The 142,642-nt window shown below is 47.3% G+C and overlaps 2 protein-coding genes across 12 annotated transcripts; one reads left to right on the top strand and one right to left on the bottom strand.

Annotated features, from left to right (window-relative positions):
- Positions 1-6,399: 6,399 nt before the first annotated feature.
- ZC3H4 (zinc finger CCCH-type containing 4) lies at positions 6,400-49,984 on the bottom strand. 10 transcript variants are annotated; one of them, XM_089902652.1, is made up of 16 exons: positions 49,894-49,984; positions 48,615-48,780; positions 32,910-33,129; positions 32,512-32,622; positions 30,066-30,288; positions 28,556-28,710; positions 27,781-27,877; positions 27,535-27,674; positions 26,877-26,984; positions 25,180-25,291; positions 24,289-24,398; positions 15,283-15,647; positions 14,714-15,057; positions 11,497-11,748; positions 8,833-10,278; positions 6,400-8,167 (listed from the first exon to the last, which is right to left on the bottom strand). In XM_089902652.1, exons 1-16 carry the CDS (start codon positions 49,967-49,969, stop codon positions 8,154-8,156), a joined length of 3,939 nt encoding a protein of 1,312 aa, XP_089758778.1. In that variant the 5' UTR covers positions 49,970-49,984; the 3' UTR covers positions 6,400-8,153. The 10 variants fall into 10 exon arrangements, with proteins under 10 accessions (XP_089758778.1, XP_089758777.1, XP_022440978.1 ...); XM_089902651.1 differs by lacking the exon at positions 6,400-8,167 and having other exon boundaries at positions 8,312-10,278; XM_022585270.3 differs by lacking the exons at positions 6,400-8,167; positions 49,894-49,984 and adding an exon at positions 48,904-49,332 and having other exon boundaries at positions 8,312-10,278.
- A 20,130-nt stretch (positions 49,985-70,114) lies between these two features.
- Positions 70,115-142,281, top strand: SAE1 (SUMO1 activating enzyme subunit 1). Of its 2 annotated transcripts, XM_089902659.1 has the most exons (10): positions 70,115-70,290; positions 83,920-84,031; positions 88,416-88,589; positions 90,772-90,914; positions 92,401-92,500; positions 103,392-103,497; positions 130,277-130,421; positions 136,194-136,336; positions 137,536-137,605; positions 141,261-141,373. In XM_089902659.1, exons 1-9 carry the CDS (start codon positions 70,193-70,195, stop codon positions 137,601-137,603), a joined length of 1,089 nt encoding a protein of 362 aa, XP_089758785.1. In that variant the 5' UTR covers positions 70,115-70,192; the 3' UTR covers positions 137,604-137,605; positions 141,261-141,373. The 2 variants fall into 2 exon arrangements, with proteins under 2 accessions (XP_089758785.1, XP_022440974.1); XM_022585266.3 differs by lacking the exon at positions 136,194-136,336 and having other exon boundaries at positions 70,121-70,290; positions 141,261-142,281.
- Positions 142,282-142,642: the final 361 nt, after the last annotated feature.

Here is a 142,642-nt window from a genome sequence, read left to right as displayed (position 1 = left end):
TCTTCCTGGACCGGGGCACGAACCCGTGTCCCCTGCATCAGCAGGCGGACTCTCAACCACTGTGCCACCAGGGAAGCCCACGTGGGCTTTTTATAGTTGTGGCACGTGGACTCTTAGTCGCGGTAGGCAGACTTAGTTGCAGTATGCATGTGGGATCTAGTTCCCCGACCAGGGATCGAACCCAGGCCCACAGCATTGGGAGAGCAGGAGACTTACCCACTGGACCACCAGGGAAGTCCCATGATTTGTAATTGTAATCATTTTAACAAGGAGCTCCAGCTAAGGTTTAGAGCTGTGCCGTCCAACGTGGCAGGCACTGGGCACATGTGGCTCTTTAAATTTAAACTTAAAAACGAGAAGTCAGTGCCTCAGTTGCACTGGCCACACTTCAAGTGCTAGTGGCTACATGTGCCCAGTGGCTGTCATATTGGACAGCACCGAAGAGAGGACATTTTCATCATTGTGGAACATTCTAGTGGGCACTGCTGGTTGAGAGAATAAGACACAGAGAATGAGGTATCATAGTATTTAGACGAGCAGCCTGAAAGTAAGGGGGAGGGAAGGGAGCAGGAAGTTGGCAGGAAATACCTAAAGTTGACATATTTCAAGAGAAACAGAGTAACCACCAGAAGAAATAAGAAAGAATGTGAAAGCTTTTGCTTTTCAAGTGGGCTACTGGGGATATGGTGGAATGGACAGGGCGGGTGCTAAGGACTGAACTGTGTCTTCCCAAAATTCATACGTTGAAGCTCTAACCCTCAATGTGACTGTATTTGGAGATGGGGCCTTTAAGGAGGTAATTAAGGTTACATGAGGTCATAGGTTGGGGCCCTGATCCAATAGGATTAGGGTCCTTAGAGGAGACACCAGTTTTCTCCCTCTCTCTGGCCCAACAAACCCTCATCCCTGGGTCCCACCCCACCCCACCCCCAGTTCACTCATTGGCTGGAACAGGCTTAGGGGCGTGGCCTCCACACAAACCTGGTGGTGAATCTCTGGGTGCAGCAACCGAGGCTTTAAGATAATGACGCTCCCTGCAGTGAGAGATCCAAGCCACCACACCTCCTCAGCTGGCAATGTAGTCCCTGGCATGGCACCTGCAAACAATGAGGGATGCCTGGGAGAAATGGGGAGGGCTGATGTGGAAAACATTAGTCCTGGTCTCCAAATATTTCCAGCTCTCCGCCTCCTGGCCGCTTGGTAGAATTGCACCTCCCCATCCCCTTGAAGTTAGGCTGGCCCCCTTACTCGCTTTAGCTAATGAAACGCAGCCAAAGCAAAGTCCTTGGCTTTGGGGAGGAAGCATTTAAGAACTGGTGGGCTCTTCTCCACCTCCCTCACTGCTGCCAAGTTGTTCCAGGGGTAGTGCTTCAGCCAACCTGGGTTCCTCAGTGACTGCGATGAGCAGAGCCTCCTTCTGACCTGCGGATGAGCCACTGAGATTTGGGAGTCTGTGTTTCTGCAGCATAAACTTGCCCATCTTTGCCAATACAACTGATAAGCTCCAAATCTTAAAAAAAAAAAAAAAAAAATTGTTGGCCTTCCCTGGTGGCACAGTGGTTAAGAATCCGCCTGCCAAAGCAGGGGACACGGTTTGAGCCCTGGTCCAGGAAGATCCCACATGCCACGGAGCAACTAAGCCCATGCACCACAACTACTGAGCCTGTGCTCTGGAGCCCACATGCCACAACTACTGAGCCCGTGTGCCACAACTACTGAAGCCTGCGCACCTAGAGCCTGTGCTCCGCCACAAGAGAAGCCACTGCAATGAGAAGCCTGCACACCGCAACAAAGAGTAGCCCCCGCTCGCTGCAACTAGAGAAAGCCCGCGCGCAGCAACGAAGGCCCAACGCAGCCAAAAGTAAATAAATAAAATAAATAAATTTATTCAAAAAAACCCAATTGTTTCCTAGTATCGTTAAGAAATGCTCACCAGGCTCACACCTTGGACAACACTGTTGGGAGAAAAAGCAGCTAGCTCATTTTCCCCTAGGTGGGTCTTTTGCAAATACCCGGTAAAGTGTTCCTAGGAATCTTATTGAATGATCATATCTCATCCAAAATGTTTTATTGCTAGGTGAGAAATACTCTAGTAGCAGCAACCATGGCACACACATCCCAGGACAGATGTCAGAGGGAGTTGGTAAGGTCCTCCAGGACCATCAGAGCCTTCCCTGCCTGCATCCCTGGAACCAGCTGAAAGAGTAGTGTAGGGGGTTAAAAGGTGGCCCCCCCCAAATACATGTTCACATCCTAAGCCCCTGAACCTGTGAATATGACCTTTTTTTGGAAAAAGGATCTTTTCGGATGTAATGCTTAATAATGAGTTTCCTTTTGGGGTGATGAAAAAATTTTGGAGCTAAAAAAAGGTGATGGCTGTCCATTGTGAATGTACTAAGTGCTACTGAATTGTTCATTTTAAAATGGTTAATTTTATGTGAATTTCACCTCAATTAAAAATAGTAATATTAAATACATTACAAAATAAAGCGCTGGCAAAGATGTAGAGCAAGTGGAAGTCTCATTCCCTGTGCTGGGAATTGTAACATGGTATGACCAGTTTGGAAGACAGTTTGACAGTCTCATAAAACTCAGTGTTCACCTGCTCTGTGACCCAGCAATCTCAGTCCTAGGTATTTACCCAAGAGAAATGAACAGCTATGGTCACACAGAGACCTGTACACAAATGTTTACGGCAGCTTTATTTATAACATCCCCAAAGTAGAAATGGCCAAATATCCCTCAGCAGGTGAGGGAGTGATTGTGGTCCACCGTCCAAGGGGGCACTACACTGCTATGAAAGCAATGAGCTGCCGATATAGGCACTGACAATCCAAGATTACTTGGATGCAGAAGTTATCTAAGAAGGAAAGAAACCAGAAGAGTGGCTGCCCATGGGAGGGTAAGAGCAGGGAATGGCCAGGAAGGGGAATGAGGGAACTTTGTTCTCTAGATTCATAGGGGTTTGGGGTACCTAGATGGATGCATTTCTGAAAACTCCACGAGTGTACATGTAAGATTTGTGCATTTCACGATATGGAAATTCCACCTTAAAAAAAAAGGGAACGTAAATAAATATTGAACTCTGGTTAATGATACACATGTTGCAGGATTTAGGGTGTTCTGATGTCTGGAACTTATTTTGAAATGCATCCAAAAATATGGGACTTCCCTGGCGGTCCGGTGGTTAAGACCCCGCGCTTCCACTGCAGGGAGCATGGTTTCGATCCCTGCTCAGGGAACTAAGGTCCCACATGCAAAGCAAACAAAACAAAACAAAGAAAACAAAAATATGATGTATGGGTGGATGGAGGGATGGACAGTTGGCTAAATGTATGATGAAGCAAGTACAGTAAATGTTCACACCTGTAGAATCTAGGTGGTGGGGCAGGGCAGGCACCCGAGGAACACCTGGCATTCTTTGCTGTTCCCAATGTCCCATCGGAAGGCTCTCAGCCCCACTCACCAGCCGACGCTTGATGGCCACTCCTGTCCCATTTCAGTTTCCATTTCTTCCTCCAACAGCGATGCTGCTCAGAGCTCCAGGTGCTTCCCGAGTGACGCCATCCGTTCCTGCAGCTTTGATGACCAGCTCTGTGGAGGGGCCTCTCACGGCCTGCAGCACAGAGCTCCAGGTCCAAAGCTGCACTCAGCCCCTTCCAAGACCACCTTCTCCTCACATGTGCCACCTCAGTAAGGGAACTGCCCTCCTCTGGGCTGCCTCAGACATCCTGTTCTGACCCCTCATCTCTGTCACCTGCCACATCTGACCCAGTTCCAACTCCTGTGTGCGCTATTCTCTGAGTCTCAAATCCATCTGATGCCCAGCCCCTTGATCCTCCTGCTTTGTCATCCCACCAGGCTCCCCACTCGCCCTACCCCCACCCCATCTTGCCCTGGCCAACCCATGTCCTACACCTCCGCCAGATGGAAGGTTCTGATTCCAGTCGTTACTTGAATACAAGCTCTCCCCTGCCCATGTCTGTAACACAGCCTTCAAGGCTCTCCAGGACCTGCCAACTTCCCAAGCCCCAATGCCATCTTCCTTCTCCTTGCACACCTCACCCCAGACAGTGTGTCATTTCTGCTGGAGCCCGGTGCCAAGCACAGGCTCTGGTGCAGAGAAGGTCCATGCCCCAAACACTTGAATGATGCCTATACCGCCGCTGCGGCTTCCAACTCCTGCGCCGCCTTCTTCCTGCACGAGCCCCACGGGTGTTTGCAATGTTCACCTTCCAAGCAGCCATGTGCTCAGCCCCAGGACGCTGGATCTTTGATTAGTCTAAGAACCAGACGTCAGACCTCTATTTCCCCTCTTGCCATGGACCAACGTAGGGAGGGTCACACCATCTAATCCAGCCAATGAGACCTGAAAGGAAGACTGAGGGACTTCTGGGAAGCGTTTCCTTGCTCATAGATACATAGAAAGTTTCTTTTCTGCTTCTGCACTTGGCTGGGTGAGGAGGTGAAGTCTGGAAGATGCTCTAACCATCTTGCCATCACGAGGGGTACTGCTGCCCCAGACCGGCAGTGTGGTAAGATGGGCTGAACCTGAGTGAACTTGGAGTTAACTCTTTTACCAACCCTGAAACCACCCTACCTTCTTACCTAAGATGATGAACTCCTGCCTGTTTAAGGCAGCTGAGTTGGAGTTTTTTGGGTTTTTAAAAAAATATTTACTTTTGGCTGTGTCGGGCCTTAGTTGTGGCACACGGGAACTTTCCTTGCGGCACGTGGGCTTCTCTCTAGTTGTGGCACGTGGGCTCCAGAGTGTGCCGGCTCAGTATTCGTGGCGCGTGGGCTTAGTTGCCCCGCAGCATGTGGGATCTTTGTTCCCTAACCAGGGATCGAACCTGCGTCCCCTGCATTGGAGGGCGGATTCTTAACCACTGAACCACCACGGAAGTCCCTGAGCTGGAGTTTTGAGTTACAGGTGAAATCATCCTTACTCGATGTGGATGAATTAGAAGAAATTCAAAGGCTGAACCCTGAATATTTGACAGAGACCTAGAGCTTACCTGCTCAGACCAGCAACCAGCGTAAGGGCTGTGAGAACCCTGCTCTGAGAAATACCCAGGATCCCAATTAAAGGGCAGGACGGCTCCCCAGAGATGTCCATGTTTTTATCCCAGAACCCATGAATATGTAATTTACATGGCAAAAGTGACTCGGCATATGTGATGAAGGATCTTGAGATGGAGAGATGATCCTGGATTACCCAATCTAATCACATGGGTCTTTAAAAGCAGAGAGCCTTTCCCAGCTGTGGTCAGAGAAAGATGTGACAATGGAAGAAGGGCCAGAGACATGTGACGTTGCTGGCTTTGTAGACAGAGGAGGGCCACGAGGCAAGGTGGGTGGGTGGCCTCCAGAAGCTGAAAAAAGCACATAAACAGAATCTCCCTGTTCTTCCAGAAAGGCAGGCAGCCCTGGCAACCATGGAGTGAGACGTGTCACGCTTCTGACTTCCAGGACTGTAATGTAGCAAGTTCCTGTTTTTGTTTTGTTTTGTTTCCCCCCCCCCAAAGTTCCTGTTCTAAACCACTTGGCTTCTATAATTTATATGGCAGTCATGGAAAATTAAGAGGCCCACTGAAACACAGAAACCAAAGGAAGTCCAAAGAAGACATGGCTACTCTCCAGGCCAAGTCCTGCTCCCTTCTCACCCTCGCCGAGTGCGGCTTCCCCGGAGAAGACTCCTGGTTAACAAATAGGTAATGTCTGAGTCCGCTGGGGCTGCTATAACAAAATAGCACAGTTCTGGAGACTGGAAGTCCAAGATCGAGCGCCAGCAGATTCAGTGTCTGTCTGGTGAAGAGCCTCTTCCTGGTTCCCAGATGGCTGTCTTCTTGCCACATCTTCACACGGAGGAAGGGGCAGAGATACTCTGTGGGGGTCTCATTTTTATAAGGGCGCTAACCCCATTCGTAAGGGTTTCATCCTCCTGACCTCATCACTTCCCAAAGGTCCCACCTCCAAACGCCATTGCATTGGGTGACTAGGTTTCAACATATAAATTTTGAGGTGACACAGACTACAGCAGTTAGAGGGCTCCCGTTTCTCATCCTTAGAAGCCAGCCCAGTTGTCCTGAGTTCATCACTGGCCTCTTCTGTGATCTGTGCGGTGGGCAGGACCATGCCTGTGTGGGCCACCTGTGTCCTTAAAGGCCGAGACTGGCCCGGAGCCAGAGCTCAAGAACTGTAGAATGCAGTCGTCGGCTCGTCAGCCACTAAGGGAAGCTGAAGCTGTTGGGAGGCACCATTCTCACAGTGTCATCATGAATGTCACCCTGGGACTGGCCACCCAGAAGAGACCCTGGTTTCAAGGTTTCACCCCCGCCCTGTCATTTCTGGGACAAGGGATGGTGGGGGCAGCACGGAGAAACAAGACCCACAGGCTTTTTAAAATAACTGCATCCTTTAATGGCAGTAATACAATTATTGGATTAAGAGACCACAGGAGAAAGGGCAGGTGACGTTTCTGGAAGACAGATATGGAGTACAAAAAGGGGGTGGAATAGAGTCATGCGACGATCATTGTAAAAATACAGTACATTATATACATATTTGCACCATCAACTTTCAACTCTGAAATAGTATTTACACTTTTGTTACAATCCTGGTTAGAGAACAATTTTTCTTTAAAAGCTCAGCCTGATGGCAAATGAAAATTTCAGGTGAATTCATAGTCCCATGAGGTTCTTAGGCTGAATATTCCAAGAGGTGGGTTCCAGCTTCTATTTCATCCACAGATTTCAGTTTTAAAAAAGTATTTAATTTTGCTTTTATAAAAAAAATTCTCAAAGGAGGGAAAAAAAAACCCAACCACAGCCACACTGTGTATTCTTTCTTATTTTACAAACACTATGGGGCTGCAGCCCTCTGCTTCAAGGCCAACACTGGTGGCTGAAGAAAAATCTCACTGATGATTGTTTAAAACAAAACAAAAAGACACAAAGACAAACCAAACCAACCTGATCATGGCGCACTGCCTCTCCCGCCCTTGCTTCCGGCCCCAAACTCAATGACTACTTCTCTTCTGGGGCAGGGCGTTTGGTATTGAACCCTCTTTAACCTCCTACCCCGAGGAGGTGGGAGGGGGAACCCTTTGGCTGGGACACCATGTTTCCTCATTATTAGTAAGAAAGAGTCAGGGCCCTTAAGCGAGGTGGTTGAGACGGTGGGATGAGGAGGAAAAAGGCGGGAGACGGCCGGCCAGTACCGGCACACAGGCGGGAGGGAGCCCCGGCCGCACAAGCCTCGCCGGTTCCCCTCAGGCCACGTCCACGGGGTAGGCCTTCTCTGGGGCTCTGTGGACAGGATGGGACCTCAGCCAGGGTCTTGGGGGAGGTCGGGCGGAGCCCCGGCAGGCATCTATGCTCCCTTCCCGGCTCAGCCGGATGAGGAGAGCAGGATACAGGCTTTGGGTCCCATGGCCCCTGCCCACAGTGGGGGTCCCAGTCCCTCTCCTGGAGAGGGCCCAGCAGCCCACACCCTGCCCTGGCTAGTCTCCCACCGTGTCCTCAGGCCCCCTCCCGGAAGTATCCACAAATGCAACTCTGTACACGCCTCGAACCCATGCACCTGTCGGCTTGGAAGAAAACCAAACACACCAAAACCACGGGCCCTAAAAATATGGTGCAAGGAGGTGTGAAGAAAGCAGAGAAAGCAAAACACTTTGCCGAGAACCACCCAGGGACCCCTCTGTCAGAAGCCTGATGGCGTGGCCGTGCCATGGATCCTTGAGCTGTCCCCAGAGGGCCGGGGCCGGCTCACTGGGCACTTTGCCTTCTGAGCCCAGGACAGAGCCCAGCACGAGGGGGAAAGGCACGGCCGGGACACGACAGGACGGGACGGGCTAAGCTGACGGAAAGCGCGTGCTCTGCCTCTCGCAGGCAGCTCCTGGCCACACCAGACTTGCCGACTCCAGGTCCATTTCTCACCCGGAGTCTCCTGTCGCAGGCTGGAGGACGCCGGTTTGCTCTGGGATGAACTCTGGACGGAGGATGGCAGGGAGGCCGGTGTGTGAATCCAGATGAGACAGCAGTGGAAAAGGACTTTGTTTCTCCCGGCCCAGGCAGCTTCCGAAGGCTCTTTCTCTTTTCCTTCTGTCTTGACACTTTCTCACTTCCGCTGGCCCCTGAAGCGGGTCATCATGGCCTGCACACTGCAGAGGAGACGCAGAAATGCCTAGACCTGCTTCCATGCGGGTCCTGCCCACCATCTCGGCTCCGTCTCTTCTTGCTCATGCACCACAGGGTGAGCAGTGCTCAGTGCCTTCTCGACGCCTGCTGTTCCCTTTGTCCTGGCGGGGGGGGGGGGTAGGATGGGGGGGAGGGGCCAAGCTCTGCCCAGAAAACCCACCAGACCCCCAGCCACCAAACTGGGGCCCCAGCCTTTAAGAAGTCCCTGAAAATCAGGCCTGGCCAGGCCAGGCGGAGTGCCAGCTGGGGCTGAGGCCCAGGGGACTCGCAACTGTACACATGCACATGTAGGTTTTCTTGGCAGGAGCCTAGGAGCCCCGCAGCACTGACCAGAAGTTAAAGATAGTTATATACAATTTATATGTTTCAAAGAAAGTACTACTTTAAAAAAAAAAGGAGAGGGGGGGAAGAAAAGAAAAAAGAATAGGAAAAAAGAAAAGAAAGAACACCCAGACCCCCTCCCCCCTCCCCCCAAGTCCCCAACTCTGGTTGCTGCCCTTAAATATTGCCCTGGGAAGGGTGGGGTGCAGGGAGCGCTCGACTCCGGCTTAACACTACTGGCAAAAGGGGGAGGCAGTGGGGTCAAAGCCTTTAAAAACATCTTTCAGGGACCCAGCGTCCTGCTCACCCTCTTGGGCCGGGCTGTTGCCAGCAAATGGGCTTCCGGAGCCCGTCTTGGGTGCCTGTTTCACGGTCCCGAAGAGGGTGGGCACCGGGAGGTTGTGCACGCCGGGCTGGGGCGGGACGCCCTCTGCTGGCGAGGCGCCCGTGGCGGCGGCGGGGGCCGCAGCGGCCTTGGGCCGGGGCCGGTTGTAACTGTTGTACCTGTCTGTGGCCGTGACTGCGGCCCCATCTGCCCCAGACTTCCCCGATTCAGGCTGTTCCAGGGCGGACTTGCGGACAAATGGGGGCTCCTTGGCCTTGGTGGCGGAGCTCTTGCCGTTGCCCTCAGGGCCCTTGGGCTGGGTGCCTGCGTCAGCGGCCGGCTCTGCAGCTTTGCCACCCGTGTTGGGAGTCCTGGGGTCGTAGAGGCTGATGCCGCTCAGCACGCTGCTCTGCCCACTCCCGCTGCCCTGGCCCAGGCCGCCGGCTGCCAGCACGCGGGGGTCATAGGGGGCGGTGGCTGGCGGGGAGGACTCCCCGCTGGGGCTGGCAGCTGGAGAGGGTGCTTCTGTGGGGCCAGGCTTGGCTGCCCGGGAGGAGGCAGCAGAGTCTGCTGGTTTCTGCAGCCGGGGGTCGGTGGGTGTCTTCCGCACTCGAGGGTCACTGGGCTTGTCACCGGGGCCAGGGGCCGCCGAGGGGCCAGTGGCATTGACAGTCTTGAGGATGCGAGAGAGGAGCTCAAAGTCAGGCAGGCTAGAGCCAGATGTGCTGGGATCTGTAGAGGTGCCTGGGCGCTGCCGGGGGTTGGGGGGGCCCGAGGTGGTGGTGCGGTGCAGCCTGGGATCCAGGGCAGGCATGGACTGCAGGGCCACAGGGACGGGGGGCACTGCATCCTGCTTGGGGATGGGCAGGGGGATCAGGTCCTCAGGGTTCCAGAGCACAGTGCGGGCAAAGCTCGGCTTGCTCAGGGTCACATCCTTCTTGATGTGGCTGAACTGCTGCAGCTGCGAGCGCGGGTCCCGCAGTGGGTGCCCAGGGAGGGGTTCCAGGGGAATGTTCACAGCCTTCTCCCGAAGGGCCCGTTCCCCTTCCTCCTCTTCTGCAGGGGGTGGCCCAGACCCCTTGGAGCCACTTGGGCCTGCAGGGCTGGAATGAAGGCCGCCTTCGGGCTTGGGGGTGGACAGGGAGCGAGCCAGTCGAGGGTCAGAGGGTCCTGTGTCACCTGGGCCTGAACTGCTGGAAGCCTCGACGTGGCGGCTAAGTCTGGGGTCCCGGCTGAGGCGGGGGTCAGCCAGCCGCCCTCCTGTGGGGTGTCCCTTCTGGAGGCGGGGGTCCCCCAGCCCAGTGCTGCTCAGCTCCCCGACAGAAGCCTGGGGTCGGCTAGACGTCTGCTGCCTCAGGGTCTTCAGGATGGAGGTGACGCTGTTCCCACCCTCATCTTCATCACTTGAGTACCAGTTTCCAGTGTCACCTGAGAAAAAGCAGAAAGGAGCAGGGAGAGGGTGAGTGGCCACCACATCTGCCACCAGCCCTCTTTGGACCCCATGGCAGCCCACTCCCCTGCCTCTTACCTCTCAGAACCTCAGTTTCTCCTCTCTTACAACACCCCATCCCCAGCACAGGATGCCACGAAGAGTCAGTGAGCTCAGGCAGGCCAAGCACCGAGCTTGGCAGGTCTCTGGCTATCGTTTATGGACCTTTCCCCGTACCGGCACCATTCTAAGTGCTTTGTCTTATTTGTCACAAACACTCAGGATATAGCGTTATCATCACGCCCATTTGACAGATAAGAAAAACAGAGGCACAGACAGTGCCATAAGATAGGGGATGGAGCCAGGGTTGAGTCCAGGGCTCTGCCGCCACCTCCTCACCTCCTGGGCAGGTTCAGGCCCCAGCACGGCAGGCCTGGCTCTGAGTGCCTGTGAGCAGCTACTGCTGCCTTGGCTCTCACTGCGCTTGGGGCTCACAGACACGTGCCTCCCAGGCCCCTCAAAACGTTCCCGCGACCCATGGCAGGGCAGTCACCAGCTGATAAGAGGCGGGGCCGGGTGGGCAGACTCAGAAGCTAGCCCATGTCCAACTTTCTAGGCAGGTGCAACCGGAGCCCCTAGGGGAGGGGGCTGTCCCCTGTTCTCACTGTCCCACTTGCTCCTCGGCTCTGGTCAGGGCCACCCATGGCCTCTGGCTTCAGGTTCTACATACCGTTTCTGTCCGCCCCCTTTCACCCTGGGGTGGATACCATCAGGTCACTGCACAGCACCTGAGACTTGGCAGCTGTGCCTGTGATCATTACTGGTTTATGTCGATGACTAGCTCTCATCTGTTGGCTTCCCGAGAACATGATCTGGGAAAGGGGGATTGAGAATCTCCCTACAGCCTCCTCTGTAAGGGTGCAGGGGGTGAACCCTATTGCCTGCTGTCTCCTCCAGGGACCAGCCCACCTCCCTCCTCAATGGGATCAGGGTTTCTCCCGAACCCCACGACACAGAAGGGCAGCCCCGACTTCTAATTTTCTCAGGGACATGCAGCAGCCCCAGCAGCTTCACAGCCCTGGGCAGGGGTCCTCTCCGGCCACAGGTCCCTTTCTGACACAAAACCCGACCTAGGTGCTCCCCACCTCTGCCCTGCACGGCGGCCCGGGGGGGCTGCGCCCGTCAGGGAAGCCCCTGCCCCTGGGGAGGACACATGCCTTCCTCACTCTCCCGGTCCTGCTTGCTGCGCTCAGCCAGCCTCCTCGCTCTCTCCTCCTCCTCCTGCTGCTTCTGCTGGATCCTCAGGTACAGGGCCCTCTGGGCCGAGGGCAGGAAGTCAGGGACACCGGCGCCCGGCTTCGGCCGGCCTGGGGGCCCTCCCTCAGGGAAGCTGTCAGGCTCCAGAGGGTGCTCGGGGAAGAGGTGCTCCCCAGGCTCCCCCGGCAGCTCTTCGTAGTGCCCGTAGTCCTCTGTGGCAGGGAAGAACCGAGGGTTCATGTCGGGAAGGGCCTCACGGCACCAACTCCGACCCACCCGTGCCCTTAACTGGAAAACCACCCCCTGATGGCGATGGGTGAGAATGTGTAGCCCGTCCCTTCCTACCCTCCCCAGGAGGGGCCCCACGGAAAGCCCAGCAGCGGAGGACGGAGCAGCCAATGGGGGGTGGGGAGGGTCCCACCTAGGATGCAGCCACTGAGAATGGGGTTCACGGTGAGGTTTAGTGACATGGGCAAATGCTCATGAGGTGAAAACAGGACGGAACATCGTACGGATGTTTGTAAAACACAAAGAAAAGGCTTTGAAAAGACAGACAGAAAACAGTCCCTCTGGGGATGAGAACAGGAGAGAGGGGCTGCGGGATCTTTCACTTTTTACTCCACACATTTCTGGTCTGTCTTAATTACGCTTGATGAGCATTAATTTTATGATTTCTTTAAATAAATAAATAAATAAATAATCAATAAAGAAAAACACACCCTAATCTCTCAGTAAGCTCAGAATATGAGTTCAACCATGGTAAACAAAGACTAGTAAAGAAGAGAAGAAAATACACCACAATGTTGCTATGGCTACATGTCCACCCAGAGGCTGACGGGTGATTCCTCCTCCCTTTATGGGTTCCTAACTCCACAAACGTTTATGACCGTGCTGCTGCATTTAAAGGTACGAGGTGCGGGGGTGTTTCTCCCATACAGCATCTAGGAAGCACAAGGCGGAAGGGCTTGCCTTCATTCTCGGAGGGCGGGCAGGCGCCTGGCACTAGCCACCTCCCTTCACAAATGCTACCCAAGTCAGAGCCAAAGACGAGGGGAACACAGTGGGCAGATCTTCAACGACACGCCTGGAGACTTGTGTGTGTGCGCGCGCGCATGTGTGGGTCGGAGACAAAGTCCAGTTAACACTGTCCCACAGAACGAACGTTCTGCAAGGTTGAAATATCCCCTATCTGCACCGTGTGATGTGGCTCCCCTACTGAGCAGCCAAAATGTGGCCAGCACTACCAAGAAAGTGAATCTGTAACTTGAAGTAAACTTTCAGGATTAAAGTGATTAAATATGCAAATATGTCATACACAAAGTGTATAAAGCAAAAAGTGAAAGGTCACTTTCTTCTAGCCCCTGAACTTCATAACATGTGAACTTGATGGGCGAGTCTGCTCTGAGCCACACCCTGGCTTGGAGCTGGGGACACTCCTTAAACAACAGTCCCACCCAGTCCCCCCTGCACGGAATTCAAGAGTGAATTACTTGACAGTTCTGCTATTTTCAATATATTAAAAACAACTGAATAGTACTAAAAAGGTAGATTTCATGAGTGAATTACTTGACGGTTCTGCTATTTTCAATATATTAAAAACAACTGAATAATACTAAAAAGGTAGATTTCATGATATGGGATTAGAGTGAATTACTCCAGAGATACCAACTGTTATCAGCTCGACAGACTTTCGGGTTTTCGTCCCCACCCAGACCTTTTCCATGCACGTTTCATACACGTTTAAAGGGGGAGGAAGCCCCCTCAGGTCGCTTTTCTCACTTGAGAACATGCACTCACCTGGCTCCCTGCCCCAAACACCTGCTCTCGTGCCTTTGAACACTACTGAGATGCCAAAGACTCTCACACTGACCTCCAGCCTGGTCAGCTTCCTGACGTCTGCATGGCTGTCAAACGGGCACCTCGTGCTTAATGTGGCCAAAGCAGAAGTGCTGCCCTGCACCAACCTGGCTCGGCATGAACACCCAGAGCGCCTCTGCCCCGCAGCTGGCACCCCCACCCGCCCCTGCCACCCTGTCACGTTGGCCCTATGGCTCCACCTCTAAACCTAGCCCTGCTGCTCCCTGTCCTCTCCCGGCTGCCACCCACCTCACCTCTGCCCAGGGCGACTCAAGGGCAGCCCACATGCTTCCAAGATTCCCCTCCGGCCCCTACTAGCATCCATCGCCCTTGTGTTCCTCCACTATCCCCGTCACTCTTCCACCGAGTCCACCTCGCCATGGCCCGCAGGGTCCTGTGTGCTGGGACTTCTCTCCCCTGTCCTCCCTTTCCAAGCCACATGGACACCTTTGTTTTCCACAAACAAGGTGACTGGCTGAGGCCTCCGTACCTGCTGCAGCTGCCACCTAAGCCAAGCCCACGACTCTCTCCCCGCCTTCACCTCTCAGACAGGCCTCTGCTGGCTGTGACGCACCCAGCTGGCCCGGCCTCCACCCGTCACCCTCACACGGTGCCCCATTTCACCGCCAGCAATGACCAATGCCGAAACGAGCTGACGCCCTTGTTTACACATTTCCTGTCGGTTTCCCTCCACTCAAATGCAGTTAAGGCAAGGACTACGTGCTTTGCTTGCTCTGACCCCATGCCTAGAAGCACGCCTGGCCCCTGGCAGCAATGACACATCTCATCCTTCTGAGGGCTGCACACCGCCTCCTACTGATGCGGCACTGTCACCCAAGCACCCGACTGTCGGACGTTTAGTTTGTTACCAACACATGTTCTCGTTTTGTAAGAAAGGAAGGAAAGGAGGAAGGAAGATGGTCAGTTGTGGGGACAGAACAAGCAGAGTCGCAAGGCAGCTCCAAGCCAAGAACCACCCCAGAAGGAGGCCGCTTTGGTTGAGGGCACCTCAGCCTTGAAGTTCAACACCATTCCACACCCATCCCTCTAACTTCCCAAGCTCCCACTCCACACACACCAAGCAAAACTTACAGAAATTAAGTAAGTTATAGTGATGGTAATCATAACACTCCTCCTAGACTCAACAGGGTAGTGAATCCCACGTCACTGAAAATGTTCAACCACTCACGGGACAGAGATGGAGTTGGATTCATGTTTTCAAAGACTCAGACCAAGGAAGAAAAACCAAATCTTCCTGACTACATTCCACTGTGCAGACCCCAGCAGCCCCGGCTGGCCCCCACCCTGAGCCCTGCATACCTGCGTCCCCAATGAGTCCTGGCTCCATCTCCATGCCCTCTTGCTGCTGATAAAAGTTTTCATAGAAGTTCTGGGCTGGTGGGATGGGGGGCATCATTCCAGAATGTGGGGAGTCTCCAGGACCATAGGGCATCATTGGAGGGCCGCCAGGTCCCATGGGCGGGCCAGGATTCATGCCAGGGCCCATTGGCATGTCGGGGTGCATGTCCGGATGCATGTCAGGGTGCATGTCCGGGTGCATGTCGGGATGCATGTCAGGATGCATCGGGGCCCCCATCGGCCCCGGGGGTCCCATGTTGGGCCCGGGGCCCATCGGTCCTGGGGGTCCTCCGGGTCCAGGGAACCTGGAAGGAGAAAATGGTGCCCGTGAGCAGGGCTGCAGAGGAAGGGTGGCAGCCACATCCCTGAGGAGACACAGAGGCCTGCGCATGGTTGAGCAACAGAGGGCTCCAGACCAGGCCACTGAGGGCTTTGGAGAGAGGCAGGATGCTGGCCTGGTTAGGTTCCAGGCCACAGGGCCCTGGCACAGAGGAGCCTGGCTGAGCCCAGAAGAGCCCCCAGGCACTCACCTCACACCCAGTTTCTCAGCCAGCTGTCCTGTGGGCCGCACCACGATCTCAAACAAGGAGGGGATCTTCTTGTTGTACATGTCCTGCTGCTGCTGCAGCTGCTGTGGGGACAGCGGCTCATGCACAGGCATGGGCAGCTGAGGGGGGCCGGGGGGCGGGGGCGGGGGCGGGGGCGGGGGTGGGGGGCCACCCTGCATGGGCCGGCCATTCGGAGAGGTCGGGGCCGGAGGGCCAGGTGGGCGGGGCGGGGTGGGCAGGAGGCCCACGCCAGGGGGAGGTTTGGGCAGGGGGTTGATGCCCTGCTTCTTCAGCTCCTCAACTTCCTTCTCATCCTCAGCGCCTGCCTCTGCGTCATCAGCCAACATCTGCGGGCCAGAAGGACAAAACAGTGAGAGTAAGGACAGGGGAGGAGGCGGGCTGGAATGCACTCCTCCGGGGCTGAGAGCTGAATTTGCTGAGGGTAACTCTTCAATATCCCAAGGCCCTTACAGCAGTGGTACCCAACCCCCGGGCCACGGACTGGTACTGGTCTGTGGCCTGTTAGGAACCAGGCCACACAGCAGGTGAGAGGCGGGCAAGCGAAGCGAAGCTTCGTCAGTATTTACAGCCACTCCCCGTTGCTCGCGTTCCTGCCTGAGCTCGGCCTCCTGTCAGATCAGCGTGGGCATTAGATTCACACAGGAGCATGAACCCTACTGTGAACCGCGCATGCAAGGGATCTAGCTTGCGTGCTCCTCATGAGACTCTAACGCCTGGTGATCTGAGGTGGAGCGGAGGCGGTGATGCCAGCGCTGGGGAGCGGCTGCAGATACAGGTTATCATCAGCAGAGAGGTCTGACTGCAGAGACCATAATAAATCGGTTGTTTACAGACTCATATCAAAACCCTATCAACGCAAAAACAAACAAACAAAAAAAACAACCCCTATCAGTGAGTGGCAAGTGACAATTAAGCTGCATCTTACGGAGCAGACTGGACATAAGCAACACACTTTGGATGTCACTGTCTCCCATCACCCCCAGATGGGACCATCTAGTTGCAGGAAAACAAGCTCAGGGCTCCAACTGATTCTGCATTACGGTGAGTTGTATAATTATTTCATTATATATTACAATGTAATAAAAACAGAAATAAAGTGCACAATAAATGCAACGCGCTTGAATCACCCTGAAACCATCCCCCATCCCCAACCGGGTCTGTGGAAAAACTGCCTTCCACAACACCGGTCCCTGGTGCCAAAAAGGTTGGGGACCTCTGCCTTACAGCATAAGGCCAATGACCACAAAGCCTCTCTGGCACAGAAGTCATCGCCCCATACCACTGCCACATCCCTTCTCGGTGAACAGCTGACAGGGGAGCCATTCTTATTCGGCAGCAAAACACATGCAATGTACTATTTCACCATTTTCAAGTGGACAATTCAAGGACACTAAGTACATTCGCGATGTTGTATAACCACCATCTCTATCTAGTTCTAACACCGCGGAAGAAGACGCCATACCCATTAAGCAGTCACTCCCCATGCCCTGCTCCCTCCCAGCCCCTGGCAACCACCAATCTACTTTCTGTCTCTATGGATTTGTCTATTCTGGACATTTCACAGAAACGAAATCCTATAATATTGTGGACTTTCGTGACTGGCTTCTTTCACTTAGCATGACATTTTCAAGGTTCACCCATGTTGTAGCTGTTTCATCTATTTTATCTATTTCATGGCTGATTAACAGTTCATTGTTCTGGGCTTCCCTGATGGTGCAGTGGTTAATCCGCCTGCCAATGCAGGGGACATGGGTTCAAGCCCTGGTCCGAGAAGATCCCACATGCCGCGGAGCAGCTAAGCCCGTGAGCCACAACTACTGAGCCTGCACTCTAGAGCCCTCGCACCACAACTGAGCCCTCACGCCTAGAGCCTGTGCTCCACAACAAAAGAAGCCACCGCAATGAGAAGCCCACGCACTACAACAAAGAGTAGCCCCTGCTAACCGCAACTAGAGAAAGCCCACGCGTAGCAACAAAGACCCAACACAGCCAAAAATAAATAAAATAAATTTATATTAAAAAAAAGTTCATTGTTCTGTTTGAATTTTAAGGGCGCCTCACCGCACTTGTAATCAAAACCCAATCACTTACGAGGACCCACAGGGCCTGACAGCAGGGCTGGGTGTCTGGGGAGGACTTCACAGCACCCTGGAAGCTTCATTTCCTTCTATGGTGTGCGGACTCCTCCACCCTAAGCACCCAGCTCTGTTTCAGTTCTGCGGACAGCTAAGCTCTTTTCCCCAGCAGGGTCCTGGCCTGGACCAGGCCTCTCCCCAGGCATTCGTTTTCCCCTCCATTCTTAATGTATGGCTCCGTATCCCCCAATTGCTGGGGTCTCTTTAATTAAAGGTCAACTCAGAGTGACTGGCCAGGTCTCCTGTATTTACTACTGGAACACCATTAGCTCCCTTGAAAGCACTGCCCAAGCTTTGTAAGATTTTACATTTAGTTGTATCTTTGTTTATTCCTGGCCCGATGACTACCAACTCCACAAGGGCAAGACCCACAGGGCCCACCATAAGGCCTGTTACAGGGTAGACGGACAATTCCAAAGTCTGAATTCAAGCAGAACGTCTCACCAATTAGGATCCTGTGCAGAAGTTAACACTGCAGGCCTGCCTGCTTCTCTTGGAAGGCCAGCTTGCAATGTTGGCCTTTGGTTGGTGCCTGGGAACCTGGATTTCGAGAGGGTTCCCAGGATTCCCTGACTGCTAAGAGGGGCTCACTGTGTCTAAACCGTTTGCACAAACACCATGCTTTCTGCGGAACACCCCTTTTCCTTCTGGGAGTCTGGGATTTTGGTACATGCCAGGCAGAGGCTGCCCTCAATAAAAACCTTGGGCACTGACTGAGTCTCTACTGCACGCCCATGGTGGACAGCGTTCTACGCGTTCTGTCACAACCTGAGGAGTTATACACGTCCCGTGTGACTCCAGGGGGCAAGGACTCCTGGAAGCTGGTGCCTGGTTTCAGCCTTTACCGCCTGCCTTTCTTCTGTGCATTCTGCTTTGTGTGCTTTCATTGGAGTTAAATCTCAGCCAGCTCGGCCCTGGGAGTCTCCCCAGCAAATTGTCCAACCTGGGCCCAGGTGGCCTTGGGGACCTCGGCACACATGCCTTAGTGGACCCTAACGGGGGCTCTGAGACACCCCGGCGCCTCAGCCTCAGCGCTGCTCAAGACAATCCCTCCTCTTGCTCCCCCGCCCAGGGACAGTGGTGGCGGCGTGGGTGGCAGAGGCAGGACTTCCCGGCGGGTATCAGGCAGTTCCCAGCTTTTCTCTCTCCTAACCATCAGCAACAGTATGTGGACCCAGGGACGCAGGGTCCAAGAAGAATTTGGCTTCAAAGGGGATGGAAAACTTGGAAGTCTGATCAGTGGAAAACATCTGTTCCCTTAGAGCCCTGCTACTCAAGGTGTGGTTTGTCTGTGGACCAGCAGCACAGGGGGACCCACTGAACTAGGACCACATTTCACACGTGTCCACCGCAGTGTGGGAAACACTGCCCGAGACTAGCTGTGCTGAGAGAGCCCCGCACCTCGTGGTGTCTTTTAGCAGTGCTCTCGGGGGCGGCGGAAGGGCCGCAGCCACAGAGGCAGCCCTGACTGCTCTACTGCCCCACGTTCCGCCCACTTCCCTTCCAGCCAGCTGGCCCCTTCTGGTCCCTCAACCGTGTGTGTAGCTGTTGCTTGCACTGTGACCCCAGCTCAGCACATGCCTCCCTCGCCCCTCCTTCCTGCCTGTTATTCACCTGGGGCCAGTGAGTGTCACCTCCTCACTGAGCCTCCCCCCATGGCAGCCTGTTTGAGGGTCTCTGGGCTCCCTGCACATTCCCTCCACTGCCCCGATCCCAGTGTGTAATCGGCGTCTACCTGATGACTGGATCCTGTCTCCTCACCACTGCGTCCCCGGTGCCCAGGACAGTGCCTGCTACAAAGCAGGCGTGACCACACATTTGTTAAATAAATGAGAAAAGAAAACAGACAAGCGCACCTTCCCCTGCATTCCCCGGGCTCCAGAGGGTGGGGCACAGGGGACTAAAGGAGTTAAGGCTTTGACGGGCCTACCCGGTTGCTTGGTGCTCCTCTGGGTTTGCCTCCCAGCTCCGCTGCCCCTCCACCTCCCCACCTTCGGCTGGGGCTCCCACACCACCTCTCTGGCCAGAGCTACGGGTACCATCTCCATCTCCATCTGGCCGCACCTCATTCCATGCACCTCCTGCTCCTCCGCAGGCCACTAGCTGGGCTGTGAGGGGGGGACCCTGCACCCCTCCCTTCTCTTATCCCCACCCCCAAACTCCGCCCAGGAGCTGCTGCCCAGCTCAGCCCCGCCCTCCGGCCCGGGCCCCACCTTCTCTGAGAGGGACCCTGCCCCAGCCTCTCTGCACTCACTCCCACTCGGGCAGAGCAGCCTCCAGTCACAGAGCCAAAGCCCTGCACTGCTAGCTCCTCTCAATGGCAACGAAATGCCCTCAGGTGTAGGCAAAACCTAAGGAGGACGTTATACCTCATTAAACAGGAACAAACTTGACCACAACTTCCTCCCCACCAAATGCGCCACACTCCCCTCGCCCCCGAGACTAGGGTCACACATCTCTGTACCTCTCAGCACTCGGGAACACCCAGCCAATGGCCCCTGTGCGGGGGACAGAGGCTGAGGTGATCCTTCCACTGCCAACCCTGGCCCGGCACGGTGCTCAGCACACTGGGCCACGCAATGAACTCAATGACCAAACGAACTGAGGCACTGGCCCACAGGACAGCCCCTACGAGCGTATCGCTGGTCCCCAGGCAAGGCGGGCACCCTCTCTCTCACACTCACCTCCCTGGGTCCCGTCACTTCTGCTTCCCCACTGTGCCCCACAACTGGGGCTTCCACACTCATTCCACGCTGGGGAGAAATCTCACCTCACGACGGGCTCCCACTCCAGGACTTCGCCCCCCTCACCCCTCACGCAGACCCCACGACACCCCGACGAGGACTCCCGCGAGGGACACAGCCAGCTCCCTGCACTTCTCTCTTTACCCGCCACCCACACTGGGCCGCAAGTGCTGCCTCAAAAGCAGGGGCTGAATCGCATCAGAGCCCAGAACACTGATGCATAAGATACATAGGAGATGTCAACACCCCACCCCCACCCTGAAAAGCTGAACCCAAACCATCCAGGCAGTCCTCCGGCACATCTATCCCTAGAGACTCCCAAGTGCCCCTTCCTGGGCCTCTCTGAAGCAAGGAGCTCCCTCACACCACACAACCAGGGCCTTGCTGGGTCCCACAACCTCCCCCGCCAGGACTGATTCTGAATGATTCCCGGGTTTCCAAAAGTCAAAGGCATCCTCTCAATGGAAAAGGACGGCCACACCTGCGGATACACACAGACATGTGGGCCAAGGTTCATGGGCCAAGGAAATAAGAAATAAGCTCATGTCCATTTGTTAAACATTCTAAGCTTTGGGAATTCCCTGGTGGTCCTGTGGTTAAGACTCTGGGCTTCCACTGCAGGGGGCGCGGGTTCAATCCCTGGTTGCGGAACTAAGATCCTACAGGCGAACTAAGATCCTGTACGGAGTGGACAAAAAAAAAAAAAAAAAATCTAAGCTTTTGCCCCAAACTGATAACAAATCAAATGTTCTTCAACTGGTGACTAGATAAACAATCTCAGATCATCCACACTGAGTGGAGTACTACTCAAGAACAAACAGTGATGAACTATCAATACTTGCAACAATGTGGATGAACTTCAAACACCTTATGCAGAATGAAAGACAGCAGATTCAGAAGGCTATTATAGGGCTTCCCTGGTGGACCAGCGGTTAAGAATCCGCCTGCCAATGCAGGAGAACTGGTCTAGGAAGATCCCACATGCCGCAGAGCAACTAAGCCCGTGCGCCACAACTACTGAGCCTGCACTCTAGAGCCCACAAGCCACAACTACTGAAGCTCACATGCCACAACTACTGAAGCCCGCGCGCCTAGAGCCTGTGCTCGCAACAAGAGAGGTCACCGCAATGAGAAGCCTGCGCACCGCAACGAAGAGTAGCCCCCACTCACCACAACTAGAGAAAGCCCACGCACAGCAACAAAGACCCAACAAAGTGAACAAATAAATTTAAAAAATAAATTTATAAAAAAACAAAAACCAAAAGGCTATATAAACTGCACACATGTTTAGAAGCTACATACCATATATCTATTTATATAAGTTTCTTGAAAAGGCAAACTACAGGGACAGAAAACAGATCAGTGGTTTCCAGGGTCTGGAGATGGGAGAGGCCCAGGCACTGATTACAAAAGGGGAGGGGTTCTGGGGGTGAGAGAATGAATTTCCTCTACCTAGACTGTGAGGTGGTCACATGACTCTCTGTGTTTGTCAAAATTCACAGAACTAGGGAAAATTCCCTGGCTGTCCAGTGGTTAAGAGCTCTGCGCTTCCACTGCAGGGCGCATGGGTTCGATCCCTGGTTGGGGAACTAAGATCCCGCATGATGCCCAGCGCAGCCAAAAAAAAAAAAAAAAAATTAACAGAACTAAACAAGGACATTTTTTTTTTTTTAGACTGGATACAAACTATACCTTGACAAACCTGACTATAAAACAGTATATGTATAAAACAGTAACTGAAAGATTTAATGGTAAAGAACCATAATGTACGCAACTTATTTTCAAATGGATCAAGGAAAGAAAATAAACGAGAGCAAAGTGATAAAGCAAATGGGGCAAAATAATGCTGACAGAGGAATTTAGGTGGAGGGAATTCTTTGCCTTATTCTTGCCACTCACTCTCACGTTACAGTCACTGACAGCCCCAAAGGCAGGCACGTCTCAAACCTAGAGTGGATGGTTGGAAGCTGATGTATCTGGACAGACAGAAACATCACCAAGAAGCAAGAGAATAAAGCTGAAGAAAAGGGTGGAAGAGAGAGCACAGACATTTCAGGAGAGGATGACGAAGGCCCTGTCCTAAGTGGCACCACAGCTTGGACCCAAGGGCTGCCCAGGAGCCTCAGGCCCCAGCCCTAGTTGATCAAGCTGCAACTCTGTCCAGGAGAGAAGGAAATGGCTGACCCCACATGTTTATCAGGGTTACTCTGGGCCCATTGTAAAGGTTCAAGTTTTACTTTCTGACCACCCAAATTCGATTCTGGAATGGTTTTTCCAGGTTCAACACTCATTTTTAACCTACTGAGACTTGACTTTAGATAGGGGATGCTACTGATACTCTCAAAATGTTTGTGACCAGAAATGGAAACGTGCCACCTTGATTTGCTTTGAGTTTTTATTAGGGTGTCTAGAGCTGTGCTGTCCGATATAGTGGTCACTGGCCATGTGTGGCTACTGGGTGCTATAAGCAGAAAATAAACACTAGATTCCTCAGACTTAGTACCAAAAAAACCCAAAAAACCCCCAAAATATCGTAATTATTTCATCATTTATTACCTGCTGAAGTGGTACTTTGGACATGGATATACTGGGTTAAATAAGATATACTGGTAGCACTAATTTCACCTCTTTTTACTTTTTTAATGTGGCTACTAAAAAATTTAAATTTGTGGCTCTGTGGTGTTCCTACTGGACAGCACTGGTCTAGAGAGCAAACTCTGAACCACCAGCAGGGGGCAGTCCTCAGTCACAGATTGTTTAGTTCTTCAAATGAGAAATGAAGTCGCCATGACTTTTCCCACTCCTTACCCTGTGAATGACTCACAGATTCTAGACAGCTTACCAGTTACAAAACCCTATTCCTAGGATAACAGGCCAAAGGGCCTGGCAAAGATGAGAACTTTCTCCATGAATGCTCTCCCAATGAGGAGTGGACGTTCTCTTGCTTTGCTTGTGCAGGGCTTCCCCTCAACCCCTCAGGCAGCCCCGGCCCGCATGGGTGGATTCCTGAACCTGGCTGAGGCACCGATTCTTTCCATTCTCAAAAAACAGCCAATCTCCTTAAACTTTCTGGGAACCAGAGAGAAGGCAGGAAAGCCTTCATGTGAAAGGACACGTGTTCTCGCACCCATTCACCCAGTGATGGATGTCAGGAAATCAAGGACAGGAACTGGGGGCCCCAAAGTCCTCAGCCTGACTCCTCAGGGAGAACAACAGACATGAGGATGAGTTTCAAATGTCATCTGGCTGCTAAGGAAGCCCTGATACCTCACTGTTGAGGAAGTCTCCCCATCGTGAGAGCCTCCAATTGCCCCATACTTTTTCTACTATATAAAAGAATCCTTAAGACTTGGAAAGAAACGTTTGACCCTTCCATCAAAACGGAACCCATCCAGGGACTTCCCTGGTGGCACAGTGGTTAACAATCTTCCTGCCAATGCAGGGGACACGGGTTCAAGCCCTGGTCCGGGAAGATCCCACATGCCGCGGAGCAACTAAGCCCGTGCGCCACAACTACTGAGTCTGCGCTCTAGAGCCCAGGCACCACAACTACTGAAGCCCACGTGCCTAGAGCCCGTGCTCCGCAAAAGAGAGAAGCCACCACAATGAGAAGCCCACGCACTGCAACTAAGAGTAGCCCCTGCTCACCGCAACTACAGAAAGCCCATGCGCAGCAATGAAGACCCAGCACAGCCAAAAATAAAAAATACAAATAACTTAAAAAATAATTAAAAAACAGAACCCATCTGAAGTCTCACCTCCTCTTTGTATACCACGGGCTCTCTCTAAAGGACAGTTAAGAAATCACAAGGTATGTTTGGAGACACACCATGCAACATTCCTTTTAGGGAGCCGCCCCTCCAGGGAAAACCGTCCCGGCCGGAGAGAAGACACACGTGTGATCACCTCAATTCTCCCTGCAGAGAATACAGTCCCCATTTCCTCCTAAACATGGCCCAGCTCCAATCAACGCAACTGGGGATTCTGGTCCTGCACAGAGGCCAGACAGGCGGGCTGCAGTGCCAGGCCCGTGGCAGGCGTACCTCCTGGTCCCCATTAGCTACGGCTGCTGTCAGCCTGGACATTACCTTATCCAAGAGCTCTCTGGTCTCCTCGGTCAAGGGGTCGTGAGAGAACATGCAGTCATCGCCGTTGATGCAGTTTCCGGTCGTGTGGTACAACTTACACGGAAAATCACGTTCACGGCAAGTTAAGGCAAATGCCTCACCTCATGAAACCCACCCAAGGACAGAATCCAAGCCCCTTTGTTTTAGAGACAAGGAAACTGAGGCCCAGAGAGGCGAAGTGACTGGCTCAGAGCTGCACAGCAGGTTGGTAGCTGACCCAAGATGAGACCCCGGTTCTCGACATCCCCACTCTGTAGTGCTTCCCGCCCCACCACGCTGGCCTTGAGGCTGTGTCCTCAGATCCTCACTCAACAGGAAGAGGGGAAAAGTTCAACGATTTGCCCATGGTTACACAGCCATTTGAAAAATCTCAGAAAGATAACAGGCAATGGTATAAGCCAGTCTCGAGAGTACACTTGACCCTTGAACAACATGGGGGTTAGGGGCGCCAACTCGGTCAAAAATCCGAGTATAATTTGTAATCCGTCCTCCGCCCTCAGTTCTGCATCTGTGGATCCAACCAACCACAGATCGTGTAGTACTGCAGTATTTACTACTGAAAACAAAACAATATCTGAGTGGACCTGCAGAGTCCAAACCCATGTTGTTCAAGGGTCAACTGTATATGTAAAGGGAACATATAACGTGTGTGCCTCCGTTTAGTCATCTGCAGACTAGGAAGAGCAGACCCATCACAGGGCAGATGTGAGGGTTAAGAGATGGATGCACAAAGCTCTTGGCACAGTACTGGCACACAGAGCGAAAGTGTGGTGAAGATCAGCTGTTATTACCAATAAGGAGAAAAGGAGCTCTGCACCCTCAATTAGATCAAATGTGGGCACCAAAGGATATCATGCATATAGGGGCAGTTCTCGGCTCTGGCACAAAATCCGGTGATGTAAAACTTGCACAGTTCTCGCTTCTTTGGTAGCTCGATGTCGTGGCTAAAATTACAGTGGTCTCCCTGGAAGAGAAGCAGTGAAAAGGTAAGCTGTTTGCAAAAGGAAGTACTGCTCTGTCACTGCTGAAACACACAGGGACCAACGACAGAAACAAACCCCCACCCCGACCCCAGAAAGGGCAGGAGGCCCAGGAAAGGCAGACACAGAAATGCAGTTTCCCACCAACCTGAAACTTCTGCCAAAGTGTGTGGCCTTTTCTCTTGCCCCTGCCTCCCTCCCCCATGTCCTCAGTCCTCCCGGCTCCGTTCTGCTGCCTTTCACTGCTTCTTTCTAACTCTTCCTCCTCTTGCCTTCGCCTCTCTTACTCACTTACTGTTAACATGCTGCATAACAGCTAATATCCAGTTTCATGCTTCTTCCTAACAGAACCCCAATTTCTAATAGAACCCCAAACTCCCAAGGGAAGACAATACTGCCCTGATTTTTAAAAAAATCCCTTCACACAGTTTTCTTCCTCCTAGCCCTTGGATGTGATGCCTGGAGGCACAGCAGCCATTAAGCAACCATGAGGACAAAAGCCACACGCTTAAAGATGCCAGAATAAAAAGTAGGAAGGAACCTGGGTCCCCCATGGTGCCACTGACAACTGTACCAGCCCTGTAATGCCCCCGCGCCCCCGCCCCAGACCTTTTTTTTTTTGGCCACACCACACGGCATGCAGGATCTTAGTTCACCAACCAGGGATCAAACCCATGCCAGCCGCAGTGGAAGTGCAGAGTCCTAATCACTGGACCACCAGGGAATTCCCAGACTATTCTGAGAGGCAAACGTCTGTGTGTTTAAGCCAGTGGAGTTGAGTTTTCTGCTATTTGTAGTCAAATTGTACAATCCAAACAAAACAACATCCAGGTAAACTAAAAAGAGAAACTGTTCTTCTATACCCGTTCCCCCATTCTCTTAGGAATAGCTACTGTTTTTTGTTTATATATATTTCAAGTTTCTAAAAATAATATGAATTGCAACTATAATAAGGACTATTTTACACACAAACACACCTTTGTTGAAAACAGTAATATTTTTTCCTAAGACAGGCACACAGGTGCAGTACTCCCTGGGTACTTGCTTGCCAATATCTGCCTGCTGCCTGTATACCTGAGTAACAAGCTGCCTGGTTGAACTAACACTGGATTATACTTGTTTCCTTCAGAACTTTCAGGTCATTGGCCCATCTTCTGGCATTATACTCTGCTGTGAAGGTCAAGGCTGACCTTGACCACCTTTTCTGTCTGTATGCCTTAATGATTCCCTCTCCGACACTGAAGTTCAGTAACTCAACCAGGATATGTTACACCTTTGCATGAGCATCAATTCTAACAAAACGTTTGAGGCCATATGGATTGGGTGAAAATTTTGGCCAAAAAAAATCCTCCCAAACCAAAAAAACCCAGATGTGTCACCAATCTTGTCCTGGCTCTTCAGTCACTCTGAGGAGTGAACTAAGTCTTCCAGGCCTTCCAGGCATCTCTCAGACAATCACTCCAAGCCCACCAGAACACTGCCCCCAGTGAGTGTGGCCTCCAGAACACTCCCAGAGGCCCATGTGTCCCTGCTCTGGGCACCCTGGTACTACTGGAACTGGCCCCTTACCCATGTGCACCGCCCTTCCACGAAGTATTTGCAGATGACTTTGCCTTTCTTATCAGACTGCTGGTGGGGCTTGTCATGGTCACCCCTCCGGTAGCTTCCACCGCCGTCCTGTTAGGAACACAGAGTGTGACTATAAAGGGGAATGAAGAGGAAGGGTAGGGAGGGCCTGTGCAGGCCAGGTGGAGACGGGCTCTGAGGGAGGGAAAGTGAAACAGGCTAGCTGGCAGGGATGAGCACGCCCCCGTGTAACAGGAGTGCTGACCAGCAGGTTCCATCCAGCACCCAACTCTGTGGGGTCTGAGCCCCGGAGCGTGGAGTGTGGGCAGCTGCGGACTCGCGCGCCACACACCTGCGCGGGAATGCATTCATTCCAAGAAGAGGCGGCACAAGCCTTCCTGGAAAACTCTCCAGGGCTAACTCAGGGACTCAGAGAACAGGTGACTGCAGGTGCTACAAAGATATGCCTTTAAAAACAGAGGGTCTCACCAGCAGCGCAACCTCCATGAGAGATAATTAGTGCTGACAGGCCCTACGGGGAACGGCTGATGGGAGCAGGGTGACAGGACCAGCCTCGGAGGATAACTCATTAAAGAAAAAAACAAATTTCAAGAAGCCGCCTTGAGTAAAAACATCAGATCAGAATGAAGAGCCGACTTACGCCCATGTCCTCGTCGTAGAAGTCTTCGTCATCATTCATTCCACCCTTGTTCATCCCTCCTCGGCTGCCACCTCGACCACGGCCCCGGCCCATCCCTTTCCCTCGACCTCGGGAACCCCGGCCACGGCCTCGACTTAGCCCTGCAGAAGAGAGAAACGGCGTTAACCCGAGGCCTCCCTCCAGGACCCGAGGCCAGCAGCTGCCAGGAGGAGCCCCACGGATTGGCCCCTCGCGGCCCCCGCCCACCTCGTCCTCGGCCATCCTTGGACCGGCGGTACTGGTTCAGCTCCTTGGAATAGTCGTCATAGTCCTCATCTCCCATCGGCTCCTCACTTTCTCCGTACTGGAATTCCGGAGGGAAGAGAAGCAGGAAAGTGTCATTTGGTGAACAATGAACAATGTCCTGAACTATATACTCCAGCCCTTTCTGCCTTTTTGTACACTCGGGACAATGTCAAACTCAGAAGAGCAAGTGAGCAACCCAGTGACTCACACCTGTGCCCCCTCTTCACGCGCCACAGCCTAAGCAGCGGCTGGTCGCAGTCTTCACTCTTAGGACTCCCAGCCCACTGGGCAGCTCCCAAGGGACAGCTGTGCAGCTAGAGCAAGGGGCAGCGTGGCAAGGTCTCGGGCAGGGACAAAACAGTGAGCGTGGTAGTTCTCCTCACGCACACACGCGTTTGTGTGTGTGTAGGAGGTAACTAAACAGGCAACTGACTGCGAAGGCATTAAATGCTTTGAGAGTACCCTCGGGAACCCTGTCTTCAGGGATGGGAACTAAGGTGCTCGCTGAGAGAGCAGTGAGATGAAGATGTTTTTGACAGCTCACCCTTTGGTACTTTTTCAATTCTGAATCATAGGAAGGTTTTCTCTATTCCAAATAATAAAATGAACATTTCTAAACACATAAACCTGCCATCTGATGCTTTCTTTCCACCTCAGTCTTACAGACCTAGTCTTGCAGCTCACCAGCCACCCGCCCCCACTCCCACCCCCCACCCCAAGCTGGAGAAAGCCTTACTTCCATGTCCTCTTCATAGAAGTCCTCTTCGTCCTCCGGGTGGTCTCCTCCCACGGAGCCTCTGCCTCTGCCTCTGGTGCCCCTGCCCATGCCTCGGCCTCGAGACCCTCCGCGGCTTCCACGGCCTCGGTAGCCCCTGCCACGGCCTCGGTTGCCTGCATGGTGATTCAGACAGTGAGTGTCTGAGCAAGCAGGACCCACCAGCAGAAGAGAAGTTGACCCACCAGCGGAAGAGAAGTTAACCCACTGACTGCCCAAGGTCAATCATTTCCTCCTCCTCCTCCTGTTCTAAGAAGCCTTCCCAGCTGCTCTAGGCTGATTCATGGTCCCTGGGCCCCTGGACAGGGGTAGCTGAGCACCGTGGACACACACCTGCTGTAGCACTCTCTACACTACCCTGACTGAGGTGCTGTCCAACACAGAGGCACCAGTCACGTGTGGCTACTGAGTACCTGAAATGTGGCTGGCCAAACTAAGAAATACTGTGAGTATAAAGTGCACACTGAATTTCAAAGACTTAATTTAAAAAGGGAGAGAGAGAGAATATAAAATGTCACATCTATTTTGATTACATATCGAAGTGAGATTTGGAATGTACTGATATAATGTGTTGTTAAAATTAATTTCATCTGTTTCCTTTTACTTTTCTAATGTGACCACTAGAAAATTTGTAGTTGCATGGTGGCTTGCATTATATTTCTATTGGACAGGCTAGTCCAGAATCTCCCCAAAGAGCAGGGCCTATCTAGGGAGGAGTCTAAGAAAGACCGCCAAAAGAAAGAATGACCAGTCACTCAAACAACAAGCTGGGCCTCAAGCAGGGCTAAGAACTGCTGGGCTGGAAAATTCTGGAAGCACTCTGGGGTTGGGAAATATCATTGGCAGGAGATGGTTCTAAGAGGCCGGGCTGGGTTGCTGGTGCTCTGCCCTCCCCCATCATCCTCCTAACTGCCGCAGGTTCAAGGTTCAGAGGTGTGGCAGTCCCGTGGCTGCAGTCACACTCCGTCAGGTGATGGGAGATGGGAGGCTGGGGGAGGAGGCGCCAGCTGTCAGTTACCGTCCCCAGGGGTGAGAGCTGTCCCTTCTATATCTCTTCATAGCTGACCAGGAAGTGAATTTAAAAAGCCCTTCAGGGACTTCCCTGGCGGTCCAGTGGTTAGGACTCGGCACAGGGTGTGGCCAAAAAAAAAAAAAAACCCACCACCACCACCACCTTGAGCCACAGCAGTCTTCTCCTTGCCTCACGCCAGTCTGGCTCCATCCCAACCACGGCTTCAGCACTGGACCCTCTTCTCACGTGGCAGAACTCTGGTCCCCTGTGCTTGGGATGGAGCTCCCTGCCTGTCTCCTTCTATGCTTATCTCAGCCCTGCATGACTGCACATCTCTTCTCCCAGACTTGACGCTCCATGAGCACGTGGCCCATGAGGTCTGTCTGGCTCTGCACTGAGCGCCCAACCCCCAGCCCCGGGCCTGCTCCGACAACCTAGAGGAGAAGCTGCACGTCTCACCTCGGCCCCGGCTGCTGCCCTCCTTGGCCCGCCGGTACTGGTTCAGCTCTTTGGTGAAGTCGTCGTAGTCGTCCTTGCCCATGTCCTCCTCCTCATCACCCTCGTACTCCCCGTACTGCTCGTTCTCATAGTCTTCGTACATGCCGTAGCCCTTGCTGTCCATTTTGGAGTAGGCCTTCTTGGGCAGGGGTGTGGTGTGCGACGGGGGATACTGCTGGTGGGACTGATGGGGAGAGGACAGTGAGCTGGCCCTGGGGTCTCGGATTCAGACCAAGATCCCCACTATTCCCTGAACTGGCACAGCTGTCTGGGTGTCTCTGCTGTCCCTGGGGTGAGATGCTAGCCCCCAGCCACCTGAATGAGATCTGGGCTGTCGGCCCAGATGTTTCTGTTCTTCAGAAAGAGCCACAGCTTTAAAGACAATTGAGAAACACAGGCCCCACGACCCCTGAATTACTGGAGAGGGAAAAGAAGGGTGTATTTCCCAGGTAGATAGAACAATCTCATTTGGGGAGGAGGCCTGATAGGCAAGAGGGGTGCTCCTCAGTCAAAATTTTTCTGGGGCCTTAGAATTCAATTAATGACTATTTGGCAACCAAACTAGAAAACCATTTAAAATGATGCTTTCCAAAGTGTGCTAGTTCCAAGAGATACTGGATGAAGTTCAAAAATACACATACATGCACAAATGGAAGACATCAAGGTGTCCTTCAATAGGTAAACGGATAAACAAACTGGTACATTCAGACAATGGAGTATTCAACAATTAAAAGAAATAAGAAAGACATGGAGGGACTGTATAAACGAATATCGTTAAGTCAAAGAAGACAATCCGGAAAAGCTACATATGAGTCCAATTAAATGACATTCTGGAACAGGCAAAACTACAGAGACAGTAAAAAGACTGGTGGCTGCAAGGGGCTTGGGGGAAGGGACTGATGAGTAGGTAAAGAAAAGAGGACTTTTAGGGAATTGAAACTATTTTATATGACAGTGTATGGTGCATATATAACAAGATGCATTTGTCAAAACCCAAAGAACTGTAAAACACAAAGGGGGACCCTAATGTAAACTATGGACTCTAATCAAATACGTGCCAACGCTGGCTAAACAATTACAACAAACGTGCCACACTAATGCAAGACATTAAAAACTGGGGAACTGGGTGGGGTGGGGTGGGTAGGGAACTGGACTACCTGCTCCATTTTCTCCAAACCTAAAACTGCTCTAAAAACAACAGGGTCCTACTGCATAGCACAGGGAACTATATTCAATATCCTGTGACAAACCACAATGGAAAAGAATATGAAAGAATATATGTACATATAACTGAGTCACCTTGCTGTACAGAAGAAATTAACACAACACTGAAAATTAACTATATTCAATAAAATTTAAAAAATAAAACTGCTCTAAAGATAAAGTCTATTCATTTTAAAAATCCACACTCATTATAAAAAAAAAAAGAAAACATAAAACATGGAGATGTATACAACTACTTTAGCAGATCCTTTTTTTTTTTTTGGCTGCGTTGGGTTTTCGTTGCGGTGCGCAGGCTTAGTTGCCCCGTGGCACGTGGGATCTTAGTTCCCCGACCAGGGATCGAACCCGTGTCCCCTGCATTGGAGGGTGGATTCTTAACCAGTGGACCACGAGGGAAGTCCCACTTTAGCAGATCTTAAAATGCCTCAACCCCTAGTTCCCAATTAAAGCCGGTGGTGTTCTCTCCATTCCCTGCTGCCCTCAGGTTTAAAGTCTGAATCTACATTAGTAGATCAATGTCAACTCTTATTCCTTACAATAACTTATCTGTTATGATGGATGATGCTGAGTTACAGGATACCTTTAAGAACTACTAACTTTAAAAATACTTTTTATCAAAATTTGAAAATCTACGTTGATTAACTTCTTACTGGTTTTGCCTGAGGAAAATAAAAAAATATACAAACCGGACAAATAATTTAAATTTATGCTTAAGCTCAGTGGTATATTACTTCTGACCCCACAACATCCGAGATGATTTACTCCCATAACCGTTTCATTCTCTTGCCAACTTTCCACAAAAGGACACTGCTGAACAGTGGAAAAGTCAGCTCTCACAGGGACAAATCATCATCTTTCTTGGGGACAGGGGATATGACGAGCCCTGCCAAGGCCATGGGAAAAGGTGGCATACAGAAGTATGGCAATCAGCCACTGACTGGGCTCAACCCCAGCTCCTGTACTTCAGAGCCGTGCAACCTGGCTGAAGTTCTCGAAGTCTCGAAGTCTCAGTGTCCTCACCTATAAAGTGGGGATAAAAACAATACCTAATCTTGCAGAATTAAAATCCGTGTAAAGTGCCACGTAAGAATGCCCAGCACACAGCCAGTGCTCAGGAAACATGGGCGATTTCATTACCCCCAGCTCCGAGCCCCATGGGGGTCCCTGACCAGCAGTCACTCACCGGCGCATAGGGGGGGCTGTACTCTCTGTACTTGCGGTGCCCCTTCTCGCTGGGGCTGAAATCCGAGTCATCTGAGAAGTCAGAGAAGTCATCGCTGGAAGAAGCGTGGCGCTGCAAGGACAGGGGCAGAGGATTAGAGCTTCTGCGGAGGGCTGGCCACCTGCACAGCCACTGCTGGAATGTGCCGGTAGGGCTCCGTGCAAAACGCCTCACCTAGGGGCATCTAGCAGCAATGGAGCATGAGCTACCAACTCTTTTAGAAAAGGTCTTTATCCAATTTGGGGAAAGGAAAAACAGCCCGATTAAGAGTGCCCTCTGGCCTGACAAGATGAGCTCGGCCCCTGGGGCGCTCGGCTGGGCCCAGCGCCAGGAGGCCCAGCACATCCGCCAGGACCTACTTTGTGCTTGGATTTCCTCCTCTTCTTGGATCTCCTCTTCTCCTTCTCCCGCTCTTTCTTGCGTTTCCGCTTCAGCCTCCGGTGAGACTTCTCCTCATCTGAGTCGCTGTGGTGCTTCTCCCCCTTCTCCTTCCGGCTCCTCTCGGGGCCTCCAGAGGCGTCCTGGGTCTCCTCGGCCCCGTCATCCTCCAGTTCGCCTTCTTCCAACTCACCATCTTCCCTATGAACCAACCCCAAAGCCGACGTGAGCACAGGGTTTGAGGGGACAGCCGCGGGGGCTGTAGGCTGGCCCAGGGCGATGGGAACGCGGGGCCCAGCGCTGAGGGCGAGAGGCCCAGGGAGGCGGGGCGGGGGCCGCTCCCCGTCCCATCCCGTATCTCCCCCAAAGGGCTGCATCAGCTCTGTCTGTCCCGGCTGGGGGCGGGGGGGGGGGGGCGCCGTGGATGCCAGAGGTGCTGCCACGAGCAAACAGGCTCCAGTCCCCGGGTTTCGAGGCCTGACTGCTCTGCCAGCTCCACGGCTCTGGGCCAGAGGCAGGGAGCTAAGCAGGTGGAGAGAGGGGAAGGGTCCCAGGCCCCTCTTGACACGACCACACGAGGGCTCACCCCCACCTACTGTTGGCCCCCTTGCTTCCCACCTGACTTGCCTCACCTCCGGGTATCCCTTCTGGCTCCCTGTCCTACGACTTCCTGACTCTGCCAAATCCCCCACGTCACCCCAATCTCCCTTACTTTACAAAACAAAAGCACTCTCCACATGTGACAGATGCTGCTGACAGGACGTTCTGAACATCAAAATATGTACAGGGTGGGGGGTGGGGTGGGGTGGGGTGGATAAATGGGTTAAGAAAGGAGCAGCTGGAAAAATAATCCAGTTTTTGAGCCAAACCCACAGACACAGTTCTCACAAGTGCAGGAGTTGCTTTAAAAAAATAAAAAAATGTCAAAAGCTCCTCAAGTTCCTCATGCATGACGATGGCAAAGTATGTGTGAGAGCATAAAAAACTCCTTCCTTCTCCATTAACTAAGACCCACAAAGAGAAGTGAAGAAGATAAAGAGTAGCATAATGAACCCAGGACCTAAAAGGCTAACCACAGAGAGAACTAATCTAGGCCAAAAAGGCCTCGGCCGTTCAGATGGGAGCCGGTCAGCATGGGAACAGCTCATCAGGTGAGCCCGGCCCCTGGAGCCCTGAAGGTTCTAACAGGCTTTGTGGAGAAACAACTGCCGACCTCTCTGAGGATCCTCCACGGCCCTTTCCCTCGCACTGCTCCCTCTGTGTGCCTCCACGCTGCTCCCCACCAAGGGGACTCTTCCATTAACTCTCACTCCCAATTCAAAGGGGTCGGGGCAGCTTCACACCCAAATGGTACAGCCCCACGGTTACCCTGGCAGAGGTCAAGGGCAGCTCTCAAACACAGAATGCAGGACCAAAACTCCTCCCGATGTTTCAAAGGAAACAATACAGAGAGGTGACCGATGGGTGCCTCGTGCTGTTCCCCTGGAACGCCAGGCTGTCGTGGGCCAGCCCAGAGGGAAGATGCCGAGTCAACTGTGGTGGAGGCAGGAGGCGGCATTCCTGACAAGTGAGGCACCTTCTGGCTTGGGTGTGGCCCACACCAGGAGCCGCTCTCGTAGGAGCAAAGCTCTCATGGGATGAGGCAACTCTGCCAGAATGGCCTTGTCCGCAGTAAAAGCGCCACCTAACTGGGGAAACTGGTTTTGGCAAGCTCACCAAACAGGGGGAAGCTGTTACTAATGGGCAGGGCAAACCTGCTGCTGCTGACGCCTGGGCCTTTTCATACCGAGCCGAGCACGCTGAATAGACTGTTCCCTGCTGGGAACACTGCTGGGCGGGCCAGGTCACCACACCTCAGGAGAAATACAGGGACAGACAGACTAGACAGACGCTATGGAACTAGGGAAGGCCCAGCGACAGACCGGAGAGGAAGGGGGTGGGGTCTATGAAGAAAAGCTAAACAAAAGCATCACTCTCCACACTTTAGTCCGGAAAGGAAAAAGCTGAAAGTACCCAGAATCCCAGGGCAGGGATGAAGGGAACCCAGGAAGACAGAAAATGCCTGGGGGCCCAGAAGCCCGGATGAGAAGAAAGCCCAAGATCGCAAAGGGCAAAAGACCCTCCTGGAACCAGAAGAGGCGTGTCAGAGTGGAAGGGACGGTGGGGCACCATCAACCACCTCATTTTCAAACAGGAGGAACTTAAAGGGATAGCAGGTGAAAGGATCTGTCGAGGTCAGATAGACGGGGGGGGACACGAAAAAGCCAGAAACTGGCTCTAAGCTCGCCATTCTTCCTCAATTGCTGAGGACGGAAAGGGAAGGGGGAGCCCACTCATCGACCGCCTACTTGATGCCACAAACATTTCTGAGCATCTTCTCTGTGCCGGGTCCTTGAGCACCTCCTGTTCTGCATTGTCCTTGCAGGAAAAGATACAGATTACAAGAAACCCAGGCCACAGGGCAGCGTCTGTGATACAGGGCCGGGGCAGCTGAGCCAGAGAGGCTGGCACCCACAAACACTCCTCCACCTCTACGTTCACGGGCAAGGATGTCATGGCACGGCCAGCAAAGGTCTTGCCCAGGGTCAGCTGAGGCCTCCATCCCTGTCCTGCTGCTACATATCACTGCTAACACTCGCGGGAGGGGGGAACAAAAGACCATACAAGCAACTCCAAGAGCTTCAACCATCCTCAAGAATGGCTCCAGAAGAATGTCTTTTCATTCCAAAGGCAGGGAGGTACAGCATCCAAAACCACCCTTCAAAGACTTTTAGCCAAAGAGGAATTCTCTGCATTATCTATATTAACAGCCCCAGGCAGATGTGGGCTCAGTGAGAATCTACAACTTTTTACAAACTGGGTACTGAATACTTGAAACTTTGTTCCCCTGGAGTTGGGAGCAGCTGCAAAATAAACAGCATCAAAAAATCCCTGGTAGGGGCTTCCCTGGTGGCGCAGTGGTTGAGAGTCCGCCTGCCGATGCAGGGGACACGGGTTCGTGCCCCGGTCCGGGAAGATTCCACATGCCGTGGAGTGGCTGGGCCCGTGAGCCATGGCCGCTGAGCCTGCGCGTCCGGAGCCTGTGCTCCGCAACGGGAGAGGCCACAACAGTGAGAGGCCTGCGTACCGCAAAAAAAAAAAAAAAAAGAAAAAAAAATCCCTGGTGATTTCTGAAGGGGAATGGGATATCAGAGGGGACGCGGGGATGGGATGGTGACACTTGACTGCCCACTGCGCATCCTCACCACCATCTGGCCCACCATGCTCTCCAACTCTTCTGAGCCCTGGGCCCACCTCTGGTCACCTGAGGGGGTTTCCCCTTGATAACGCTGGAGATTCCAAGCTAAACGTCCTGCATGAATACAGGGCCTATTTTCTTCAGACTGTTTACCAGAAGAAAAAAAAGAAAGAAAATCAAGCCAACTGGGATAGAGGCAGGAATCCTGTGGGCCACTGACACAACCTCACAAAGGCTGCCTCCATAAAATAGCAACCGGGGTTAAGTGGTGCCACTTAACAGACTGCCAGCAAAATCCATGTCAGAGTGGGATTAAATACCGGGGGAGCATGCTGAATAGACTGTGGCATGACTCCCCAAGAAAAGTGGGGGAAGCCCCACTGCGCTAATCATTTCAATCTAGACGTGCCAAGCCTTCTTGAGACAAGCATGTAGGAGAAACCCTGAAGCATCGGCCTGGGCAGAGGCCACTTAATTCCCAGAGCCTGGACTGGCATCGTGCTGGGATGGCTGCACCAGGGCTGGCCCGCCAGAGACATCAGGAACTAGAAACCAACCATGCTGGGCGACCAACTTGGAATGGATGCCCGGGAGGAAACAGGAAAAGGCCAATGCCTTGCTGAGGCTCAGTTCTGCCTTGTGCCTCCTGGACTAAGCATCCAGGGCATTTAAGTTTCCACTTGCAGAGCTGGTGATGGCCAACTCCTCCTTCTGGGTCAAAGAAGAGATCAGGGTGCCCATTCTAAGGAATGTCTACGGGCCAACTCCACAGGGCACAGAAGTGTGTCAGGTTCATCACATACCATGGGCTTGGCAAAAACAGTACTGGAAAGAAACATCATGCTTCAAAGGAGGCTGGGCCCACCCACCAGTCTACAGATTTGGGCATCCTGCTTCCTTTTGCAGACCAAGTAACTCAACCAGCTCTGCGTCTTCCCTAGCGCGTGCTCTTGGTACGTAACCTGAGCCTCGGTTTTCTCATCTGCAGAACGGGATAAGTGTAGTACCTACCTCAAGGGGTTGTGAGAGTTAAACGAGATAACACAGATAAAACCCTTGACATGGGGGGCAGGCACAAAGTAAGTACCAGACAAGTAATAGCTATTGGTATTAAGAACCAGCTAGCAAGAGCACACCTCCACATGGATAATCCTAAACCAGCTGCAGTGCTTACTGGGAAGCATTTTCTTCTATGGAGAAGCTACAGCCAACTCCCCTCGGGGACCGCTGCTAACTGCTGGCCAACAAGTTCTCACTTTTCTTGGCCCGTCTGTGCCACCATCCTCTGCAAATAAACCCTGCTGACGAAACTGACAAATCGACATCTCCCCTTCCTCAGCTCTCATCTAGGTGGTATGAGAAAGTAACCAAGTGGCTGACCAGGAGGAAAAGGCACAGCGAGAGCTGAGCCCCGGGAAAAAGGGAGAAAGGTCCCTTACAAAAATGAAGTTTGGCAACACAGAAATCCTCTAGAGGAGAGTTGGATGGAAGCTGAAAGGGGCCTGGGTTTATGGATCTACCTGATTTACAAAAGAAAAAAGAGAGAGAAAGAGGAGAGACAGGCAAGAAACAAAAAAGATGAAAACCCATGGGAACAGTGGCTGTTACCTCAAGATCATGAGAGCCCTTGACAAGAGGCGGCTAGGTTAATGTGAAGGTCAGGGTTATGATCATTAACTGCCCAAACTCTCAACAAATTGCCTGGGTAGGCTCTGAATGACCCATTAATTAGGGACAAGATTACAAAAATTACAAGGAGGCTCCGCCTCTTCAAATGTTAAACAACAGGCCTAAATGCAGAAGTCCAGGATCCCCAAATCCAACCCTGCAGGACAGTCATTTACTAGGAGTGAAGGCACGGAGCCTTTGCTTTACAAAACTGGCTCAGGGCTCATGCCTGAGGAAGGACCCTGAGACCTTCCCTCGATTTAGGCCGTGGTGAAGCAGCCACGGGGGGAACCTCACTGAGGGATTTTTTAGAGGCAGGAAATTCTTGAAATTTCCTGGGTCTTGCACATGTTTTTCGGTGTAATTACTACCCAGGTTCATCAACCACAGATCAAGAGCAAAGAAGCACTGTGTCTCCCTCCCCCTCAACATTCTCAGGTGTGGTCATAACTGGCTCAGTGACATCACAGCATTTCCATGGCAACATGCCCACATCACAGACACCACCCGAGCAGCAAGCACAAACCAACCACAGGAGAAGCCCAAGCCACAGCCCGAACCCCTCACTTCAACGGAAGCAAGACAGCCTGTCCAGTGCCAGGACCCTGACATGAACACAGCTACTGCCAGAAGTCAATGTGGGGGAAATTGGAGAAATCTGAACCCGGACTGGATATTTGAGATACTAAGTAATTATTGTTAATTCTGTTAGGCATGATTATGGTTTTGTGGTTATGTTAAAAAAAATTAAGTTAAAGATTCATACTGAAGAATGTATGGGTGAAATGAGATGAGGTCTGGGATGTGCTTTAAAATACTCAAGGGGGATGGGGGGAGGTAGTGAGATGAACCAAAATTCGCAAAATGTTGAAACTGGTGATGGGTATAAGGCAATTTATGACACTATTTTCACTTCTCTTAAATATGTTAGAAAATTTCCCTAAGAAAAAGTTAAAAACTAAAAAAGATGCCCTGGGTGGGGACAACCTCTCAGTAAAGTGAAGAGAGCTCATCAAGGTCCTCAAAAAGTTAATTTCCCTAGCAAAGAGCTGGAGTTCAAGGTGGGGGCCTCCACCAGCCCTCACATCTCTGCTGTGGTTTCCTCAACTACAAAACCTTCCTGGGCACCCCAGGGTCTTATAAAATCCAAGAGCCATAGGAAATATTCACTACTAACATCCTGTAGCAGCAATTTCCATTCCAGGCACCACACTGCTGTGCTCTCCACTTCTGCACATCTGTCACTGAAATGCATTAACAAACGTATGCAGTAGCAATTCATTAGTATCCCCATTTTATAGACAAATAAACTGAGGCTCAAAGATGAGAAGAAATATGCCCACAGGGTCACAGCAGGAAGAAGCGGAACTGGAACCAGAGTCCAGGACTTTCTGACTCCAGGCCCAGCTCTTAACCTCAACCCTTGAGACAATTAGAAATTATCCCAAAAAGAATAATTTACTAAACAGGCCAACAAACAAAACAACTCTCACCCTGAAATTTATACTTGAGTTGGAAAAAAATAAGACACAGGTACAGAAAACAGATTAAATGAAACAGTACTGCAAAAATGCCAAAGTAAGATACTAAGACACTGGGCAAGCTCCTTAAACACTCTGTGCCCTGTTTCAATTGTGAAGTGAAGGCAGTAAAGGAACCTCCAGGATGGATATATATCCTCCTAGAAAGAATTCCCTGAGACCATGTAAATCAAGTGTTTAGCACCAACCTGGCCCAGAATAACTGCTTAGGAGTAAAAACTATCAACATGCAAAGACACAAAGCCAATCCAGGCCATCCAACATCAAATGAATGGAATTGGGACATTCAAAAATATGACCCAAAGACATCTGGATAGTTTAGGGAATAAGAGGTGCCCAGAAGGGACTTCCCTGGTGGTGCAGTGGTTAAGAATCCGCCTGCCAATGCAGGGGACACAGGTTTGAGCCCTGGTCCGGGAAGATCCCACATGCCGCGGAGCAACTATGCCCGTGCGCCACAACTACTGAGCCTACGCTCTAGAGCCCGGGAGCCACAACTACTGAGCCTGCATGCCACAACTACTGAAGCCTGTGCACCTGCTCTGCAACAAGAGAAGCCACCGCAGTGAGAAGCCTGCGCACCACAACGAAGAGTAACCCCGCTCCCCGCAACTAGAGAAAGCCCGCGCCCTGCAATGAAAACCCAACGCAGCCAAAATAAGTAAATAAATAGTGTCTTAAAAAAAAAAAAAAAGAGGTGCCTACAAAGGCCCAAGGAATCCTATAGCAAAAAAACAAATAGGACTTATCCCAAGAGGGACAGAAAGCAACATGAATCCAAGGGAGGAAAATTCCAAAGTCCTCTAACGCTAGAAGGATCGCTACACTCCCAAGTGTGTGGCATCCACACTGGGGTTCGTCCAAGCACACAAACCTCTTAGGCAGAACATTTCTGTAGAGTTTAAAACAAGCTGACCAAGAAAAACCCAGCTTGCTAGACAAACCTCTGAGTCAAAAGTGTCCTTTTCTTTGCTCAAATAGCTATTCTCCTACTCCCACTCGCCCTGAAAACAGCTCGTGTTCTTGACAGAGGCATCTCTCTGATCCAAGTTTTTCCTGTCAGATGAACCTCTGAAATCTGCTTCGCAGCAACAAAGAATTTCCTAACCTCCTTCTCAGGCCAGCCACGCTTTGGATTGCTTAAAGCTGGAAAGATGCTGGTTCTCATCCAAAGAGAGACGATTTTTATTATTCCAGAAAGGAAAATCGAACCATGAAACTTGTGAACTAAGACTTCTTGTTTATAATTTTTTCAGGGGAATCAATTTGGTTCCATTCAGCCAAGGCAAAGTATTAACATTTTCCTCTTAAAAGAGACCTGGCCTAGGACGCAAAGATTTCTTGTTCATATATGCAATTATCTGTATACAAATATTCCAGTCAACGGTGGGCTCCTGGAGGGTGGAGAAGAAAGAGGCTGGCACTCATCCCTGAGTTTCCAAGGGCCCAGCACAGGGCCAGGTATAGACTGGGCAGGTGCTTCGGATATGGTCTACACAAACAGGCATCAATCTCAGCCATCCACACCCTCTTTGTCAATTTCATCAACAAAGACATTGGACCATTTCCCAGGCAGCAACCTGGATCACTTAAAACTCTAAATAGGTCACTGAGGGGTTGTCTTTGGTCACAAACTCATTCACCAAGGTGTTTATCGAGGGCTTCCTGATAGACCAGAGGATAAATGACAAGAGCCCCTATGTGACTGGTGCACCAACTGAGCAGACGAACGTGGCTGCCAGTCAGCCACCTCAGGGCTGCAGCCAGGGGCTGCCTCTGTCGCTGAAAGGCTGTGCTTCCGGGGACTGCTCTGGTGCCCCGTGCAATGGCAGGGCCTGGAATCCCAAGGAAACCTAAGCCCTGGTGTCTGTTAGGAAAATGAGGAGGGCAATAATCCAAGCCATCTGCAGTGGAGGTTTAGCCAAGTGACACTCATGTCTGGGCCCAGCTCCCTTGGGTCGGGCCATAGAAGGGATGTGTTAGCTGCCATCCATTTCCTCACTGGGCTTCAAGAGGTCTTCAGTTCCTTCTAATGAATGAACATCCCTTCAATTTAAAGGTTCAAAAGACTGGGTGTGGGCCTCTACATCCACTGGAAGGAGTGGAACATAGGGATGATGGAACCTCAACAAGTCATGGAGGGGCAGTAGTAGCACAGCCCCCTTCTCTGGGGACAACTTTAAAGTCCCCTCCCATTGCCCCCAACACCTCCACCACCACAACAAAGATAAACGATGGTGGCTGCTGTGTACACCCTCCAGGCACTAGGCCCACAAGACCAGTGCCAAGGGCAGCAAAAAACACTTCAGGCCATGCGGGCCACACAGTCTCTGTCCCACCTAGTCAACTCTGCTGTTTAGCGCAAAAGTAGCCGCAGACAAGATAAACGAATGTTCCGATAAAACTCAGCTTATAAACTTTCACAAAGCCACACTTAACCTCTGCGGTACTCTGCTTTTTCTACCCTCCTCCATTTGTTTTCCACATACAGGAGGCAAATCAATAAATGGACCCACTAATGCCTGCATGCTGCAGTTTGAGAGATATTGTGCCAGACCCAGGACGGCCTCTGGGTATAGACCTCAGGGCTGGGTACAGGCTGGCTGGGTTCTAACTGCCCCCACACCCAACAGCCCTGTGACCTTCAACAAGTGACTTCACCTCTGTTTCAGTTTCTCAGCAGGACTAAGGTGAACTAATGCATGAAAAGCACTCAGACGGCCCCTGGGGCAGGTAATCTTTGACCTTCACATGACAATGCCCAGGAGGTCACACCTCTGGGAAGGCCAGGAGACTGACCTAAGAGATGAGTAACCCTTGCGGCACATCCAGTCTGCCTGACACCCACGTCCACAGCCAGCCACCACTCCCCACCATCTCTCTAACAGAACTGGGCCTGCCTGGTGTGGAGGGAGCAGGCAGCATCCAGGCTCTATTAAGCTTTATGGCTCTGAAGTGTAGGGTTTTCTGGGATCACTCAACAGGGACAAGGGATCCAGCCTGGAATTCAGCTAAGCTGCTGAGCCAAGGTTTCTCTAACGGCTCTTCCTGGGATCTAGCCACTTAGCCTACCCCTACAATTCATTTTCAAGGCATCTATTCTGCAGCTGGGTATCAGGAGCTGCAGTAGCAGCAACCATGCCTCACTGTGGCCAGAAGCGGCAGAAGGCAGGGCAGATACGGGAAGGTAACATGAGGCCGGGTAAAGGCAGTACCAACTTCTGCCCAACTCTAAATGAAGTCCCGAGGAGAGAAGCGCTCCTTGAACACTCCGAAAACTGTTCGGCTCCAAGAAAAGCACGAGACAAGCCTGGCTGCTGAATGAACAAAACCTTAACTGACGCAGCCAAATCACCAAGGGGTGGGAGAATCTTGGAGCTGGGACAGACCGTGTTCTCTCGGACTCTGGTGAGGGTAAAGGACTTACTTAAGGGGACGTGACTGGTTAGCAGTGGGTGAGGTGCTAGAGCCCTGGTTTCCCTGGTCTCAGGAGGCCTACCAAGGCCGTAGCCCTGACTCAGACTCTGATTGCAAAAGATGAGCAGGGGAAGGTAGCCAACAGCTCAAGAAAGCATGACTGTTGCAGCATCGTATAATAAGGACACTGAGCCAGCAAGAAATGCCTTAAGATGGCTTCCACTTAGTTGAAACCCCAATCAGCTCCTTGCAATTAAACTGCTGACCAGAAACCCAAGAAGTGAAAGATAAATTGACTTCCTTCAAAAACACAGATGTTATTCTTACCTCTGTTTATACACCAGACTGTAAATTCTATTTAGAGTTTTTCTCTAGTAGGGACAGCAGGAAGATAAAGAAACCAAGATTCTCTGAATGCCAGGCATTGTGTGGGTGTTCTGCATATGCCCATTTGACCGCAATGCCCCAGAGGAGGGCCTTATCCTCGGTGGCCACTGCACACTGAACACAATCTCATCTGCCTCCAAACCCACGCTGTTCCTTCATATCCTGCTGCCACCTCCAACGTTCAAAAGATGTCACCACTTGCCTTACAAATAGCGAGCTGAGTCACCAGTTCACACAGATGAAAAATAACAAAAATAAAAAACCAAGAAAGATCCTCTACCCAGAGCAATTTGGCCAACAGAAGCAAACTATGCTCTGAGCAAATAACCTATGTACTACTAAAAAAATTATTCCCAAAGCAGGATGCAACTACATCTACACCAACTAAGAGGCCATGTCTTCATCTTTGTCATCAACTGACTAAGGGTCAGAAATGTATTTTAAGAACTGCCCTCATGGGCTTCCCTGGTTGCTCAGTGGTTAAGAATCTGTCTGCCAACGCAGGGGACACGGGTTCAAGCCCTAGTCCATAAGATCTCACATGCCGCGGAGCAACTAAGCCCGTGGGCCACAACTACTAAGCCTGTGCTCTAGAGCCCGTGAGCCACAACTACTGAAGCCTGCAGGCCTAGAGCCCAGGCTCCGCAACAAGAGAAGCCACCGCAATGAGAAACCCATGTACTGCAACAAAGAGTAGCCCCTGCTCACCGCAACTAAAGAAAGCCCACGTGCAGCAACGAAGACCCAAGGCAGCCAAAAATAAATAACTTAAAAAAAAAAAATTTGAAGAACGCTCTCACAACCTCATATTGTTACTAACTCCAGGCAAAAAACTTTGCACAATGTCTTCAAGACTGCATCTTCATGAACTATCAAAAGCAAAAGAGGCCTGCAGCAAAGACTCAGCCGATAAATTTGGAAAGCCAAATCGATGATACCAAACAATCTCAGTTTACCTTAACCTACTCAAATGAACTTTATATGCCACCCAAACAGGCAGCTTTTCCACTCTTTCCATTAGGTTCCAACTGTGAAACCGATCTCATTTAACAGGATTCCCTCCACCAATGAGCTGACTGCTCCTACGGATCTTGGAATCAGCTTATTAAATACCAACCGCCAGAAATCTCAGAAACAATCCTTTTTTTTCTCGTATTATGTCAGTCGTTATGTTACCAAGGTACAGGTGAGCACCTTGCTCATTTAGAAACTCAGCCACTTCACTTCCTATTTGCTCTGAATTATTTTCTTCTAACCTCCTAAGCTGGGTCAGAACCAGTCACTCTGGTACTAGAAAATATCGTCTGCGGGGACCAAAATTAGGTTCTCTGGAATATGGTTGGACCTGAAGCTACCCACAGAGGCTTGGAAATAGTTTCATTAGTGATTTTCGCCATAGAGGTTATTTATCATAACTGGATCTGGCCTACACAACAAGATGGTTCTAGGAACCTGATAACCACAAAAATGTAACACAAGCGAACAACAAGTAAGGCAACCCTGAGACATCCATTTTTTGCACATCAGGGAAGGGAAAAGATCTAAGAGAAAGGAGCGGAGGTAGAGGCATTATTCAACAACAAATAGCTGAACCAGCCCGATATGAAACTGTCTACATTCAACTGGAGGGGAAATCACAAACTCAGAAGCAACCATTCATCTCTAACTTGCCCGTCAACAGCTGGGAAAGCCTTCATTTCTTCAGGTGCAAAACAACTTTCCCTTGGGATCAGCCTTCCTGGCTGAGGCAAAGCCATACTAGTGGTTTTCTAAAATAGCTAGCTCTACTTTAAGAAAACTCCGGCTTCTTAAGAATCAAAAATGTAAACCTTCGAAACCCTGTCTGGGAGATAGTACCGATGATGAATTTAGAAAGCCCTTTTGCGGAATCACATTTTTTTCTTTTGAAGAGCAAATTTGAGGGGAATAAAAAATATAAAGGGGTTTAGGACCAGAATAACTGTTTTCATGGTCACAGGTAATTTTGTTTCTACTGGGAGATTTTTATTTGCTTTCAGATTAAAGCTCTCCCCAGAGAACATAAAAATTTTAAAGATTACAAGTGTATAAGAGCTGCTGTTAAATCAGGGATTCTGAGTGACACCCTTTTTTTGCAACATCCATTAATATGAAATTTAACTAATACTGGTACATCAGTTTGAGGGGGAAAAGGTAGTACTGTGACATTTCAAAAACAAAGACTACTGAAATACTTTGACATAATTACTGGGGCTTCTTGGATTTGATGGATGAGATTCCTTTGAGAAGGAAAAAACAATAAACCCTTGTGTTGATATGCCTGAGCGTTTTTAAGTGCTTGAGGAAATATTTTAACATTAATGACTGCTAAAATTTTCACTTATAAAAGAAATGCAATTTCCTTAACATTTCACTTTAAAAGTAAAGTTAAAAAAGCATCCTTCTACACTTAGTAGCCCTTGTCACTTGGAAGGTTCATCTGTTAGCATCCAGTTTCTGCACTTGGCTCCTGGAGGAGAAATTTTACAAAGGATGGGAAACTTCAAATAAATGCAATTCATTTTCGGCTGACCCTGCGCACTGGATAGTGTGTTCAGTTTGTGCTTCAGACACTGTTTTGCAGGAATACTGGACTGTGTGGACACTTCTTCCTCCCACAAATGATTTTACATACCTAAGATCTTCACGGCAGTTGTGAACATACCGAGAGGAAGAACAAAACAAGTGGCCCACTGAATTGCAGTTTACATGTTTCCTCATCTAAATGTCGGTGAATTTTTTTTCTCCTAAGAATGGAAAAAAGGAAACAGGATCTTGGGAGGGGAAGAGGGTTGTGTGTTAAAAAGTTTTCTCTAACAAAGTATGTCAGGGACCAAAAGTGGGTAAGAGGGAAAATGGAACTTCAACGTGTTTTGTCTTTTAACGGAAGAACTTATGCTTGTAAAACACATCAGAAGTAGTGGTTGGTTCTGCAAGTCATTTCTGTTGCTGTTTTTTCCTTGTACATGTAGGAGAGGGGGGACTGGGGGCCGGAGGAAGTGTTCTCTCCACCATGGCTGGGCGTGTAACACGTTTGCATCGACTTTTCACGGTCAGGCATGTGCTTTCGAACAAAGGAACAGTGGAGATGGGGAGAGGAAACTGAGGCTTGACACACTTTACAGATTTGGTGCTTAAACAGTACTTTACAAATGACTTGCTTAATTTAAACGTCCATCACCATAAGAGACATCGGAGTCAAATGAGAAAATTGGATCTACTTGAACCACAATCTTTTTGGGGCGGCTGGGGCAGAGGGGGAGGGAGAACATTAACTTGCACGCAAGCATCATAAACCAAATTCAGTAACCTCGTCTCCTACAAATGGACTTGAAGTATCCACTTTCTTCAAAGATGAAGGCTGGAGACAAAGCAATGGACTGAAATGGCAAGAGGGATACCAAGGGCTTGAAAACATATGGGCCTTTTACAGAGGTTTTTGTCATGTTACAGTAATACACTTTCTTTTTTGAGAAAACTGTGTACATCAAATTTTAAAAATTAAACATCGAAAAGGATGTGCAAGTCTAAAAGGGCTCAACAGGGTTAGAATCCTGATTTGAACATATAAATTCACGCTCTCAAGCATCACTTTGGTCTAAAGGCGAGGAGGAAGGCAGGCAGGAAAGGGACAAAAAGAGGGAGATAATTGAATTACTCAATAAAAGAGGCTACTTACCATCCCAACCCATTGTAAGACATACACTTCTGACATAAGAGAACTCCTTAGAGGTCGAATAAAGCGTGTAAGCACCTTTGAGTAATGCACCTGCCCCCAAGAGGGGGCCCGGAAGCCCAACGTGGGCTTAGCGAACAGACCTTTGCTAATCTGTTTATTTCCTTGAACTGGAGTCAGGCTGCGATGGGCTGCGATTCCCAGGACGATACATTTAATTAGAACAAAACAGAACAAAACAAAAAAAAAATTTGTAAAAGCTCACCAAACTGCTGCACTTGTGTCTCTGAATGTGGGTGGCATTTCTTTTAAAAGGCAAAGTATGGTCTGTGAAGGAGAAAGGGAAAAGGGGAGGTGGGAGTGGGGAGAAGGGGCCGTGGTGCCTGGCATGGGAAGCCCTAGCTAAGACCCCTGTCTAAGGGAGGGTCCTCTGCGACTCCCCAGCCCCGGGCTGCGACGGGGCAGCCATCTGTCCAGCGCCTTCTCTTCCCCTCCCCACCCCCACTCCCTCCAAGACTCACTTTCCTGCCGGCTGAAACCCTTCTACGATTTCCAAATCCACTCTCTAGCCACCTCTTCCCCTGCCCCACCAAAAAAGTGGGCGAACCCTGCACCCCAACCTTCTGCTGATGCAGGGTAAATGGGGGCCCCAACCTCTCGCTGAAACGCGCCGGGCTGGCCCCTTTATCACCCTCCAGAGAAGGGCATGGGGCGAGCCCATTTCGCACTTAATAAAGGGGAGGGGGGCGCTGCCTTTCACCCCTTGCCAAAGCACAAGGAAACCTCGTTTTTTTTTTCTCCCGGAAGGGATGGCGCCCCATTCTAGCCCGAAAAAGGAGGGAACCCCACAAGAGGGGACCAACTTCCTCTCCTCTCCAAGGCAGGGAAACCAAACCTCACCAGCTTCCCCCCCGACCCCCGCCAATAAACGCATCACCTACCTACGAAAATCAGGAGGACCCCTCCCTTTAAGGAAAGCATGGGGAAGGGTCTTCTCCCCAAAAAGAGGCAGGGGCTTCCAAAGGGGCGAGAGATCCTCCCAATTTTGCCCCCTAGAGAATAGCTAGGAAACACCTCCCGCCAAAAAAAAAAGTACAAGAGGCCCCCACCGAAAGGACCCCCCGTAAGGATGGAGAAAGCAATTAACGAACCCCCACTTCCTGCCTCCTACAAAAGCTAGGGTACCTCTCCAAGTAGGGCAGGGCACACCTCCCCCAGGAGAAAGGATACTGCCGGGTTCTGGGAGCCACCCCCCGACTCCAAACCCCTAAGAGCGGGGCTGTTGCTCGAGATCCCCCCCAAAAGGGTCCGGGGGCCCCTCCCCCATTCCCTTCCCCGAAGCCAGGCGACGGGCAGGCGGGCCCGTGGCTGCCAGCTCCGGGAGCACGGGCAGCCAGGACCCCCGTGGGCCTCCGAAGCCCCCCCGCCCCCGGCGCCCCCTCCCCAGGGCGGGCGCGGGGGGTCCGGGGGGCGCCTCCTCACCTTCCCCTCAGCATGGCGCCCAAAAAAGACAGAGCGAGAACGAGGGAGAGCGGGCGAGCGCCGCGAGGGGGGGGAAACGCATGAGGCCGGGAGAGAAAGCAAGTGAGAAAGAGCGAGCGAGCGAGAGACACCCACCGACCCCGCCCTTCCTCCTCCTCCTCCTCCTCCGCGGCCCGGCCCAACATGGCGGCCGCCCCCCTTCCTCCTCCTCCTCAACCTCCCCCCGGGGACGCCGCCCCGGCCGGGCCGGGGGCCTGACCTGTCGTCAGGGAGCGGGAGGCGGTGGTGGAGGAGGTGCGGGGTGGCCAGGCAGGCGTCGGGGGAACACGGAGGAGGCGAAGGCGTTGATGGCGGTGGCGGCGATGGCGGCGGCAGCGACTCTGATGGCGGCGGCGGGGGGGTCCCGGGCACGGCCTCCATAGTTCCTTTGGGGGGGAGGGGATGTTAATGCACGAAAAAGGACTGCTTGGGCGTGGCGGGAGGGGCACACTTCAGCTCTGAGGGCTCCTGATAGTAATGGGTATATATTTTTTCAGTTTCGGAATCACCTCTGCGCCGACCTCCGCGTAGGCCGCGCGGCCTAGGCCTCAGCGGGCCGCTCGCCGCCTGCTTTCTCCGCAGCCCGCCCCTGGGGTCACTCGCTCACAGGCGCGGGGCCCTCATCGGGGCGAGAGCACCCACACACACACACCGCTGCGGGCCCGGGAGTGGGAGACCCGGGGGACACGGACACTGGTGGGTGGTTCGGTGTAATTAGCGCGGGCCGCGCGCAATGGAGCAAGCGAGGGGAAAAGGGAAAAGAGGAGAGCGAGCGAGGGCGATTAAAAAAAAAAAAAAGTAATTTAGGAAAAGGAAACGGTCCGCAGAGACAGGCCGACTGTCTGCCGGCCCTTGGTGCCCCGGCTTCCCGGCCCCCGCCGCAGTCAGAAATTCACACAAAATGGCGGCTCGGGCCCGGACGTTCCAAGAGGCTGAGGCGGGAGGAAGGGCGAGGTGGGAGGGGGAACTGGGAGGTGGAGGCGGCGTCACGTGGAGGAGAGAGGCACAGACTGCTCTTCCGAAGGGCCGCGGAAAGAGCCGAAGGGAGAGAGTGAGGCCGAGGCAAGGCGGAAAAAGCCGGAAGGAGCTGAGCTGAAGATCGCGAGAGGCGGAAAGAGCCGAAGTTGTTAACGGGGGTGGGGCTAGAGAAAGAATGGGAGGCCCCGGGGAGCCGGAAATAGCCGAAGCAAATCGGGACTGGGAAAAAACAAGGAACTGAGGTGATCCGAAAAGAAGCGAAGGCGGTGTCTAGGGTGGGTGACAGGAGGCGGAAACAGCCGACTGACGCCCGGCGGCGGTAATAGGATTTAGACGGAAAGAGCTGAAGTGTAGGGCTAGTGAAGCAATTAATTAAGAGAGTAAAAGACTTTGAGGAATTCGCTCGAGAGCAAGCGGGGAGAACCGAAAATTGCTACCTTGAGGGAAGGCGGGAAGAGTCGAAAGTTTTAGGTGGGAGAATGGGAAAGAAGGAATTCGGGCTATGGAGAGAAAAAAATAACCGAAGGCTGGAGACCGGGTGCCTGGAGTTGTAGGTTTCCGGAGGATGAAGCAGAACAGGCCCGGAGATGACATCATTAGAGACCTGGGTTGATGATGTTATCCTTGGGCGGTGCGGGTGGGCGGGGAGGGCGGTCCTTGGTAGTGCTTTGGGGGAGTTAAGAACCTAGAGCTTGCTTAGTAGGTGGAAGATCTTAAATGCCGGACATGGGAGCACTAACCGGGTTCGAGTATAAAAACGTAAAATCTTTTGATCCTCACAACTGTACTAAGGGGAGCTACTATTGGCTGCCCATTTTTAAATTTTAAAGTGAGAATTATTTTATTTTATTTCTTTATTTATTGGCTGCTTTGGGTCTCCGTTGCTGCACGCGGACTTTCTCTAGTTGCGGCGAGCGGGGCTACTCTTCGTTGTGGTGCGCGGGCTTCTCATTGCGGTGGCTTCTCTTGCTGCGGAGCGCGGGCTTTAGGCGTGCCGGCTCCAGTAGTTGCAGCACGCGGGCTCAGTAGTTGTGGCGCACGGGCCTAGTTGCTCCGCGGCGTGTGAGATCTTCCCGCACCAGTGTTCGAACCCGTGTCCCCTGCATCAGCAGGCAGATTGTTAACCACGGTGCCACCAGGGAAGTCCAAGCTGCCCGTTTAATCGGTGCAGACTGAACCTCGCGGTGTCTAGGTACTTGGCTCTTGCCCCCAGCAAAAACTCTGTTCAGTCCTGTTTACAAGAGAGGATCTTCATTCGATGCTTTTGTGAGCTCCTTGTATAGTGCCAAGTCCTGTAAATGGGCGAATGGAACATAGTTTCTTTTTGGAGCTTAAAAACTGATAATGCCCCAGGGGAAAGAAACTCTAAGTTGAAGAGTAAGGGGGGCTCCTATTATACTGGGGAACAGGGTTGTTTAAGCTAAGACATGAAGAAGAGATAATTCCAGGCAAAAGAAATAGCTTATTTCATGCCCTGAAACAAGGCAAGGACGACTTAGTTTCCAGGAACAGAGAAAATCCTGGAGACAGAGGCGCCAGATCACCCGCTATATTAATCTTACTATAAAATTTAAAATGTCCCAAACCTGGTCTGGGACACAAGCTCTTCGTGTGGGTGATTTACAACCTCCTTCAGGGAAGAAATTGGCATTCCTGATAAAGTGAAATGATTAAGCCATTTTCTATTGAATTTTGATGGAATGAAACTTCTGGGAAATCAGTGGCCCACCCAGTTAACAGTCAGCTGACCGCCAGCCAAGAATCTGCTATCTTTAACTGGATCATCTTTTCTTCCTGGATCTAATCTGTAGTCTAATGGGGTTATTTAACAATTCTCTTCTATAAAATGACCTTACCAAGAGAAAATGTTTCAGTTGGCCTACAAGAGACCTTTTTTCCTTGCATGCATCATTGTAATAAAACATTGGCACATGCTCATAACTAAATTGTCCAAAAAAGGATTTTTTTTTTTTTTAACACACAGAGAGCTAGTAGAGCAGGATTGTGAGAATGGAAAGGAAAAGCACAGAAGTGGGTCATTATGTGTCATTGTGAAAGGTGCCATTCCCCTTCTATGCCTTGATTTCTGAACCCCGTGTATTCTAGTTGTAGACAAAACAATACTAGGTGAGACCACAGACCATGTCTAGGAAGATGGTACCCTGTCCTTTCAAGATCTGGTCTCCAGTTGGCACCATTTCTGAAGCTTCAATAAGCCACAATTCTAGAGGGCCTTCTGCTTTTGAGGGCCATTTCCTTTTAGGTAATGAGGAAAATGAAAATGTCAGCGAATCCCAGGGAGCAAGATTTCTCCATGCTTTTTCAGTGTCAAACTACAACGTTGTCCACCAAGAGCTTCTGACATTCTAGATGACACTTGGACTTAATATTTAACTGTTGATTAGGGTCCAGACTCAGTAAAGTTATGGAAGATTCTCATGTTTCAAAGTGATTTTTTTCTGCCAGAAAAGACAGCCCTGAAAGACATTAACCAGTTTTGTATCAAACTTTCCAACTTAATTCCGGCATTTTTTTCCCCACTGTCTGTACATATTCATATCTCATGTCCTCCCTTGAACCAGCTTTATTTTTCTGCTAGTTCCCCCATTGATGAGTTAGGTAACATCTTTGATATGTGCTCACCATGGTTTTGTGTGAGGGTGATGTTTTTAACTTTTAAAAATTTATACTGTGGGGTTTCCCTGGTGGCGCAGTGGTTGAGAGTCCGCCTGCCAATGCGGGGGACACGGGTTCGTGCCCCGGTCCGGGAAGATCCCACATGCCGCGGAGCAGCTGGGCGCGTGAGCCATGGCCGCTGAGCCTGTGCGTCCGGAGCCTGTGCTCCGGAGCGGGAGGGGCCACAACAGTGAGAGGCCCGCATACCGCAAAAAAAAATAAAATAAAATAAAAAATTTATACTGTGAAAACAGATAGTAAAGTTCAGGGATGGTGATGCTGGCAGAAATAGGGCAGAGGCAAAAAAAAAAAAAGTTTCCAACAGTGATGACAATCATTATTGCAATGAAGGGGAATTGATGACCCTTCCAGTTGGAAAGGATCCAAGGTAAACAACCTGCCACCAGTGGCTGGTAGGTGTGAGAACTTTTCACAGAACTACTTGTGCCTTGAGGACCAGCTTGGGTTCAGTCCCCAATATAACACTTCCACTAGATGCTGGGCCTGCCCACTTCATCTCTTGGTGCCTCAGATAATGCACCATCACCTGGGATTCTGTGGCCAGTCAGTGGTCTTCACAGAACCCATGAATATGCCAAGAGCTGATTATTAGTACTAGAAGAATCAATCACCAGACAGATCATGGCTTTTTATAAAACCCCAAGGTTTATTTCTCCTTGAGGCTTACCAGTGGCCCACAGACTACCCTTATTTTTATTTGTTTTTATTACTTTATTGAAGACTAGCATACATACAGAAAAAATATAATCACGAGTATTGTGAAAATTAATAAACAGAAACCTCACTTAAGATGGAGTCAGGGACTTCCCTGGTGGCGCAGTGGTTAAGAATCCGCCTGCAATGCAGGGGACATGGGTTCGAGCCCTGGTCCGGGAAGATCCCACGTGACGCGGAGCAACTAAGCCCATGCACCACAACTACTAAGCTGGCGTACCACAACTACTGAAGCCCACGTGCCTGGAGCCCGTGCTCTGCAGCAAGAGACGTCGCCGCAATGAGAAGTCCGCGCACCGCAACGAAAAGCAGCGCCCCCGCTCGCCACAACTAGAGAAAGCCCAGGGCAGCAACGAAGACCCAACGCAGCCAAAAATAAATAAATAAATAAAATTATAAAACAAAAGAAAAGATGGAGTCAAGAGGCCAGAAGGGGGAGCTCTCATGCCCTGCTCCTTGATGCCAATTGTGTACCCCACGGAAACAAACTACCTTGCACTCCCAAACAGGAGGGGCAACCGCTTTACTATACCAAAGGAAGAATTTCTCCTCGCTTAGCAACAGCCCAGCCAATGAGAAGTCATTGCCACCCCTGAACTCCTACTTTCCTCCAACGAACTTTCACGTAGAATAGCCCCTCCCAACTCCCCCCTTTTCCTTATAAAAGCAGACTCCCTTCCTTTGCTCTCTGGGCTTGCCTGTAGTTCCTCATAGATTGTGAGACCTGAGTTGCAATTCTTCTGTTCCTGGATAAACCCATTTTGGTGATAAAATAACCCGGTGTTTTATTGGTTTTAGTTCAGCATTATACAGCTTGATAGGTTTACATGAAGTGAATATGCCATGTAATCAGCACCTAAATCAAGAAACAGAAAATTATTTTTTAAAAAGGGGGTAGGGTGGAGAAAACAAACAAAAAGAAAACGGAAAATGATAAGCCAATCCAGAGCCGCCTCCTGTCCCCATCTAGTCACTACCTCTTCCCAGGGTAATAACCCTTCTGGCTTCTAACCTATGCTCTTTGGAATCTGGCTTCCTTTACTCAGCATTAGATTTGTGACATATAGTTGAAGTTCATTCATTCTCATTTCTGTGTAGCATTGCACAGTGTGACTAAACCAGGTATTGGTGCTAATGTGGAGCAACCAGAACTCTCCTACACTGCTGATAGGACTATAAATTGGACTAACCATGTGTATTGTGATTTATATTAAGAAATACATATTTGGTCTTTGTCCCTGTACCTTGCACTGAGCTCCTAAAGCCCCAGAACTTTCCTAAGTGATAAGAGCTATAGATAAAGGTGCCTTTTCTTATTCATACAAGCCCCTTTCAACCACACCTGAGTTTATGTTAATGAGGTGACTTTTGGAAAGCCACAAAGCTGGTTGCCAGGGGAACCAATCAGGAGATTAGAGGTTTGCAACTTTTGGTCCTACTCCAACCCCTAGGAGAAAGGAGAAGGGCTGGAGATCAGCTTAATCACCAATGGCCAATGATCTAATCAATCGTGCCTATATAGTGACACCTCCCTAAAAATCCCTGAGCTATGGGGTTTGGAGAACTTCTGGGTTGGTGAATAAGAAAACATCCATGTTCCAAGAAGGTGGTACACTCCACACTCCAAGGGGAAGGAAGCTTCTGTGTTGTGGGGTTTTTTTTTTGTTTGTTGGCCTCTCCACATGGCTTGAGGGATCTCAGTTCCCCAAACAGGGATTAAAGATTGAACCCGCACCCTGGGCAGTGAAAGTGTGGAGTCCTAACCACTGGACCGCCAGGGAATTCCCGAAGCTTCTGTGTTCTGTGCTCTGGATCCTTCCGGACCTTGCCCTATGCATCCCTTCATCTACCTGTTCTGTTAGCATTCTTTCATATCCTTTGTAATAAACTGGTAATCTTCTAAGTAAACTGCTTTCCTGCGTTCTGTGAGCCACTCTAGCAAATTAATTGAACTGGAAGAAGGGATTGTGGGAACCTCCAATCTGTAGGTACTTGCCAACATCACTTGAAGTTGCAGGTGGGCCATCTCCTGGAACTGAGCCTGTTAGGGAATCGTTGACCGAAACCGCCCGCCTTGGCTAGACATGATGATAACTTCTTGAATGAGCTGTTTCGCAGCAAGAGGTCCCAATAAGGCTCAGGGTGCTGCCACCCAAAACGAACTGGGAGAATGCGGGAGGGGCCCAAAGGAGGGAGGACACGCCAGCCCACAGTATGTCTTGTAAAACTAACCCAGAAGAATTCAGGAGGGGCCAAAAGGAGGAGGGAGGAGATGATATGTCCTGCCAACCTCCCAGAAAGCCTCACGCTGGAATCCATCTTGGCTGAGAGATGCGTGCGCCTCCAGGAAGGATCCTGAGTCAGAATAATTGGCCAGAGACAACCGGAAACTAACCCCATCACTGTAAAACTTGAGACTGCGAACCATGTGACAGAGCAGTTCTGCTGGGTTCCCTTACCCTGCTGCTCCCCACCCAGGTGCCCCTTCCCAATAAAGTTTTTTGCTTTTGTCAGCACGTGTGTCTCCTCGGGCAATTCATTTCCAAGTGTTAGACAACAGCCCTCTCTTGGGCCCTGGAAGGGGTCCCCCTTCCTGCAACAAGCCCTTAACTTGCAGGATCTCATGTTAACTCCAGCTAGTGTCAGAACTGAATTGAAGTGTAGGACCCCATGCCAGTTGGAGAATTGCTTGGTGTGGGAAAACCTCCACGCATTTGGTGACCAAAATACAGAAGTATTCTAGTAATGGAGAAACACAGGAGTTCCCTTAGAGCCACTTTGAAAAATAGCCTGGCAGTTATCAACTACAGCTGAACTTACACCTACACCAAGATAGAGCAATTCCAACCTGTGAAATAAAATTCATGTTTTATGGCAAGATAAGAAAAGTTTAAACACAAAAATTTTTTTCTCTGCCCTTTGGCCTCCTCTCTCCCCTCTGCAGCGCACTGTGTATCTGCATTAGGCATCGACCAAACCTCCCCCATTGGCAGAAATACCTGCTCTACCATAAAGGGAAACATTCTCCAGGCATCAACAAGACAACTCCTTAAAAGATAACATTCCTTCTGGATCTTGTAAGGGGACACAGGACCCACCACTTGGTACTCACAGATCTGGATTGTGCAAACTATCTATGTCATTTAATGTACAGTCTTCTGTCTCAAAAACCTATATAACTGTGCTTTGACCTGTAATGGGTGGAACGGTTCTCAGAGCTTTCTGAGAGGCTGTTCCCAGGTTATAATCTTCCATTTGGCTCAAATAAAATTTTCCATTTCTTTCCTAGATCAACTGATTAATTTTTTTCGTTGACAAACCCCAAAGTATATATCCAACAAGTGCATACAGAAGGTACAAACAAGATTAGGGTTAGTAGATGCAAACTATTACATATAGAATGGATGGACAATAAGGTCCTACGGTATAGCACAGGGAACTATATTCAGTGCGATAAACCATAATGAAAAACATGTAAAACTGAGAATATAAAAAGAATATATAGGGCTTCCCTGGTGGCACAGTGGTTAAGAGTTCGCTTGCCAAGGCAGGGCACATGGGTTCGAGGCCTGGTCTGGGAAGATCCCACATGCCGCGGAGCAACTAAGCCCCTGCGCCACAGCTACTGAGCCCGCGTTCCACAACTACTGAAGCCCTTGCGCCTAGAGCTGGTGCTCCGCAATAAGAGAAGCCACCGCATAGAGAGGCCCATGCACTGCAACAAAGAGTAGCCCCCATTCGCGGGAATTAAAGAAAGCGCGTGTGCAGCAATGACCCAACGCAGCCAAAACTAAAATAAATAAATAAAATTTTTAAAAAAAGAACATATATATAAAACAGTCACTTTGCTGTCCAGCAGCAATTAACACAACATTGTAAATCAACTATACTTCAATTAAAAAAAAATTTTTTTTTAAAGGTACAAACAAGAATGCTCACAGCAGCACTATTCGAAAGAACCCCTAACTGGAAACTTCCTAAATGCACATCAATAGTAAACCAGACAAACTGTAGTGTAGTCACCACTTTTGAGAGCCCCTGGATCACTGCATTATAAGACCCAAATGGCAGAGTCCTTTGCACTTGTAGGGACCTAGGGCAGGCCATCCCAGAATATACCTCAACGGCATATTGATAATTTCGAATGAAAGTTACTGAAAAAATGACTGATACAAGAGGGACACTTTGACCTTCCTCTCTGTCTCCCTGAAAACAGGAAATATATCTCCCATGTGAATGGTGTCTTCCCTGTACTGAGAGGTAGAAAGACTCCCTTATCACCAGAGACAGGGAATTCAGGGCCAAGTAGGCTATATAAACAATATAAACAGTTACTTCTTTACTAATTTACTACCCAAGCCCAAACTTTGCTTAAATTCCTTAGTAATGAAGCACCCAAACCTAAGTTTCTTTGTTTTGTCAATTACTCTCCAATTTATTGTTTCTTTGTCTAAAAGAAACAATTTTTGTCTAGAAGTTGCCTGTTTTGGCCACTTCTTAGGTTCCATTTCTATGAGACCTCCATGGGCAAGGATTAAAATGTGTCTCTTTTTCTCCTGTTAATCTGTCTTGTGTCAATTTTATTACTAATCCAGCCACAAGAACTCAAGAGGGGTGAAAAGAGAAATTTCCCCTCTCTGATACACTATATCTTGGACCAGCTAGAGAACCTCCTCTTGCATGGGGCTCAGAAGCTTTAGAGTTTTCTTTGCTGATGAGTGAGAGCAAGTCTCCCAACCATGAAGCAAATTGCCTCCAAAACTCCAAGAGGGCCTCCAAACATTTTGGCTTTTTTGTAGTGCGTGGGCGGGGGAGACACAAGTTTCAGCAACTCGCCTTTTGTTTTGGAAAAAATATCGCATTCCAACATACCTCTTCTTTTGGATCTCCAAAACATCTTTGAGCAGGCAGGTTCCTGTATTTTTCTGAGACAGAACCTTCTGTAATGCCCATAAGTCTAACCAATGCCTCCATGGCACACGTTTCATTGTATTCTTGGAAGATCATAATTCTGGCAAAAGATTTGTTTTTTCTAGTTCCTGGGGTGGCTCTAGGATGGGTTCTTTGCGCCACGGATGAGCAGTCCTTTAGAGAGAAGACACATCACACAGTGTAGAACCAGCACCAGCAGCTGGCTCCAACCTCTGGAAACCCTGGGGAAAAAAGGATACCATTGGCCAAAGAGAGACATTACGGTGTGTTGGATCCTACTGATTGCCAACCCGATAGCTATTTCCACCTCTTTCTTGCTAATCCAACCTTGGATTTATTGGGGAGGTCGGAGGTAAAGAAGTCCAGTTTAGATGATCCGTGGTCTACCTAATTCTTAAGGTGATGATGTCGCCCCCTAGAGGACATTTTGAAAATTATGGAGGGAAATTATTTTTGGTCGTCAACTGATTCTCAGGGGGACAATATTGCTCCCTTGGGGATGTTTTGGAAATTTGCGTGAACTTTTGGGACATCACAATAATGAGGAGGTTGTTACCTACCGGCACCAGAGGATAGGGAGTGGGGATGATAGGATGTCCTGCGACATTACGTTGGTAATGAATGATTACCTAATGAACGCAGTTAACGATAGTTCATAAATAATGGAAAGAACAGTTTACACTAAGGTATATTAAGCTGTCATGCTGAACTTTTCCAGTTCTTTTGGAATTGTGTGCATAGCAAAGTCATGGTAGACTCCTGGAAATTTACAAAATGTATACCACTATGTTTGGGGTAATAAAAATGTTTTGGAACTTGATAGAGATGGTGGTTGCCAATGGTGGCTGTACTAAATGCCACTGAACTGGTCACTTTCAAATGGTTAATTTTAGGGACTTCCCTCGCAGTCCAGTGGTTAAGGCTCTGGGCTTCCACTGCAAGGGGCACGGGTTCGATCCCTGGTTAGGAAAATAAGATCCTGCATGATGTGACGCAGCCAAAAAATAAAATAAAATGGCTAATTTTATGTTATGTGAATTTCACTTCTGTAAAAAAATGTTTAAAAATATATAAATTTGAGAATATATCATTACATTGAAATTTCTCTATAAGCTTTAGAAATGTATAAGGGGAAAGAGGGAAAGGGGACACTTTTAGATGTTGAATGAGTCTAGAAGTGCAGAGAAAATAATTTATAGAGCAGTTAGCTTTACTTTACAGGGCTCTTTTTAACAAAGTGATCATTTGACAAGAGTTACTAAATACTCACAGGTAAAGGCTCAGATCACTCCCTAACCAAATGCAAATGAGTACATGCCATGGATCTTTAAGGTCAATTTCAAGGTCAACATATTAACAAATAAATCATTCAACGCTAAGGATCTGTTTTCGCTCTTCAAAAGAGATTGACTCCTTTATTTTCCTTTCTATGATCCATTTACCTTTCTCTTTAATAATATAAGGCAACTCAGCAAAAGTGTTTATTTCCAAAGTCTTATCCAAAAGATACTTGATATAGCCCTCTGCTGCCCAGTCATTCCATGACTTCTAAAAGTCTTTCCTGCACAGAGATTATTTGATCCTGTCATTGGACCATTTGATCCTGTGATTGGAAATAGTAGCACGGCATAGTTCGATAGCTTTAGATTCAGAACTTTAAAAACAGTTTAAAAAAAAAAAAACTTTTTATTATGGAAAAATTCAAAGATACACAAAAATAAAGGGAAGAGTAAAATGAACCCTCATGTACCCATCATCCAACTTCAACAATTATAAACTCATAGCCAGACAACCAACAAGGACCTACTGTATAGCACAGGAACTATACTCAATATTTTATAATAACTTATAAGGGAAAAGAATCTGAAAAAAATAGATATGTATGTAAAAAATGATACAAATGAACTTATTTACAAAACAGAGACTCACAGACATAGAAAACTTAATGGAAAAGAATCTGAAAGAGAATATATATATATATTCTGAATCACTTTGCTGTACACCAGAAACTAACACAACATTGTAAATCAACTGTATTTCAAATAAGAAAGAAAGGAAGGAAGGAAGAAAGACACCAGTCATGTTGGATTAGGGCCCACCCTAATGATTTCATCTTAATTTGATTACATCTGCAAAGACCCTATTTCCAGGTAAGGTCACATTCATACGAAGCAGGGATTGGGACTTGAACATATCTTCTGAGGGAACACAGTTTGACCCATAACACTTCATACAGATTGAATTCATCAATCTGTATAATGAAATGTATGTACTTTATCATATTATACTTTTATTAAAACATATTATTTTTGGGGACTTCCCTGGTGGCGCAGTGGTTGGGAGTCCGCCTGCCAGTGCGGGGGGGTGCACGGGTTCGCGCCCTGGTCTGGGAAGATCCCACATGCCGCGGAGCAACTAAGCCCTTGCGCCACAATTACTGAGCCTGCGTTCTAGAGCCCGTGTGCCACAACTAGTGAGTCTGCATGCCACAGCTACTGAAGCCCGCATGCGCAGAGGCCTGCTCTGCAACGAGAGAAGCCACCGCAATGAGAAGCCCGTGCACCCCAACGAAGAGTAGCCCCCACTCGCTGCAACTACAGAAAGCCCACGTGCAGCAACGGAGACCCAACGCAGCCGAAAATCTAATAATAAATTTATTTTAAAAAATTAGTTTTTAAATCTCCATGTATTATTTGACTCTCATAGCAGACAGTGTGTACAGAATGGCTTAGAAAGTGTATTGACCTGTACTTTCCTGGTGGTTCAGTGGGTAGGACGCTGCACTCCCAATGCAGGGGGCCCAGGTTCGATCTCTGATCCGGGAACTAGATCCCACATGCATGCCGCAATTAAAAGGTCCCATGTGCTGCAACTAACACCTGGTAGAATCAAAATAAATATAAATTAAAAAAAAAAGCAGAGCCATGAGAGATACCCAGAGCTTAAAAAAAGCAGATCCATGAGAAATACTCAGAGCTTAATCCAATGTCTTTTTTTTTTTTAATTGAAGTATAGTTGGTTTACAATATTGTGTTAGTTTCAGGTGCACAGCAAAGTGATTCAGTTTTACATTTTTTTGGAGAACGTTTTCTCTTATAGATTATTACAAGATATTGAGTATAGGTCCCTGTGCTATACAGTAGGTCCTTGTTGGTTATCTAGTTTTTATTTAGTAGTGTGTATATGTTAATCCCAAACTCCTAATTTATGCCCCCAATCCAATGTCTTTTTTTGTTTGTTTAATTAATTTTTCTTTTTTTATGGCCTTGCCACGCGGCTTGCAGGATCTTAGTTCCCTGACCAGGGATTGAACCTGGGCCCACAGCAGTGAAAGTGCTGAGTTCTAATTACTGGACCGCCAGGGACTTCCCCCCAGTGTCTTTTATTTATTTATTTATATAAATTTATTTACTTATTTTTTTATTTTTGGCTATATTGGGTCTTCATTGCTGCTTGCGGGCTTTCTCTAGTTGGGGCGAGCAGGGGCTACTCTTCCTTGCAGTGTGCAGTCTTCTCATTGCAGTGGCTTCTCTTGATGCAAAGCACAGGCTCTAGGCATGCGGGCTTCGGTAGTTGTGGCACGCAGGCTCTAGAGCGCAGGCTCGGTAGTTGTGGCTCACAGGCTTAGTTGCTCTGCGGCATGTGGGATCTTCCCGGACCAGGGCTCCAACCTGTGCCCCCTGCACTGGCAGGCGGATTCCTAACCTCTGCGCCACCGGGGAAGTCCCCCCAGTGTCTTTTAAATAGCCCTAAGAGTTACATGGTTCTAACAGGAAGAACAGGAAAAGAATTCAGACTAGAATGAAGCAAGACTCACATCTTTCTTCCACTGTTCTCCACAGTGACTGCAATTTAGAATCATCTGGGGAGCATTCTGTAAAATTCCCAATGTCTCAGCTCCACCCCGGACCAATTAAGCAGTCTCTGAAGGTGGGGCCTGGGCACTGCCTTTGCTAAAAAGCTCTCCAGATAATGCTAATGTGCAGGTGGGTGAGAACCGCTGCATTGGTTAATGGTGAGCAGTCACCTGGGTGGAAGTAATTATGTAATCCTTAAACCCAGGAGCCTGATCTACTGAATAACTGGTCTCCAACCCTTTTAAGTTACACAGTCTCAGTTTGGGCAGCTGTTCTGATTAGCTGTTGCTAAAAACCAAACTGCCCATGGGTATATATCCAAGAGAAGTGAAAACTGTCTCAAAGAGATATTTGTATACCCATGTTCACAGCAGCACTGTTCATCCTAGTGGAAAAGGTAGAAACAACCCAAATGTCTATTGATGGATGAATGGATAAACAAAATGTGGTATGTACTTACAGTGCAATATATTCAGCCTTAAGAAGGAAGGAAGTTCTGACACATGCTACACATGGATGAACCTTGTGGACCTTATGCTAAATGAAATAAGTCAGTCACAAAACGATAAATACTGTATGATTTCACTTATATGAGGTATCTAGAGTAGTCAAACTCATAGAAACTAAAAGTAGAATGGTGGTTGCCAGGGGCTGGGTGGAGGGGAAAATGGAGAATTGTTTAATGGGTATAGAGTTCCAGTTTTGCAAGATGAAAAATTTCTGGAGATTGGTAGCACAATGATGTAAATGTACTGAACAATACCAAACTGTACACTTACAAATGGGTGAGCTAGTACATTTTATGGGATGTGCATTTTACCACAATTAAATAAAAAACTTCCCTGAAGTTTGGCGGCTTGAAGCAGCAACAATCATTTGATTATCTTTTTTTTTTAAGGTGGCTGACATTTATTCTTTTTTTTCAAGACAAACAATTTTTATTGAAGTATAGTTGATTTACAATGAGGTATTAGTTTCACTTGTACAGCAAAGTGATTCAGTTATACGTATATATTCTTTCTCAGATTCTTTTCCATTATAGGTTACTACAAAATATTGAATATAGTTCCCTGTGCTACACAGTAGGATCTTGTTTATTTTATATATAGTAGTGTGTATATTTTAATCCCATATTCCTAATTTATCCCTTCCCCCCTTCTCCCTTTGGTAACCATAAGTTTGTTTTCTATGTCTGTGAGTCTGTTTCTGTTTTGCAAATAAGTTCATTTGTATCTCTTTTTAGATTCCACATATAAGTGATATCATATGATATTTGTCTCTCTCTGTCTGACTTACTTCACTTACTATGATAATCTCTAGGTCCATTCGTGTTGCTGCAAATGGCATTGTATCATTCTTCTTTTATGGCTGAGTAACATTCCATTGTATATTTGTACCACATCTTCTTCACCCATTCCTCTGTTGATGAACATTTAGGTTGTATCTATGTCTTGGCTATTGTAAATAGTGCTGCTATGAACACTGGGGTGCATGTATCTTTTCGAATTAGAGTTTTCATCTTTTCCACATATATGCCCAGGAGTGGGATTGCTAGATCGTATGGCAACTCTATTTTTAGTTTTTTAAGGAACCTCCACGATGTTTTCTGTAGTGGCTGCACCAATTTCATTTTATTATCTGTTACAGTGTCTGTGAGTCAGGAATTCAGGATGGCTGATTCTGGCCTGGGACTTCTCATATGACTGCAGATCATATGATTAGAACTGGAACAGTGGATGAATGGAGAGCTAGGGGCTGGGCAGGGACCTCTCCATCTTTGTATAGTTTCAGGGCTTCTCCGCACGGTGTCTCCTCATGGGCTGGTTGGGCTTCCTCTCAACATGGTGGCCTCAGCGCAGTAGGACTGCTTATCTGGCAGTTCAGGGCTCAAACTCAAGTGTTCCCACGAACAGGGTGGAAGTGGCCTGCTCTTTCCTGACTTAGCTCAGAAGTTAAGCAGTGTCCCTTTTGCCACATTCTATTGGTCAAACAGTCACCAAATCCAGTCGAGTTTCAAGGAAGGAAACATAGACCTCCCACCCCTTCAATGGAAGTAGTGTCAAAGGGATGTTGCGAGAAGAGTATGTAGGATGAGAGATATTATTGTACCCATCTTTGCAAAATGCCATCAGCCACAGTGATGATCAAGACAACTTAGTGAGGGACTTCCCTGGTAATCTAGGGGATGCCGGTTCCACCCCTGCTTGGGAAACTAAGATCTCACATGCCACGGAGCAGCTAAGCCCGTGTACCGCAACTACTGAGCCCACGTGCCACAACTAGAGAGCCGGTGTGCCTCAACCACAGGGCCCATGCGCTCTGGAGCCTGTGTGCCACAATTAGAAAGAAGCCTGCATGCCACAACTAAGACCGGATGCAGCCAAAAATAATAAATAAATAAATATTGATTTAAAAAAAAAAGAGAACTTAGTGAATCCCCTTGTCGCCATAATTTTTTCCCTAGTTGACATCATTTAACGCTGGGGAATATTTGGAGTTAAATATAGAAATGTTCAAGTGACCCAGACCTCAGGAATGAATTTTTTTTAATTTATTTATTTATTTATTTTTGGTTGCATTGGGTCTTCATTGCTGTGCACAGGCTTTCTCTAGTTGTGGCTGAGCGGGGGCTACTCTTTGTTGCAGTACACCGGCTTCTCATTGTGGTGGCTTCTCTTTTTGTGGAGCATGGGCTCAAGGCATGCGGGCTCAGTAGTTGCAGCACACAGGCTCAGTAGTTGTGGCACATGGGCCTAGCTGCTCCGTGGCACGTGGGATCTTCCCGGACCAGGGCTCAAAGCTGTGTCTCCTGCATTGGCAGATGGATTCTTAACCACTGCGCCACCAGGGAAGTCCCAGGAATGAATCTTTTGGTTTAAGGAATTTGTGCATATTTGGCTTTTTATGTACCAGAAATGTTTAAGAGAATCTGGCCTTCCAGAGTTTCCTGGTGAGATCTGTAGTTCTCAAAAAAAATTCTCAAAACTTTTCCCTGCATTTATTTAAAGACCTGGGATGACTAACTCTAAAATAGTTTAGCAAAATAAAAAAAAAAATATATATATATAAAATGTGTGTGTGCGTGTGAGAGAGAGAATAAATGTGTCAAAACTTAAAATTAATGAATCTAGATAAAGTTATGTAAATATTCATTGGACTGTTTCTTGTTTTTATAAATTTATTTTATTTTTATTTGTTTTTGGCTGCATTGGGTCTTTGTTGCTGTGCATGGGCTTTCTCTAGTTGTGGCGAGCAGGGGCTCGTCTTCATTGCAGTGCGTGGGCTTCTCATTGCGGTGGCTTCTCTTGTTGCGGAGCATGGGCTCTAGGCATGTGGGCTTCAGTAGTTGTGGCTCGCGGGCTCCAGAGCGCAGGCTCAGTAGTTGTGGCGCGCGGGCTTAGTTGCTCTGCGGCATGTGGGATCTTCCCGGACCAGGTCTCAAACCTGTGTCCCCTGTGTTGGCAGGCGGATTCTTAAGCACCGTGCCACCAGGGAAGCCCTGGACTACTTTGTGTAAGCTTGAAGATCTTTTTTTTTTTAAGCTTGAAGATCCAAGTTTTTTTAATTGGTTAACTTCATCTTTTTTTTTTTTTTTTTTTTTTTTGCGGTACGTGGGCCTCTCACTGTTGTGGCCTCTCCCGTTGAGGAGCACAGGCTCCGGACGCGCAGGCTCAGCGGCCATGGCTCACGGGCCCAGCCGCTCCGCGGCATGTGGGATCTTCCTGGACCGGGGCATGAACCAGTGTCCCCTGCATCGGCAGGCGGACTCTCAACCACTGCGCCACCAGGGAAGCCTGGTTAACTTCATCTTTGATTTATTGGTGTCACTTTTTCCCTTCATTAGAATTAAAAATTAACTATAATGATACAAACATATCAGTTATATAAATCAATATCATAAAGCATAACTTAACTAATTATGAAGATACAGTATACTATAACTCATAGGACAAAAAAGGGCCTATTAAAAGTCCCAAATATAAAAATTTTTGACAGAATAAAGTAAAATTAAAATTATCAAATGGCTCTTCTCATTCTGTCCCTGAACTTCAAACCATCTGCACCTGCATCTCATCCTCTATAGTAAGATAAGGGGTAAGGTCATGATTGGAGGCTGAACTGGGGGTCAGGAAGGCAGTCAGGAAAGGGCCTTTCCTAGGGGGCCCAGCAATATTTGGAAGAAACATGACAAATCTGAAGAGGCATGTGCTTCCCAAACTTGCTCATTTCAAAGACAGCCTCAAATTATTCTAAGCAAAGCAGTGCTCATTCTGAAAGAGTTGACTTGCATCTTTAGTGCTCAGGATCCTGAATTTCATTTTATTTTATTTTTTTGCTGAGCCAGTGGCTTGCAGAATCTTAGTTTCCCGACCAGGGATTGAACCTGTGCCCTCCGCAGTGAAAGCACAGAGTCCTAACCACTGGACCACCAGGGAATTCCCTAGGATCCTGAATTTTTTACATTCTCTGTTTGCTTCGAAGTACAATGATCACATATTGCAATTATCAAATAGATTTCAAGGCTTAAAAAAAATAAAGAGACTTCCCTAGTGGTGCAGTGGTTAAGAATCCTCCTGCCAGTGCAGGGGACATGGGTTCGAGCCCTGGTCTGGGAAGATCTCACATGCCGTGGGGCTACTAAGCCCGTGCGCCACAACTACTGAGCCTGCGCTCTAGAGCCCGCGAGCCACAACTACTGAGCCCCTGTGCCACAACTACTGAAGCCCGCACGCCTAGAGCCTGTGCTCCGCAACAAGAGGAGAAGCCACAGTGAGAAGCCCACACGCCTCAACGAACAGTAGCCCCTGCTCGCTGCAATTAGAGAAAGCCCGTGTGCAGCAAGACACAACGCAGCCAAAAATAAATAAATACATAAATAAATTTATGAAAAAATAAAATAAAAAGACCATACACAAAACTAATACAATGTTATAGGTCAATTATATCTCAGTTTTTAAAAAATTCATGATCGGGTGTCTCAATGATCCCTTTGTCCCCTGGGGTCACCATGGCACAGTCACCTGACTTCTTTTCATTCCTCCAGAGTCTGTTTGGTCATTACTTCCTCTGAGAGATGTTCCCTGAAACCACAGTACAAAATACTCCCCCTAGAGGTTATATATTGCCTAGTACAGGGCTGGGCATTGAGGACATCCTCAGGGAAATGTAAATGAATAAACCTATCAGATAGACTAAATTCAGAAAAATGGAGAGTGAGTTCACATTCTCACAATATTATTTCCTGACTCCTACACTAAGCCAGACACTGTCATAGCTCCTTCTTTTCCTTGACAGCACTTCTCAAAGTTTCTGTTTATTTTTCTGCCACTTTCAGCAGAGAAAGGAACTAAAGTCAGGGAGAGAAAGAGAATTGGGGTTGGGCAAAAACAGAGAGAAAAGGAGAAGAGAGAATTGGGTGGGGAGAATATTCGGGTTATCTAATGCTCTGTAGCAAGTGATCAGCAAACTTGCGCCGCAGGGCTTTCTGGTTCTTAGTTCCCCAACCAGGGGAACTGGGGCCCAAGCAGTGAAAGCGGCCAAGTCCTAACCACTGGACCACCAGGGAATTCTCAGCAAACAATTATTTTTCTTACAGATCAGCACTTTGGGCACGGCTTGGCAAGAATGGCTTCTCTCTCCTTCCTCTGGGGTGACTTGACTGTCTGCCAGAGGATCTCCTTCCAAGACGGCTCACTCACGTGGCCAGCAAGATGGTGCTGGCTGTTGGCTGGGGCTGTTGGCCGGGCTGAGGGTCAGAAGCTTTGGTTCCTCTCCATGTGGACGTCTCCATAAGGTGCTTTGTCTTGTGCTAGTATGGAGGCTGGGGTTAAGAGCAAGTGTCCCAACAGAAAGTGGAAGATGACCACTTCCGTTTTTTAAAAACAGCTTCACTGAGATATTCGCAGACCATGCAATTCAGTCGTTTAAAGTGTACAATTTGGGCTTCCCTGGTGGCGCAGTGGTTGAGAGTCTGCCTGCTGATGCAGGGGACGCCGGTTCGTGCGCCAGTCCAGGAATATCCCACATGCCGCGCAGCGGCTGGGCCCGTGAGCCATGGCCGCTGAGCCTGTGCGTCCGGAGCCTGTGCTCCGCAATGGTAGAGGCCACAACAGTGAGAGGCCCGCGTACCTCAAAAAAAGAAATGCTGTAAAGTGTACAATTCAGTCATTTTGGGTGTATTACATTATTAATTTTTTAAAAATTGTGGTAAAAATGTATAACATACAATCCACCATTTTAACCAGTTTTAAGTGAACAGTTCAGTGGCATTAAGTACATTCACAGTGTCATGCAACCATCACCACTACCTACTTCTTTTTCATCACCTTTTGTATCTGGGTTCGTTCACTTAGCATAATATTTTCAAGGTTCATCCAAATTGTGGCATGTATCAGTGCTTCATCCGTTTTTATGGGTGAATATTATTCCATTGTATTGATTTACCACATTTTATTTATCCATTCATCACCTGATGGATGGATTTGGTTGTTTCACATTTGGCTATTGTGAATAATGTTGCCATGATGATTGGCATACAAATATCTGTTTGAGTCTCTGCTTTCAATTCTTTGGGTATATGCCTAAGAGTGGAATTGCTGGGTCCTATGATAATTCGACGTTTAGCTTTTTGAGGGGAGGCTGCCCATTTCTTAAGGGCTGGACTCAGAAATTGGCCCAGCATTCACTTCTATCATATTCTATTTTTTAAAAAATAAATTTATTTATTTATTTATTTTTGGCTACGTTGGGTCCTTGTTGCTGCGCGCGGGCTTCCTCTAGTTGTAGCGAGCGGGGGATACTCTTCATTGTGGTGCCAGCTTCTCATTGTGGTGGCTTCTCTTGTCATGGAGCACAGGCTCTAGGTGCACGGGCTTCAGTAGTTGTGGCATGTGGGCTCAGCAGTTGTGGCTCATGGGCTCTAGAGCGCAGCCTCAGTAGTTGTGGTTCACGGGCTTAGTTGTTCCACGGCATGTGGGATCTTCCTGGACCAGGGCTCGTGCCCGTGTCCCCTGCATAGGCAGGCGGATTCTTAACCACTGTGCCACCAGGGAAGTCCCTCCATATTTTTTGAATGATATATTTAAAAAAAATATTTGTTTATTTGGCTGTGCCGGGTTTTAGTTGAGGCATGAGGGATGTTTACGTGTGGCATGTGATGTCTTAGTTGCAGCCTGTGGGATCTAGTTCCCTGACCAGCGGTCGAACCCAGGCCCCCTGCATTGGGAGTATGGAGTCTTAACCACTGGACCTCCAGGGAAGTCCCTTGAATGATATTTTGACCTCTGATGAATTGCTACCCTTTTCTGAGTCTCAGAGTCATATTGTAAAAGGGGAGGAAATATCTATCTCTGAGGTTCACAGGGTATGTACCTCACTGGACAAGGTCAGAGCACATAGTAGGAGCTTAATGTACCACCAGCAGTATAACCTCCTGAGGAAGCACGTGGGCCTGGATTTGAATCCTAGCTTCACTACTTCTAAGATATAAGACTTTGTTCAGGCCACTAATATCGATACTTAACTTTGCTGGACCTCAGACTCTTTAGCTGTGAAATGGGAATATTAAAGAATTTATCTACTCTTGCAAGGGTTAGAGAAATAATCCATATAAAACCCATTTAAATTCCATGAGAGGGCAGCTATTTTTAATTCTTATTTAAAAATTAAAAAAAAATTTTTTTTACTGTTCTACCCCTAGCACAGAGACTGATGGTTGACAAGCACGTTCTAGGGATTGAACCAGGGCCCTCGGTAGTGAGAGCGCAGAGTCCTAACCCTGGATTGCCAGGGAATTCCCAAACAAGTTCCTAATAAGTATTGGTTGAATGAATAATAAAAAGGTATTTTGCCTAGGGAAAATACATATTAGCTATTATTAGCTATTACTAACCTACAAGATTCCCCACCTGCTTCATATTATGATTTAATCTCTTACCACCCTCTCACTCTGCTCCAGCCACCCTGCCCTCTCCACAGCTCCTTAATTACGTTAGCATGTGCCAGCCTCAGGGCCTTTGCAGCTGCTGTTCTGTCCAGGAATGCTACATTTCCCAGTTATCTACCCAGCTTGTTTCTACGGTTCCTTCAGATCTCTGCTCAACAATCACCTGTCACCCTGTAGTCCCATATCCTGTTTTAATTTTCTCCAAAACATTTATTGGGGGCCTGATTTATATATTTTTTCCTTTGGGCCCTCCTCAAGGGAACGTAAGTTCCATGAGGGCAGAATTTTATCTATTTTACTCACCACCCTATTTCACAACATCCCCGTTACCGGGATTTCGGCAGACGCTCCATTTTACTTGCTGAATTGAAGGCCTCATAAACAAACACTTGGGTATCCTTGTGGGGCCAGAAGCCGCGCGGATTTTTGGCCAGGATTGACAGGAGACTCCATCACGTGACTGGCTGATGCCCGCCCACCTCGGAGGCTAAGGAGGTCCACGTGGTTCCAGGGTCCGGGGGCAGGCGGGGCTTGGAGAAGGTAGTGCGCAGGCGCGATCCCTGGCGCAGGCGCAGATGCGGCCTGGGTGCGCGGCCCGTGGCGGTTGGCGGCTTGTGGGGCCGGCGGGCGGTTGCCGTGAGCAGGACCAGAGCTCCGGCGCTGAGAGCCGGCGCCATGGTGGAGAAGGAGGAGGCAGGCGGCGGTATCAGCGAGGAGGAGGCGGCTCAGTATGACCGGCAGATCCGTCTCTGGGGATTGGAGGCCCAGAAACGGTAAGGGCCGGTGCGGCTTGTGGGACTGAGGGTTTGGAGGGTGGTCTGGCCTGAGGCGTTGGGGAGCCGGAGGGTTTAATTTGAAGAGAGGAGGCGGGAATCGTGTACCCGGCCGTGGTCGCCTTCCTGAGAGGACTGGAGGGGTTGATTTGGGATGTTTCCTCGGAAGGTATGGGAAGCGGGGACGTCCTAGGTGGTGGGAGGGCTGTTCCGAGGAATTGGCGACCTCTAGAAGGGGAGCTGGGGGAGTTCTGAGCGATCCGGAGGATGCAGACTCAGGAACTCGACGCCCGGAGGGAGCGATGGTGGCGTTTGGATCGGGGTTGGGGACTTAGGGAATAGGAGGGGCCAGGAATGCGTGGAAACGATGAAAGTGGCGGGGGGGCATAGTTCATTCATTCATAGGTAGTGGAAACCTGTTCTCTGCTGGATGCTGGGGAGACTGGCGAGCCCAGTAGATGAGAGCTTGCATTCATTTTTGTGGCCTCTAAGGAGTGGGCCAGTCTGAAAGAGTGAGGTTTTTTTCCGAGGGGTTTTGGAGCAAGTAATTTCAAGTGAGGTTCCTGAGAGGCTCGGAGAGTCTGGGGGTGCTGGAGGTACCCGAAGAGATTGCTTGTGTCTAGATCTGGGGGTGTGTCCCGAGAGGACAGGATTGGGGATACCTTGGGCATGGGGGAGTAATTATCGGAGGGGATGAGGTCTTTGAAAGAGGTGGTCGATATGACCAGATATTTATTGAGTACCTGCCACCGGCGCTGAGCGGGTATTAATGAACTAGGCAGGCTCCTTGCCCACATGGAGCTTACGTTCCGGTGGGGGAGGCAATACACATAAAAAATAATAAAATATTAGGCAATGCAAGTGCTAGGGAGAAAAAATAAAGCAGGGAAAGAGGATCAATAAAGGATGGTGGGCTGGGAGAGCTATTTTGATAGGGTGGCCAGGGGAGGCCTCTGAAGAGGTAACATTGAGCCTCGGACCTGTATGAAAGGAAAGAGCCCTGTGGCCATCTGGGAGGATCTTCCTAGCGTAGGGGACAAGTGTAAAATCCTAGAGGCCAGAGCATGCTTGGCAAATGAGAGCAACAGGGTGGCTGGAACCAAATGAGGGGTACCTTTTTTTTTCTTTTTTAAATTAATTAATTGATTGATTTGGGGCTGCGTTGGGTCTTCGTTGCTGCGCGCGGGCTTTTGTCTAGTTGCGGCGAGTGGGGGCTACTGTTCATTGCGGTGCGCGGGATTCTTATTGCGGTGGCTTCTCTTGTTGCGGAGCACAGGCTCTAGGCGTGTAGGTTTCAGTAGTTGTGGCACGTGGGCTCAGTAGTCGTGGCTCGCGGGCTCTAGAGCACAGGCTCAGTAGTTGTGGCGCACGGGCTTAGTTGCTCCACGGCATGTGGGGTCTTCCCGGACCAGGGCTCAAACCCGTGTCCCCTGCATTGGCAGGTGGATTCTTAACCACTGTGCCACCAGGGAAGTCCCAGGAGGTAGCTTTTGAATTCTAAGTGTGCTGGGAAACCTGTTGGAGAGTTTTGAGCAGAGGAGTAACACGATCTGAATTGTGTTTGAAAAGGATCGCTCTTGCTGCATGGAGAACAGGTGGAAGTGGGCAGAAGTGGAAATAAGGATTCCGCTTAGGGGGCTGCTGCGGTAATCCCCTTGAGATGCAAGTAATGGTGGCTTGGAACTCTAGGGAAGGGGTCAGATGTAGATTCTGGATATAATTTGAAGGTAGAGGGGACAGGCTTTGCTGAAGGATTAAATGTGTGGAGTGGGAGAGGCAGAACTCAAGGTTTTTGGCCGAAGCAGTTGGAAAGACGGAAGTGCCTTCACTGACTGAGGTGGGGGAAGAGTCAGCAGTTCTATTTTGGACTTAACGTTTTAGCTGTTTACTACACATCTAAGTAGAAATAAATATGTGAGTGGTTGAGTTCAGTGATGAGGTCTGAGTGATGGGGGGTGGTTATGTGATGTGCGTGAGTACAGAGGGCAGAATTAATTGATCCAAGAGTTGGGGAGGCAGGCAGTTCAAGAGGTTTGAGGGGCGGGAGCTTCTACAGCTTTTTGGTGAGAGAGCATGTGTGGTGGGTGGGGTGAGGTGGGGGTTACTTCAGGCTCATTTTAGGTGTGTGGAGCCTTCTGTGACTGGGGAGGAGGGCGCATTACGAGGCATTAGCAAGCACTGGTCTGAGGGTTGAAGGCACCTGAAATAGAAGATTGGGGATTAAATGATGAGAATGGGGCTGAAGACACAGTGTCGAATGAGTTTAGGAACTGCCGTTTGAAGGAGTGTTAGGGGTTCCTGAAGGGTTGAGAAGGGGATCCTAAGTGTACTAGAAGGGTTGATTCCAGGCGTTGGGGGCAGTAGGTGGTTTTGTTTGAGGCGGGGTAAAGTTGGTGAGGATTAAACTGGAATTAGTGAGAGATCTGTCGGAGGGGTAGGAATGAATGATTTATCTGAGGAGCATTAAAGAATGGATGGAGGGCTCCTGAGGGAGAGGTGACCTAAGGGGCAAATCAGAGTCGGGGTATGGAATTCTTGGGAGATGGGAGCTATTCTGAGGAAGTGAAGATGTCTAGAACTCAGCGGAGAAGCTGAAAAGGATTGGCTGAGGGTCCTGGGAGGGTAGGAAGGGGTTACCTATAATTTGGAATCTATAGATTTGTATACAGTCTTACAGAGTTGATTAAAGTGCTCTCTTGTCCCTTTTTCAGCTGAGTCTCATAGCAGCTCTTTGGAGAAGGAAAGGCAGTGATTTCCTCCTCTGTACAGAAAGGAAGGAGGCTCCGCAAAGCAAATTGACTTGTCTCTAAGGGAACTCCAGGTGGGATAGGAGAACTTTGGGGACTGGGGACCCTTGTGAAATAGAAAGCAGCCTGGGAATGGACAGACTGCATTCTGGCTACAGTTTTGCCTCTGACTCTATAATGTTGGACCAAGGTTGTCAGAGAATTGGAAGGGAGACAAATAATAATAAAAAGGGTCTTCAAGGGAACTCATACAGTCTGGAGGTTAAAAACTGGTGTGTGGGCTTCCCTGGTGGCGCAGTGGTTGAGAATCTGCCTGCTAATGCAGGGGACATGGGTTTGAGCCCTGGCCTGGGAAGATCCCACATGCTGCGGAGCAACTAGGCCTGTGAGCCACAACTACTGAGCCTGCACGTCTGGAGCCTGTGCTCCGCAACAAGAGAGGCTGCGACAGTGAGAGGCCTGCTCACCGCGATGAAGAGTGGCCCCCGCTCGCCACAACTAGAGAAAGCCCTTGCACAGAAACGAAGACCCAACACAGCCAAAAATAAAAATAAATAAAAGAAGGCTCAACATTTAAAAAAAAACAAAAAACTGGTGTGTATCTCTCATAACAGTGTTTTAATTTTTTTGAAATTAGTTGCCAGCATTTAAAAATCTAGAGAATTGGCCAAATTTGGGGCAGTTTGAGCATCAGAAGGAATAAAATAGACTTCATGTAGAAATATTTAATAATGTGTCTTCTGATGTAGTGAAATAAGAACCTCAGTGCATCATCTTCTATGTTTTCCTGCCAGATATCATGTTTTCACAGAACAGAGGAACAAATTAAAGGACACCATTGAGGTAATGATGAGATGTCCAGAATGTGGGACATTTTACAAGACGACTGCCCTGGTTCTCTTCCAGAAGTCAATGTCATGGAAAAAACAAGCGAAGGGACTGTTCTAGATTAAGAGAGTAAAGGGTGGAGCCAAATGCAAGGTGTAACCCTGACTGGATCCTGGTTCAAAAAGAAAACTTACCTAAAATACATCTTTTAGGCAATAGGGGAAATTTGAGTATTCAGTCCTGTTACATGATATTTGGGAATTATTTTCTAGATGTGATCATAGTGTGGTTATGAAGGAGAAGGTCATATTTTTGGAGTTGCATGCTAAAGGTGTGAAGTGCTGTGATGTCGGCATATGGGTAAAGCCAGTAGAGCAAAATGTTAACTCTTCTTTCTATTTTTCTGTATGTTTGAAATTTTTTATAATGAGAAGTTGGGAAGATGTGTCTGTCTTCCTCCCAACCAACCCCACCCTCCCCACATATGGAGATTTCACAGTTTCTGATTTCTGTCTTTTGAAAAATAGTAAGGTCAGACATCTCCACATTGGTTGGAGCTAAGCAGAGGCCGCCTCTTTTATTCGGTCGCACTGTGAGGATGTGGGATCTTAGTTCCCCAACCAGGGATCGAACCCGCGTCACCTGCATTGGAAGCGCAGAGTCTTAACCACTTGACCACCAGGGAAGTCCCAAGGCTCTTTTACACAGAGCCTGGGCTCTCTACTTGGCCGTCGTCTCCAGCAGCTCTGCTTCACTCATTGATAGAATTGCCTGGCCCCTGTAAGCACGTGAGTTTGCATCTCTTGCTGTGGCGCCGAGCCCATTTTGTGGATGAGGTTCAGGGAAGGGAGCCACCTCTCCCAAGGTCACACACCAAGTACATAGAAGAAGGAGGACTTGAATCTAAGCCACTAACTTCAGGTTCACTGCTATTTCCACAGTAGCTCATTAGCCACAATGGGAGGCTCATCCTTTCAATCAGATGAACATAAAGGAGAGTGTTGAAGCTGGTAGCCCTGTATGTTCTCAGACTGTGATTCAGTTTTTGCACCGACTTTCACAACAAAGGCATGTCTAATTTTTCTCCTTCCACTCAGCGGTCATTTATCCCCTATCTAAGAGTGAGGAAGGAGGGTGACTGAGAAGGGAGAAGTAGAGGATAAGCTCCATGAGGGCAAGCACTTTATCAATGTCCAGTAATTAAGATGTGGGTTTTGATTGGTCTCTATTAAATTCCCAGTGCCTGCAAGTATGTAGACATTCAGATATTTGTTGAGTGGATGAAATGATTGTACACTGCAAAGACCTAGGAAGTCCAGAAACCTGGGTTCAATTCCCAGCTCTGCTAACTAGCTCTCTGACCCTGGGTGAGTCACAACCGTTTCTTGGCCTTAGGTTCCACATCTGCAAAAAAGGAGGGGTGAGTGTGACCAAATCTTTAAGGACTCAGCTGAAGTTTTTTTTTTTTTTAGATGTTGGGAGTAGGAGTTTAGTAATTTATTTATTTATTTTTGCTGTGTTGGGTCTTCGTTTCTGTGCGAGGGCTTTCTCTAGTTGCGGCGAGCGGGGGCCACTCTTCATCGCGGTGCACGAGCCTCTCACTATCACGGCCTCTCTTGTTGCAGAGCACAAGCTCCAGACGCGCAGGCTCAGTAGTTGTGGCTCACGGGCCTAGTTGCTCCGCGGCATGTGGGATCCTCCCAGACCAGGGCTCGAACCCGTGTTCCCTGCATTAGCAGGCAGATTCTCAACCACTGTGCCACCAGGGGAGCCCTCAACTGAAGTTTTGACTTTACAGGAAAGGGGCTCCAAAAACTTCCCTGTTTTCAAGCACTCATTACCCTACACTGCTGCTGTTCAGACAGCGCTTCAGTTGGTTCCATAGGCACCTACTTGCCATGAAAGTGACTGAGCGTGTACTGGAGGCCAATCCTGGTTGTTTTCATATAAGGATCAATTTTTTTAGTGGTTAATAGTTGAGTTTGAATCTCAGCTCCAGAACTTCATAGTTATCTAACCTTGGATACATTTCTTAACTTCTCTGTGCTTCAGTTTTCTCACTTATCAAATGGGAATAACAGAATCTACGTCATAAGATTATTGAGAAAGAAATGAGATTATGCATGAATAGAGTCTACGCACAGAAAGCATTCAGTAAGTTATAGCTACCATTATTTGACAAGTATAAATCACCAGCCACAAAATAAGGGAAACTAAATAGGAAATAGGTTGAGATAAATGAGATAAAGCAGGCATCAGTGGGATGAGTGGAAACTCCAAAAGGACAAGGAAGACTGTAGGAGGAGCAGATTTGCCCAAGCAGATCGAGGTGAGGAACAGTCTTAAGGTCTGTCTTGGATTCTGTCAGGACATTTAAGTAAGTATAATGAATGGGCAGTTGGATGGAGCAGGATTGTAGATTTAAGTGAAAAGGACTGTACTGTTAGTTAAGCGGAGAGTATTTTTAGAAGGAGAAAATGGTCAGATCTTCCAAGTGGCCCCATCATTTTTCTGGTCAGAGTGACCAGAAAAATGTCCACATCCAGTCTATTGGGAATTCCTCTAGGCTCTGCTTCAAGCTCTGTCTCATCCTCCCTTAGTCCAAGCTACACGCATCATCTCAGGTCAACTCAACAGTTTCTCCCTGGTCTCCCCTGTTCCACGTGTGACTCTTTATAATCCATCCTCCACACAGCAGCCAAACTGATTTAAATTTAAAAAACAGATCACAGCAGTCCTGCTTAAAGCCTTCCAGTGATTTCCTGTATACTCAGATCTTTAAAAATCCGTTGCCTTTCCTGCCCTGCTTTGTCCGACCTTGCCTGCATCTCCCTGGCTCACTCCATTCAAGCTGCTTGTATCTTTATGTTCCTCAGATATGCTAAAGCTCTCTCTGGCCTCTGGGACATTGTGCTCGCCCTACTCGAAATCATCTTATACAAGATTTTTGCATGACTCACTCTCACGCATTAGACTCTCAATAAATGTGGTTTGAATATGAATTTGGTCGTCTTCAGAATTTTTAATCATGAGTGGAATTCATTGGCTTGACTTACCTTGCAGTATGTATTGTGAATTCAGATTGTGGTGTAAAGACTGGTTCCTTCCTTCCCAGAAATTGAAAAGGTATTCCCATGGCAGCAGAAGTAGAGAGGAGAGTAAATCAGCAAGTATTTATTTAGAACCTACTATATGCAAGGCAGCATGGGGGAGACATTGAGAGAGGGAAAAAAAAAAATCACAGATCCTGGTTAGAATTGAATTTGGGATCCCAGCTCTGGGCACCCGTTAGCTGTGAGAGCTTGGACACCTTTTCTGAACCTCAGTTTTTTCCTTTCTCAAGGCAGACATGGATCCTTTCCTATGGAAACATGATGGCCTACTTGGGGGCCTGTGGAGCCACTTGGCCTTTTAGGGAGAGAAATTGTATGCAACATTTAGGATGTGTGCTTTTTTTCTGAGAGAAAAACAGTGAAGAACCATAATCAAGGTTTCAGTGAGGCACTGTATGTATTGTACCTAGCTCAGTGCCTGGAACTTAGTGAGCCCTCTGTGGTTGGTAATTACTGTCACTGTTTTTTGTTTTTTTAAAATTTATTTTATTTTTGGCCGCGTTGGGTCTTCATTGCTGCACGCAGACTTTCTCTAGTTGTGGGGAGCGGGGACTACTCTTCGTTGCGATGCGCGGGCTTCTCATTGCGGTGGCTTCTCTTGCTGTGGAGCACGGGCTCTAGGAGTGTGGGCTTCAGTAGTTGTGGCACACGGGCTCAGTAGTTGCGGCTCGCGGGCTCTAGAGCGCAGGCTCAGTAGTTGTGGCACCCGGGCTTAGTGACTCCGTGGCACATTGGATCTTCCCAGACCAGGTCTCAAACCCGTGTCCCCAGCATTGGCAGGCAGATTCTTAACCACTGCACCACCAGGGAAGTCCTGGTGTAAGTCCTGGTGTATCTATTAATTCAATAGCAATTGAAGTAACAGTGTGATAAGTCCCAAGCACAGTCATAGATGCTAGAGATACCATGGTTTCTGGAGCTTACTTACATTGTAATGGAGGAACGAGGAATGAACACATAAACAAGTAGCAAAATTCTAGATAGAAAAGACGTAGACCTATTTTGGAGTAGGTGGCCAGTGTGGACTTTTTTAAGGAGGGGCAGTTGAGCTGAGATCTAAAGAATGGGTCATGTGAAGAGTTAGGGGAAGAAGCAGAGAGAACAGCTAATGCTAGAGCCCTACGGTGGGAGCAAATGTGGCATTTTCTGGGATCAAGGAAGGCCAGCCTGGCTGTAGGCAAGTTACCAGGGGAGAGAGTAGGATGAGACAGGCAGGAGTGGTATGCAGGGCTGTTGGTAAGGAGCTTGCATGGGAACCATTGAAAGGTCTGAGCAGGAGAGTGGCGTGGTCAGGTTTAGAAGCTCTCTACCTGAGATGGGGACAGTGGATTGTTGGGGGCAGGAATGTAAGCAGGGAGGCTAGGTGTCAGGCTCTTGTGGGTTTTGTTTTTTTTTTTTAAGGGAACGCTATTTATTTATTTAACTTTTTGGCTGTGTTGGGTCTTCGTTTTTGTGCGACGGCTTTCTCTAGTTGCGGCCAGCGGGGGCGACTCTTCATCACGGTGTGCAGGCCTCTCACTATTGCAGCCTCTCTTGTTGCAGAGCACAGGCTCCAGATGCGCAGGCTCAGTAGTTGTGGCTCATGGGCCCAGTTGCTCCGCGGCATGTGGGATCTTCCCAGACCAGGGCTCGAACCCGTGTCCCCTGCATTGGCAGGCAGATTCTCAACCACTGCGCCACCAGGGAAGCCCACTCTTGTGGTTTTATAGGTGAGAAATGGTGACTCAGAGTAGGGCTGTGTGGCTGTGAAAATGGAGGGAAGTGGTGGACGACGCTGCTGTGAATAGCATTGTACGTGATTTTTGTGCCCACGTGAGTATTTCTGCAGGATTGATTCCAAGAAGGGAATTGCTGCATTAGAGCCTGAGTAATGATAGCCAGCATTCATTCAATGCTGACTATGTGCCAGGTACTATTTTAAGTGCTTTTCATGTAATTGAGCCATAAATAAGCAGTAATCTCAGGGCCCCTAGAATGATTAAGGATTAAAAACATAAACATGATATTCAGTGTTGTTGGCAGTTGAATTAAAAAACCTCCCAAGGGACTTCCCTGGCGGTCCAGTGGTTAAGCCTCCAAGCTTCCACTGCAGAAGGCATGGATTCGATACCTGGTCGGGGAACTAAGATCTCGCATGCTACAAGGCATGGCCACAAAAACAAAACAAAACAAACAAACAAAAACCCCAAAACCCTCCCGAGCAGTCAGAGTCTATGGAGCTCTGTAGGATGGAGGGATCCTAGAGAGGCCACGGGCTGCATGTGATTTATGTCAGAGGCATTTATGTGGAGCAGTTGCTGGAAGAGTTTAGAGGGTACTCGCCTGAGTGCCGTGATAAGGACTTTTTGAGGAAATGGCATTCGAGTTGGGGTTTGAGGTCTGGAGGAAAGGCTTGACTAGGCAGAGAGAGGAAGACAGGGTGTGTTTCAGGTGTGTGGAATGTTGTGATTTAAAGTCTGCAGGTGGGGGACTTCCCTGGTGCTGCAGGGGTTAAGAATCCACCTGCCAATGCAGGGGACATGGGTTCGAGCCCAGGTCCAGGAAGATCCCACATGCCGCGGAGCAACTAAGCCCGTGCGCCACAACTACTGAGCCTGCGCTCTAGAGCCCACGAGCCACAACTACTGAGCCTGTGCACCACAGCTACTGAAGCCTAGAGCCCGTGCTCTGCAACAACAGAAGCCACCACAATGAGAAGCCCGCGCACCGCAGTGAAGAGTAGCCCCTGGGCTTCCCTGGTGGTGCAGTGGTTGAGAGTCCGCCTGCCGATGCAGGGCACATGGGTTCGTGCCCTGGTCCGGGAAGATCCCATATGCCGCGGAGCGGCTGGGCCCGTGAGCCATGGCCGCTGAGCCTGCGCGTCTAGAGCCTGTGCTCCGCAACGGGAGAGGCCACAACACTGAGAGGCCTGCGTACCGCAAAAAAAAAAAAAAAAGAGTAGCCCCCGCTCGCTGCAACTAGAGAAAGCCTGCACAGCAGCGAAGACCCAACACAGCTAAAAATGAATGAATGAATGAATGAATGAAGGAATAGCTTCTCTTGTTCCTGCACTGATTTATTTATTTATTTATTGATTGATTGATTGATTGATTGCTGTGTTGGGTCTTCGTTTCTGTGCGAGGGCTTTCTCTAGTTGCGGCGAGCGGGGGCCGCTCTTCATCGCGGTGCGCGGGCCTCTCACTATTGCGGCCTCTCTTGTTGCGGAGCACAGGCTCCAGAGCGCAGGCTCAGTAGTTGTGGCTCACGGGCCCAGTTGCTCCGCGGCATGTGGGATCTTCCCAGACCAGGGCTCAAACCCGTGTCCCCTGCATTGGCAGGCGGATTCTCAACCACTGCGCCACCAGGGAAGCCCTCTGCACTGATCTTGATGCTAGCAGATTTGGGATTTCCTTCAGTGATATGACCAAAGGGTAAAATGGTGCAGGGGAGGAGGGAGAGAACATTGACATAGGCATATGTCTGGGGCTCAGCTTCTCCATTATTGCTTTTTTCTACACGGCCCTTCCACTGCCAACCATAGCCTAGGTGACAGGAGCCTTTCAAGTGACAATTCCACTTCACCAGAATAATTGGGCAGAGGGCTTAGGGCATACAAGCAAGGTAAATAACAGAGATGATCTGGTAGTAGTGGAAGGTAAGGCAGGGAAAATGGGAGGGAGCCAAGACTGAACGGGTTTAAATGCCAGCTTAATGGGTTTTTTTTCCTCTGTCAGATTTTTTGAAAATCAGAATCAAACCCATCACTGAGCCCTTTTGTAATTAAGGCAATGGGGATTGAAGAGATGTTCAAGTAACTTTTATGGAGCACCTGTTCTATGATGGGGAGGATGTCAGGTGGTTTTGCATACATGTTTGACCAGGTCGTCGAGGAGATTAAATCATGAAGTCAGAATTGGTATCTCCATTTTACAGATGAATAGACTGAAGGTCAGAGAGGTCGTGCAGTTTGCCTGGGTCACCCAGTTAGGAAGTGGCAGAGCCAGAAGTCAAGCCCAAGTCTTCACACCCAGAGGGCGTTAGTGATTGGCCATGCTCGTTGCTGAAGGAGCAGCAAGGAAAACAGAGCCTGAGGAGAAGTTAGTGGGTTTGGGGATGAGGGGGCCATCGGTAACGTTTGAGGGTACAGATTTCCCAGAAGTGAGCGGGGCTGGTCTAGCTGTATCCTTGAGGTAGATACAGCAGCCAAACAGGAAAAGACTGTCACTCAGACTGAGCGGGACCGTGGAACCTGGAGTTCCAGGCGCAGCAGTGTTAGGACCAGGTGAAGGGAGGGCTCGCAGGCTAACAGTGAGAGCAGAGACCTGGAAGGTACAGCTAAATGCACGGCTGCTCAGCCTTTCTAATGTCAAAGGTTTGGTATGTGCACGATGTTCTCTTTGGAAACATTGCATATTTATTATATGTGCTGATTCTCAAGGGATTGGAGCGACTCTGGAAGGCTGCGTGGCTTCCTTCCTCCTCCCCTCTGCTGGTGTAATGCTATCAATCTGTGATAAGAGACCTGCTCATTGCTAGCATCTCTGTTATTTACCTTGCTTGTATGCCGTAAGCCCTCTGCCCAATTATTCTGGTGAAGTGGAATTGTCACTTGAAAGGCTCCTGTCACCTAGGCTATGGTTGGCAGTGGAAGGGCCGTGTAGAAAAAAGCAATAATGGAGAAGCTGAGCCCCAGACATATGCCTATGTCAATGTTCTCTCCCTCCCCCCCCCCGCCATTTTACCCTTTGGTCATATCACTGAAGGAAATCCCAAATCTGCTAGCATCAAGAATCAGAGAAGCCCGCGCACCGCAACGAAGAGTAGCCCCTGCTCACCGCAACTAGAGAAAGCCCGCGCACAGCAACGAAGACCCAATGCAGCCAAAAATTAAAAAAAAAAAAAAAAAAAGAGTGCAGGACTCGATTTTTATCAGCCATCATTCCCATTAAAGACTTCTAGCCTGATGACATGCAAGTGTCCATAATTATTAGAACCATTTTTGGAAAAGAGTTTCTGCATGTTCTCCTTAGTAGTGGTACTTGATGAGAATGGACTCATTTCATAAATTAGGAGCAAACTCATTGGTCAGCAGAACTTGAATTTAGGTGAGACCGTTCTTAGTTCTTACTAATGCTTTTCAGTGTGAATAGTCATACATTTGCTGCAAAAATATTAATGAGTTTGATTACAGGGTGCTGCCTAAGATCCTGACGGGGTTTTTCATGATATATGATGCAAACTCTTTATTTCCTTTTTTTTTTTTCCTTTTTTTGGCCTACTGGGCGGCTTGTGGGATCTTAGTTCCCCAACCAGGGATTGAATCCAGGCCCTCAGCAGTGAAAGCACGGAGTCCTAACCACTGAACCCCAAGGGAATTCCCTTTATTTCCTTTTTCAAATATGAAAAATTCTGATTCTGAAACACTTCTGTTTCAAGGGATTTTGAATAAGGTATTGTGGACCTATACTGCCTTCTGCTGACCTCAGAGTTAAGTCCAGACTTCTCTACCTTTTTTTTTTTTTTTAATTTATTTATTTTTGGCTGCATTGGGTCTTCCTTGCTGTGTGTGGGCTTTCTCTAGTTGCTGTGCGTGGGCTGCTCTTCATTTCAGTGTACGGGCTTTTCATTGCGGTGGCTTCTCTTGTTACAGAGCATGGGCTCTAGGTGCGTGGGCTTCAGTAGTTGTGGCACGTGGGCTCTAGAGTGCAGGCTCAGTAGTTATGATGCACGGGCTTAGTTGCTCCGCGGCATGTGGGATCTTCTCGGACCAGGGCTTGAACCCGTGTCCCCTGCATTGGCAGGCGGATACCCAACCACTGCGCCACCAGGGAAGCCCTACCATTTTTTTTTTTAAGCCTCATCTTCTGTCACTCTAAAGGCTCAGAATGAGCTAAACACTTCCCAGATGTGCCCTCTTTCGTGCCACCTTGTGTGTTACAGCTTAAATAGTACCCCTTCTCCCCTTCTCTTCTGCTGTCACACTAGTTCAAGCCATCATCCTTTCTCACCTTAACTGTGACACTCTTCCCCTTCCAACCATAACCCCCCCCCACACACATGGCTTTCCATCATGTTTAGAATAAAATCCAGAATCCTGACAGTACCTGTAAGAGCCTTCATGATGTGGCCCCTGACTCTGTCTACAGCCTCATCTACCATTCTTACCTTTTTTAAAGATTTTTTTGATGTGGACCATTTTAAAAGTCTTTATTGAATTTGTTATATTATCGCTTCTGTTTTATGTTTTGGTGTTTTGACGGGGAGGCATGTGGGATCTTAGTTCCCTGACCAGGGATCAAACCCCGCACCCCCTGCATTGGAAGGTGAAGTCTTAACCACTGGACCACCAGGGAAGTCCCCCATTCTTCCCTTTGCTCACTCTTCCCTTTGCTCTTCAGCTGCTCTATCTGCCTTCCTGCTCCTGGAATATGCCAAGCACTCCTCTGCTTCAGGGCTTTTGCACTTGCTTTTTTCTCTACCTGGAATGTTCTTCTCCCAAGTATCTGTATATATGTCCTTCATTTCATTTTGATTTTTGCTCAGCACCTCTGTGGAAAGGCCTTCACGATCAGTCTGACTAAACTCACATCCTCCATCATTCCTGATCCATACCATGCTTGATTTTCTTCACTTTTTGAGATATTATATATCTCTATTTGTTTGTCTGTCTCTACAAAATACAAGCTCTGAGGGCAGGAATTGTGTCTGTTTATTCACTGCTGTATTTCCACACCTTGGAGGGGGGCCTGGCATAGTAGGTGCTCAATAAATATTTGTTGAATGAATTGTTCTCAGCAGGGTAGATTGGAGCCTGTCTCTTTTTCAAGATTTGAGGCCTGGATGCTTAAGTGCAGTTAATGAAATCCAAGATCATTTCCCTATTTTTGTCTTGTTTTGTTCTTCAATAATTCGGAGACCTTCCACTGTCCTCTTTCATTCCATTGACAATATCTGCCTTGTAGGCTGCGGGCCTCCCGGGTGCTTCTTGTTGGCATGAAGGGACTCGGGGCTGAAATCGCCAAGAATCTCATCCTGGCCGGAGTGAAAGGACTGACCATGCTGGATCACGAGCAGGTGAGCTGCCGCCTTATCACTCTCCTTCGCCATCTCCCCTCTTTGGTATAAACACGTGGAGATTTCGTGCCTTCCTGCTTGCCCCTTCTGGGCTGTGAAAGAGGAGGGCTGGCGTCAGTGGCACTGTAGCCCTTGGAGACTGACAGCGCCAGCACCGGGTTTGAATTCAGCTCCACCATATCCTACGGGGTGATGACCTTTCCCGTCTGTAAAGTGGAGTTAGCATCTCCCTTGGAGGGTGATTGTGAGGAGTAGAGGAGTGCTCTTCCAATTTGTACCTTTAAATCACCCGAATCACTCATTTAAAATGCAGAATTGCCTTGGGGCTTTGTTTTGGTGTAGCTTTCACCCCTAATGATTCTACTTTACAAAGTCTGAGGTAAGGCTCAGGAATATATACATTTTAAAGGTATCTCAGAAGAAAAACAGGTATCTCAGGAGATCTTGATGGAGATGCTTCACAGGCATTACCTTGGGAAATGTTGGATCAGAGAGAATGTATATGGACCACTTAATGTAGTGCCTGCATGTAATAAGCATCCAATAGTTAATTACATGATAAAATATTATTTAATTGATAATAGAACCATAGTGCCCAACCCCTATGTAGCTTTCTCTGACCTGTCTTTTCTCCAAAGTGAAAATAACTGCTGCTTTGTCTACATTCTCATGCTTCAATGACATTTTGGTTTTCTTTTATAGAAAATTTCAAATATATACAGAAGTAGAATAATATTTGACACCTCACCTACTTGGCTTCTACAGATACCAATGTTTTGTTGATCTTTTTATTTATCTTTTCCCCTGTATTTTTTGGGACAGTTTTTTAAAGCAAATTCCAGAAATCATGTATTTTTTCAGTTAAAATATTTCAAAAATTGTGTTGTCACATATTATTTGTGTCTTTTTTTCCTTTTAGGCAATGAACAGGGGTCCTGTCTCATGCTAAGTAACTAGCACACACAGTGTGAGGTATAGGCTGTGTAGACAAAAGTAAATGTTAATGAAATTTTTAAAAGCTCTCCTGTTTGGAGTTTCAGGAGAAAATAATATCTAGAATTTTTGTTGTCTTAATTCTCCTGCAATACGAAGAGACACATAGGTTGGCTCACTTAATATCACAATCACAAATTGATTTTTGACTTGAATTCAAAACTTTCTAAGGAAAGAAAATCCCTGCAAGCAAGCTGCCAGATAATTAACTGAACCCTCCCAGCTTTGACATCCCCCCGCCCACCAGCCACAGTGCCCCCTAGTGGCAGGAACACCCCATCCAGGGGAAGAATTTGTTTGCCTGGGTAGAGAGGGTAAGAGTGGAGACCCAAGGAAGGATGGTTCCAAAACCTGGAGGCCGTTGGTGTGGAAAAACGAAACCACAATGGGATGGTAGTTTCCTCATTTGGTTGGGAAATCTGAGAATGGGGATGAGAGAACACTGAGGCCATGTGATGTGGTTCTCTCACTGCCTCGGCACTGGCACGAATGCCACCCAGAGTTGGAGTCAACCGTTGCCTCTTCAGTTTAAAGACTAATAGTGCCTTCTACTTGCCTTCCGCTGTAAGGCCTGACTCCTCTGACTGGTTTTCAAAGCCTGACACGGTGGTTCTCAGTCCCATCTGTGCTTTAAATATTTGGGGAGTTATTTAAAAATAAAAGTTCTCCAGGTGAGTCTAAAAGTCAGGGAGGGTTGAGAACCACTGGCTTCGTATAACCTGGTCCAAGTCAACTTACCCAGCCTGACTCCCATCTCATAAATTTCATAGTTCGTGAACACTCTCTGGTAGTTCTGCCTATTGTAGTTTGCTTGTGCTTTTGTCCCTGACTAGGAACGTCCCAGGAAGATGGTGCTGCATTTTGCAGAAGCTTTGGAATCATGAAGGCTTGGGCTCAAATCACACCTTCTGAAGCTGGGAAAGGGAATTAACCTCACAGAGACTTAGCTTGTTCATCTATAAATTGAAGATGTTAATTCCTGCCCCTTAGAGTTTTTCATTTCGTTTATGTCAGCAAGCATCCAAGAGCACCTGCTGCCTACCCTGAAGTAGACTAGGTACTGGCGATAGAAAAATGCACAAGATTTGCTTCCCATCCTCAATTTTTTTCCAGAAATCAGAGCACGCTACCTGACTCAGGTTGTGGCATGCAGACATGAGAGAGACTTCCTGGAGTGCTGAGCTGAGTCTTAAAAAACAAGCAGGGGTTTTTCAGGGTTTGAGGAGCTGTGTTTTAGGCAGGGGACATTAGCACAAGACAGCATGGTAGAAATCGAATATAACAGTTTGGTGTTTTTAGAGTGTGAAGCCCGCGGTGCTGGGGGGGGTTGCAGTTCGCAGGTGAGGTCCAAGTCACGAAGGGCCAGCTGGTAAGCTCTGCTGTAAATGTACTTAATTCTCTAGGTGGTGAGGAGTCATTGAGTTTCAGATGGGTGAGGGTTGACTTCAGCTTTGGGCTTTCTGTAGATCACTAATAGTGTGTAGACTGTGGTTGGCACAAGATATGGGGCAGAAGACTACTTAGAAGGCTGCTTTAATAGTTTAAGTGAGAGATGAGAAGGGTCTGTGGAATGACAGTGGGGATAGAGATGGCGAGAATCACCGAGAGGTGAGAGATGCTTCGGTGGTATAGTCAGTAGGATCCTATATGGGAAAGCAAGGAGGAAGTACAACAGCTGACACTTACTGTAAGTGCTGGACGCTGTTCTAGGAGCTGTAGTTGTAGTATCTCATTTAGGCCTCAAAACAACTCTGAGATGTAGGGATTATCATTCCTGCTTTACACATAAGAAAACGGAGGAAAAGGAAGTGAAGTATTGGCCCGCCCAAGGTCACAGCAGTTAGTGATACTACCAGGACCCAGGCGGTCTGACTCCTGGCAGAGGCCATGCGCTTAGCCACGTCACCTGGTGGCTGCTATCAAGGAAGTGTAGAGGATAGGAAGACCAGGTTTCTGGCTCTGGTGACTGGATGCGTCAGAGATGTCTCTGTTTGTTAACAGAGACAACAAACATAGGAATTGGATTATGATTGGCCCATGGGATCTCCAGGAGGAACTTTCTGGTGGGCAGTTTAATATAAGACTCAGATGGATCAGGAAGCAATCTGTACCAGTAAGAGCAATTTGAGAAATAACAGCAGATTTTGGTAGAAACTATAAGGCATGGAGTTGGTTTATGGAGCTATATAGAGTGAAAAGATGAATGATTTCGAGGTGGAGTCCTGAGAACAGCTGCACCTAAGAGGGCCCATATAGAAACTGGAATGTCCAGCGGGGGAGAAGGAGAGCCGGGAGCTGTGAGGCCAAGGAGTGGGGCACAGGTAGTACTGACTCCCCTGGTGGAGTGATTAGCAGTGCCATCGCTTTTAGTAACGTCCTCATTTTACATGTGATTCCCTCATACTCACTCAAGGTCACACATTTAGGTGGTTGAGCCAGGATTCAAATCACGGCTGTGAATCCAACCTGAATTATCCTAGAGCATGGCTTTTAACCACTATGATGTACGATCTTGCTGTGTGTGGTGAGATCCCTGGGATGGGATGGGATGGGTCAAGCATACTGTTAGAGGGCTGGCCTTGAACGGGAGGAGGACCAGCTCATTTGCTTGGAGGAAAGATAGTAAGGGGGAGTGTATACCGTGGGTAGTTGGCAGGAGAGGAGGATTACTTCTGTTGAACCCAGTCTTGGTGAAGGTGGCGGGGTCATACATGGAGATTCATGATTAAATTAGATGTTTGATGTGGGAAGAAATGCATTTTGAACAGTGGAATCTGTAATCCTACTGGTGGCTGTCAGGTGACTATGTTATCTGTTTTTGAGGCTCTCTTCTGCTGATGTCCAGCCTTATGAGTGAAATTATCCCTCTTCTCCAACCTCTGCTCAGCTGTCCTCCTTTCTGAGTTTTAATTGAATTTAAGAGTTCGTTTCAAACGTTCTTAACTGTGTCTAATTTTTGTGTGGGTCTGATTTTAAACCACTTGTAGGCAGGGACTACATCCTTTAAATTACTTATGTCTCTCTCTGATTGCTTAGAATTGGGCACATGGTAGGGATTTGGTCAACTCTTAGCACTGATCATTCTGTCATTTTGTTAGCAGTTAAACATTTACTTAAGAAAGCATGGACTTCTTTTGTTTAGAGTGAATTTTCATTATAAACACAAGGGGGTGCTCTTTAACCATCAGTGCCCAGTTAAAAAAAAAAAGTTCAATGTCTATTTTAAAGCCTCAGAAGGAAAGAGTGTAGGGAGTCTGTGCTGGGCAGACTCCTATAGGAACAGTAGTACTACAATTAGATGGCAGATGTTTTAGTTATTCTTTAAAGTGGAAAAGTTCATTTGTTTTTCCCTCCAAATTCAAGTATTTAAAAAAAAAATTATCATTCCTAGGTATCTCCAGAAGACCCCGGAGCCCAGTTCCTGATCCGTACTGGGTCTATTGGCCGAAACAGGGCCGAAGCCTCTTTGGAGCGCGCACAGAATCTCAACCCCATGGTGGATGTGAAAGTGGACACTGAGAATATAGAAAAGAAACCTGAGTCGTTTTTCACGCAATTTGATGCTGTAAGTTTCATAGAGAATGTAAAATCTCCTTCAGGAATTCAGCAAATTAAAGCACTAATTGTATGTATACTAGGTACACTGGCGCATTAGAATCTCAAATCTGAGCTTTTTCCCAAGTAAGTTTTTAAGCTGTTTCATTCTTTAGTTTTAATATATTGCCCCAGTAGATTGAAGTCTTATATTGCCTTAGTGTATATGCCTTATCAGTGCATTGCCTTAGTATGCTGAGTGCGTCGGTAGGCAGATCCAGTCTGTTGGATCTGCGCTGGCTGCTTGTGAGTTGCTGCCTTTTGGTTTCTTCTTTGGGCATATTTTTCCCGAGACCAGGTTTTATCATTGGTGTTTTGTCTTCCTTCCAGAATTTTTGCACATAGCTTCTATACATTTTATTGCAAATGTTTTCTTCTGAAAACTTAACAAGTTGGTGAATATCTGTAGCAGAGTCTTTTTTTTGTTGTTAGAAATACCAAACTACAGCCTGTGTTTTGTCTTTAAAAAGAGCACACCTGATCTTGGTCTGTCTCTGTCTCTTTCTTGCACAGAGCCACTTTGACCATGTTGCCATGGTTAACTAGACAAAATCACTGTAGTCTTAAGCCAAACGAGGCATATCAAGCCTCACTTGATTACACTGCCAGATCTTTGCAGAGGTGAAAGGATAAGTTAAATTCTGTTTCAGTGTCTGTGACCTTTCAGACATGGCTCCCTGAACCCTGGAAAAGCTTAACAAATGTTGGATAACCGTGCAGTAGTCACAGATGATCTACTTGTTTTTTAAATGAAGGGCCCATTACGTGAGAGGTTAGAATTTGGGTTTGGTAGTTTTGTTTTTCACACTGTTGTATTTCATATGTGCATCTGTTCAAATGTGGGCTTGGAATGATGGATCATCTGTGCATCTTGTCCCTTAAAAAATTTTTTTTATTCTGCTTTGTAAGTCCAGGTATTGGAACATTTTCCATTTGGACATAAGTCATCTCTTCATTTCTTTATCCGTAGTAACCACATTTGGTTTACTCTAGGTGTCCTTTGAACTTCTAGCAACTAGAAGCTTTGTTAGAACTGAAGCATGGGGCTGTTGCTTGTATAACGCATGTGCACAGGGCAGGCGTGAGTTCCTCATATTTGAGCCACGTTTGACTGGTCTTCATAGGTTTTCACGCTCAGTTTTGACTGCAGGGCTCCATTCGGTCAGTTGATTGCATGTTCAGCTGCACCTGTCTTATCTTTTAGATTTGACTTTTCCTCGGGTGACTGTATCCTTTGAATGGCAGCAGAGACACACGTTGCTCTGTGAGCGTTATTTCAATATTCAGGCTGCCAGACAACAGCAAGAGGTTTATCAAATGAAAATCCTTTTGAAATTTCTTCTCCAACTTTCTATGTTCAGAAGAAAACATGTGCAATTTAGAAGTTGTCTTCTTGGCCCTGATCACAAAGCTTCTCCTGAAAGGTCGTGTTCTGTGCAGTAAAACTTAGCCATTTCTAATACCTCAACTTACTGGAACACAACTTAGAGGCCTCAGAGCAACATTGATAATTCCACTGAGTGAATCACCGTCTCATTGTCTAAGTCTGAATGGGAGGTCACTTGGGCTGTAACCTTTTCTTTTGTCCTTAAATTCAGATAAAGTTTCACATCGAAAACTGTGGAAAAATAATCTCAACAGGACTTGTTTATTTTCTTTATCTTAACATATCAGTCAAAAGAAGGGGGAAAATGCCCTTGTATTTAAACATGACCTTTGGGTAAATTTAAAAAACTGGTTTTGTTTCTTGCTGTAGCTTATTCAGATATTAATAGGTTTAATGATTTAGAAATAACTTCCTCTAAGTTATATTACTGTATTTTCCTTTTCCTGAAAACTGTGAAATGTGGTTTATATATGTTCATGGTTTAGGGGAAATAAATTCATCGAGTGCCTTTTACTTAATAGCTAAACACATTTCATTTTGGTTGCAGAAGGTAAAGTGACCGTCTCATGATTTACATTTTCTACACACTGAAACCTGCAACTTTTCTTTTGTCTTCTAACCATAGCATCCAAAGAACCTGTTGTACCAGTTTGAAACTGGCTTTAGCCATGCCCAGAGAGGCTGTTCATTAAGGTGTATTTAGACATCGGGGCTGTGATTCACAGTCTGCACAACTCACACCCGACCGCTTTCATTCTTTCTGCAGGTATGTCTGACTTGCTGCTCCAGGGACATCATAGTTAAAGTTGACCAGATCTGTCACAAAAATAGCATCAAGTTCTTTACGGGAGATGTTTTTGGCTACCACGGATACACGTTTGCCAATCTCGGAGAGCATGAATTTGTAGAGTAAGTCTGGGGAGAGGAGGAGAGAACATAAAGCCTTTTCAAAATGTAGTTCTATTTACTGGTAGGAAATGAACCATTTAAGGAAAGTATTTAACTATAATGCTTAGAACTTTGGGAAACCAATTCATTAACAGCTTACTGAATATATAGATTGTGTGCTCAGAATTATAGGAGATGTGGCCCCTGCCTTCCAAATTGATGGTCTCCTCTAGAGCATGAGGAAAGCAGTTCTAAGGTGATCGAAACACACCATGTGGGTATCTGATCAGTTTGGACTTCAGGTGGTGAAGCCACACTTTCTATTCAGGGAGAACCTGCTCGGATTGTAAACATTTGTTCCCCAGCTGGCGCTTGCGTGTGTTCGGGTTGAGAGATGGTAAAATGAGTACTAGTTGGATGGGCAACTCTGTAGGCACACTCAGCCAGAGTCTACCTTGGAAAAGCTCCAAGGTCTAGAGACTGCTCTGGCAGAACAAACAGACCTCCTCTCATTTTGAACACTGAGGTTACAGACCATGGTGATTCTCACATAATGAGACCTGCAGTGTTTTGAACTTGTAGCTTCTAGATGAAGGATGGCAGATGATACCAGTGCTGTAAAACTACAAGAGTTGGTTTTGGGGCTGTAACTTTTGACCACCACCCTTGCTGATGAGAGGTAAAGAGAGACCCTGTGTGGTAGGCGAAGCCTCCTACCAAGAGTCAAGAACTGCTCTCTTTTGTTCAGCTTCTTAGGCAAGTCACTGAACTTTCTCCAGTCTGCAAGTTTCTTGCCTGTAAAGTCGAGATGGGGGAAGGACAAACATGTTCAAAATCTCTAGTATCTCTCTTTTTTTTTTTTTTTTTTTTTTGCGGTATGTGGCCCTCTCACTGTTGCGGCCTCTCCCGTTGCGGAGCACAGGCTCCGGATGCGCAGGCTCAGCGGCCATGGCTCACGGGCCCAGCCGCTCCACGGCATGTGGGATCCTCCCGGACCGGGGCACGAACCCACCTCCTCTGCATCGGCAGGCGGACTCTCAACCACTGCACCACCAGGGAAGCCCTCTTGTATCTCTTATGTTTTATGACTTTAAGAAAATCTAGTTCTTTGGGTACCTTATAAATGGATAAAGAAGTCACAGTAGAGAAAAGAAGGCCAGATTACTTTAATGTGAGCTCCCCATGGCAGAGAGGAGGAATTGAGTTCAGCTCTTTATTTCATGATTCAGGTGGAACATTTACAGAGTTTATTGAGAGTATACTATGTGCTAGGCAGTGTGCTAAGCAATTTGTTATTTCTCTTCTGATAATTCTTTAGGGATTATTATTCCCACATAGCAGGTAAGTGAGGCATCAGGTATCAGTGGCCGGGCCGGGATTTGAGCCAGATCTGTATGAGCTTTTGCTCTTAACCACCATCCTATTCAGTGAGCCACTGATGATCTTTTTGTTCTCATGGCATGATTCATAGGGTAGAACTCGATTCCCTCCCCTTGTCACCCTCTAGGGAGAAAACCAAAGTTGCCAAAGTTAGTCAAGGAGTAGAAGATGGACCCGATACCAAGAGAGCCAAACTTGATTCATCTGAGACAACCATGGTCAAAAAGGTATGTGGAGGAGAGGGGTGGTGTCAAGGGTCAGAAGCCCTGGGGCCTTGTAGGCTATGGGCCATAACCATTGCCAGCAAGGGAAGCAAGCATGTAGTCCTGAAGGGGGGGAGTCTGGACAGACTAGGCCAGCGCTTGTCCCATTTAAAGGGGCAGCTGTGCTTGGTGCCAGCCGGCTGTTGCCGTGAGGGAATGTGAACCTAGTGATGTCAGATGTGATTTTTCAAGAGAATGAGAAAGAAAGATTTTTTTTTAATATGCTCTGTCCCAAACTTTTTAATACCGGCAACCTTTTTGCATGCTGTTTCCATCCACCCTGTAGAGACTAAAGAGAACACGCCTGCAAGACTTACCTGCTCTGTGGGCCACAGATTTGCACCTCTGATGTATGGAGCAGCATCAGAAAGACTGTTTCTGAGCACAGCCCCTTACTCTTTTTTTTTTTTTTTAAACTTAGGTCACTTTTATTATTGCTACATCTATTTTTTAAATTATGTATTTGGCTGAGTCAGGTCTTAGTTGTGGCATGCGGGATTTTCTGTTGCGGCGCACGGACTTCTCTCTAGTTGTGGCACGTGGGCTTTAGAGCTCAGGCTCAGTAGTTGAGGTGCGCGGGCTTAGTTGCCCCGCGGCGTGTGGGATCTTAGTTTCCCCACCAGGGATGGAACCGTGTCCCCTGCATTGGAAGGCGGATTCTTAACTCCTGGACCACCAGGGAAGCCCCCACTCTTATACAAATTTTTTTTTTTTTCTTTCAGATTGATAGACAATTTAGTAAGGTCCTAAGTGGGCAGGGAGACAGTTTAAACTTGAATTGCTTAATTGCTTTTTTGCTTTTTTAAAATAAAGTTTTTGGTTTTTTCCTACCAAATAACCTTTTAAGAAGAAAGGTCTCAATGTTGACAAGTGTTATCAGATGTATATATATATACATATATATATATTTTAATGTAGTTTACGTTAGGGGCTTAGTCTCTACTAGGATTGGTGCTGTAATTCATGTTATAGAAAGAGGAGTGGGAAGGGAATCAGTAGACAGATGATGGTTTTGTAGCTAGTGTTGGAATTTGAGAAGGGAATTCATGCGATGGGGAAAAAAACAAGATGAAGTGGCCAGAATTGGTTTTGTTGAACCGAGAGGAAAGACATGGCCAAGCCCTTATTTACTCTTTGCTTTGTAGATCTAAATGTTGAGAAAGAAAAACAGCTGGTCAGGGCGTCGAGTTAAAACTGCTCTAAAGGGGGGATTCTAAGAGTGCAGAAACCACAAAAGAGACTGCAGAAAACCACAAAAGTGGAACTCTTTTGAGTTTCCAGCAAGGCTGCGTTGGAGATTTCTTTTCCTTGCTCTTTATGTTTGTATTGGAATAGTTTGATGCTGTGAGTGTAATACAGAGGAATTATTAAGCCCTAATTTTAGTGTCTATTCACAGGACCATAATTATCCGGAGTGAACATTGGTGTTTTGGCCAAAACTTGGGTCTTTTTCTTTCTTCCTTTCTTTCTTTCTTTTTGAGGCCCAGTCAAGCTTTATCTGAATAGCTCCGTGAGTTTGGTGGGGGAGATAAATTGTTAACTAAGGGAGGAGTACAAAAGCAGCTTTGTGGGTGCTTTCAATTTATAAATCACACCCTCTTACAAGTGTGACACTTGGCCTTGGTGTGAAGGGTTTTATGGCTTAAGGGCCTTCTCTGATTGAGGCAGGTCTTTCACATTCAAATGCAGAGAGCCCTAGCTTTGTTTGCCCTTCACAGCTGGAAGTTTCCTGGGAGTCAATTCTGATGGTGCCCACTGGGGCAGATCTGGAAACCTCTTTTGGGAGCCACTTTAGCTAGCTATGAGGAGAATGTGGGCAGCCCTGGCAGGCACTCGGCGGCCTTCGCGTACCATTCCTAGGGCTCTTCAGTCACACAGCTCTTTGTGTGGCCTCTTCCTACTTGGGGCCCAATTTGAAGGTATCAAAATATTCCCCAGCTGACATTGTTAGTCAGCTGTTTCACTGGGACAATTCAGGCTTGGATTCCAACCCTGAGCCCTTAAGGTTCCAAGGCATTCAGTGCATTCCTGATGACAATCCCTGGGATTCCAAACCTTGTCTTTGTGCAGCCTCACCGAGAGCGCTGTGGAAGGACCGGGCTGAGCAGGGTCTGGGCCTTGGCTTTGCCACCTTGCAGTAACACGCCGACTCCATTTTGGCAGTGACTACTCCACGATTTCGAAGTTTTCCTCCAATTCAAAAATCCCTTGATTTAGATTCTGCCCTTTCAACTAGTTGGGTTATGCTCAGTGTGCAGGATGGGGGTGGGGAAGCAACCACTTCCCGTTTCCTGTGAAAGGCTTCTGGTTAGGGTTCCCTTCCCCTCCCCCTTTCCCTTAGGCTCAACCCAGTGTTGTAAAGCCACTTTTGCTTCAAGGTACACATTGTGCTCCTAAATTAGAAACGTTAAAAAACAAAGAGGAAAAACAGAGCTTGTGGTTTTCACACCGTCTAGGAAGACACTGGCTGGGCCTTTCTAGCACCTGTGCCATCATGATAAATACGGCAGTGGGAAAATGCCCAGCCCAGAGATAGGCATGCAGTAGTAGATTGTTTGCTTCCTTTGGTGCCCAGGAGAAGTGATGAGACAGATTTCGTCAGAAACAGGTGTTGGGCACAGACCTGATGTGGGCTCTAGTATGCAGTAGATAAAGGAGATTGCAGTGGTTTTGTGATGAGGAAGTGTCCGGAAAGGCTTCCCAGAGGAAGAATTGTTCGAGTTGGCATGTGAAGGACAGTCTGCCAAGCACCAAAGCCAGGACCGGCATCCAGTCACAGGAAATAGGGTCAAGAAAAAAGGCACAGCTGTCGAGACGGAGTGACTCTGGATTCCTCGCTCCAAGCAGTGAGCCGTTGCTGTATCTGCGAGTTGCAAAATGCCTGCTGTGGACAAGGCACTGTATTGGGTGCAGGGAAGCAAATTAGCCCTCTTGTCTCCGTTTACAGCTGACACTAAAGCCAAGAGAAGTTAAGGAATCCCGCCCAAGATCACACAGCAGTGTAAGAAGGAAGGAATAGGTGGGGAGAGAGCATAGGCAGTGGCGAAGGGCACAGGCGCACCTTACCACCCACAAGGTGAATCCCCTTGGAGTTTCTAGGATAACTTGAAGTTTTGTGAGGATGGTGGGATGAAGTATGTGAAAATTGGGATCACTCCAGAAAACTTTAAAAAGCCACCAGCGTGCTCCCGTGCTGCTGCTCATATTTCTTTATTGTTAGGGGGCTGCCCGATAGGAGTAGATAGATGCCTGGTGGTGGGTACTCTCCATAATAGCTCTTTAAAGATTAAACATAAAGTAGGATTTGCTTCTGACATGCTAAGAAACTACAGATTTAATTTTACCACTGCTTCTGATGTAGTGGGTGACTAATTTGGGCACTGTAATCCTTTTTTCATGAATTAGTTGTGAAATTCCACAGTTGAGGAGTGATTCATTATTTTGATTTCCCCCTTTGTGAGCAATTTGTTGACAATTCTCTCATCCTCCTCTCACCCCCATCCTTAAAGCAGCATTCCTGATGAGTGACTAGTGTAGTTCCTCCTCTTTCCTGTGGCACGTTGATTTGTAATGCTGGTTATACCTCAGATTACTTGTCAGGGTCTCCCTCATTAGAGTTGAAGCTCCATACGGGCTGGGCAGTTCTGTTCGCTGCTCTGTTCCTAGTGCGGTACCCCGCACACTTGTGTTCAGGAGATTTTTTTTTTTTTTAATAAATTTATCTATTTATTTTTGGCTGCCTTGGGTCTTCTTTGCTGCGCATGGGTTTCCTCTTGTTGCAGCGAGTGGGGGCTACCCTTTGCTGTGTGCCGGCTTCTCATTGCAGTGGCTTCTCTTGTTGCGGTGCACGGGCTCTAGGCACGTGGGCTTCAGTAGTTGTGGCACGCAGGCTCAGTTGTGGCTCGTGGGCTCAGTAGCTGTGGCTCGCGGGCTCTAGAGTGCAGGCTCAGTAGCTGTGCTCACGGGCTTAGTTGCCCCGCGGCATGTGGGATCTTCCCGGACCAGGGCTCGAACTTGTGTCCCCTGCATTGGCAGGTGGATTCTTTTTTTTTTTTTTTTTCTGCGGTACGCGGGCCTCTCACTGTTGTGGCCTCTCCCGTTGTGGAGCACAGGCTCTGGACGTGCAGGCTCAGTGGCCATGGCTCACAGGCCTAGCCGTTCCGCGGCATGTGGGATCTTCCCGGACCGGGGCATGAACCCGTGTCCCCTGCATCGGCAGGCGGACTCTCAACCACTGCGCCACCAGGGAAGCCCGGCAGGTGGATTCTTAACCACTGCGCCACCAGGGAAGTCCCCAGGAAATGTTTGTTCAGTGTAGTTGTGGCTGTTCCAGCATCATAATGTGACCCAGCTCTGGAGGAGATTATTGTCATTGTAAAAAGGGTTTATTCAGTTAACTTTCTTTGTGATCAAATAAATGGATTAATGTTGTAGTACATTAGTTCTCATAGTTTAGGTTATTTGAGCTGAGCTGAGAGAACAGACTTTTAAAGAAGAGAAGGTTCTTGGCTAGGAATATGTAGAAGTAAGTCATTGGGTTGCCTAGACCAGAACCTGCAGGCCAGAGAGGTTCAAAACTAAATTGTCAGAGAATCACTTGGTTCGGGGGAGGGGAGCAGGCAGGGAGGTGCAGGGTGCAAATCGCAGAGAATTTGGTGGACTGCTGATAGTAGGTTTTGCAGGTAGGACAGTTGTGGAGTGTGGGGTGGGTGCTGGTGGTGCCTTGTCTCGCCTGAGAGAAGTTTCTTGGCTCTATGGATGAGGAAGAGGAGTCCCTCCCATCATCACAGCACAGTCTAGTCTTGTGTGTATGTGTGTGTGTGAGAGTGAGAGAGAGATATTCAGTATACAAAAATCACGCGACACCATTGCAAGTTATGGAACATAACGGTAAAACAAATACTATCCAACTTAAAAACCAAAACGTTCCCAGTACTGTTGTACCAATCTGGGTGTTCTTTCTCTGTCTTCTCAGGGCTGCTGGTACATTTGTGTGGATTTAATAAGGTATCCAGGAGGGGTGGATATAGCCCTGCTTGGCATGGTGTTTTGTCATGTGTTTGTAAATCTAAACAGTGGAATAAAGCTTATTAGGTGGTGTTGTAGGTATAAATTAAAAATGAAATTAAGAATGGTAGAGCTAGTCACCATGTACCCACCACCCAGTTTAAAGCATAAAACATTACTGATGTGATTGAGGCCCCCTGGTTATCGCTCGCCAGCATGAGCACCCACTGTCGTCAGTCGTGGTTCTTATTCTGGGCATTTCTTCTCACTGCACGTGTTTGTTTTTCCAAGTAACATAGAATTGTTTGGTGTGCTTTTTAACTTCTTAAAAGTCGGTTTTGCGTTTTATGTTTGCTGCCTTGTGCTTCTTAAGAGCAGCTTTGCGTTTGTGAGGCCATCTGTGTTTGTGTGTGGTTCTGGGGCTTTGCTGTCCATTATGGTCGCCACCGGCCGCATGTGGCTATTTAAATTAAAATTAATGAAATTGAAATTAAATTAAAAATTCAGTTCTTCAGTCTCACCAGCCACATTTCACATGCTCAGTAACCACAGGTGGCTGGTGGCAGCCATATTGCAAAGCACCAGCATGCAGAATGTTCTTGTCATCATTGCAAGTTCTCTTGGACAGCAAGCACTGCAGTTTTTTTTGTTTGTTTGTTTTGTTTTTGTTTTGACCATAGAGTATTTGTTGTGTGAAAACATTACTATTTATTTATTCTCCTATTAATGGGCATTTAGGTATATAAGGTTTTGCTCTTACAAATTGTGCTGCAGTCATTTTGTGTGTGTGTGTGTGTGTAGATAATCTCCTTGGGTAAGTGTGTGATTTCTCTAGGATATAGGAGATTTAGGATGTGCACATCTTCAACTTTACCAGACCCCGAAAACTAGCTCTCAAGTAGTTTCCTCAATTTACATTCCAAACCCAGCAGCATGTAACAGTAACATTTGGTAACTTCAGGCTCTTTTGCCACTCTGCAGAGTGTGAAAACTGTCTCGGGTTGTGGTTGTCAGTCGTTAATATGCTTTTGAAAACTATAGTCTCCCATGAGTAGGTGTGGAAATTAGACCTAGAAATCTGTAGTTTGAAAGTTGTTTCAATTCTGATTTACATTCAGCTTTACATCCAGATCTGTATCACTTGTTATAGATGTTCAGCCTGATCTAAAAAGTAAAGTAGGTTCACAAGTCCCAAATGTGGAAAATACAGAACAAGTTGAGAAAATGTGAACCCTGTTACCCAGTGATGTCAGTATTCTTTTTATGCATGTACATAATAAATTAGAGCACTAATTAATATATATTAGTACATGCAAGACATGTATAATGATCTAATGTAATATATGACATACATATGTATTGTCTTTTCCTTTTTTCACTCCATATATTTTCACAAGCACTCCTCAAATCTTTATGTCTACTTTGGAGAGCATGATTCTGTTCTATTCTATTTATTTTTTTATTGACATATAGTTGGCGTACAATTGGAGAACATGATTTTGAATGGCTGTGTGTGTCGGTCTTCCCCCTTTTGCCTTGCCATGATCTATTGAGCCAGTTTCCTGTTGCACAGAGGTTATTGCAGTCTCCCACTATTCTAAATGGCCCAGCACAACCCCTTAATTTGATAGCTGATAGACTGTGTGGAGAATTCATCTTTATATTTATTGTTGGGTTTTTCGGCAAATGAAAAGCAGGTAGGTCCTGTCAGCTCAGGGGTTTTTATTGAAAATCTAGTCCATTCAGTGCTGTGCCTTTCACTGTGGTCCCTGCCTCAGGAAGCTGCTACCCATCTGAGGAGAGGGGATCAGTTAACGGTGTGAGAGGGCTTATTATTAGTCTTAACTAGACTCTCAGATTGAAATGAAATCCTCAAGGCCCAGAATTGTCAGGGGAGAAAATGGACAGTGGAGGGGAGTGGGTTAGGCGTTCGAGGCAGAGGGATCCATGAGCCAAGGGCATGGAGGAGCGGGAGGGATGAGTGAGGTGTGAAAGTTACCTTCATTCAGGGGGGTGGTGGATGCTACTACCTGGCAGGCACTGCCGGCTGCTTCATCTGAAAGGTTCTTCATTCCTTGAAAGCACCGTTGAGCGGGCTTTTTATAAACTCAATGCCAGTGAGGTCGGTAAGGCAAGCACCACCTTTTGCATCTGTGCTACTACAGATAGGCAGCTTGGTTAAGTTTTGTTTTATTTTTAATAGTTATGAGCCATGATAGTAGACTTTGGGTACCTTGAACCAGAAAAGGGGGCGTTAATTGAAGGCAGGCTGGAGTAGCACAAGAAGCATGGAGTAGCTCCTGTGATCTGAGAAGGGGAAAGACCAGGGCAGCTGGGGAGCCTCGGAGGCAGCAGGGGTTTGGCCTTTCTCTTTAGAGCTCTGACATTAATGTGTCTCCATTTCCAACTTTCATACTCACGATTCCCAGGAGAAACAATCTGATGGGTCTGGCTTGGGACATGTGTCCACCCCTGGCTTTGTCACCTGTGGCTGGAGGGCTGGTACACATTAAAGACAAGGCCACAGGGGGTCTCCTCCTCAGATACCAGGAAACTTCTCTAAAAGTTGTCAGCCACTGACAGGCCCAAGAGAGGTTAATTCATTTGCCTAAGGTCACAAGTTAGTGGCAGAACTGAGTCTAATTCTGCCCTTAGAGTTGAGGAGGGAAAGGGGCCTCTATCCTTGGCCCTGGTGCTATAGAAGGTCCCACTCTGGCCTTCCTCCAGCCATTCCCCTCACAGGGTAAGGATCCCATGGGATGAAGGAGCTGCATCTGCCTGGATCTTGTAGCCTTCCTCCAGTTCTAGACCACATTCTGGATACCTGGACCCCTGGAATCTCCTGCCCAGATAACCCCAGGCTACTTCCCGGGCTTTTGTGGGCTTCTTCCCTGATCTGCCTCTGGAGTACAGACTTTGCCACAATGTCTGCATGCCTAGGCCTGAGGGGTGGATGTTTTGTGGGGGAAGGATGGGCAAAGCCTTTTGCAAAGTTAAGTGCAAAGCTCCTTGCATTTTGAGTCAGAGCCAGAGCGGGGAAAGGGTGCGGGTGCGGCCTTCCCAGGGTATCTCGTTCTGGCACAGTACTCCCAAGGAGTGTGAGAATTCCAGATTTGAGCCTGGCCTTCCAGGTGGTTATGAAGAAGGTTTATTTGTCAACGCAGGAGAATATAATATACTTAATAACTTATTAGTGTGATTTATGACTAAATATGTAGACATGGGTTTTCATTTGTACTCTTACCCTCAGGCCCTGAAAGTGTTAGCAGTGGGCCTGCCTGGGACTAAGACTGTAAAAACAACTTTTTTCCCTTCCCTATATTTGTCATATAATGGCCTAACGAATCAGTGGATTCTTAGCATTGGTCTTTGCCAGACAAACTACAAAATTTCTGAATTAAGATCTTGGTAGTTTCTGAAACCTGGTTAAGACTTTTCTTCTTGTGATGGCATTTCCAGACCATACTGCTGATGGCTTGATCTGCATTGTAAGACTTGTTAAGAAGGGTCTGGCAAGTCTGTATCAGGCACTAAATGTCACTCCGCTAACTACGTGACTTATCTGTTAAGGTCAAACAGACCCATTGACCAAAAGGTTTGAGGGCAGTACGAACATCTTGTATGCTAGCTTTTACAATGGATCCAGACCCCAAAGGAGTGATTACGGGGAGGCAGAAAGCCACCTTGAAAACCACACTGTTTTATCTTCACCAGCAATTTGAACTTTTCATCTTTCAAATCCATTACGGTCTTCAGCAAGCTGCCTGGTAGCTGATAGATCTTGGTTCACTTAGCCTGCTAAATTGTACCTTTGTTGTCTTTTTTCTCTTTTATTTTTAAAATATCTGGTGTGTGTGTGTGTGTGTGTGTGTGTAGAGAAGACAGGAAGAAAGACACACAGCTCTGTAAGTTTGAAATTATTTATACACTTACACACATATACCATCTTAAACTTGGTAAAAGTAGCTAGTACTGACAAAAATTTGAGAGTAAGGTGCTACCACCTTATTCCCAAATATTTCAGTCTGTATTTTCTCAAACAAGGCATTCTCCTTAATCAGAAACCAACCATCAAAATCAGGAAATACACATGGGTACGTCGCTGCCATCTAATCCTCAGACCCCATTCAAGCTTTACTAGTTGTTCCAATCATGTCCTTAACAGCAAAAGGATCCAGTTCAGAATCATGTGTGCATCTAGATTTTCATGACACCTGAAGGTTGCTAAGCCAGTAATTTTGTAAAATGTCCCTTAGTTTAGGTTCATCTGACGTTCCCTCGTGATTAAACTCTAGCTACACATCTTTGGCAAAAATATCACAACATGGATGCTTCTCATTGCATCCTGTGGTCTGGTGCATGGTTATCACATGCCCCTTTACTGGTAATGTTAACTTTGATCATGAGTAAGATTGTTTGCCAGACTGCTCCTTTGAAAACAGTTTTTTTTTCCCTGTGTGACTAATAGGTATTCTGTAGAGGGGTATTTTGAAAATATGTAAATACCCCATTCCTATCAAACTTTATTAATTAGTTAATTGTAGGTCTGTGGACTAATGGATTATAGTTTACTTAAAGTATTATAATCTATTTTTATCCTCAAATTGTTTTAGTATATTTATCCTCAAATTTGACCAGTGGAAGCTTCTTTAAGCTGGCTCCTATTACCTCTTGACATGGCCCATCATTCTTTGAGGACTTTCCTTGTTTCAGGCTCTTCTTGTGTTCCTGCTGCCCCAGTTTTGAAATCAGTCATATCTCCAAGGAGAAATGTTTCTCTTAGAGGTGATTAGAAACCAAAATCTAGGTGTTAGATGTGCTCATTGCTATCAGAGTATCATTGCTTTTAGACCTTCTCAGTGGACACAGCAGGTAAATATTTGTATGTGTACACATACAAACACTTGCATCTACATTTATTTTTTTATCTGCCTATATATATAGAAAACGAGTTCATGCCGATAACTCTCACCACAGGCTTCATTCTCCTTTTCTCCTTTTCCATATTTCTAATTCTCTTCTTCTCTGACAGTGAGAAACCTGGCTCCCCAGATTCTCAATGTAATTTCTTGTTGCATCAAGTCCTTGGATATAATCAGTCTCCTGTTGCTGCCCTTGGGGATGCCCTTCTTACCCTGCCCTGCTCTGTCCCCTCCAACCAGGCCACCTAGCCCCTCCACACACACACAGTTTCCCTGCCCTTCCTCAGTCTCAGCAAATGGCTTTTGGACTTAATTGTTTAGGAAAGGGAAAGGAAAACCATTTTCTCATTCATATTTAGTTGTTTATATTTAAAAATATAGTTGTCTCTTGGCATTTTTTTGAGAAAATTTGATTTAGCTTAATAGGTTTCAACCATATTTCCTCCTACCACAGAGCTTTTGCAAATGCCATTTCCATTTCCACAGCCTGGAGGTTTCATTCCATCCCCTTTGCTTGTTTTTCTTCTCTGTTATTTATGAATATTGTTGTTTGTTTCTGTTTACTAATACAAAGAAAATTTATTGAATATCTTTAGATACACATTCTTGGTCACTTATGAAGGTATTTCCGTGGCGTAAATCACCAGAGTTCAAGAAAGAGCCAGAATGGAACTAGGTCTTTAGCCTTGCTCTGTTTTTCTTCAGTGCAGGGAGTACATGTCATTGATTTCTGTGTCCCCAGTGCCCAGAGGAACACACAGTAAGTGCTCAATAAACATTTATTGGATTTGAATGGGCCTCAGCTTCTTTTAATGAACAGTAAACCTTACAGAATGACATTTCTCCTAGAAATGGTGAAGAGTTACTGCCTTGTGATTTAAAGCCAACATATTTTATCCCTAAGCAATTTCGCCTTTTTTCAACAGAAGGTGGTCTTCTGCTCCATCAAAGAAGCGCTGGAAGTGGACTGGAGCAGTGATAAAGCAAAGGCAGCTCTCAAGCGCACAACTCCAGATTACTTTCTCCTTCAAGGTGAGGACTGGAAGCAGAGCTTCCCAGCAGGCGATTTGTGCTTTGATTTCTGCAGATGTGGCTGCAGGGGCCAGAAGGTTTCTTGAGGTTTGCCGCGAGTGGAGTTCCCCCTTAGCTGGTTCTCAGTGGCCTCTTAGAACAACAGAGTGAATGGAGAGGAGGCCTGTCACTGAGCTCTGGTTTCTTAACGATTTTTGCTTTTTTAATTATTTGTTGAAGTGAACTGCCCTCTAAAGTTGAGCCTGGGATAACAGTGCCATAAATCAAGCTCTTTTCATCACTGCTTTCCCTCTTCAGACTTCTTCCTGGGCCTTAAAACCAGTCTTCCTCTCCTGAAGTCTTTTTCCCCGCTCGCGCCATCGTGGCTGGTGTTCAGGGAGCATCAGCGAGGTGTTGGTTGGCGTCTTAGTGTTCTTGTGCCTGGCACTTTTATTTTTTCATATTATTTTTATAATAATAATCATAAACATTGAGTGCTTACTAGCAAGAGCCATTGGGAGTTGATACTATTACTGTCCCTACTTCACAGACAAGGAAACTGAGCACAGAGAGATTAAGGTTACTCGTGTTCTCACAGTAAGCCAAGTAAGTGTATAAATAACATCGGTTTGTTAATAGTGTAAAAATAATCCATATTTGTTATAGAAAATACCAGAAAAAGAGCAAAAAAAGTCACCTCGACATTTCCGTGCTTTTGGGGATGTGCTTCCCAGCTTCCCCCCGCCCATGTTGGCACATAGAAAGCCCTCAGTAAACAGCTATTAATTTGGAAAGGTTTGGGGTATAGCCTGAGCGTTTCTAACTGCTGCTTATAAAAGGAGTCAACCAGTATTTGAGTTTACCATAACCTGGGGATTCTCTCAGCCAGGGGCGGTCTTGTCCTCCAGGGAACACTGGCAGTGTCTGGAGACATTTTTGGTTGTTATGACTGGGGGTGGGATGGGGAGAGGGCAGGGATGTTGTTTAATATCTTATGACACACGGCACAAGATAGCCCCCCCATGACAAGAGTTATCTGGCTGCCAGTGTCGATAGTGCTGAGGTTGAGAAGCCCCGATCTAACCCTCTGCAGTTTCCAGAGTATTTTCTTGTCCATCTCATCATCACAGCTCCCTTATGAGGTGGACAAGGTGGGAATTATCCGCAGTTTGGTTTCTTGGGATGAAGAGACAGAGTCCCAGAGAGGCTCGTGTTTTGCCTGAGGACGCAGAATGCAGATGGCAAAAGAGCAGCCCAGGTCTTTGAAGTCTAATTAATTAAATACTGTGAGAGGTCCCAGGTAATGAAAGCATCCGGGCTCCATTCTCAGTGCTCTGTGGGTATTAGCTCGTTGGATCCTCACCACATTCACATGAAGCAGCTGCTGTACCCCCACTTACAGGCGTTTTAAAAGGTACAGATTGATGAAGACACAGGCATGTGGCCACCCCTGCCCTCAGGAGCCCATCATTGAGATGGGGAGGCAAAACTAATGGCCTGGAGACAGTGTGGGGGAAAGTGTTTATTGAATCCAGATGGATTCTGCTGACCATCACTATCAGAAGTTACAAGGGGCTGGGGAGTAGACAGGTCGCGAGGCAGAAGCAGGAGCTTTAATATTGTGACCCAGATGGCAGGCCGTGGTACACAGTTCAGAACTAGTGCTCTGGACTCAAAACAGACCTGCCTTTCAGTCCCGGCGCTGTCATTTTCTTAGGTGAGTGACGTTTAGCCACAGACTTAAATTCCCTGAGGCTCCCTCAGATTCCCCTCTGACCATGGGGGTGTTAATAGCGCTTGCCTCAGAGGGCTTTTGTGAGGCTTGCATGACACACACGCAAGGGGCTTAGCACACAGCAAGTCCTAGAGACCTAATATAGTTATGTGCTTGGAGGTGGGAGGTACTTCGCAACTGTGTAGTAGAATTTTAGGATTGACTCAATTTACCCTTTTCTAAAAAAATTTGTTTATTTAAAAAAATTTTTTTGGCTGTGTTGGGTCTTCGTTGCTGCACGCAGGCTTTCTCTAGTTGCGGTGAACGGGGGCTTCTCTTCATTACAGTGCGCGGGCTTCTCATTGCAGTGGCTTCTCTTGTTGCAGAGCATGGGCTCTAGGCACACGGGCTTCAGTAGTTGTGGCACGCGGGCTCAGCAGTTGTGGTTCGCGGGTTCTAGAGCTCAGGCTCGGTAGTTGTGGCACGTGGGCTTGGTTGCTCCGCGGCATGTGGGATCTTCTCAGAGGAGGGCTTAAACCTGCGTTCCCTGCATTGGCAGGCGGATTCCTAACCACTGCACCACCAGGTAAGTCCCTCAATTTACCCTTAATTCCATACTTGAGTAAGTATTATCATAGCAGCAATCCTATTGGATTTTAGTTTTTTGCCTGTGACACTTTGTTGGATAATATACTCCATATGTTTACTTCTCTTTTCTTTTTTATTTTTTAAAAATTTTTTTATTTTTAATTTAAAAAAATTTTTTTAACATTTTTATTGGAGTATAATTGCTTTACACTGGTTTACTTCTCTTTCTAAATGGTACTAATTATCTTTTTAGTTTCAAGTTCCAGGGCTTAGGATTTGGTGATTGAAACTATGTTCATAAAGCAACTATACTCCAATAAAAATTAATTAAAAAACCTTCATAATTAATAGTCATATTAATTATGAATATTTCTTTATTATGGTAAAAACCACATACCATAAAGTTTACCATCTTAACCATTTTTATGTGTATAGTTTTGTAATAGAGAATTTTTTTTTTGCAGGCTTTTTAAATATATATATAAATTTATTTATTTTATTTATTTATTTTTGGCTGCGTTGGGTCTTCATTGCTATGCGCTAGCTTTCTCTAGTTGTGGCGAGTGGGGGCTACTCTTCGTTGTGGTGTGTGGACTTCTTATTGCAATGGCTTCTCTTGTTGCAGAGCACAGGCTCTAGGTGCGCAGGCTCAGTAGTTGTGGCGCATGGGCTTAGTTGCTCCGCGGCCATGTGGGATCTTCCTGGACCAGGGATCGAACCTGTGTCCCTTGAGTTGACAGGTGAATTTTCTTTTTTTTTTTTTTTTTTTTTTTTTTTTTTGCGGTACGCGGGCCTCTCACTGTTGTGGCCTCTCTTGTTGCGGAGCACAGGCTCCGGACGCGCAGGCTCAGTGGCCATGGGTCATGGGCCCAGCCACTCCGCGGCATGTGGGATCTTCCCGGACCGGGGCACGAACTTGCATCCCCTGCATCGGCAGGCGGACTCTCAACCATTGCGCCACCAGGGAAGCCCGACAGGTGAATTCTTAACCAGTGCACCACCAGGGAAGTGTCCCTGTAATAGAGAATTTTAAAAGGAGGCAGCCCCACATATCATACCGTCTAGACCAAGGCTGGCAGCTGTGCGCTTCCCACTCTCCCCTCCATCCCTTACCTGTGGCAGACGTGGCTAATAAGGCCTTATCATTGGCCAGCCACTTTTCTCATAGCCTTGGGATCCTTTAAACAGCACTGCCTGCAGTTCCCTCTCTGATTTGGCATACAAATACAAATTAAGCTAACTCTCTCCTTATAAGAGTGAGGCCTAGAAGGGAAGTGACTCCCCGTGGCCTAGTCCTAAAACCCAAGTCCCCTGATTCTTCCAGGATCTAGTTCTTTTCACACCATCCCCAGTGTTCTTCCTGAGTTTTTTGGATATCCAACATAGCCTTTCCTGGGCTTTTCTCTTTGTAGCAGATGACATGTCCTAACTTTTCTTGCGTGGCGTCATATGCATATTCCTGATGATATTTTTTTTGCCCTCTTGGGTCGTTTTGAGCCCTGTGTGTCTTTCCAGAGGTGCTGCAACTGGAAGTATAAGGAGTGTTCCAAATTCAATGAGCATGAGGGCCTGCTTTGCTGTCTGGGAGTTTTGCTCTTGGTGTATATTTGATTAACTCCTTTGACTAGGGACGGGACTAAGCTTCTGGAAGTAGAGGGAAATGGCTCTCGTGATCTCTTTCCCTGGGTCCTGCCGGCAGCTTAGACTTCTGCCAGAATTCAGCTTGTAAGTATTAAGCTGACTTTCTGAGTATATCACCTTATTCTTTCTTTTTTTTTAATTTTTGAATTTTATTTTATTTATTTTTTTATACAGCAAGTTCTTATTAGTCCTTAATTTTATACACATCACTGTATACATGTCAATCCCAATCGCCCAATTCATCACACCACCATCGCCACCCCCCAACGGCTTTCCCTCCTTGGTGTCCATACGTTTGTTCTCTACATCTGTGTCTCAACTTCTGCCCTGCAAACCGGTTCATCTGTATCATTTTTCTAGGTTCCACATACATGCATTAATATACGATATTTGTTTTTCTTTTTCTGACCTACTTCACTCTGTATGACAGTCTCTAGATCCATCCACATCTCAACAAATGACCCAGTTTCGTTCCTTTTTATGGCTGAGTAATAGTCCATTGTGTATATGTACCACAACTTCTTTAGTCATTTGTCTGTCTGATGGGCATTTAGGTTGCTTCCATGACCTGGCTATTGTAAATAGTGCTGCAATGAACATTGGGGTGCATGCGTCTTTTTGAATTATGGTTTTTCTCTGGGTATATGCCCAGTAGTGGGATTGCTGGATCATATGGTAATTCTATTTTTTGTTTTTTAAGGAACCTCCATACTGTTCTCCATAGTGACAGTATCAATTTACATTCCCACCAACAGTGCGAGAGGGTTCCCTTTTCTCCACACCCTCTCCAGCATTTGTTGTTTGTAGATTTTCTGATGATGCCCATTCTAACTGGTGTGAGGTGATACCTCATTGTAGTTTTGATTTGCATTTCTCTAATAACTAATGATATTGAGCAGCTTTTCATGTGCTTCTTGGCCATCTGTATGTCTTCTTTGGAGAAAGACATATTTAGGTCTTCTGCCCATTTTTGGATTGGGTTGTTTGTTTCTTTAATATTGAGCTGCATGAGCTGTTTATATATTTTAGAGATTAATCCTTTGTCCGTTGATTTGTTTGCAAATATTTTCTCCCATTCTGAGGGTTGTATTTTCGTCTCGTTTATGGTTTCCTTTGCTGTGCAAAAGCTTTTAAATTTCATGAGGTCCCATTTGTTTTTTTTTTGTTTGTTTTTATTTCCATTACTCTAGGAGGTGGATCAAAAAAGATCTTGCTGTGATTTATGTCAAAGAATGTTCTTCCTATGTTTTCCTCTTAAGAGTTTTATAGTGTCCGGTCTTATATTTAGGTCTCTAATCCATTCTGAGATTATTTTTGTGTATGGTATCACCTTATTCTTATATTCCGAAATACTTCTTTTGGGGCTTCCCTGGTGGTGCAGTGGTTCAGAGTCCACCTGCCGATGCAGGGGACACGGGTTCGTGCCCCGGTCCGGGAAGATCTCACATGCCGCGGAGCGGCTGGGCCCGTGAGCCATGGCCACTGACCCTGCGCGTCCGGAGCCTGTGCTCTGCAACGGAAGAGGCCACAGCAGTGAGAGGCCCCGCGTACCGAAAAAAAAAAAAAAAAAAAAAAAAGAAAAGAAATACTTCTTTTGATTTGGTGTGGGGCCATTCACATAACTAGCTGTGAGATTCTCCTGTAATTTGACTTCATTGGTTATCTAGGAGAGCATAGTAGCTTCCAACGCGTGAAGTTGCCTTTTGCCAAATATACTTGGCGTCAACTGTCTTTGCGACTTGAGTCAGGTAAGTCAGTTTGCTGCTAGGCTTTTGTTTCCTCACCTGTAAGGTGATAGGACTGTTATCTGCCTGTTTCTAAAATCTCTTCTCATTCTAGGTAGTCAGTGACTCTAATAAAATAAAAGTTCCTCCTTGTGTCTCTGTATTTTTAATTTTTGTACTTTTGACAACTTGACTGAGGTGTGATTTATGCCAGAAATTTTACCCATTTTAAGTGTATTTCTTTTTAAATTTTCTAGAAATTGTTTCGTGAATTTGAACAAAATGTCCTCCAGTTTGTCTTAAGGTCTAACTGTAGTTTTGCCCGGCCAGTTTTGATGGTCAGCCATAGCAATGGAAGTGTAGTCCAAGTAGAGTAGTGGGCAGTCTTGTGTCAGGGAAAATGACGGGCTTTGGGGACTACCAGAGTTGAGCGCAGGTCCCAGCTCCTACGTGAAATTGATATAATTTAAAAAGTGGCCTTGATTTTCTTATTCAAGTCAAACATTGGTAACATTCTACTGGGTTGGCCAAAAAGTACCTTTGGTTTTTAAGTAAAAATAAAAGACACATTTTTCATTTTCACCAAGAACTTTATTGAACAATGTATTCACCCTTTTGTTCCACTACCTTCTGCCATTTTTCAGGCAACTTCATAATTCCATCTTCCCAAAACTTTTTATCTTTTTGAGCAAAGAACTGTCCCAGGTGCCTTTTACAGTCTTCCAGGGAATTGAAATTTTTTCCATTAAGAGAATTTTGTAAAGACCGAAATAAATGGAAATCCGAAGGCACAATGTCTGGTAAATACAGCGGATGAATTAGAGCTTCCCAGCCAAGTTGTTAACGGTTTTTGCCTGGTCATCAAAGAAACATGCAGTCTTGCGTTATCCTGATGGAAGATTATGCGTTTTCCGTTGACTAATTCTGGATGCTTTTCATCAAGTGCTGCTTTCATTGGGCTAATTGGAAGCAGTACTTGTTGGAATTAATCGTTTGGTTTTCCGGAAGGAGCTCATAATAGAGGACTCCCTTCCGATCCCACCATATACACAACATCACCTTCTTTGGATGAAGACCTTTGGTGTGGTTGGTGGTGGTTCATTTTGCCTGGCCCACGATCTCTTCCATTCCACCTTATTGTACAGTATCCACTTTTTAAAAATTAATTATTTATTTTATTTTATTTTTGGCTGCTTTGGGTCCTCATTGCTGCGTGCGGGCTTTCTCCAGTTGTGGCAAGTGGGGGCTACTCTTGGTTGCAGTGCATGTGCTTCTCATTGCAGTGGCTTCTGCTGTTGCAGAGCGTGGGCTCTAGGCATGTGGGCTTCAGTAGTTGTGGCACACGGGCTCAGCAGCTGTGGCTAACGGGCTGTAGAGCACAGGCTCAGTAGTTGTGGTGCAAGAGCTTACTTAGCTGCTCCGAGGCATGTGGGGTCTCCCCAGACCAGGGCTCGAACCTGTGTCTCCTGCATTGGCAGGCAGATTCTTAACCACTGCGCCTCCAGGGAAGCACGTACAGTATCCACTTTTTTTTTTTTTTTTTTTTTGAGGTACGTGGGCCTCTCACTGTTGTGGCGTCTCCCGTTGCAGAGCACAGGCTCCGGACACGCAGGCTCAGTGGCCATGGCTCACGGGCCCAGTCGCTCCGCGGCATGTGAGATCTTCCCGGACCGGGGCACGAACCTGTGTCTCCTACAACGGCAGGCGGACTCTCAACCACTGCGCCACCAGGGAATCCCCAGTATCCACTTTTTATCACCCGTCACAATTTGTTTTAAAAACGGAACGTTTTCATTACATTTAAGTAGAGAATCGCGTGCGGAAATACGGTTAAGAAGGTTATTTTCGCTTAACTTAATGTGGAACTCAAGCATAAAAGCGATTAACATAACTAAGCTGGTACAAATGATTTTCAGTGCTTGATTTGGATATTTTGAGTATGTTAGCTGTCTCCTGTGTGGTACAACATTGATTGTTCTCAATTAACGTCTCAATTTGATCTCTCTGCACTTCACCTCGTCTACCCGACTCTGGGGCAACGTCCAGTGAGAAAATCTCTAGCACAAAACTTTGCAGAACACTTTTGACGTGTTCGATCAGTCACAGCACCTTCTCCATACACTGCACAAATCTTTTTTTGCATTTCCGTTCAGTTTTTACCTTTCTTGAAATAAATAATAAAGCATAGTATGCCAAAAATGTTGCTTCTTTCTTCCATCTTCAGTATTAAAATGGCTACACAAAAATTCACCAATTTTGATAAGTCTTTTTTAAAATGCACGCTGATATGACAGCTGTCACGTACAATCTAACAAAATTGTTTCTAATGAAGTTAAAGATGACTAAGTGCTACTAGAGCCATCTTACAGAAAAAAACAGAACGAACCTTTTGGCCGACCCAATAACTTCGGGCTGTGGGATGGCCTTGGGGAATATCCACCTTGAATGATCAACTTTTTTAGGCAGTACTCTAGTTTTCATGTTTGCTTCGGAAAAGATCTTGGAGCATATATAGAGTGACCTCATTTGTCTTGTTGGCTGCAAAATGTATTTCTTTGAGTGTACTATCATTTGTGACCAGTCTCATCAAATGTAGGTTGTTTTCAGTTTTTCTCAGTCCTTGGAATTTTTTCCCAAGAGCCTTTCTGGGAATGTGACTAATATACCTGATGGCGCCTTAGGAATTCCTCATGAAGTCAGGGTGCTTAGCTGTGATACACACACGAGAATACCTTTGTTTCACCATTGCCTAATGGAACACTTAGTAGGTGCTCAATAAATAAATGGGTGCTTGATATATAGCTTTTGCATGAGTGACTGGTTTGCTTGTCTGGTCATTTCTTCACCCTAGAGAGAGAGCAGCCTGCCCACTGGTGTCCCTGCAGGCTCCTCTTTCCTGCCTGCTTCCCTGAGCACTTGTCAGGCTTTTGATCCCAGTGGCCCCCTGGTCCTGGCCTGCCCCTCGCACGTAGATGGCTCTTTCTGCCCCATTCAACTGAATTGTGAAGCAGCTGCCCTGCTGTCCATGTGTGTGTGTCGTCCACGTGCATGTGTTTGCCTTGTTTGGGTGTTGAGTGTTTTTCCAGTTTACTTAATAAGATGGTGGCCAGACCAAATGCTTCCTGCTGCATTTTTCCACCATCTTGAGAGTCAGCCTCACCATCTGTGAGCCAAAGGTCTCATCTTTTTATTATTCTCCCATGGCATGTTGCAAAACATGAAGTGTGAGCTGGTTTCCTGTGGCAAAAAGTTGACTTTGATTTGTTCTTTTTGAGGTTACTGTGAGTTTATCATAACAGGAGTGCTAAAAATATCGGGTCTAGTATGGAAACAGCATTCACTTACCAGCATGAATAATAACACACAGGTTTAGTCCAGAGCAAGAAGAAATGGGCTTGATCTCAAGATGTGAACTACTTAGCAGAGAATCCTTGGCAATCTTAACTTTCTCAGTCTGTTCTGACAAGTCGTGGAAAAGTACTTAGGCCGTTTTTGAGCCACAGAATTAAAGATGAAAATAATCTTAGACCATTTTTGGAGCACCTGATATGTGTCAGATCCCGTGCCTGGGAATTGTCACGGGAAGAAGTCATCTCCTTGCCAATGCAAAACTCAATCACAAATAATTCTCCTTCTGAGGAGAGCTGTAACAGAGAGCTATTGACAAAGCTGCCGTGTTGTGCTGGTCTGTTTTTCAATATGTGTGAATTATTCTACCATCAAAAGCAAACTGTTATGGGAGCTCAGGGAACTGAGGGTCTGGCTCTCTTTGGGGAGTTGGGAAGTCTTCAGAGAGGAGGAGACATCTGAGCTGGATTTTAAAGAATCGGTATTGGCCAGGTGGTAAAGGGAGGTGAGAGTGTTGCCGGCAGAGAAGCAGTGCTTGCAGGCGGCCAGTGGTGCAGAGACCTGGCACAGCGAGGCTGGAGCTTGATGGGTGCCGATCAGAGATAAGATCAGGGCCTTGCTTTTTTTAGGTTTTTATTCTTACAACCAGTGGTTTCCCAACTAAGAGGATATCAGGCTCACTCGTGGAACATTTGAAAAATACAGATTCCCTGGTTCTAGCTCAGATTTACTGAATCAAAATAATTAGGAGTGGCTGGAATATGCATTTTTGTAAACCTCCCAGGTTTCTGAAGGATCAGCCAATTGGAGGGAAACCACTGCCATAAGGACAAAAGGAACCCATGTCCTGTGTCAAAGCCCAGATTTACTCATGTGTGGGTTTTTTTAAAATGTGTTAAGTACTGTATTTCAGATGAGGGCATGACTGAAGCAGGGGTAAGAAGGAGATAACCCATGTAGCTCTTTTTTTTTTAACTACTGAAATGTGTTTTTTTAATTAATAAATTTTTATTTATTTATTTTTGGCTGTGTTGGGTCTTTGTTGCTGCGTGCGGGCTTTCTCTAGTTGCGATGAGCAGGGGCTACTCTTTGTTGTGGTGCACGTGCTTCTCATTGTGGTGGCTTCTCTTGTTGCGGAGCGCAGGCTCTAGGCGCGCAGGCTTCAGTAGTTGTGGCATGAGGGCTCAGTAGTTGTGGCTCGCGGGCTCTAGAGCGCAGGCTCAGTAGTTGGCACAAGGGCTTAGTTGCTCTGCGGCATGTGTGATTTTCCTGGACCAGGGCTCGAACTCATGTCCCCTGCATTGTCAGGCAGATTCTTAACCACTGCGCCACCAGGAAAGTCCCCATGTAGCTCTTGAATACAGAATTTTGACTGTATACCCTCAGATTTTAAAAAGTACCGTTGGGGCTTCCTTGGTGGCGCAGTGGTTGAGAGTCCGTCTGCCGATGCAGGGGACACGGGTTCATGCCCCGGTCCGGGAAGACCCCACATGCCGCGGAGCGGCTAGGCCCATGAGCCATGGCCGCTGATCCTGTGCGTCCGGAGCCTGTGCTCCGCAACGGGAGAGGCCACAACAGTGAGAAGCCCGTGTACCGCAAAAAAAAAAAAAAAGAACCATAAACAAATATGAAGTCTAGTAAGTTGGTTTGGTTTTTACAGTGGTGTGGGTTAGCAAGTCTGAAACTATTTACTGTTTATTCTAGGATTGAGCAAATAGGCAAATATATTGTGGATGATGAGACTCAGACTTTTTTATTGCCAGAAAAGGGAGTTAGTTTCTGTAAATACGGAAGGTGGGAAAGGCTAGAAGGAGCCCTGTGGGGTTGGATTGGTATTGCAGTCATCTGGATGAACTCGTGGTTTTTTATATGTAGGTACAGAAATAGATGTGTGTATGTCCGTGTATTTACATTCATACGTATGTATTTCCTAGCTCTGGCTGTTGAGAGGGCTGAGGAGCAAAAGCACTCTAGTAGCAATGAACAGACTTCATGCCCAGATCATGATGGCTAATATCCAAGGATCCAGGAGTCCTTGGACACATGGCTGATTCTGGGGCTGGGGGAGGAAATTTACAGGTGAGCTTGGAACGTCCTGCTGTGCCTGAAAGTAAGGAAGTGCTCAAAGAATGATGGGTCATGTCAGAAGGTCACAGGAGTCAACTTGAAAGGGCTCCTATTGGTCAAATCTGGGACAGTTTGAGGATCAGAGAAATGATAGTAATAGATTGTAACCCATAGACTGAAACAAGAACCCATGAGTCTATACTGATAATTGAATAAGTAAATGAGGGAAAGAGCAAAGTTCTTTTTTTTTTTTTACAGAAGAATAACAGTAAATAAAGCAGGAATGATGAAGATTTTTAAAAAATCTGTATTTGGCCATCATCATAGTAGTAAAAATTGTTTTAAGAATTATTGATGGATGCTAAAACTAATGGAAAAGTTCACTGTGAAACAGGGTAGATGTCTTCTCAAGACATGTTTTAATTAATTGCAAAGAAAGACTAGAGAACCCTGGCAGATTGTTCCTCAACCAAGAGATCACAGTTAATATTCCAAGAATAGGACAGTAGGTCTCATGCGTCCTGGATGCATGATGCAAGACACGCCACCGCTGTGGTTCCCTGCCCAAAGTGGGTAATCTCAGCCTAATTATGAGGAAGCATCAGACACGCTTGGATTGAATAAGACTCTAGAAAATAGATGGCCTGTACTTCTCAAAAGTGTCGTAAAGGACCCAGGAACTCCACTTCAGATTAAAGGAGAATGAAGAGACATGATAGCTCAATGGAACATAGACCTCCCAGATTGGATCTGAGAGCAGGAGATTTTTTTTTTCTTTTGCTCTCAAAGACATCAGTGGGACAGTTGGTAAAATTTGAAAAAGGTCCGTAGATTAGATGGTAATACTCCATCCCTGTTAATTTCACAGTTTTGATCATTGTTTTGTGGTTCTGTAAGAATATTTTTTTTTAATAAATTTATTTATTTTTGGCTGCGTTGGATCTTCATTGCTACGCGCGGGCTTTTCTCTAGTTGCGGAGAGCGGGGGCTTCTCATTGTCGTGGCTCCTCTTGTTGCGGAGCACGGGCTCTAGGCGCTCAGGCTCAGTAGTTGTGGCACACGGGCTTAGTTGCTCTGCGGCATGTGGGATCTTCCTGGACCAGGGCTCGAACCTGTGTCCCCTGCATTGGCAGGCGGATTCTTAACCACTGCGCCGCCAGGGAAGCCCCTGTGAGAATATTCTTGTTTGGGGGAAATACATAGTGAAGTATTCAGGGGCAAATTTCAAATCATTTTTTAAAATGTGTATTTATAGATATAAAGAAATAATGACAAATGTGGTAGAATGTTAGCATTTGCAGAACTAGGTGAAATTATGCAGGAATTCCGTGTACAGGTTTTCTGTTAAGTCTAAAATTATTTCAAAATTAAAATTAAAATAACGAAAAACAAAAACAACCTCCAAAACCCCAGTTCTCAGCACCTGGAAAAATCCCGATGTTGACGACTGGTGAGTAGTACCTGCAAAGGGCTCTGTCAGTGCTGGGTCCGTAGGAAGGGCCCGCACAGCAGCGCATCCTCATCTCCTCACATGCACAGTTCCTCTGGAGAGCAGCCATACGGCTCCCCAGACTTTCAAGGGGAGCTAGAGACCTCTGCTGTGGGAGAAACAGCACACTTCTGTGACTGAGAACAGAAAGCCTTCATGCTTCAGGAAGGAGATAGCATAGTAAATAGCACCTCACTGCTGGGCCAGCCTGGGGTGGTCTCCACTTAGGGCCCTTGCTCTGCAAAAGGAATTTCTTCTTCCAGGCAGTAGTGTTGGGCAGACTGTAGGGGGTGTATTTGCATAGAAACACTTAACCCGTCTTCAACTTTCATGTAGAGCCAAGCAGGACCTTACTAGGAACAAATACAAATGGTGGCTTGGAGGCGGGTACTAGGGGTACAGAGGGTGAAGGGGTGGCCTCTTCCGAGTCACTTTCCCCTGCTGAGCCTCATGGTTGGTTGTTGGGCGGATTAAAGAGGAGCTGTCAGAGCTCTTAATATACTGCCTGTGTTGGAAACCAGTGGAGCTCTTCTAACGCATTTGCCATTTTCTCTTCTGCACAGCGTTCATCAAGTTCAAGAACTTGACTGGCCTCTCCTTTCATCCAGAAAGCACTCTGTATGGGGCTCGGTGGGACTGGAGTTCAGCCTAGACATGACCATGAGTCCTCCCGTGGGGCTGCCTTTCACCCTCAGCCTTCATTGGTGGCTTAGCTCTTTACCAGCCTCCTCCTTCAGATCTCTTCCTTTTTTTTTTTTTTTTTAATATTTATTTATTTGGTTGCACCAGGCCTTAGTTGTGGCAGGTGGGCTCCTTAGTTGAGGCTCGCCGGCTCCTTAGTTGTGGCATGCATGTGGGATCTAGTTCTCTGATTGGGAATTGAACCCGGGCCCCCTGCGTTGGGAGCGTAGAGTCTTAACCACTGCACCACCAGGGAAGTCCCCAGATCTCTTCCTTCTAATCCATTTTCAGTCACCAGTCCGATCTGTCTAAAAACTAAAACCCTTCCATGATTCTCTTTTGCCTTCAGGATACCATTTAGACTTCCTGGATTGGCATCCCAGACCTGGGGCCCACTGACCTCCTTTTCTCCTTTCCACTCCCTTCTGCCCTCCGTGAACCCTATACATTGCTGTCCCCAGACATCTGTCAGTCCCTCGTTTCTACACGTTTTTATTCCTTCTGCTTGGAATATCCTGCTTCGTCCCTTCCCACTTTATCCTCACTGCTCACTCTGATGTGACCTCCAGGAATGTAGCTGCCCTGATGTGAGTTGGGTTTCCTTCCTCTGTGATCCCATACCATCCCCTGGACAACAGAGTCACTTGAGGGCAGGGACCACAGCTCACCGTCTCTTGACTGGGCCTGACTCAGAGCAGGGCCTTGCTAAATGTGGATTGATTGATTGCTGCGGCCACCTGTCCCAAGCTTGGAGAATCTTGCCGGTTCTTAACCTGTGGCTTCATTCATTTATTTTAGGCCCCTGTAAAGCCATCTAGGTGGTGCTAATTTGCATAGTTGGCCTTTGGCCCTTTCCCTGCTGTGCCACAAGACACACAGTACCTCAAAGCCCTAGACCTGGCTGTAGGACTGTGCCTAAATCCGAAGTATCGGGGAGCCCTTCCACTTTCCTTTAACTCCCCATGTGCGGGGAACAAGGGCTTGTTTATGACTGGAAGCTCCTATCTCTCCTAGGCGCTGGCAAAGTCAGACCTAGGGCCTTCCAAGGGAGAAATTAGAATCTTTTCTAAGATGGCTGACTGTTCTTGGTTCATAAATCTAGCCAAACAAGTTTGGAGTTCATGTCTACTTTCTCCTGCCACTAGAACCTTGATGTCTCCAGCTTTGGATTTGAAAGAAAGGCATTTTGGTCCCACTCTATCATATACTGCCAGGCCTTGAGCAAGCCTCTTTGCCTTGTGGCCTCTGTTTTCTTTTATAGAAATGAGGGAGATGTTGATAATCTCCTCCCAATGATCATGTATAGGAGAGCCTTAGAAATAGCCCTGTTTTCTCCTTCTTTGAATTGTAAAAGTAAGACATCTTCTTAGTAAAATATTCAGATACCTCAGGGGAAACTGCCATTTCTTGTGTATTCTTCCAGAACTTTCTAGTATTTTGTACCTCATTCTTCCTCATCACTGCAAGGATTCTCTCTCAAGATTTCTTAATGGTGGACACTTTATAACTTTTTTACTGTTAGAAAACTTAGTTTGATACCTCCTTCCTCAATTTTCCCTGCCCTCACCACAGGGAAATTTTATGATTTTTTTAATTGACTTTCTCTCTAGACCTCAGCTTGATTGGGTGATCAGTTCTCTTCAGAAGGAACTTCTTATTTTAGAACTTGTAACCTTTGCAAACCAGCCATTGCCACTTGGGCCGGCGTTCCCCAGCGGGTGTTTTGGTGTCCAGCAATGACAAGAACTGCTGAGGAAGAGACAGCCACAGGGAACTGGGTTCCGATAATGGGGCAGCAGCTGAGTGCTTGTTGATTTGCTACTGTCATAACCACAAATGTTTAAAAATAATTTGTAGGGCGGGAGGAAGAAAAAAGCAGTGGGTTTTGTTGTGTTTCTTTTTCTGTTTGTTTTTTTTCTGGTGCCACTGCCTTATCAGAGGTACAAAACGCAGACCACAGTCATTCAGAAAGGAAGAAGGCACTGCCGTGCAGAGAAGAGAGGCGAGGGAAGGGGCAGAGGTGACCCATAAGTGCAGTTCTGGGCTTTACCGCTGCCAGCAGGTGTAGAGTCTGGTCAGAGAACCAGCTGTGGTTAGGCTCATGCTCCACTCCTCAACCTGAAAAAGAGGCATAACCCCAAGTCCGCCACATAGGGTCACAGGGATTAAATGATGGCCGGGCACATCTTGTGCACTAGTAATTGTTGATTAAGTGCTTTGTATCCATCGTGATCACATTACATCTTCACAGCACCCTCGTGAGAGCAGATCTACTATGATCACGTCATTTTCACAGGAGGAAATTGAGTCTTGGAGAAGCTAAGTCATTTGTCACCAAACCTAGTAAGTGTTTAAGCATTGCCCAGTACCCCATCTCTCAAAGCGCTCAGTCAGACTATAATTATTAGCCTTACTAATACTAATAGCATTATGTCCATTTTTAAAGTCTGAACCTCACAAGAGCCCTGTGACATTTTCTTATTCCACTTTTGCAGATGGGAAACTGAGGCCCACCGAGACCAGATTGTAATAATGGGCAACACTGTCAGCAACCTGCCTTGTTTTCTTCTTTGCAGGCCCACATCTCCCCCTCCCCCGCAGTAGCCTATGTTTGAGCTGTTCTCGGGCCCCAAGCCCAGCTGCAATTCTTGTTTAAAGCCTCACATCTTTTCTCTGACTGTCAGACAACAGTCACGGGAATGTCCTGTGCCATCTTCCCTGGGTAAGAGCAGTTGGCAGAGAGCAGCAGATGCCCAGAGTCAAGGTCATGTGCCGCTCAAGTGCTGGCCTGGAGAAAAGACCCTGTCTCTCTGCTGCTTGTGACCAGGCAGGGTGAGTGTGAATGGAAAGGGCTTTGTCAGAATAGCTCTGTAAACGGAGAGTGCGGCTGGCAAAGCTAGTAGATAGGGGCCCTTGCAGTAGGGGACCAGCGATCTGCATGCCTGGCCTCTACATCATCTGTCTCTGCATTTTTAATGTTTTTGTCCCGCTCTCTTTGTAAATTACAGACTTTTCAGAATGTTCCACTTTATTTAAATAAATAAATTTATTTATTTATTTTTGGCTGCGTTGGGCCTTCGTTGCTGCGTGCGGGCTTTTCTCTAGTTGCAGCAAGCGGGGGCTACACTTTGTTGAGGTGCCTGTGCTTCTCATTGCAGTGGCTTCTCATGTTGTGGAGCACAGGCTCTAGGCTCAGTAGCTGTGGCATGTGGGCTCAGTAGTTGTGGCATGCGGGCTTAGATGCTTTGTGGCATGTGGGATCTTCCCGGACCAGGGATAGAACTGTGTCCCCTGCATTGGCAGGCAAATTCTTAACCACTGCACCGCCAGGGAAGTCCGGAATGTTCCACTTTAAAGGTGAGAGTCAAGCTTGGGAATCATTAGACTTTTTTTTTTTTTTTTTTTAAGAGGAGAACTAGAATATTTGGTCAGACTAGAGTCTGAATGGGTGGTTTGCATTATTCCAAACTGGTGGACTCCGAGGTGGGAAACTAAGGTCACTTGAAGTGATTTTCTTTTTTCTTTTCTTTTTTTAAACTAGCCTATCTTCTGTCTTCTCTCAGCTTCCAGGGAGGTAATACAGCATAGAGGTTAGAAGTGTGCTGACTTTGGAGTCCATCGTGATCCTGAGCCTCAGTTTCCCACCTCTAAAATGAGGATGGTAACAGTTGTACCTACTTCATTTTTTTTAAAATTTATTTATTAATTTTTGGCTGCGTTGGGTCTTTGTTGCTGCGCGCGGGCTTTCTCTAGTTGCGGCAAGCGGGGGCTACTCTTCGTTGCGGTGCGCGGGCTTCTCACTGCGGTGGCTACTCTTGCTGCAGGGCACGGGCTCTAGGTGTGTGGGCTTCAGTAGTTGTGGCTCGTGGACTCTAGAGTGCAGGCTCAGTAGTTGTGGGGTACGGGCTTCTCATTGCAGTGGCTTCTCTTGCTGCGGAGCACGGGCTCTAGGCGTGTGGGCTTCAGTAGTTGTGGCTCATGGGCTCTAGAGCGCAGGCTCAGTAGTTGTGGTGCGCGGGCTTAGTTGCTCCGCGGCGTGTGGGATCTTACCAGACGAGGGCTTGAACCCGTGTCCCCTGCATTGGCAGGCGGATTCTTAACCACTGTGCCATCAGGGAAGCCCTAATTCATTCTATTTTACTTTACATAGGAGAGCTCATTCTGAATATAGGCTATTTATGCCCCCCCTTTTTTTAAACCGAAATGCTATTAAAATTTAAAAATGTGACTAAAAACTGCTTAAACATAATTTTAATAGCTGAATAATATTCCATTCTGTCAATTTATCATGTTTCATGTAATCATCGTGTTATTGGATATGAGATTATTTCCAGATTTTTTTTGAAATATGCATAAATAACGTGGCAGTGACCGCTTACACATAATTAAATCACTGGCCAAGGAGCATGACCTTTTGTAAAGATCCTCGATACCACATCTTCACATGGTTTGGTGAGCATTCTCACTCCCACCAGCTCTAGGTGACAGAGCCAGTCCCTCTGCCTCTCGCTCAGGTTGAGTAATCGTGGTCTTCCATTTGGTAGGCAAAAACTGGCAGCTCATTTCTGAGAAGTAGGACTCTCCTTTCTCCCATCAACAACTTTCATCCAGCTGCCTCAGGTTCTTTTCAGAAGAGAGTGAGCTGTAAATAACAGGAGGCAACTTTCTTTCTCTGTTTTGAGCTGATATGTGATGAGATCAGAGACTGGCCTTCATAGGAGAGGTGAAAGGGTGGCCAGGACTTGGTGCTTAGAAGGGGTGTTTCAGAAAAAGTCTTCAGGGGAGGCCAGCCTGGAGGTGAAGTTCTCTGGAGAAAGAGGTCAAAGGATTGTGTGGCCGTGGTGACAGACGGGGGCTCCTGCGAGTGCCCTCCGTGGATTGTGAGCTCTGCCGTCTGGGTCCCCAGCACAGCTCAGCACAGGCGGTGGGGGTGGAGTGCAGGTGCTCAGGAAATGTTTGTGGATGAAAAAGTGAATGAATGAGTATATGCACATGCATACTTTTAAGTTTCTGGATTAAAGAGAAAAACTAAGAGTGAGGTAGATGAAGGGGGGAGTGGTGTGGAGCTGAGCTGAGCATATGGACAGACGCCGCAAGAGGTGGGAGGCTGAGAGCCAGCAGAACTCCTGGTGGCTTCCTGGAAATGCCCCGCCTTCCTCAGTCCAGCTGTGTCCCTCCTCTGAGCTTCACCCCTGTGGGCTTTAGCCCTCGGATACAGCCTTGAAAGCCAGGCTTCTATCTTGTTTCCCTCTTGAGGGCAGATGTGGTACACTGTGTATCTTTTTTTTGTTTCTTGCTGGACATTCCATGTTAAGCATGTTTGTAAATAGTTAATAAGAGAAACAGATCCATCCTCGGTATCTTGAGGACTCCATTCAATTTGATTAGTAATAGAGCAGGCCTGGTTAGGATCTGTGAGGGCCTTGTGTCGCTTTGTTGTGAGCCTTCTGCCCACCCGTGTGATGATTTTTCTTCCTTCTCCAAACATTGAAGCTTCCCATGGAACAGATACTTTCTCAGTGCCTACTATGGGGCAAGCCCTGTGCTAGGCATTAAGTAGATAATAGTGAACAAAACAGATATGGTCTCTGCCCCACGGAGCACGAAAAACTGGTGGAGGAGACAAGTCAGTCCTTGTACAAGTGAATTTACACAGATGACTGTAAAATCACAAATTGAGATTAAGACCCTGAGGGATAGAACAGGGTGTGGAGAATAAAGAGTATAGTTCAGAGCCGAGGCGCTGTAGTCCCCGGAGCTCACTGCTGAGTTAGTGGTGGTCACACAGTCACATGAGGAATCACAGCATGAACAAGTGTGTCAGCTTCTCTAAGGGCCATCCGTGCAAGCTGGATTTATGGAGATGCGGACAAGCAGTGGCAGTTCTGGAGTAGCGCCATTTACCTGATGCTTACCTGGCACCGTCCGAGGTGCTTTACGTTTAGCAGTTCCCTTAATCCTTAAGCCCCTTAATAAGGTCAGTGCTCTTTCGATTCCCATTTCACAGACGAAGCTTGTGAAGGGTCCAGGGTCACAGTAAGTAGGAGAAAAGGGGATCCAGAGCTGTGCTCCTCGCTGATGCGCGCTGCTGCCTGCGGATTCCCAGGCTCCCCAGGCCTAGGAAGGGCTTTGCAGAGAGAAGGTGCAGCAGGCCCTGACAAGCCAGCGCGTGAGCGTGCTGAGGGTGAGAGGTAGGGAGGATCAGCATTTGGGGCCGGGGGACCTGTGAGGATGAGGTGGTTCTGCCCACTGGGGAGGGAGCTTGGCAGGCTGCTTGGCGAAACCACTCCCTTCAACCCCATCATGCTCTCTCAGAGCTCCTTTTCTAGTTCCCACCTTTTGTTATTTCATATGTAGTTTTTGTTTGTCACCCTCACGAAATGCTCTGAGAGGCAGAGCGTGCATTTTGCTCTCCCCTGCCCAGCTCAGGGCCCAGCACAGAGTCAGTGCTCGCTACGTATTCATTGAATGAACAGTTGACTAAATGTGAGACCTAGCGTCTTGCCTGAGCAGATAAGCTACCGGCTAAGAGGATAACTCTATTTTTCATTTTCTTGGAAGTTTATGTCACCCAGGAGTGGATCTGATTTCCAGGCCATTCCCAGAGATAATGAGTCGCCATTAAGTGAGCCACTTTGGGGAGAATGGGTGGGGAGCTCCAGAGAGGTGGGGATGGTGTCTGGCACAGAACAGCTTTAGGCATCAGCCAGGCAATTTTCTATAGATTTGACTTTGTCTCAGTTGAACTGTTTTGGGAAACAGCAATTGGGTTGGAGCTAGTTTGCAACATTGATTTCATTTTTTCCCTATAAAAATACTGGAGTCTTTGGATGGCCTTAGTGATTATGCTAAATATAATCATGCCATTTAAATGCAATAAGAAATGTTTAGAAAGAAATAGAGTGATTAGTAACATTGCTTCCCAAATTCCTGTTATAATACTAATCTGGTATTCTGATTCAGATTAAATTTGAATTTGAGTTAATTTCTTTTTGCAAAAGTAGTAGTTTATTCACGCATATGCAGTTTTTCTTCTAATCCATGAAAAGGTGCTTGGTTTCCCCTTTTCAAAGTTTGTCTTCTCTGTTACATGGGCAAGTTCTGAACTATAGCAGAGACCCCAGCCTATCCTCCGTAGCGGTGAATGTCATCCCCCCCGGACTTCTGCAACCTGAGTTAATTAAAAGGTGCAGATGAAGTTAATCAAGTTTGGAACTCTTATTTTGTGCAGTGTTTTAATATGTTTCAGTGAGTCATCTTTTGGCATCCCTGACAGTATTTGATCTTCATGGAATAGTTTCATAATTTGGAAACTGGTGGGGAGGTGCTCTTCAGAAATGCAGAGTCAACAGTGCTATGTGTGTGTCTGGCTATTTGGGAGGGCAGACAGCAGAACAAAGAGGAGAATTTAATAAGCGAGAACTCGTCCGGGGCTAGGGTCAGTTCTGAGGCTGCTGCCCGTCTAGAACACTGGGCTTCTTCCCACACCCCCTCCACCCCTGCTAACTGGAGTGCTGACATTAGAAAAAGAGCGCAAAATACAGCCTCTGTTTGCTTTGCTGCAAATAAGTGGCCGGACTGACTGGCCCCCTTCCCGGAGGCCCTGAGCGGTCTTCAGATGTGGTCAGCAAGGTATCTGGATGGTGCCAGACTGCCGGCCCACGTCCAGGCGGCCTGCATCAGGAACAGGCAAGGGGCCCAGAGAAACAGCGGGGCCAGCTGCTGGCTGCCTCTGCTCCTCCTCTGAGTGCCATCTTATTTCTTTCTGAGGTGAAACTGGTCTTACCCTCTGAAGATTGATGGGCAAGGTTTCGTACGGCTTCCACGTCCACTTCTCACCCACTGAACTAGTAACTTAAAAGTAATGGACTAGGGGCTTCCCTGCTGGCGCAGTGGTTAAGAATCCTCCTGCCAATGCAGGGGACACAGGTTCGCGCCCTGGTCTGGGAAGATCCCACATGCCACGGAGCAACTAAGCCCGTGCGCCACAACTACTGAGCCTGCGCTCTAGAGCCCGCGAGCCACAACTACTGACCCCACGTGCTTAGAGATCGTGCTCCGCAACAAGAGAAGCCACCACAATGAGAAGCCCGCTCGCCACAACTAGAGAAAACCTGTGCGCGGCAACAAAGACCCAACTCAGCCATAAATAAATAAATTTATTTATTTATTTATTTATTTATTTATTTAAAAAGGACCAGTTAAGAGAGGGCAGGGCCCCGTCAGGAAAATGCATCTCACAGAAATGTTTTTGAATAGGAGTCTTCCTGAGGTGGGGGGCAAAGAGCCAGACCACTTGGAATCCTTGGGCTGCCTTCCTGATGGTCCTGGCTTTCTCCTGGATCGAGAAGCACAGATTCCGAATGCCAGCATTAGCATTTCTATGCCACCACTCGTTGGCGGTCCCATTGATCAAGCCGCTCAATCTCCGAACTTCAGTTTCCTCACCTGTAAAGTAGGAAGAGCGTTCGGACCTACCTACCTCCCTGGGTTATCGTGGATGTAAAAGGTTTAGAATGGTGCCCGGCATAGAGTAGGCACTGTTTGTTTTGCGGTTGTTATAATTGTTTGAGTATGCTTCAAGAGCTGTGTTTAATAACCAAAAGATGAAAAGTTTTGTGGTGAGGGCTGAAAAAATGATCCTCTCTCCTCTGTCCCTTGTGACAGTTGGTGCTTCTGTCCCAGTGACACAGAAATAAGAGGACTGCACAGGAGGCAGCTAGGGCGGGACTCCTGCTGCTGTCCAGCAACCTCATTCCGTTCCCACGTGCTTGCCACTGGGCCTCGGATTGTGCATTACAAGCGGCCTGCCCTTGGCACTGCCTCCGTCATCTGCTCAGGCAACACTGATGCACATCCTGGGTCCATCTTCTCAAGAGTGATTGACAGAATTAGCGCTGACATTCGATACAGTCCGCTCGGAGTATCCTCTCTTGACTGGACTAGCAGATTTCCACGTTCCTTTGTCTTCACCAGACATTGTTGGAAAGGAGGGTTGGTGTAAACAGTGATGACCTGCCACTTCTGCAGTCTTTTCTCCACCCTGTCCCCAAATGCTTGCTTGATTGCATTTGTTTACTCCAAATTGGAATCCCAGTGACACATCTGCAAAGTTAGAAGTTGAGCTTAGGTGATGGCAGGTCTGCGTTAGCCAGCATCCAATTTGTCATCGACTTTTGAGTTGTCTGCCAAGTGGTCAGGTAGAATTGAGGGTTGTAGAAGCTGTGTTCTTGAAAACGAGAGGAGAGTAACATTCCCAGACAGCAAACAGTATTCAAAACAGGTGTTCTGGAACCTTTTTAAGATAAAGAATAGAAAACCTCTGATGTGCAGAGCCCTATGCTGGGGACATGACAAGCGATCTTCCTCGGACGCCGCTGGCACTGAGAAAAGCATAGCCCAGAAGCAGGTTGCGTCTTCTTTTACCTGGGCCTCCATGTTTTGGGATCTTCTCAGAACACTGTGTAGCCCATTTATGAACTTCTCTCAGGCTTCAGTGGAGCCATCTGTCTTGACCCCTAAATTCCCCATCCTCCCCCGCCATGGCTTTCAGACTGCAGAGACCAAGACTCCCTTGCTCACCTTCGGACCTTTGGCACGTAGGTCAGCCGCGCACACTGAATGCTCGCTCGTACTGGTGAATGAATGAATTCCTACTGCTTCTTGGAGGGCGGTTCTCACCGCACTGCTCATCACCAAAACTGTTTGTGAGTCTTAAGAAAACAAAGAGAAGGACAGTGATTCCTTAGTCTGGGGCAAGTTCCAAATACTTGCGTTTTTAAAGAGCCTCGCAACAATTGCCTGAGTTTTCAGGCCACCTTATCTTTTAGGGAAGAGCCCCTTGTACTGAGAGAGAGTGTAACTTGCTGGATAAGTTCACTTTTTCAGTCAGCAAATGCTGATGAAACTTAAATGGAAGCAGCTTGTGAACTGTGAGTGCGAGGGGCTATCCCAGGGCACCCGGGGATCTACCCATCTCTACCTCTGCTCTGAAACAGCCTGTGTGGTGTGGGAGGAGGACTGCCCTAGAGACGAGGCTCCAGGCTGACTGTCCGCCTGCCTTGGGGAGCATGTGGGGAACAAGAATGCCACCCAGCCAGCCTGCAGTGGACATCCAGACAAGGTGTTGTGGCAGTAGAAGGTGCTTGTATTTTGATCGGTCTTCTGCTCCTTCTGCCTGTGTCTTTTCGTTTGCGCTACAATTTCAAGCCTTGTTAGGGTCTTGTTATACCGTACTGCTGATTTGCTGCCATCATCTGAACCTTTCCTCTGGTTCACATCCAAAACAAAACTGTCCGTTTCTGGAGGTTTACATAATGGTTGTACTAAGTAAGGGAGGTTTTGTTTGTAATGATCTGCCTGTCTGATGAGTCTGAGCACTTGGCTGGCCTTTCTGGCTGAAGCAGTTCATCCTTTGAACTGATGCCTAGAATGCATGCCTCCTCCACCTGACCTCTCTTCTGGGTCATAATAGGGCCTTTTCCCTCTGCTGGAAGTTGCCCCTACCCTTCTTCCCAGGCCCACACATACTTCACTCATGTTGCTTCCTCAGGGAACCTTTACTTGACAGCACCCTATAGAGGATGTCACATCCTCTGTTGTACTGTCATGGCACTCATCACAGTAATTTTAGTCATTTTTGCAATATTTGATTACCTTTCTGACTATATTTGTTGAATAAATGAAAAGTATTACCTTTCACTTGGCCCACATTTATATTTATATATTTATTTATTTATTTATTTTTGGCTGCATTGGGTCTTTGTTGTTGCAAGTGGGCTTCCTCTAGTTGCGGCAAGCAGGGGCTACTCTTCGTTGCGGTGCCCGGGCTTCTCATTGCAGTGGCTTCTCTTGTTGCGGAGCAGGGGCTCTAGGCACGCGGCCTTCAGTAGTTGTGTCACGTGGGCTCAGTAGTTGTGTCTCGCAGGCTCTAGAGCGCAGGCTCAGTAGTTGTGGCGCATGGGCTTAGTTGCTCCGCGGCATGTGGGATCTTCCCGGACCAGGGCTTGAACCCGTGTCCCCTGTGTTGGCAGGTGGATTCTTAACCACTGAGCCACCAGGGAAGCCCCCACATTTTAATTAATGTACTACTTCCTGTAGAATGAAAAAAAATGTGTTTAATTATCAACATCTATAAAGATTTATTTATTATGAAAAGGCTTGCTTTTTAAAAAATTTATTGAATGAAGTATAGTTGATTTAAAATGTTGTGTTACATATATATGGAAACTAAAAAAAAAAGAAATGGTTCTGATGAACCTAGGAGCAGGGCAGGAATAAAGACACAGACGTAGAGAATGTACTTGAGGACACAGGAAGGGGGAAGGGTAAGCTGGGACGAAGTGAGAGAGTAGCATTGACATATATACACTACCAAATGTAAAATAGATGGCTAGTGGGAAGCGGCTGTATCCCACAGGGAGATCAGCTCGGTGCTTCGTGACCACCTAGAGGGGTGGGATAGGGAGGGTGAGGAGGGAGGGGACATGGGGATACATGTATACATATAGCTGATTCACTTTGTTACACAGCAGAAACTAACACAACAATGTAAAGCAATTATACTCCAATAAAGATGTTAAAAAATTTTTTTAAATAAAATGATAGTACCATAATCATTGCTAATTTATGTCAGCCTCAATTCTAATACTTTCCACTAGTCTGTGTTTAGTTGCTGTCTTGATATTGTTTTTGCAGATGGTTCTAGTCTTTAAAAGAGAATTCACCAATAGAGATGTGATGCAAAAAAGAAGTTTTAATTTCTGCTGTACAGCAAAGTGATTCATTTATACATATATAGACATTCTTTTTCATATTCTTTTCCATTATGGTTTATCACAGGGTATTGAATATAGTTCTCTTGTGCTATACAGTAGGACCTTGTTGTTTATCCATCCTGTATATAAGAGTTGGCATCTATTAATCCCAAGCTCCCAATCCTTCCCTCCCCCAAACATCTTGGCAGCCACAAGTCTGTTCCCTATGTCTGTGAGTCTGTTTCTATTTCATAGATAGGTTCATTTGTGTCATATTTTAGATTCCACATATAAGTGATATCATATGGCATTTGTCTTTCTCTTTCTGACTTAACTCAGTATGATAATCTCTAGGTCCATCCATGTTGCTGCAAATGGCTTTATTTCATTTTTTTAAAATAAATAAATTTATTTATTTATTTATGGCTGCGTTGGGTCTTTGTTGCTGTGTGCAGGCTTTCTCTAGTTGCGGCGAGCGGGGGCTACTCTTGGTTGCAAAACACAGGCTTCTCATTGTGGTGGCTTCTCTTGTTGTGGAGCACGGGCTCTAGGTGCGCGGGCTTCAGTAGTTGTGGCGCGTGGGCTCAGTAGTTGTGGCACACAGGCTTAGTTGCTCCGCAGCATGCGGGATCTTCCTGGACCAGGGCTCGAACCTGTGTCCCCCACATCAGCAGGCGGATTCTTAACCACTGCACCGCCTATTTCATTCTTTTTATGGCTGAGTAGTATTCCATTGTATATATATATATATATATATCACATCTTCTTTATCCAGTCATCTGTCGATGGACATTTAGGTTGTTCCCGTGTCTTGGCTATCGTAAATAGTGCTGCTGTGAACATAGGGATGCGTGTATCTTTTTGAATTATAGTTTTGTCTGGATATATGCCTAGGAGTGGGATTGCTGGATCATATGGCAACTCTGTTTTTAGTTTTGTTTTTTTTTGCGGTACGCAGGCCTCTCACTGTTGCGGCCTCTCCCGTAGCGGAGCACAGGCTCCGGACGCGCAGGCTCAGTGGCCATGGCTCACGGGCCCAGCCGCTCCGTGGCATGTGGGATCTTCCCGGACCGGGACACGAACCTGCATCCCCTGCATCGGCAGGCGGACTCTCAACCACTGCGCCACCAGGGAAGCCCTGTTTTTAGTTTTTTGAGGAAGCTTCACACTGTTCTCCATAATGGCTGCACCAGTTTACATTCCCACCAACAGTGTAGGAGGATTCCCTTTTCTCCACACTCTCTTCAGCATTTGTTATTTGTAGATTTTTTTTTTTTTTTTTTTTCGGTACGCGGGCCTCTCACTGTTGTGGCCTCTCCCGTTGCGGAGCACAGGCTCTGGACATGCAGGCTCAGCGGCCGTGGCACACGGGCCTAGCCGCTCTGCGGCATGTGGGATCTTCCCGGACCGGGGCACGAACCCGTGTCCCCTGCATCGGCAGGCGGACTCTCAACCACTGCGCCACCAGGGAGGCCCTGTAGATTTTCTTTATGATGGCCATTCTGACCTGTGTGAGGTGGTACCTCATTGTAGTTTTGATTTGCATTTCCCCAATAATTAGTGATGTTCATGAGCCTGTTGGCCATCTGTATGTCTTCTCTGGAGAAATGTCTATTTAGGTCTTCTGCCCATTTTTTGATTGGGTTGTTTGTTTTTTCGTTGTTGAGTTGTATGAGCTGTTTGTATATTTTAGAAATTAAGCCATTTTTGGTCACATTATTTGCAAATATTTTCTCCCAGTCTGTAGGTTGTGAAAAGACTTGCTTTTTAACCTGTCTTCTTCCTTTTCCAGTGCTCCTGAAGTTCCGCACAGATAAAGGAAGAGATCCTAATTCTGATACCTTCGGGGAAGATTCTGAGTTGTTGCTCCAGATTCGAAACGATGTGCTTGACTCCCTGGGTGTTAATCCTGACCTGCTTCCTGAAGACTTTGTCAGGTTGGTCTCAGTACTTATCACAGTTTAGCCTGGATTGATTAATGTCTGTTTTCAGTATTTGCCTTAATTTGGGGAGATGCTTTATTAAGACCGAAAGCCCTGAGGAGAGCCTCCTTTGCCACATTCTGCCACCTCCTGTGGCCCTCTGTCCTTCTGTTGGTATAACAGCAGCATATGAAAAATCGAGGTGACCTTGTATGTGTGCAGGTATAACTGCACGATAAATGGAGTGGCGGGGTCAGAAGAATGGGTTTATCATTTTGTAGATATTGCCCCATTGTCCTCCACTGATGACCTATCAGTTTATGCCCTCAGCAGCAAAGGCATCCCTGTCCCAGTGTCCTCGCCCTTAGGTGCTGGGATGCTTTCACCTTAGGCGACCAGTCTTTTGCTCTTATACACAGTCAGGTTTAGGATTTGATTGGATCGGTCCAAAGGGAGACTGGGTCAGGAACCCCTTCCAAGGAGTTCTGGGGTCATCTCATTACTCTCACTCTCTTTCGGTGTATTTGGGGGACTCCCTAAACTGCTTTGCTGTGCTCCAGCTTGTAGCAGTAATAATGATGGCTAGAATTTACTGAGCAGCTGTTATAATACCAGGCATTGTGGTAGTTGCTTTCTGTACATGCTCTCTCTTGACAACAGCCCATTTTATAGGAGAAGAAAAGTTAATTTAGAGCTCAGAGAAGTTCAGTGACTAGTATGAGGTTATACAGCTAATAACAACAGCACCACGTATTGAAGACTTTCTGAGACTCAGAAAGATAGTCTCTTGTCCAAGGTTTTAGTAAGTAGCCAACCAAGATCTCACCACACTGCTAGTCGCTGGTAACAGCACAGTACCTTGGTTCCTTTTCAGCAATAAAGTGGATCGGAGTCCCTTCGTTCCCTAGTCCTTTCCTTCTTCACTCATGGCTGGGATCCTCACTTAGACACTAGCAAACCTCAGCCGATTTAAGACCGGCAGTGGGCTTTGAATCCCCTGCCGGGCCCTCAGCCAGAAAGAGGCAGCTGTCTACAAGGTGCTTTTGTAAATTAGCACTGGGAGGTCAGGGCTGATGACACTGCAGGCTGGGATGGGGTCCCTGTTTCGGGCTAACAGCAGGCACACTTCTCTTAGTGGAGGAGCAAGTGGTGCCTGCTCTGCCCTTCATGGCAGGAGGCGGGCAGGCTCTGCAGGGCTCCACATTCAGTAGACGTAGCCAGGCCGCAGGGCCACCGAGCACACCCAGTGCCGCGTGCCGGGCCTGAGCGTGCCGCCAAGTGACTGATTTGGGTGTTTAGAGTGATGAACGGCCTGCCTCTGCATCGCCAGCCAGTGGCAGAGGCCCCGCTTCCCAGAAGGAGAAAGCCACAGCCTAACTGCTAACAGCCGGACTAGCTGCCGACTAGCTTCCTCTCCAAAGTGTGTCCCCCCTACCCCTTTGCAGAAACCACTTTCCCGTGACTACGCCTCGTGTGCTCAGGCGCTCCCTCTCTATTGCCTTTTAAGTAAGAGGTGGTTGACGGCCTCTCGAAGTCCGTCTGTGGCTGGTGGAGATGAGGCTGGTGGAGATGGGATAGGGATGCAGCAAGGAAATGAGCCGCCGTCTGGCAGCTGAGCTACCCTCACAAATTACCCACTGCCAGCTCCGAGCAGGGTGTGCTTACTTGAGTAGGGAAAGCTGTGCCCAAGTCTCCATTTCCCTCATCTGTCTGTGACCTGCTTGTCCTGTCCCTTCATGTTATGTTATTTATTCTCTTTTCAGAGAGCTTTATTGCTTTTCTGATTATGAAAGTAACAGATGCCCATTGCCGGCAAATATAAAAGGGAAGAAAAGGATCATCCATAGTCCTCCCAGTGAGAAGTGGCCACTGCTAACTTGGGGTTTAATTTGGGGGTTTAGCCTCACAGACATCAGTATGTGTATTTATTCAGGTTTTTTCTCTTTTTAAATATCAAGATGAGATTGTACTTTTCATGTGATAGCCTTCTTTTTCCAGCATATCATGGACCTGTTTGTGTCACAAATACAGATCCATAACTTCACTTGTGCTGCCTGTTTCATTGTCTGCCATATGGTTATTTATTTAGCCATTACCTTATTGGTGGCTATGTGAGTTACTTATAGTTTTTCACTATTATAAACACTTATGATGAACATTCATAATTTGTACGTGTAATATAACTTTTACTGTTTTTAAATTTTTTTTTATTGTGGTGAAATACACACAACATAAATTATGCCATTTTAACCATTCGTAAAGGGACAGGCAGTGGCATTAAGTACATTCACATTATTGTGTGCCTGTCACTATTATCCATCTCCAGTACTTTTTCATCACCCCAAACTGAAACTCTGTCCCTGTCAAACATTAACTTCCCATTGTGCTGCCCCAGCCCCTGGTAACCTCTATTCTACTTTCTGTCTCTATGAATTTGATTGTTCTACGTATCTTGTATAAGTGGAATTATACAATATTTGTCCTTTTGTGAACTTACTGGTTTTTAAGTTTCAGAGATAATATATATATATATTATGGAAAAATCAGATCGTGTGGAGTAAATTCAAAGATGAAAATGAGGAGGAGTGGAGGCACAGACTATTGGGTATGAGTCAGGCTCAAGGATGTATTGTACAACACGGGGAATATAGCCAGTATTTATTTATTTTTTTTGGCTGCACCATGTATAGCTAATATTTTGTAATAACTGAATGGAAAGTAACCTTTAAAAATTTTATAAAAGTTATAAAAAACAATTTAAAAAGAGGAAAATGAAAATTACTCATAATTCCATTAACCAGAGAAAATCACTGAATTTGTTATTATATTTTCTTATATATTTTCTATCAGAGAATATGTAAAATCAAAAAAAATCCTTTGTAGATTAAAAAAAACATATTCATTGTTAGTAAGCATGATGGGAAAAGGTACAACCTTTTAAGGAGGCAGTTTGGAAATAAGTATCGAGAGTCATTTAAGTGTTCCCTCTTTAGCCCAGTAATTCTGCTCCTTGATAATGAGACTATACCCGAAAGAAATAATGTGAGCAAATACTTATGTACAGAAGATATTCATTATCATATTTATAAGAAAGAAAAATTGGAAAGGCATTAGAGAGTTAATATTACAGAGCAAATACAAATACACAGATTAAAAATGATATGAAAAATGTCAAGCATACAGAAAAACGGAAAGAATAGTGAACAGTAGTAAACATCTATATACCACTCAGTTAGATTCAGTTGTTAATTTTGTTTTTTCATTTTGGGGAGGGGGCAGAATGATGACATGATGCTTAAGAATGCATCAGAGTTCATCTGTTGCATTTGGTTCTGTGCTTCTTTTAATCTGGGAGTTGGCAAACTGTGGCTTGCCACCTGCTTTTGTAAATAAAGTTTTATTCCACACCTACTCATTTGTGTATTATTTGTGACAGCTTTTGTAGAGTTTTTACAAAGAGTTTAAACAGAGACCATATGGCCTATAAAGCCAAAAAATTATTTGGCTTTAAAGCAGAATGTTAATGTCTGGTTCTTTACAAAGAAAGTTTTCCAACTCCTGATCTAGAACAGTTTACCGCCTTTTTTTTTTTTTTTTTTAGGAGTCCAGGCCAGTTATATTTGTAGAATATCCCATATTCTGAACTTGTCTGATTATGTCTTGAGATGATGCTTGTTTTTGTCTTGTTTAGTTTTTATTATTTAGACTTATACAGTGAAATTTGTTCTTGTTTCCTCATCGTGTTTTGGTTTTATTTTTTTAATTTACATACAGTCAAATTTATTCTTTTTTGTTATGCAGTTCTGTGAGTTATTTGTTTTAAAGTTCCATAAAATTTTATGAAGACACAGAGTTGTGTAACTACCACTACAAACAAGATACAGGAAAGTTTTGACACACACACACACACACACACACACACACACACTGCCAAATTCCCTCATGCTGCCTTGGAGTAATCAGTCCCTTCCCTACCTGCAACCACTGACCTGTTCTCTGTCCCTGTAGTTCTGCCTTTTTCAATAGAATCATACAGCATGTGTAGTCTTTTCAAGTCTGGCTTCTTTCCCTTAGCCTAATACCTTTGAGATTCATCCACGTTGTACGAATCGATAGCTCATTTCTTCTTATTGCGAGTAGTAGTCCACTGTATGGATGTACCACAGTTGATGCACCAGATGAAGGACATTTGGGTTGTCCCCAGTTTTTGGCAATTATGAGTAAAGCCACTATAAACATTCATGTGTTTTTGTGTGAACATAAGTTTTCATTTCTCTTGGATATGTATACCAAAGGGTGGAATTGATGGCTCATATGGTAACTGTTTAACAATTTGAACTCTCTTTCACAGTGGGCACACCACTTTACTATCCCACCAGCACTTTATCCAGGTTCCAGTTTCTCCACATCCTTGCCGACAAGTGTTATTGTCTGTCTGTTTCAGTGTTAGTGGGTAATAAGTTGCATCTCACTGTGGTTTTGATTTGCATTCCCCTAATGACTAATGATGTAGAGCATCTTTTCATGTGCCCACTGGCCATTTGTGTATGTTTTTAGAGAAATGTCTATTTAGATCATTTGCCCATTCTTAAATTGGGTTATCTTTTTATTGTTAAATTGTAAGGGGTCCCTGGATACAAGTCCTTTTGTCAGATACATGATTTGTAAAAACTTTCTCCCATTCTGTGGGTTGTCTGTTCACTTTCCTGATAGTATCCTTTGAAGTGGAAATGTTTAACTTTTATGAAATATAATTTATCTTTTTTGCCCCCATTTTTACATGTATGTTCCCGTCTGAAGAGTTTTACAGTTTTAGCTTTTGCATATAGGTCTGTGATCCATTTTTTTTTTTTTTTTTTTTTGTGATCCATTTTTGAATTAACCTTTGTACATGATGTGAAGTAGGGGTCCACATTAATTCTTTTGCCTTTAGAGACCCAGTTGTCCCAGTAGCATTTGGAGAGTATTGCCATCTTAACAATATTATGTCTTCTGATCCATGAGCCTGGGGATATCTTTCCATTTATTTAGGTCTTTTATTTCTTTCAACAATGTTTTATAGTCTTCAGAGTATAAGTTTTACACATTTATTGTTAAATTTATTCTGAAATATTTTATTCTGTTGGATGCTATTATAAATCAAATTCTTAATTTCATTTTAAGGATGTTCATTGCTCATGTATAGAAATAGATTGATTTTTGTATGTTAATCTTGTCTTCTGCAGCCTTGCTGAATTTAATAGTTCAAATAATTTTTCTGTGGTTTCCTTAGAATTTTCTGTATACCAGATCATGTCATCTATGTGAATATATATATTACTTCTTCTTTCCAGTCTGGATGCCCCTTATTTCTTTTTCCTTCCTTCCTTAAATGCCCTGGCTAGAATCTCCAGCACAATGTTGAATAGAAGTGGTGATAGCAGACATCCTTGTTTTGTTCCTGATCTTTCAGTCTTTTGCCATTAAGTAAGATGTTAGCTGTGGATTTTTCGTAGACGCCCTTTATCAGTTTAAAGAAATTTCCTTCTCTTCCCAGTTTATTGAGTGTTTTTATCTTGAAGAGGTGCTGGATTTTGTCTCATGCTTTTTCTGTGTCTGTTGAAGTGATCATGTGTCTATATGTTGCTGGTTTGGTTTGCTAGCATTTTGTTAAGATGATTTTAAAAAAGCAGAATGTTAAATTTGTATAGTACGATCACATAGAATGTAAGTGAATTTTTTCTTTTTTTTTCTTTTTTCGGTACGTGGGCCTCTCACTGCTGTGGCCTCTCCCGTTGCGGAGCACAGGCTCCGGATGCACAGGCCCAGCGGCCACGGCCCACAGGCCCAGCCGCTCCGCGGCATGTGGGATCTTCCCGGACCGGGGCATAAACCCGTGTCCCCTGCATCAGCAGGCAGACTCTCAACCACTGCGCCACCAGGGAAGCCCTGTGAGTTTTTTTTTAAAGGAAAGATATTCCCACATTTGACTGTCTTTGAGTAGTAGAATTATGGTGACTAGTTTCGCTTTGGCATAGTTCTCTGTGTATTTTATAGTTCTGCAGTGGACCTTGGTACGCGGGAGGAAGAGCTGCCTCTGTGGATGGACAGGGGGTGAGGAGATGGGCATCCCCAAGCACAGTTGATGTGAGCTGAATGGGTATAGATAGCCTTTCTGGAGGGCATTTTGGCACAATGTGTCAGGACTCAACAATTCTGTATTTTGGAATTTGCCATAAGGAATTGTTTGGACACCACTGCCAAGATGTATGGTCACAATGTTGAACCGCTTAAATATCCATCAGTAGGTTAAAGGGCACAGTGAATAACAGCTGCTATGACTTGGGTTTTAAATTATATATGTTTAGATATGTGCCCTTTTAAAAATGTCTAGAAGGGTGTGTACCAAACCAAGAAGACAGGAGGTGGTCTCCTCGTGGTAGGGTTCCGTAGGGAAGCTTTCCTCTTAACTTGCCTGCACCTCAATTTGCTCATTTAAAAAACCCCTTTGTGTTCAGGGATGGGAACTGGCGAGGCATGCTTCCTCTGGGGAGGTGGGGGGAGAAGGCGTTCGGCTGTCCAGGATGGGTAATTGGGGCAGGTGACAATATTAGCTAAAATTTCTCCTCTGGATACCCATCCTGGCCCAGAAGGGTGGGTAGCTACGTGGGTAGTGAAGGCTCTTTTCTGCTCCCGTGCTTTAATCTCAGGCCCCAACTTTCCTGTGCCTCCTGCATGTTAACACAGGCCTGCTCCTGACATCTGTCTGGGAAGAGCATATAGAACCCACTGCCCATGTGGGTCAGGAGAGAATTGCGAGAATGTGACCAGGGCACTGAAACATCTGATATTTGTAGGACTTTATTTTTAGGACACACAGATATAGCCTTTCCTTTAACTTAAAAAAAAAAAAAAAAAAGTTGTGAAACAATTCTTGCCTGCCAAGGTTCAGAGGTCATTCCCAGCCACCTACTAACCTGGATCAGATTTAATTTTCACGCCTAGTTGCCAGCATTCGCATTGCTGTCTGAATTGACTCCTCCCGGTAGGAGATGTTTTCATTCAGGTGAACCTACTACTGACCTTTTCCAGATGTCCTTACCAGCCTTCCTGTTCCTCAGTGCGCCATTTCATTTGTCTTCTCTTTTAGGTACTGCTTCTCTGAGATGGCCCCAGTGTGTGCAGTGGTTGGAGGGATCCTGGCCCAGGAAATTGTGAAGGTAAAAAGTCACTGTGGCGTAGAAAATCGCTGACCCTCCGCACCATGACCTTGGATGTGCCAGCAGAGAGAACCCAGGACTGTCTTAGAGAGCTGCCTGGTTTCTCTGACTCCACTCACCCTGTCTCCTGCCCTCCCCATTCTCTTCCTTCCTTCCTTTTTCCACCCCATCCTCTTCTCTCCAGCCCATCTAGGTGGGCCTGCGGCAAATGATCTTTGAGTGCCTGCCTACTCAGAGCTGGACAAAGAGCCCGTGAGGTGCTGCCCACCGTCCCCTGACTATACCAGCCAGTCATCTGGCACTTATGATATTTGTCAGGTATTCTGCCTTTGCAGCTCTATGAAATGGGCACTGTCCTGACCCCCATTTAAGGGGTGACACCGAGGCCCAGAGAAGGGATTCCACGACCCGTGCTTCTCCACCTCTGCCTCACGGTTTCCCTCCACACATGGCCATGGCGTCAAAGCACCCTCTTGTTACTGCACACACCATAGGCGTGTATAGAGCAAGGGGAGATCAGTACCAGTGGAGCCTGTGCAGTGTGCCAGGAGCCCCCAAGGCTCTATCCAGGGTGACCTGTGCCCACATTAGGCAGGTGTCGTTGTCCCTCTCAGAAGGGAAGCATTTCATGTAGGGTCATGGGGTAACCAAGTAACTAGCACAGCCTTTTGAGTCTCTTCTGGAACGTTTGAGTCTCTTCTGGAACGTTTGAGTTGCCAGAACTATAGCATACCCCCAAATGTATTTTACTTTCTTTGGGGACTTTTGATCTTTGCCCAAAGATATTGAATTTGCCTTTTGCAGGTTCTTAACTGCTTTAGTGGACTTGCAGTGATGGGGTGTCCTTTTCTTTCATGGGGCAGAGTTGTGCCTGGTCAAATAATTCTCCACGTCCATTTACATGTCAGGTTTGAGCTTAGGAGGACGATTTGGAGACCAGCTCTCACTACTTTGTCCTGCTCTGGAAACATTTGACTCAATTTGATGGTCCCACCATCCTCTCAAGGCCTTTTTTTTCTCTCTTCTTTCCTGATCCTTCTCTGTGGATCAGTTGTTTCCCTAAATCTAACTTTCTAAGTCATAGGCAGTAGGGGTGAGCACCGAGGAGGTACAGTGGAGAAGAGGAGAAGCATGGGATGCTGTGCCTGCTTTCTCGCTCATGCCTTCTGCTTAACCCAGACTGATAAAAAAGTTCAGCTGTGTCCCCAGTCTGAGAAGTTGGCTGTCCAGAGGACTGTGTTGAGAAGGATTCTGAGGCTGCCTATAGAGAGTCTTGGCAGGAAAGAGTACAGTGAAAAATAAGGGGGGGAATGGGAACATCATATATTTTTTGTAGCCTACAGTGACGGCAACAATAGGAGATATTTATTGAAAGCTCATACGTACCTACTGCACAGAGACCATGTTCCCTACGTGGGTAGACTCATTTGATCCTTACAACAACCCAAGAGGTAGGAGCTGGTGATCCCTCCTGTATGAAGAAGGCACTGAGGTGCAGAGAAGCGGCGAAGCCAGGACTCAAGCCCCTGCCATCTGGTTTCTGAGCCTGTGCTCTGCCATCAGGCCTCAGGTGCCCTCCCTAAAGGCCCTCCCGTCCGGCAGGGCTCTGTGTGGACCCGGGGCCACCATCCTTGCACCCTTAGCCTCACCTCCATACCTCCCATTGAGAAGCTGCTCCCTGAGTTTTTCATGTGGGATGGAGATTGTGGGTCAGGCAGGTGGCCCTGACCCCATTGTGTGCAGGGGCTTCTCTGCATCCCAGTCCTAACCTCTAGTGCAGCCCCCTCCTTCCTGCCTGCAGGGGACAGCTGTTGCCCAGCATCTTGTTTCTGTTTATCCCAGATAGCCAGAGTACTCTGCATTCTTGGTTGCTGGGTGTGTTTGGAATCTCCTCCTACCCCCGTCTTGCTTGGGAAGCACTTTACCTTTTGCCCCATGTTCACCCCATGCCCTGCTGTCTTGTCCCCACCACTCCCCCTTACTTAACATCGTTTCAGCTTCGGCCAGCTGGCGGTAAAGGCCTGCAATCTGAGGGCCGTGGACCTCCCCCTTTTCCCTGGTGGGACCATCTGACCACCCGTAAAAAGTGAACATTGGAAGATGGGGGGGCAAATGTATAAGTCTGTTCCCTTGGAATCATCTTTGTTTCCCTCCTTCCTTGCATCATTCCAGACACCACATGTTCTATCCATGATCCATGTCCTCTGTCATGTCCCGCTTCCTTGGGTTTAATCATCCTTCTTTTCTCTCCCCACTGTCCGCGGTCGGTCTCCCCACCTAGAGTACTAGAGGTGAGAGTGACGGCAGCAGCCTTATCAGGCTCCACGTGAAAACGCCTTGTAGCATCTCCTGGAACTCGGGTTCTCGGCCCTAAGATCCACCTGTGGGCTCTTGGGCCCTTCCCCCTGGCTGAGTGCTTGGGGCCTCAGCTATTGGGAAAGGACCTCTGGCCCCCGTTAGTCATAGCAGCTCCCAGTTATTGAGAATTTACTACATGCCCGACACGTTACAAGCTTGATCGCATTTCCTACTCACCAGGGGCCCTAGCAGGCAGGGGCCATTTATTTGCCATTTCATATGCCAGCCCAGAGAAGCAAACCTCTGATCCAAGCCCCAGGCAGGGAGGGACTTCAGAATCCTTAATATCTAGCACAATACCTGACACAGAGTAGATGCTCAATACATTTTCCTCAGAAGAATGGTTATTTCCAGAATAACCACTTGGAATAGGTATAATTGTTTCCATTTTACAGATGAGAAAGTGGATTGGGATTGGCACTCAGTCCCAGGAGGAGAGGTTCGGGATGTTTAGAGCACACTCCCGACCTTGTAAAGGAGGTCCTGCCTTAGGGATGACAGCATGGTGCTCCCGGAAACCTTGACACCCTGCCTAGCAGTCTGCGTAGGTGATGTCTTCCTCTTTAAACAGTAACCCTTCTTGCGTTGAAAATGTCCACTATCGCCTATGGACCTTTCCCAGTACACACAGGTACACACATGATTCAGCATGTAATTTCAGGGACTCTTAACTGCATCTATAACAGTGCTGTGAACTTCTGTTAACCCCACGAGATAATCATCATTTTCATGGCTGACTGGTATGTCCCAGGCCCTCTGGACCCCAGCCCTGTCCTGTCCTGTGGAGGGCAGGCAGCACTGCCTTCTCGTGGAAGCACCGCTTCTGCATCGGTGAGTGTCCCCCTAGGTGACGGAGGCTGCAGCCTCAGACGTGTTGGAATGAATCAGTGCCTTTCTCAGTTGAATAGTCATAAATAATTATTACTGCCGTTAGCCAAGCGGTGCTTCTCCATGTTAGGCATTGTTTTAGATATTTGAGGTACAGCATCTTTTTTAATCCCTAGGATAAAACATTTGTTATTTTCATTTTACATGGGGAAAGTAAAGGTCAGAGAGGCTAAATGATCTGCTCAAGGACACACAGCTGGTAAGGGACAGAGCAAAGGGACATGACAATTACAATCAGAAATGTTTCCCAACATAGCCAGATAGCCCCTGGGGAGCAAAATCAACGTCTCTTGCGAACCACTGCCCATGTTGCTTTTAGAAGATTTCAGTTTGGGGGTTTATTCTCTTTTCTCCATTTTATCCCTTTTAAAGCACTTGAGCTGAACCCTCTTCTTGTTTTGCTCCCCAGGCCCTGTCTCAAAGGGACCCTCCTCACAACAACTTCTTCTTCTTTGATGGCATGAAGGGGAACGGGATTGTGGAGTGCCTTGGCCCCAAGTGATCCCAAGACTTGGCAGCCCTGGTGATGCTGCCCTGCGGCATGCCCACATGTGATCCCTGTCCCCTTCCCCCGTGAAGGCCCTCTCCAGGCGAGGGAAAAGTGAAGTCATTGAACCAATACGAACCATTTCCTGTGAGCAGTGAGGTCATACAGATGTACTGCTTCTAAGCACCAGTGGCTGCTAAGCAAGGGGCGTAGGTCCTGGCTGTCGCCGTTCCCGTCCCAGGCCTGCGCGGCCAGCACCGGACAGCCCCCTCTGACTCCTCGTCGCGGCGTCACCAGTCCCCCCGGCCAGGAACCAGCACGCCTTGTTGCTTAGGAGCCTCTTGCCATCTTCTTGGCCTTAGTCCCCGCCTGATGTCACACAGAGAGGAGCATGACTTCAGGTGGGGAGTAAGGCCTAGGACTGATGAAACACTAGTGGAACCACAGTTCCAAATGCAGACAGGTGCCCTTAGAGAGGATAAAACATGGCAGGCGGAATGTATTTCCTCCAAAGTTTGAGACTCTGAAAAACAACAGGTGGCATCTGGTGTGCTATTCTTGAGTTTTAGTTGAGGATTAGTTGAGTTCCAGCCTGGATTTTGGACGAGAGGAAATATCACCAAGTCCTCTTGGGTATGAGGGTGAGACCTTGCAAATGGAATATTAGCGGGAAAGCTCGTTTTAAAAAGGCAGATTCCCTGGTCCCACCCCCTGGGGATTCTGACTCCTTGGCCGTGAGCTGGGACAGAGGAGCCTGCCCTTCCCACGGAGCCCCACTCCGACGCCGTGCCGACCCTCGCTCTGGAGGCTGTCGCGTGTTAAGGGCTGTATCGGCCCTTCATTTACCCCCCTGAATTGCAGCTGTTCATGTTTTTTTTATATTTTCTATATTTCCTTGGTTCTTTAAAAAGGAATGATTGAAATAAAGTTATTTGCTTTAGGATTTGCTTGTTTTTCTTCCACATTAGAAACTTCTTCCCCTGACAGGGAGCGATCCTATCAATTGCCTAAACCTGAAGAAATGTCCCTGGATGCTTTAACATGACACAAAGATCCTCCCCTCCGTCACCATTCCTGGGCAATGCAACAAGAGTTAGAGTGCTCATATTCTAGCATGCAGAAGCTTCTGATTCTTATTGTCTGTTGAATAATTCAGTTAAGTAGTGGCTGTTCTCAGGGATAGCACTTGTAATAATCGTGGAAAAGGAGTAAAAGTGAGTGATAGTTAAGAATCTGCCTGCCAATGCAGGGGATAGGGGTTCGAGCCCTGCTCCGCTAAGATTCCACGTGCTTCGGAGCAACTA

The sequence above is a fragment of the Delphinapterus leucas genome, chromosome 20 (genome assembly GCF_059928025.1).
Source record: "Delphinapterus leucas isolate spDelLeu-1000000601 "Yukka" chromosome 20, BTC_Dleu_Yukka2, whole genome shotgun sequence".
Lineage (NCBI taxonomy): Eukaryota > Metazoa > Chordata > Mammalia > Artiodactyla > Monodontidae > Delphinapterus > Delphinapterus leucas.
This window is presented reverse-complemented; position numbering and strand designations above follow the sequence as displayed.

Bases quoted from the DNA above. Each gene is read 5' to 3' on its own strand.
- ZC3H4 (XM_089902651.1), bottom strand. From the start codon at position 49,969: ATGATGTCATCTCCGGGCCTGTTCTGCTTCATCCTCCGGAAACCTACA. The intron at 30,289-32,511 runs GTGAGTGACTGC...TCTCCCCATCAG, and splicing joins ACAGCCCCCCCTATGCGCCG to TCCCACCAGCAGTATCCCCC. The intron at 28,711-30,065 runs GTGAGACGTGCA...ATCACCATGCAG, and splicing joins GGGCAGCAGCCGGGGCCGAG to GCAACCGAGGCCGTGGCAGG.
- SAE1 (XM_089902659.1), top strand. From the start codon at position 70,193: ATGGTGGAGAAGGAGGAGGCAGGCGGCGGTATCAGCGAGGAGGAGGCG. The intron at 70,291-83,919 runs GTAAGGGCCGGT...TCTGCCTTGTAG, and splicing joins GGATTGGAGGCCCAGAAACG to GCTGCGGGCCTCCCGGGTGC. The intron at 136,337-137,535 runs GTGAGTTTTTTT...CTTCTCTTTTAG, and splicing joins TGCGCCACCAGGGAAGCCCT to GTACTGCTTCTCTGAGATGG.